This window comes from Medicago sativa, chromosome 7 (assembly GCF_051527215.1).
Source record: "Medicago sativa cultivar Bolivia chromosome 7, Bolivia_mono, whole genome shotgun sequence".
NCBI classification, from domain to species: domain Eukaryota; kingdom Viridiplantae; phylum Streptophyta; class Magnoliopsida; order Fabales; family Fabaceae; genus Medicago; species Medicago sativa.
The window spans coordinates 64,271,459-64,415,637 of record NC_140755.1 but is presented as its reverse complement, the minus strand read 5'-3'; the positions used below and the strand labels follow the sequence as shown (position 1 = coordinate 64,415,637).

Below are 144,179 nucleotides of genomic sequence, written 5' to 3'. Positions count from 1 at the left end.
TCTTGACCATTCAGCTCTGTTGTCAAAAGCGTCCGCACCGACAGCTATAGCGGAAAAATCAGGACCACCGCACCAGGCGGCATTGGCGCGTGTCAGAAGTGCAAGCGGTCAAAGAAGACCAATCAATAGTAAAACACTAACTTGTACTAGTTTTATACAATTGTTATTAGCGATTTTCGATTTTGCTATCTCTTTTATTTCATACTATGAATATGAATGAATAATTCATGAAAATTTGAGTAATGTTTAAGGTATTTTAGTATTTAATTTTGAATAGTATGGTATTTAGTAATTTACTAGTGATCTGTTTTTTAATCCGAGTTAGGTGGCTTTCATCAAAATCAATTGCTCCTGCTGATTTGAAGTCACTATTTGAGGAAAAGTTTATTTCACAGCAATCTCAAACTTCAGGTCTATTCTTTTTGCATTTATTGTTCTGACTGCCATTTTTAATAAGGTTGTTCATTGTGGCTTGCATTTACTGTTCTGACTTATATGGTTTTTATTCCAATTTTGGCAAATTTATTAGGCTGTAAAATCATAGGGATGTATGTGTATGAATATCTGTATGGTTGTATTGGTAAAAGCATTCCAACTGCATGCTTAGCTTAGGCTATTTTGAGGAACTGCAATATTGACATGAGTTCAGCATCTTATCAATCAATTATGCTATAATTTTTGGCAATAGATCAATCTAGAGTATGAAATGGTACTTTAGCTAGTCTCTTAGAGTTATTGGTCTTCTCAATCTCACAAATTGTTATATTTGGTTGTGTTGTATGTATAGAAAGATATATTCTAATTGATATTGAATCGTATATGGAAGAGATATCAAAGGTGTCAATGTGAAGACATGATAAATATTTTTTTGGTTCTTTTGTTTACACAATTAGACATCACTCGACACCAACCGACATGAAATTATGTTTTTTTATTTCTTTGAAGAAATTATTTCCAATTTGTCTGGCAGATTGCACTACCATGCATGTTGTTGAAAAAAACAGAGTAACTGAATTGATTAATTTAATTTGCAGCTATTGGTTTAGGTTCTGTAAGCATTTTTAGCAGCGTCCTGTGGATACAACAATGTCCATGTCCTTTGTTTTATACAACGATGTCCATGTCCTATGTCTTCCAAGGCACTTTCAAAAAGTTCCAAAGAGGTATTCAAAATGCAAATTGGTTTATGAATGTTGTTAAATGAGTCATTAGCAAGAATGAAAATATGTGTTGCAGACAACTTGTTTAATTCTTCTTTTTTGATTACAAGATGCAGTTTGAAAGTTCCTGGAAGAATAAAACCACCAAGTTTCAAGTACTACATGTGAATGTTTACAAAGAGAAAGCCACTTCTCTTCAGACCTTGCAAGGTACTTCCTATACCATTATCATCTTAGGGACTAATTAGCATTAATTTTTTGTGCTAGTTGAACTTTTAATACAGAAGTTACTGGTAGTATGATGACAACCACTGCAATATGTATTTGTAATTACTATGAAATTAGGTGCTAAGGATACAATAGACCAAGTTATTTTTCCTAGTTCTCTTTTTAGCTTTTTAATATTTTTGTAATTTGGAGATTTTGGTTTGTCATTTTGATTGTGATTTGTTGTGCTGAGTTAATATTTATATTAAAATATAACCGAGATGATAACAGGAAAAATGCTACTTTTACATGGCATTGGCTTTTTTTTTTTTATGAGATTTCTTTTAGGATCGAGTGTATTTTCTCCCTGTTGTGTTTTGTTATTGTAGAATGTAGGCTTTGTGTGGTGTGTGTTTCCTGTTGGGTGTTGTGTAAACCAAAGGATCCTGACTGTGTTCTACAAGAAAGAGAACATTAAGACTTATCTCCTTATATGATAATCTGCTATTTTTCTGTTTGATAACCACATCTCCATTAAGAATTATAATTCTTGTTCAGCCTGATTAAAATGCTTGCAATTGATATGTCTGAAATTGTAATTATTCTTGCAGGCTTGCTACTAGCGTGAAAGAGATTAAAGAGACTGCTAAATTTCAAAAGAATAAGAATGATTCAAGGATTGTGTTGATAACCTTCTCCTTTCTAGTTTCTTAAGAGGAGATGATTAAATCATTAATAGAAATCGAAGCTTAAGTCATCAATAGTTTGTAATTAAGTTAATTCTACAAGGATAAGAGCTTGGTACCATGTAGCTTTGTTGGTTTGTAAGATGTTATTTCACATGTTTGTAAGACTTGTTAATTTGAGAATATAATGAAATTGAAATTTTATCTTATTTTGCTTTAAATATTGTGTAGTGCATATAAAAAACAGTGTTAAACTTTTCTTCTTAAAAAAATATTTAATTTAGATTAAAATGTTATCTGTGAAAAAAAAAAGTAGACCTATAGCAACAGACAGTTTGGTCTTCTACCAACGGATATCTGGTGGCTAAAGCTAAAAAATCAGGTGTAAAAAGCCGTTGCTATAGCTCAAATATTTTTCCAACGCCCAATTCTGCCGTTGGTATAAGCTATTGTGACTGCATTTTGCCGTTGGTAAAAGCTAAGTATCCTAGACGGCAGCAAGTGCCGTTGGTATAGGTTTTATGACCTATACCAACGGCGTTTTGAACCTTTACCAACGGTTTTTGCTGTTGCTAAATGGCAAATTTCTTGTAGTGATTCTGGAAACACTAACAATCTGGTCCAGATTACGTAATCCGGACCAGGGATATTTTTGGAATTTTTGCAGAGCGCACGAGAAGGCAACAGGGTGGGAAAAGTAATAGTCAAAATATTACTATATTAGTTAGTAATAATAGGTACCCAAATTGACAATTAAATCAAAAAAGAGAACTAGTGGAACAAGAGGAGATGGAGAGGAAGAAGAAAGATGTGGGGAAAAATAAAGGGAAGAAACAAGAAGTTGAGAAGCAAGTGGTGGCTCAACGCTTACCATACCCACATGCTCCATCGAAGAAAGACAAAGAGCGGCAATACGCAAGGTTTCTTGAACTCTTCAAGAAGTTGCAAATTGATATACCATTCTCAGAAGCCTTAGAGAAAATGCCGGTCTATGCGAAATTCATGAAAGATATCCTTTCCAAGAAAAGAAGAGTCAACGATGAAGAGACGATCCAAATTGATGCCAATTGTAGTGCGATTATTCAAAGAACGTTGCCTAAGAAAGAGCAAGATCCGGGAAGAGTCACTCTACCGGTAGCTATTGGCACAACACATGTAGGTAAAGCACTACTTGATCTTGGATCAAGCATAAATCTCATGCCTTTGTCCGTTGCCAAAAGAGTTGGTGACCTTTGTATAAAGCCGACTAGGATGATGTTGCAATTGGCCGACAAATCCTTTGCAAAACCACTAGGTATGGCCGAAGATGTTCTTGTAAAAGTGGACAGATTTATTTTTCCGGCTGACTTTGTGGTTATGGATGTCGAAGAAGATGAGGATGTGTCTATCTTAATGGGAAGGAATTTCATGCAAACAGCTCGGATGATGATTGATCTTGATGATAATATCATGAAGGTCAAGGTAAATGATGAAGAGGTTACTTTCAACATCCGGGAAGCCTTGAAGTACTCAAAAGACAAGGGTGCATGTTTCAAAATGGATGCAACCGAAGAAGTCATCTTGACTACTCGGAAGCAATTGCACAATAGAACACCCCTTGAGAGTGCTTTGGTGGACGCACTCAATGCTATTGATGAAGACGAAGCAAGAGCTATTGAAAAGTGTTTGAAGGAGCTAGATTCCTTGAAGGAGATTCTCCCTAATCAAGCTACAATTGAAGATTTGAAGGAGGAAGCCAAGGAAGAAGCGAAAGTTGATGACACCAAGGTAGATTTAAAAGTTTTACCATCTAATTTGAAATATGTATTCTTAGAGAAAGATGGTACCAAACCGGTGATCATTAGTAGCTCCTTGTCCATCAATGATGAAACAAAGTTGGTAGAGGTCCTCAAAGCCAACAAGGAAGCGATAGGGTGGAAGTTATCCGACTTGAAAGGGATAAATCCATCTTATTGCATGCACAAGATTATGATGGAAGAAAACTTCAAACCGGTAGCACAACCGCAACGCAGCTTGAATCCCAACATGAAAGAAGTGGTGTGGAAGGAAGTAGTGAAGTTGCTTGAAGCCGGCATGATCTATCCAATCTTGGATAGTGCTTGGGTAAGCCCGGTTCAAGTAGTTCCCAAGAAAGGAGGTATGACGGTGATCACTAATGATAAAAATGAATTGATCCCAACTAGAACCGTCACCGGATGGAGGATGTGTATAGATTATAGAAGACTTAATCAAGCAACAAGAAAGGATCACTTTCCTTTGTCCTTCATGGATCAAATGCTTGAGAGACTCTCCGGTCAATCCTTTTATTGCTTCCTAGATGGTTACTCCGGTTACAATCAAATTGCCATGAACCCAGATGATCACGAGAAGACAGCTTTTACTTGTCCCTTTGGAATTTTTGCTTATCGAAAAATGCCATTCGGCTTGTGTAATGCACCCGCAACTTTCCAACGGTGTGTTCAAGCAATCTTCTCCAAATTAATCGGTAAATGCATGGAGGTGTTCATGGATGATTTCTCAGTTTTTGGACCGTCATTTGATATGTGTTTCAAGAGCTTGGATACCGTGTTGAAACGGTGTATTGAAACTAGCTTGGTGCTCAATTGGGAGAAATGTCATTTCATGGTTACCGAGGGTATTGTCCTTGGTCACAAGATTTCTTCAAAGGGTATCGAGGTAGACCAAGCAAAGGTCGATGTTATTGGAAAGCTTCCACCACCGGTGAATGTCAAAGGTGTTCGGAGTTTTCTTGGCCATGCCGGTTTCTACCGGAGATTCATTAAAGACTTCTCAAAGATAGCAAAACCTATGAGCAACTTGCTCAACAAAGATAAGTCTTTTATTTTTGATAATGAATGTCTTTTAGCATTTGAAACTTTGAAAGAAAAGTTGACCACCGCACCAATAATCATAGCTCCTAATTGGGATTTAAATTTTGAATTAATGTGTGATGCTAGTGATTATGCTGTTGGTGCGGTGTTGGGTCAAAGTAAGACAAAAATTTTCACGCTATTCACTATGCAAGTAAGGTTTTAAATGAGGCACAAATCAATTATGCCACCACTGAGAAAGAGTTACTTGCAATAGTTTATGCAATGGAGAAATTTCGTTCTTACTTTATAGGTTCCAAAATTGTTGTCTATACTGACCATGCAGCTATCAAGTATCTCCTTACCAAGTCCGATTCAAAGCCACGGCTCCTCCGATGGATGTTGTTGCTACAAGAGTTTGACTTGGAGATCAAAGATAAGAAAGGCACGGAGAATCTTGTAGCTGATCACCTATCAAGGTTGACAAACAATGAGGTGACAAAGGATGAACCCGAAGTTCTTGAAGAATTTCCTGATGAAAAGTTGCTTGCAATCAATGTGAGATCTTGGTTTGCCGACATGGTGAACTACAAAGCAACCGGGTTCATTCCTGAAGATTATTCAAGGCAACAACGCAAGAAGTTCCTCCATGATGCTAATCAATATGTATGGGATGAGCCCTACTTGTTCAAGATTGGAGCGGACAACCTCTTGCGTAGGTGTGTGGATGACGAAGAGGCAAAGAAGATCCTTTGGAGATGTCACAATTCACCCTATGGAGGTCACTTCAATGGGGAGAGAACAGTCGCAAAGGTACTTCAATCCGGGTTCTATTGGCCAAAACTTTTTAAAGATGCCAATTCACATTGTAAGTATTGTGATGAATGTCAAAGAACCGGATCGATATCAAAAAGAAACGAGATGCCTCTACAAAACATCCTGGAGGTAGAGGTGTTTGATTATTGGGGCATAGATTTTGTTGGCCCTTTTCCTTCATCATTCTCAAATGAATACATCTTGGTAGCTGTTGATTACGTTTCAAAGTGGGTGGAAGCCGTAGCATCGCCTAAAGCAGATAGCAAGACGGTAGTGAAGTTCTTAAAGAAAAATATTTTCACCCGGTTTGGTACACCAAGAGTTCTCATTAGTGATGGAGGTTCACACTTTTGCAACACACAACTTGCTAAGGCCCTGGATCACTATGGAGTCAAGCACAAGGTGGCATCACCTTATCATCCGCAAACAAATGGACAAGCTGAAGTTTCCAACCGAGAGATCAAAAAAATACTGGAGAAGACGGTCTCTACATCTCGGAAGGATTGGTCGGCTAAACTTGATGAAGCTTTGTGGGCATATAAGACAGCTTACAAGTCTCCTATAGGCCTCACTCCTTTCCAAATGGTCTATGGCAAATCTTGTCACTTACCGGTCGAGCTTGAACACAAAGCATTTTGGGCGCTCAAGTTCCTAAACTTCGATCAAGAGAAGGTCGGTGAAAGAAGAAAAGTTCAAATGCATGAGCTTGAAGAGATGAGAAATCAAGCTTATGAATCTTCAAAGCTCTACAAATTAAAGGCTCAAACTTTTTCCGGGCAAATTAAAGTCAAAATGGTCCGGACCTTTCATGGTTAAAGAGGTGAAACCATATGGAGCTGTTGAGTTAGGGGATCCAAGTTCAAAAGCCAGCTGGATTGTCAATGGGCAGAGACTTAAGCCCTACTTCGGTGGTGAAATTGATCGGTGTATGTCGACGATTTCATTAATCGAACCATGATTTCTTCAAAATGCGTCGAGCTCATGACGTAAAACAAGCTCTTGCTGGGAGGCACACCCAGTTTTGTAAGTATGTTTCTTGTTTATAGCATATAGTAGTAGTACATAATCATTGAAAACAAAAATGAAACAACTTTGAAAAACAGATCCTGAAGCCTCACGCCAATAGCGTAAATTTCGCTATTAGCGTGGAAGCTCCAGAGAGCTACGCTAATAGCGTAGGTTTGGCGTAAGAGAAAAAAAATTTGTGGGCCCAGGGGATTAACTCCCCTTAACTCCCCATAACCCACTCCTCATTCCCTTTTACGGTTTCTTTCTCATTCACTCTCACAAACACACACAAAAACTTCTCTCTCTCACACACTAACCCTAAAACTCAAACCCATTTTCCTTTGGTTCAATTGGTTCCAAGAATTCATCTTTGCATCATTCAATCTTGCTTGCATTCAATCACTACACTAACAGGTTTGATTCTCCTTCCTTTCTTTGTTCTTGAATTTAAAAAAAAAAAATCCATGTTTTGACATGATTAGAGATGGTTAGGTTAGGGTTAGAGTTTTGATTTGTGAATAGAGATTCTTCTTCATTGATAATAGTTGGAAAAGGAACAATAATCATAACCCACATGCAACAAACATTCATCTTTTGGATCTTTGACCCATTTGTAAAATTTTTAATAAAACAGGGTCGAATGATTTGTGTGCCAATGTTGTGATTTTGATTCCTTTTCATGATTCTATTGTGTTTTAGAGACATAGGATGAAACCTAGGGTTGAAATTTGCTGGTTTGTGTTGTGAAATTGCAGGAACAAAGATTTTGAAAATTTGAAAATTGCAGGTACGAAGAATTACGCTAATAGCGAAATCTACGCTAATAGCGAAATTTTTCCAGAAAATTTCGCTATTAGCGTGGCAGGCGCTATTAGCGTGGCTCTTCAGACTTGCCCAGATTTTCAAAATTTTTGATGTTTTAAATAGTCAAAATTCCACTGTGAGCTAATATTTTCTATGCTATATGTTGGTATCTCCTGGTTATTTTGCAGATGGCACCTAAGAACGTTGAAAAAACTACCGGGACCAAGCGTCCAAGAGGCAAATCTGCCTCCACTTCAGCCACACCTGTGGCCCTTAACCGTTTTCCCACCCCTGACCACTCTGCCAGGTTCAAAAAGATGACACAATTTAAAACCTGGCACGAGAAAACTTTTGACATTCACCCTGATGGTGAGCATGCTGATATGCTCCATATTTTCACTGGTCGCAAGTGGACCAAACTCCTTGTGCCCGCAACTGAAATTAATACCGACCTAATCAAGGAGTTCTATTGTAATGCTGTTCCTGATGCCTCGCCCACGACCCTTGCTGAGACTTTCTCCTGGACTTCCCATGTCCGAGGGAAGCAAATCCCATTTGATAGGGATGCAATCAATGATTTCCTCGGCAATGCCTTAAACCTTGAGCCATCACCTGACCCCACTATGCCCACCTTATGTTCTTATGCTAAGAGAAATGCTCAAGGAAACTGGACATTTCAGCAAATTGAGCGTGATATCATGAACAAGGGTAGGTACTTTGTAAAGAATGACAAGGGAGAGATTAGGCATGCACTTACAAAGGAGATGACTGCTAAGGCCCGCTTAGTGTTCCAATTTCTTGTCCATAATGCCCTTCCTAGAGCCCATACCTCAGATGCCCCAAAGGCCGTTCTACCACTCATTTGGTGCATTTTGAAAGAAGTGCCGGTTGATATTGCTCGCATCATTGCTAATGAGATGAAAGGTGTGGCTTTGAAAGTTGCTACAGGTGCTAAGAAGGTTGCATTGTTCTACCCGGGATTGATTATGGGATTGCTTACTGGACCTTTCGATGAAGATATTGAGGGGGCCATTACTGACACTTCTATTCGTACCTGGGAGAAATCAGAGCAGAGGGCAGCCCAATACCATTTCTCTGATGATGAAGGTTGCCCATCTGAGGGTGCTGGTTCATTTGATTTTTCAGGTTTGCAGACCTTCATGCTAGAGCAGCAGATGCACAACCAATATGTGCGGGACCAGAACAGCTTCATCATGAATCAGAATGAAGCAATCTACAGGAGCAACATGGGCATCCATCAGGATCTATATAATGCTCATATGTATCCGGGGAATGCTGATTACCCGGTTATGACACCTGAGCAGTACCAGGCCTATGTTCACTGGCCTGAGGGCAGGCCAGGTCCTTATGTGGGGGTGGCAGATGCTGTTGATGATGAGGCTACACCTGAGGATGCTAGAGGTGTTGGTGATGATGTGTACCAGGATCTTGACATGGATGATGCTGGAGAGGATGATCAGTGATATCTTGGGTTTTTAGTGATGTTTCATTTTTATTTTCGCTTTAGAACTCTATGTTTTTTATTTCATGTTGGAAATTTTGTTTATTTGGTTGTATTGTGTACTTTTTTTGTACTCTTCGAGCACTGTGGTTTTTGGTGCTCGACTTGATACATTGTTACTTTTTGGTTTGGTTTAATAACTTATGCTTTGGATGAATAATTTTTGGTTTAAATCTTGCTTGTGTCTTTCAAAAGAGAATTGCTCATGAACAAATAAAGTTTAAAGTGCTCCGAGGAGCCAATGTTTGAGCAAAAGCAGGTGAGTGATAATGATATTATTTGTGAGAAAGCGCAAAGCCAAGGTATTAGTTTCCCGTTATTTTAGGTTTTTACTAAGAATTTGAAACTGTTGGAACAAAATGTGTTTAACAATGAACCTTAAAGAGTTTTGATGATAACAAGGTATTAAAAATTGTAAATTGGACTAGCTAATATTTGTTCAAGTGTACAGGACCATAATTATAAAGTTACATCATCATTGGTTCTGAATGAGCAAATAAAGAGCTATGGAAACAACAAAAATTTGAAGCTTGGACGCTCCTGAAGGCAACTTGCTCCTGAAGAAATAGCGCTCCTGAAGTAAGCTGCTCCTGAAGAATAGTGCTTCTGAAGACAAGAGGTCTAGAAGCCACATTATCAGAAGCTGCATCATCAGAAGCTGCAGAAGTCATCTCATCAGAAGCTGAACCATCAGAAGCTGCATCATCAGAAGCTGCCTCATCAGAAGCCATTTCACCAGAAGCTGAATATCAACTGGATTTGCAAAGAATCAAGAATTGAAGAATTATCAATGCAAAAGCTGTCTATTGGATTCGAAAACACAAACAAAGGATTAGTGGAGTTTGCAACGGTCATTTCAAAGGTGTTTGAAGGTGTGTGTTTGCAATTTGGACGAAAGCGTTGACATTGTACTTTGTACGAATTGTACAACCACGTTCTCCACTACTCTGTTTTGTGTCTGCGCTTCAAGACAAGAAAACAGCTCCAGAATACGGTCTCGCCTGCATAGATGTTCCTTTGGATAAGGAATGGATTTCAAATTTGTTCTTCATAGGACAACAACCAAATCAGGCAAAAGATCATTGGTGAAAGATCAAGCTTCAACAACGACTCTTTGGTGTGCTGGCAATTTCACAACGTCTCTTTCACACTTCTATATAAAGGAGTGAAGACCTAGAGAATTGGTAATGCAAGAACGCTGAACGAAAGACTCACAAGATTTTCACAAGTACCAAACCTCTGCTGAAATTGTTCTGCATTCACTTAGAATTTCTGTGTCTCAAAGTCATATCTTAGAAATTCTTAAGTCCATTGAGTCTGTATCTGATTTGTATTGTGAGCACCTCTGATTGTATATCAAGTGTTCAACCTTAAACAATTTTCTGTGTAATTTTGTTTAGTTAGGAAGTCTCTTGCAGTTGTGCTTGAGCAGGAAGTCTCTTGATTGTGTTCTTGAGCAAAGGAAGTCTCTTGCTTGTGTGCTTGAGCATTGGAAGTCTCTTGCTTGTGTGCTTGAGCATTTGTAATCAGATATTACTCATAGTGAAATCTCCTTGGAAGTGCAAGGGGGACTGGACTACTTCCGGATTGTGGAAGGAACCAGTATAATTGCTTTGTGTCGTTCTTCTTCTCTCTCTCTGTTTTATTCCGCTGCATTTAGATTCTGATCATCACTTCAGAAGCTGTCTCACTTAGCTTCTGATCAGTGTATTCAGTTGTTTAGAGAAACGAAGAATTTTTCAAAACACAATTCAACCCCCCTTCTTGTGTTTTTCTCACCTTCAATTGGTATCTAGAGCCCTGGTCTGTTGTGTAACACTTAACCGTGCGACAGTCAAAGATCTGAGAAAAACATGACTACTCCTCCTCCAAATGGTTCTGGTTCTAGTGATACTAGCTATAAAAATGTCTCACATGATTATAGTGATAGTAAGAAAACCAGTGTTGGAAAAGTTCCAAAGTTCAATGGAGATGCTGAAGAGTTCTCTTGGTGGAAGACCAACTTTTACAGTTACATCATGAGCCTTGATGAAGAATTATGGGATATTCTGGAAGATGGTGTTGGTGATTTGGTCCTTGATGAAGAAGGAGCTGCTGTGGATAGAAAGAAACATACTCCAGAACTGAGGAAACTTTACAAGAAGCATCATATTATCAGAGGAGCTCTTGTCACTGCCATACCCAAAGCAGAATACATGAAGATGAGTGACAAATCCACTGCTAAAGCTATGTTTGCTTCTCTCTGTTCAAATTATGAAGGGAGCAATAAGGTCAAAGAAGCAAAGGCTCTCCTGCTTGTACATCAGTATGAGTTATTCAAGATGAAGGATGATGAAACTATTGAGGAGATGTACTCAAGGTTTCAAACCTTAGTTTCTGGGCTACAGATTCTAAAAAAGAGCTATGTTGCTTCTGATCATGTAAGCAAGATTCTCAGAAGCTTACCTGCCAGATGGAGACCAAAAGTGACTGCCATTGAGGAAGCTAAAGATTTAAACACTTTAAGTGTCGAAGATCTTGTTAGTTCTCTCAAAGTTCATGAGTTAAGTCTTAATGAACATGAGTCTACTAAGAAGAGTAAATCAATAGCTCTTCCATCCAAAGGCAAGTCATCAAAAGCTCTCAAAGTGGTTGAATCTGAAGAGGAAGAACAGTCAAGTTCAGACTCTGAACCAGATGCTGCTGAAATGGCCATGCTCTCAAACAGACTTCAATATCTGGCCAAGAAGAACAGAAAGTTTCTCTCCAGAAGGGGTAACTCCAGAAGCTCAAAGAAAGAAGATCAGAAGGGATGCTTCAACTGTAAGAAGCCTGGACACTTCATTGCTGAATGCCCTGATCTTCAAAGAGAAAAGTCAAAGGACAAGTCAAAGAGGTCTACATTCAAACCAAGCAAATTCAAGAAGCAGATTAAGCAGAGTTTAATGGCAACCTGGGATGATTTGGGTAGTGAATCTGGATCTGATAAAGAGGAAGCTGATGAAGATGCAAAGGTAGCTGTTGGGTTGGTAGCAACAGCAACTTCAGAAGCTGGATCAGATTCAGACTCAGAAGATGAAAATGAGGTATATTCCAAAATTCCCAGAGATGAACTTGTTGAGTCACTTAAAGAACTTCTTACACATTTTGAAGTAAGAACCAATGAGTTGAAGGATTTAAAAGAAAAATATGCTGATTTGGTACAACAGCAAAAATCAACTCTATTGGATCTGAAAGCTTCTGAACAAGGACTTAGGGGCTTTGACTTCATGTGTAAAACATATGAAGACCAGCTCAGGTTCTTATGTCAGAAGCTACAAGAAAAGTGTAATGAAAAACCTTTAAGTAATCATGAAATTGCTCTTGAAGATTTCATTATATCTGGCATTGACAGAAGCAGAGTAGCTTCTATGATTTATAGCATTTACAAGAACAATGGCAGAGGAATTGGTTATCCAGAGGTAAAACTGGAGAAAACCAATCTAAAGTCTTGTTGTGAATGTATCAAGGAAGGTCTGAAAACATTCTTTGTACCAGAAGGGGCTGAGTTGGAAACTGTTGTTCAATCAGAACCTGAAGCTTCTAGTTCTAAGGCTAAGATTACTTCAAAGCCAAAGAACTCTAAGTCAAAGGCTATGATCAAATCTGATTCCAAAACTTCAAAGGTTAGGATCCTGAAAAGATCAGAACCTATTCCTCAGAGTCTGGTAAAACCAAAATCTGGGGTTCTGAAGTCTAAGTTTCAGAAGAAGACAGTTACTGCTTCTGAAGTACCAAAACCTAAGGTGATGGTTAATCAGAAGCAACCCAACTCACAGCACAAGGTACAAGAAGTGAAGAGTAAAGCCTTAAGTACTAACCTTCCAGGACCCATAGAACAATGGGTACCTAAATCTAAAAATGTCAATGATGCAGGTATGTCTAAGAGCAGTGCCAAAGCAAAGATCATGGTACCTAGACAGTGGTTGCTCAAGACACATGACAGGAGACAAGTCCATGTTCCTCAGCCTAACAATGAAAGAGGGAGGAAATGTGAAATTTGGAGGCAACCAGTCAGGCAAGATCATAGGTACAGGAACTATTGGTAATTCCTCTACCTCAATTAATAATGTATGGTTGGTAGATGGTCTTGAACATAACCTTTTGAGCATTAGTCAATTTTGTGATAATGGTTATGATGTGCTTTTTGAAAAACCCAACTGTACAGTAATCAACAAGGAAGACAAATCCATTGTGTTCAAGGGAAAGAGAGTTGACAATGTCTATAAAATCAATTTTTCTGAACTGGCTGATCAGAAGGTGATTTGCCTACTATCAGTGAATGATAAGAAATGGATGTGGCACAGAAGGTTGGGACATGCTAACTGGAGGTTAATCTCTAAGCTTAGTAAGTTACAACTTGTGAAAGGGCTACCAGACATTGACTATCATTCAGATGCACTTTGTGGTGCATGTCAGAGAGGGAAAATTGTGAAATCATCTTTTAAAACCAAAGACATTGTCTCAACCTCAAGACCTTTAGAATTACTCCATATTGATTTATTTGGACCAGTGAGTACTGCATCCTTATATGGAAGTAGATATGGATTAGTCATTGTTGATGATTACAGCAGATGGACTTGGGTGAAATTCATAAAGAGTAAAGATGTTGCGTGTGATGTATTCAGTAGCTTCTGCACTCAAATTCAATCTGAAAAAGAATCAAAAATTTTGAAAGTCAGAAGTGATCATGGTGGAGAATTTGAAAATGAGCCATTTGAAGCTTTTTGTGAAAAACATGGAATTTTCCATGAATTCTCTTCTCCTAGAACACCACAACAAAATGGAGTTGTAGAGAGAAAGAATAGAACTTTACAAGAAATGGCCAGAACCATGATTCATGAAAACAATTTACCAAAACATTTTTGGGCAGAAGCAGTGAATACAGCATGCTATGTTCAAAACAGGATCTATATTAGACCTATTTTGGAGAAAACAGCATATGAACTCTTTAAAGGAAGAAAACCCAATATCTCTTACTTTCATCAATTTGGATGTACATGTTACATTCTGAACAACAAGCTCTACCTAAAGAAATTTGATGCCAAGGCCCAAAGAGGAATCTTTTTAGGTTATTCTGAAAGGTCAAAGGCATACAGAGTGTATAATTCAGAAACACTCTGTGTTGAAGAATCTATGCACGTTAAATTCGATGACAAGGAGCTTGAAGATAAAACTTCAAAGCAAGGTGAAAGTTTTGCAGAGATACAGGTTCCTGAAGCTACTCCAGAACCTGATCAGATAGCTGAGTCTGAAGACAGTCCAGAAGCTGAACCCACATCAGAAGCACAAGATGAAGCTGCTTCTGATGAAGCACAAGATGGCTCACATCAAGAAGATCCTCCCAGAAACACATTCAAACACAAGTCTTCACATCCTGAGGAGCTAATCATTGGAAACAAAGATAGTCCAAGAAGAACAAGATCACATTTCAGACAAGAAGAGTCAATGATTGGACTAATCTCAATGATTGAACCTACAACAGTTGATGAAGCACTTTCAGATGATGGATGGATCCTAGCTATGCAAGAAGAGTTGAATCAATTTCAAAGAAATGATGTGTGGGATCTGGTACCCAAACCTCAGCACAAGAACATTATTGGAACAAAATGGGTATTCAGAAACAAGCTGAATGAGCAAGGTGAAGTAACTAGAAACAAAGCCAGACTTGTCGCACAAGGGTATAGTCAACAAGAAGGCATTGATTACACTGAAACGTTTGCTCCAGTTGCAAGATTGGAAGCAATCAGGTTACTTCTTTCCTATGCAGTTAATCATGGCATAATATTATATCAGATGGATGTCAAGAGTGCATTTCTCAATGGTGTCATAGAAGAAGAAGTGTATGTTAAGCAACCTCCTGGATTTGAGGATATTAAATATCCTGACCATGTTTTTAAACTGAAGAAATCACTATATGGCTTGAAACAAGCTCCCAGAGCTTGGTATGATAGACTAAGTAATTTCTTAATCAAAAATGATTTTAAGAGAGGACAGGTTGACACTACACTCTTCAGAAGGACCCTTGGGAAAGATATTCTTGTTGTGAAAATATATGTTGATGATATAATATTTGGTTCTACTAATGCATCTCTTTGCAAGGAATTTTCTAAGTTAATGCAGGATGAATTTGAAATGAGCGTGATGGGAGAGCTGAAGTTCTTCCTGGGCATTCAAATCAATCAATGCAAAGATGGAGTCTATGTTCATCAATCAAAGTACACAAAGGAGCTTCTGAAGAAGTTCAAACTTGAAGATTGTAAAGTGATGAACACTCCAATGCACCCTACGTGCACCTTAAGCAAAGAAGATGAAGGAGCTAAAGTAGATCAGAAGCTGTATAGAGGTATGATTGGTTCTTTGTTATACCTCACTGCATCTAGGCCAGATATTTTATTCAGTGTATGCTTGTGTGCAAGATTCCAATCAGATCCTAGAGAATCTCATATGACAGCTGTCAAGAGAATCTTCAGGTATTTGAAGGGAACAACTAATCTTGGACTCCTTTATAGGAAATCCTTAGATTATAAGCTGATTGGATTCTGTGATGCTGATTATGCTGGTGATAGGATTGAAAGAAAATCAACCAGTGGCAATTGTCAATTTCTGGGTGATAATCTTATATCCTGGGCTAGCAAAAGACAAACAACTATTGCTATGTCTACAGCAGAAGCAGAATACATTTCAGCTGCAAGTTGTTGTACACAACTACTTTGGATGAAACATCAGTTGGAAGATTATCAGATAACTGCTAACAGTATTCCCATTTATTGTGATAATACTGCTGCTATTTGTTTGTCTAAAAATCCAATTTTGCATTCAAGAGCTAAGCACATTGAAATCAAACACCATTTTATCAGAGATTATGTTCAAAAAGGAATTTTAGATATACAATTCATTGATACTGAAAATCAATGGGCTGATATATTTACTAAGCCTTTAACTGTTGAAAGATTTGATTTTATAAAGAAAAATTTGAACATGCACTTCGTGTCTGATTAAATGTTTGCTTGCTCCTGAATAGGGTTTTAGGTTTTGAAGTTAGTTCAGAAGCGGTAGTCCATCAGAAGCTCTTTATTGAGGTTCTGAGGAAAACTCGCTTCTGATGATGACATCAGCATCTGAAGTCCAGAAGCTGGATTTGTTGCTTCTGAATAGTTGAATTAGTGGAAACGTTGGGAGTTACTTTTTAAAGTAACTTCTGGCCCACTAACTTGGTAGTTACTCTGTGAACTTCTTACGTGGCCTGTATGTGTTGGTGTATAACTAAAAAGGGCAATGATGATTTAAAAGCTTTGAAAGTACTTTTCACGCGCCCCCAATTTTGTCATTAATGTTATGTTTGTTTGTCTCTTTTGAATTGCAATCGTTTTACTTTTAACACTTTGTCAATTCACACACTACTCACTCACAACAAACACATTTGCTCTCAAACCTTTTGCGAAGTAAGCGCATTCTCTCAAACTTAGAACCCTAAAATCTTCATCTTCTTCAAATCTTCGTCAATCATCAAATGGCATCATCAAGCTCAAAAGTTTCAGAATCTACATCAAACAAGCAAAGCGTATCAGAATCTGGGTCCATCTACAAAGAGAAGACTATGGATATTCCATGGGAATCCTTAATAATTCAAGTAGAGTCACCGGTGGATTTTACTTCACTCAAGAAGTACGAAGTAAACATGGAAGGATTGATAGAGACACAGGAGCTGTCTGAGTATTTCAGGATGCTAAATGGGCCAACATATGTGAACTTGGTCAAGGACTTTTGGTTAAAAGCTGAAGTGTACAATGAAAAGCCTGCAAAAGTTGTAAGCAAACAAGCTGGGTCAAAGAAAGGGAAAATGGTCATGGATATGAATCCTACATCATTTGACAGCTTAGAAATAAGGTCTGAAGTGATGGGCATTCCTATAACCATCACTGAGGAAGTTATAGCTAAAGCTTGTAGAAGGCATGCAGAGGGAAGATTCCAAGAAATAGTCAGGAAGGAAGATGTCCTGCTACAAGGTTACTACAACACTCTTTTGGGTGGGAAGAAAGATGCAAAGCCTTCTGAAATGGAGATTCACAACAGGATGTTGGTGAAATTCAGTAATGATTGCTTCTTTCAAAGAGCAGGAGGATCTGACCAACCCAACAATCAACAGAAGCTAGCAATTTACTTCATGGCTATTCTGGAAAAGATAAACTTCCCAAGATATGTAATGGATCATCTCTGCTGGGCCATAAACGAAAGCATTACAAGAGGAAGAAAACAAGTACCCTATGGAAGATTGCTGTCTGAAATCTTTCATCAAGGAAGGGTGCTGGAGTTCTTAAAAAGGACAAGGAGTGCTTTTGATAAATGTTTCAAAGTCTCTACTGCTGAAAGGACTATCAGTAGCAGGAGCTTACACTCTATGAAGTTCTTCAAAGAAGCCCCTAAAGATGAAAAGTGGTTAGAGATGACAACTGCTGAGACTGAGATAATCAGGGACTTTCCTCCCATCTTTAAAGAAAGCAACCCTGAAATCTTAGCCAATTTAGTAGCTGAGTACATCTTGGAGGAAGATGCAAGCACTCAGGATGAAGCTGCTCCTGTTAAAGTGAAGAAAGTTAAAAGTGCTCCTGGAACTGCTGCTGATAAGGTCAAGCAACTGAAAGTTGTTAAGAGAAAGAGAGGAAAGACTGAAACTGTCTACCATAAAGAGAAGTTGGATGAAGCTCTGGACGAGTTAGAGAAAGAAGAAGCTGATCCCAAGTTGAAGAAGAAGAAAGCTCCTCTTGAGTTGAAAAACTCTATGTTTGAAGTAACTCCAGCCATGGAAAGGATGGCTAAGGAATACGCTGCTGATAAGTTAGCAGATAGAATGGAGAAGAAGAAAATTAGGGCTGCTTCTATTCCCATAAAAAGAAGTAAGGGCAGATCAGAGTCCATCATCACAGAAGAGCATCTGAATAAAGTTCTTGATGGGATAAAGGCAAATGAGCACAAGAAGAAGGCATCTGAACTAACCTTCACTCCAATGGTTGAAGTAACTTCTGATATGGAGAAAGAAGCTGATGGGCAAGCTGTTCAGATGCTAGCTGAGTTAAAAAGGAAAGAAGCTCAATACAATTTGGAGAGGGATCAAAGGCTCAAGGCTTCAGGTCTGGAGAATTGTGATGAATTTTTCAAGAAGAAGTCTGAAGAAGTCAAGGAAGTGGCTGTTAAAGCTTCAGAAGCGGTTCTGAAAGCACCTAGTACTATCACTTCTGAAGCTGGCCCTGCAGATCAGGTAATCCAGATTCCAGTCATCTCTATCCCCACTTCACCCTCTTCACCATCAGCACCTGAACCAATAGAAGACACTTCTGTCTTAGACAATCTTGCTCTCCACTACTCAGGTGAGTTACCCATAGACAAAGCCTCAGAAAAAGCCTCTGAAACAACTCCAGAAGCAACTGCTTCTGAAAACGTTGGTTTAGAAAACCCCCATCAACAAACACCTGAACCACATAAACCCACAACACCCCCTCAATCACCAATAGCTACCACTGACCCCCAACTCAACACTCAAATAATAACTTCACCACAACAACCACCAACTGAAACTGAATTTCAATCTTTACCTGAACACTCTCAAGAACCAACTCCCATGGATGTTGACATCTCTCTAGTCAACGTTCAAGCCTCAACCTCCACCACACACATTGTTTCTGACCAGCCTACATCTTCAAACACACAAACACACCTTACCATTCCAGTTCCTAACCCTATTCAAGATTTAGAAATCAGTGATTCTGATCTTGAAATCCTTGAACATCCACCCACAAACATCCTGGAATCTGGATATATTAATTCTGAGCTTCTGACAATCTTGAGTCAGATGCACAATCTGGTGGATCAAAGAAGGACAATTGATCTCACAGGTGCATATGAAGACTCCTGGGCATCTCTTCAGAACCGGGCAGCTGGGGTTATTGAAGAAATCAAGGCCAAATGCATTAGAGTCAAGCAAGCTTCAGTCAGAAGGGTAATGGAGCATGTGAATCAGAGTCTGAGAGTAAGAAGCTCTACACTGCTCCTGGCAAACCAGCCTTTCTTCTTTGAAACGGATTACTTGACCAGAGAAGCAAGGCTGTGTAAGCTTCTGAAGAAACAGATGGCACAGCAGCAGCAAGAAGCTAAAGAAAGGGAACAAGCTCTTCTTCAGAGGCAACAACAACTTGAAGAACTGTTGAAGAAGAAGATTGAAGAAATGGAAGAGATGAAGAAACAACAACAAACCAACCCTTAGTTGCACACCCTTGTGTTTTTCTTTGTTTGTTGTTTGTTTTAAAATTTCTTAGTTCTTGCTTCTGAATGCTTACTGATTCTGACTGTTTAGCTGCTTCTGATATTTTAAATTTACTTGTTTTGCTCTGATTTATTTAGTTCTTTGCTTAGTATACTCTCTCATGTTTGAGTTTTTTTCTCATATCTTTTTGTCTTTCATGCTTAATTTTATTTTAATTTTTTTTGATAATGACAAAAGGGGGAGTATATGTGACAAGTATTTAAAGGCTCTGAGCCCCATTAATGACATTTGAATTTTTTGAAAAACTTCTATCATTTTTTACCTTGTTGGTATAGGCTATGAACGAAAGAAGGAGTATCAAAATTCAAGTAAAATTAATTGAACCATTCTTCTTATCTATAAGTTAATTCTTTCAATGATTCAATCTTGTTTTTAAGCTCTGATAATATTATTGCGCGAAAAATGAATTTAATTAACCTGGATAGAACTTAGGGGGAGCTTACAAACCTCACCTTAAAGACTATCAGACTCAGGGGGAGTTTGAGCTTACAAACCTCAGATTCTGAGCTTACAAACCTCAGAACCCCAAAGTCAACTTGTTAATTAGATTAACAACAATTGATCAATTTTAAATACTTTTGTTTGTCATCATCAAAAAGGGGGAGATTGTTGGAACAAAATGTGTTTAACAATGAACCTTAAAGAGTTTTGATGATAACAAGGTATTAAAAATTGTAAATTGGACTAGCTAATATTTGTTCAAGTGTACAGGACCATAATTATAAAGTTACATCATCATTGGTTCTGAATGAGCAAATAAAGAGCTATGGAAACAACAAAAATTTGAAGCTTGGACGCTCCTGAAGGCAACTTGCTCCTGAAGAAATAGCGCTCCTGAAGTAAGCTGCTCCTGAAGAATAGTGCTTCTGAAGACAAGAGGTCTAGAAGCCACATTATCAGAAGCTGCATCATCAGAAGCTGCAGAAGTCATCTCATCAGAAGCTGAACCATCAGAAGCTGCATCATCAGAAGCTGCCTCATCAGAAGCCATTTCACCAGAAGCTGAATATCAACTGGATTTGCAAAGAATCAAGAATTGAAGAATTATCAATGCAAAAGCTGTCTATTGGATTCGAAAACACAAACAAAGGATTAGTGGAGTTTGCAACGGTCATTTCAAAGGTGTTTGAAGGTGTGTGTTTGCAATTTGGACGAAAGCGTTGACATTGTACTTTGTACGAATTGTACAACCACGTTCTCCACTACTCTGTTTTGTGTCTGCGCTTCAAGACAAGAAAACAGCTCCAGAATACGGTCTCGCCTGCATAGATGTTCCTTTGGATAAGGAATGGATTTCAAATTTGTTCTTCATAGGACAACAACCAAATCAGGCAAAAGATCATTGGTGAAAGATCAAGCTTCAACAACGACTCTTTGGTGTGCTGGCAATTTCACAACGTCTCTTTCACACTTCTATATAAAGGAGTGAAGACCTAGAGAATTGGTAATGCAAGAACGCTGAACGAAAGACTCACAAGATTTTCACAAGTACCAAACCTCTGCTGAAATTGTTCTGCATTCACTTAGAATTTCTGTGTCTCAAAGTCATATCTTAGAAATTCTTAAGTCCATTGAGTCTGTATCTGATTTGTATTGTGAGCACCTCTGATTGTATATCAAGTGTTCAACCTTAAACAATTTTCTGTGTAATTTTGTTTAGTTAGGAAGTCTCTTGCAGTTGTGCTTGAGCAGGAAGTCTCTTGATTGTGTTCTTGAGCAAAGGAAGTCTCTTGCTTGTGTGCTTGAGCATTGGAAGTCTCTTGCTTGTGTGCTTGAGCATTTGTAATCAGATATTACTCATAGTGAAATCTCCTTGGAAGTGCAAGGGGGACTGGACTACTTCCGGATTGTGGAAGGAACCAGTATAATTGCTTTGTGTCGTTCTTCTTCTCTCTCTCTGTTTTATTCCGCTGCATTTAGATTCTGATCATCACTTCAGAAGCTGTCTCACTTAGCTTCTGATCAGTGTATTCAGTTGTTTAGAGAAACGAAGAATTTTTCAAAACACAATTCAACCCCCCTTCTTGTGTTTTTCTCACCTTCAGAAACTTGTACTTTGCACAAAATATATCTCATTTAATTCTTGTCATAAACATAAATATTTTTGAACCACTTAGTACTTAACCTAATTGTGAGGTAACTTCAAACTGCTGTATATATATGCTGGAGACCGATAATCACCGTCTAACTTGTTTTAGTTATGTTAAATCTGATAATTATTTTGAATTGTTTGAAAGCATGGAAAGGATCAAGGCACTTTTTGAATTGAGATTAACCGAATTGACCACATAAAGCCTACCTGTGAGAAGAGCGAGTATTTGTTACCCCAATCTGAGCCAAATGAATCAAGTCCTCAAACATGAACTGTCAATATTCATAAGCACAATGCTCATTGAATTTGCCTGAATTTTTTCAAAAAAAAAAAAACAGTTCATGCTTGACTCTTATAGGACTTTGATATTTTACTTTGTTGAACCCTTAACCTTATTGTACTTTGTCCCTTGCCTTAGGATAGGGGAACATTCAATTAAGAGTTTTGTTGTATTCAAGTTGGGGAGAATAAGGAGGCATTGTATGTCAAGTTTCTGGTGAAATTGATAAAATAACCTGACAACATTGTAGAAATGAAAAAGTTGTACATTTGAAAAAGAAAAGAAAAGAAAAAGAAGAAAAAGAAAGAAAAATCAAAAATAGAATAAGTTGTCAAGGTTATGAGTTAGATTGTTAATCACCAAGAGTTCGTAATGATTGGTAGGGAAGGTTTTGATTTGAATTGTTAATACAAGGAATGTTCCTCTTTGATAGGCTTTCTGATCAATTGCCCCACATATGACATTTCTTTTGTAGCCCGGCCAAGTTATAACCCTTGAAAGACCTTTTTGATCAATGCTTTTATGCTTTTTGAGACGATATTTGGATAGACACCTAACTTAATCAGGATGTTAGCATGATTGTTGGATGTGTGTTCATTACCTTACTTATTGTTATCATAGTATTTCATTTACTTTTAAAGAAGTGTGATAGGCGTGGTTCATAGATAATTGTGTTTATGTTTTGAAGTTTATGATGTATAGTTTGTGCTTAGGACATTTTTCACATTCTTAGTTTGCATCTAGAGTAGCTGAGAACTTCATGCTTGTCTGCGCAATCATATTTGAATCACCATTTGTTTAATTTTGTTTTGAATTGTTTGACACCTTAATGAAAACCTTGTCCAAAGCCTTGTTAGTTTCCTTTTAATTGATTTGTTTGAGGACAAACAAAAAGCCAAGTTGGGGAGAGTTTGATAAGTGTTTAAAAGTGATATATTTCATATGGGAGTTTAGGCATTTTAGTGACTTGTTTTGCAAGATTCTCTATGGAAAACTCCAATTATTGTGTAAATATGTCATTTATGCTTTTGAGCCTTATTCTACCCTTTTTGTGCAAGAAAATACAAGCAAGGAGCAAGAAACGTCAAAGTTCAAAGTCCCACGCTATTAGCGTGTCCTACGCTATTAGCGTGATGAAGAAATGCCCAAGGTCAGAGAGCTACGCAAATAGCGCACCTGGGGCGTGGATTTGGAGCACTCTTGAGGAATACGCTATTAGCGTATATTGAGCTATTAGCGTACAGGCTCCAGAGAGCTAAGCCAATAGCGCACCTGGAGCGTGGAAGCAGAAGCTGGGTTTGATGAACTACGCTATTAGCGTAATACACGCTATTAGCGTAAATGCTCCAGAGAGCCACGCTATTAGCGTAGCTGGAGCGTAGCTGCAGGGCAAAGCCAACGTGGCACACTCCTATTGGCCAGATTATAGGCCGCCTTACCACGCTATTAGCGTGATTTGCGCTATTAGCGCAGGTGCAAAAACTCAGGCCATTTAAATAGCATTTTTACCTCTCTTTTAGGAAAATTCACTATTCCATTAAGATATTTTATACATTTCTAGAGAGAGGTTAGAGCTATTTCAAAGAGAGAAACACAAAGCAAGTGATTAAGGAGTAGATTCAACCCTAGATTCATTGAGACATCAAGGATCTTGGCATGGAATCTTCATCTTTCCTTCATTCCTTGCATTAGTTTACATGTCTATGTGTAGCTATCACCTTCTTTGTTGTATTGAGGTAACAACCAAGCTATTATGTAATCTTTTGATCTTTTAATATATAAGGTTCTAGCTTAATGATTCAATATTGTTGTTATTCTTGCTTTTAATGCTTTCAAAGAGATTCAAGATGATTTGGACACAAACTCTTGAATCTAGAACTAGAATAACAATCTATCTTATGTTATATCACTCTTGACAAGTTTGCAAACCTTTGATAATTACTTTTAATCAAGATTTTAATGCTTTCGGATAATTAATCAGGCTGGACACGATCGATTAAGTTATCCGATCGACTTTGTTATCGTTTAAGGAATTTGGACACGAATGTTTAAACGCTAACTTGGAAATAACGATGTCGCTTTGGACACGAAGGATGTTGTAGAAATGATTGTGATAATATTGATTATAAAGCTAGAGTCTGTTAATCGATCGAGAGATTGCTGCTGTTATGCTTGCTCGTTATCTTATACCGCAAGCGAAATAGTTCGATCCCCTCTCGTTTTTACTTTTATGTCATCTGTGGATATAGTGTTACAAACAAACAAATTATATCCAAACCCTTAATGTGAACTATTGTGAAAATGCTTATGATTAACGTAACTCCCTGTGGAAACGATCCTATATATACTCACGTGTACATAGTTATATGACATGTAGGAAAAACTTACATCAAAACCACAATTTAGAATTGTTGATTATCCCCAATTTTGATTTCTCAAACCCTAATTTAGAATTGTGCATTTTGTGTATTTGAGTGGAGAGTTTATGAAAGGATACTTAGTTACTGGCTCTATATAATCCGAGGTAAAATTTACGATAAAATTTTCGCCCAGGCTCTATGTAAATCCTGGCTTCGCCACTGTCCGTCCTCCCCATGATGATGATGACAATGATTGTCAGTCGTGTCCACAGGAGTGGACGTTGCTAGAGCAGTCATAAAACCTATGTTACCATCTCTAGCACCACTAGAAACATGCTTGGCTTTAAATCCACCATTTTTCTTGTTTATTTTATTATCTCTTCTCTTTCCATGTCGAGAGCAAAAATTTCCCATATCTATATATATGTTGTTGGCTTTTGAGTCTTATTTTCCTGTACAGCTTTACCCTTTATATAATTTATAATTTATAGTCAGCGACCTTTTTTTCTTAACAAATATAGTCAACGACCTTGTTCATACGAAAATATGAAGTTGTGAGCAGTTAATATGGGAAACCATTCGTGTGATGTGACGTTATAATAATCAACGAGATCAGAGAATGTTATCAACAATCGTTATTAGAGGTGTTCGAATTTAAACCTATGCAGAATAAAACCGTAAACCGAACAAAAAAATGAAAACTGCAAAAAATCGAATAATTTTTGATGTATTTGAATGTTGTTTTGTAAAAATCATTAAGATTTGATCAGATTTTGGATACATCATTTATGCATTTGGATGTTATTTTGTAAAAACTGTTAAGATTTGAAAATTGAGTAATTGACATCAGATGAAGTATATTGTTTGACCAAAGAAATTTCAAAGAGAAAAGTGGCACACAGAGAAAAATGCCGAAATATAATTGTCGTACGTTACAGGCAAGAATTAAGATAGAGAAAAAGATGGTACAATTTTATTTTATTTTCTTAGAGCATTTAAAATAGTGGTTTTTTATATGGATGTTTTTGTGGATCTCATTATTACACATCATTTATTCATAATTTAAAATGATTGATGAAATTTCAATATTTTTTGTATTCTAAAATACATGTCGCACTTAACTACTGCACATATGTCAATACACAATTTTGACCATATAAAAATTTTATATTTTGAAAATATTCATTGAGACAAATCAAACAACATCGTACATGTTAACATTTGTATTTATAAATTAGTTAAAAATATGGTTAAAGTAAGCATGTGAATAGTACACATTGTAAAATTATGACATGTCTTTTGAAACGGAGAGAGTAACAAAAATTACTTTTTGTTGTTTCAATATGTTAAATGCACAATTTTAAAGATAAAATTTTCATTTTAAATTTCTTAACATACCTTAGACCATCTACAATGGGGAGTCCTTCCCCTATTAAGCCCTGTAAATAGGCATCCCCTTTGTGACACCAATGAATATGGTGCTTATGAATGTGAGTGCTTGTATAGGCACCCTCTCTCTCCTATTACTCATGGGTCCCACATGTACAATTAATTCTATTTTTTTTATATATTTAATTATTGTATTATTTTGATATTAAAAAATGATGTTGCAAGGAATGAAATACATAATAGTCCTCATCCAAATCTTGTCCCATACCTACAAAGGAGAGCACAAATTCAAGATAGACAAACTCATCTTCAACTTCAACATGATCTTGTGAAGCATATTTGGCACCGTTTTGGGAGTGATAGTCAACAAGATTAGTTGTTATTTAAAATATGCAATTTTTCATCATTCATGTTATATTGTTTTTTTAAGTTTTAACTTTTTCTTGAATTATTAATAAAAATAAAATAAAAATGTTTGTTTTTTAATAATTTATGATTAAATTATTTCAATATTTTAAAATTATATAATTATGAATGAGTATAAAAATTATTGTTAAAATGTAATGATATAGAGTTATTGTTGGGACCCAATTAATAATTATTTTGTGGTGTTGGGTTGGAAAGATTGAGTGCTTATTACGTATTAATTATAAAATGAATGATGTGTACGTTCGGGATCCATTTAAGCACCCAAATGGGGTGCTGCATTGTGGATGGTCTTAGGACAATTGTTAACACTTTCCTTTTTAATATTAATAGTATCAAATAAACATTTTATTTCTCCAACTCAGCACTTCAATCAAAATTATTAAATAGATCTATTGATCATTACATTTCAACAACATTTATTTATTTTAATACAAATTTACTTCTTCCAGTTCTATTTACAAGAAATATTTAGATCAACAAAAAATAATTTATTTGATTAAAAATTTAGATCAAGTACATCAACTTTTATTGACCCAAATATTTTTTATAAATAAAATCGGATAAAAGTGAAGGAAAAGAGAGTGCTTGTATAACTCCTCTTTAATAAGTACCTATTTTTTATCTTCAGTGAGGCTAGCTAATAGGTAGTGGTCCTTAACAAGGGAGTACCAGTTTTCTTTTCGCCATTAGTACCTTAGATACTAAGCTTATGGAGTTATAGTTTCTCCAATCGGGGGTGGACTTAAGGCTCAGCTTGATTTTATGAGGCGAAGATATATAACAGAGTTAAATATGATAAGAGGATTGTATGTCCAATTGCAAGAGGATTTGTAAACATGTGATAAGATATGAACCTTATATAATTATAGCCTATCATGTTTTTTTTTTTTTAATGAATTATCATATATGTTTATGTAGGCTCCTAATAAAAGCATCGATGTATGATAAAATATTATAGATAAATTAAATAATGATATGATATTATTTAAATCTAAAAAAATAAATCTAAAAATAAATAATTTCTTAGCCATAATCGGCTGACATGCTAAGTTAGGATCAATTAAGTTTCTGTCAATTGATTGAAGGACACGCTAGTTCAAAATCCATAGAATGTGAGTCATAGTCGAATCTTTCTCAAGTTTATTGAGGTTAACGAAGATCATGAAGGTGTCGGTCGGTCAAAACTATTGGAACTTGATAATTTAACATTTTGCTCGTGTTGAATGTTTGTGTCGCCACAAAACGAAGTAGCTATGTGCACAAAACACTATAAGAATGACTTGAAGGAAATTTGCTCTTATCCCTTTCAAAATTACTCATTCCCTTAACTCAACTGGAGTTAACTGCCACTCGATATGCCTAACCTATATGTACGTGCTTGTTGAATCCATTGTATTCTGATAGCGCGACAACTCGTGTTGTTTATTCCTTTCTTGATCAAACATCCAGTAGGTCGCTAAATATGGGCATGCCCGAACGCAAAAAAGGTTATGTGAGATACTCTTCCCTGGCGAGCAAGGCTAGAATAAAAGGAGGACTGCCGACTCAAATAGGTGTGATAACGAATGGACTCAATTGTCCAATCTCTTCTCTTCTGCTATTATTTCGTCGAGTACTTAAAACAAGATGAACAAGCGAGATGAAAGAACCTCACATAAGCATGAAGTTCGGTCTACTCACTTTTGGCTTGGGCTTTGCGAATGGAACTTGCATTCTCGAGGGCTATCACAGTCAGGTGCGAAGCAATTACCCCATTTTTGTAAAGTACCCTGATTCCTATTTAGTTTAGGGAGTGAAGGCGAGAAATGGCTTGATGAATTGTTATGTTGGCCACGCACTGGCCCCATTCACTTGCTTATTGTAGAGGCTGTAAGTACATTGTGCCCCACAATAATTCAAAGTATAGTGATAGTGGGGTTGAAACACAAGAGTGCTCACCATTTCTTTCATTTCAAGTAGGCCACTTTTTCCTGAACGCAGTCCAGAATAATTGTGACTGTATATAATCTTTGATGCTGTCATTTCGTAATGTCCGCTTCAACCGCAGTTTTAACCTCCCAAAAAGCAAAGTTGGCTTAGTGAGCGTGGATGCGAGGAAGCGGGAGCAATTAAACAAAAAATATCTTTCTTGTCCTTCTACTTAAGGGTCAAAGAGAAGCGTTTTTGCTACTGAGAAAGTGAATGCGCAAAGGTTCAAGACTCAGGCGAGCGTTTGCGAAGTTAGATTCTCATAGTGAGGCGCTTCGAGTTAGCGAAACGTTGTAGTAGCGTTGAAGCCCTATGTGCTATAATGTGAGCCAAGGATGCTCTGCCTTATGTATATAAGCTAAGCAGTCAACTGACTTCTGAATGAATTAGCTCCTTGGTAATGGCTTAATCTATATATAGAAAGCCCTATGATGGGAAACTATCATGTTAGGTTTGGAGAGACCTCGGGCCCACATAAGTGTCAACGGCTTAAAAAGTGATTGAACTGATCTTAAAAGTGTCAGCGTGAGTTAACTCTGTTAGAATAAGAATGGTTCATACAAGTTGTCTTGGGTTTTGATGATAACAAAGTATTGAAGAACAATTGGTATACTAGCATATGTTCAAGTGTGCAGGATCTCCTTATCGTGAAGAAGGATCATATGAAGAGCATCATAAAGGGATTGAGAAGCTTAGAAGACTATGGAGGAAAATCTACTGGAAGATCAAACAGAAGTCAATGTCCTTAGTAGAAGGAAGTCTTACAGAAGCTGGGGAGTGATCTCCACAGATTATGTGAAGGACGTCAGACACATAATCTGACAAGCTACTTGGATCTGAGGGACCCAGAATCCACATAAGGTTTTGTCTTATTTTGTGAGTTGTCTCTATCATAGCATCTGGTAGAGTAGTTATCTTGTCTTCTTCCATCTACGTGTACAATCAAACAAAGAACGTCAGGAATGAGAAAAGCAACGGATAATTCTCCATTTAGCAAAGAAAATTCAAAGTACTTTTCAATGAGATTATCCATATCAGGGAAAGGCCCATGGTTCGTGATCAAAGTTTATCAACGACTCTATTTGCGTTGGCACTCTTCTCTATCATCTCTCAAATCACTACATATAAAAGGAGCTGAAGACCTGTAGAAGAAGCAACAAGACTCTGCTATTTTAATGTGCCATCACTCTGTCAAATTTAATAACACAAAAGTGTAAGAGCAAATTAACTTGTTTGCAGTTGGGGCAAACATTTTAGAATGTCGCTTGCCTACGTGCTGGAGCATGTAAGTCTCTTGGTGAAATCATTTAGGAGTCTCTATTAGTGGGGATTGAGTAAAGGGAAGTCTTAAGTAGTTGTGCTTAAGCAAAGGGAAGTCTTTAGGTAGGGTCCTAGAGCAAAGGTCTTTAGGTAGAGAGTCCTAGAGCATAGAAGTCTCTTGCAGTTGTGCTTGAGCATAAAGAAGTCTCTTGGAAGTGTCCTTGAGCAATTTGTAATCAGTTGTGATTATAGTAAAATCCCTTTGGAAGTGCAAGGGGACTGGATTACTCATAAAATTGCTCTCTCTCTCTCTCTCTCTCTCTCTCTCTCTCTCTCTCTCTCTCTCTCTCTCTCTCTCTCTCTCTCTCTCTCTCTCTCTCTCTCTCTCTCTCTCTCTCTCTCTCTCTCTCTCTCTCTCTCTCTCTCTCTCTCTCTCTCTCTCTCTCTCTCTCTCTCTCTCTCTCTCTCTCTCTCTCTCTCTCTCTCTCTCTCTCTCTCTCTCTCTCTCTCTCTCTCTCTCTCTCTCGATCGAAATTGAAGCTTTTGATTCCTGAATTGATTTTAAGACTGAAATTATTGTTCAACCCACTTTTAGATAAATATATTCCAACATAAATTATTTTACCTTCAACTCACTTTAGCCAAGAATCAATTTTACAAAATCATTTTTTGTCAATGCAAAACCAAAACATACACTAAAAGTTGAGTATAAATCAATTTTAAAAATTAATTTTAGAGTCATTAGTAGCTATAACTGTTTTAATTTTTCTTATGTTAGTTTGATTGCCTTCCTCGTATCAAATATAAACCAAAATTACAATAGAAATCAGAATCATACAAACTGTTGTTTATTCTAGTATATATATTTTATCATGTCACACTATTAAAATTATACAATAAATATCATAAAACCAATAATATTTTCCGTCGCAAAAAATTTATATAAAAGAGAGACGTATAAATATTTGGTTTTCATGTTCAAGTTCCATATGACCAACTTCAAGTTCCATTAGACTATACTTAACTGAACAATTACAATGTGTTATGCTCATTCACAAAGTCATATTTCAACTCATGAATATGAAATAACCAAAAGTAAATACTAAATAACCTACCACTAACACCAATTACACAAATGGCACCAAGTACTAATGATATCAGTGTGACCTGTTGATATTAGTCAAAACTTCACAAATGATATACCGATCTATTTAAGTCTTTAACAGCTACATTGTCATAAGGAGCAGAATGACTTACTCCCCTTATTGAAAAAAGATTTTAAATTAAAAATTCAGAGAAATATCAACTAGTTTTACAATCCAGAAGACATTACTACCCAAAATGTTCTCTCAAAAAAGAAAATGTCTACCCAAAATGTAAAGTGTATACTTCTGAAATACCAACTAGTTTAAAGCAATTTCACCCATTTTCTGTACCTTTCTACATAATCCAGCCTAGCAAAAAAAATATGGTAGTGATGAATAATTGCATTAGTAGAAAGGATAAAGCAACACAAGGCAATGATGTATTTTTCTTCATCTAGCCTTATCTTGAGTCCAAAATATATATCTGATCATTAATTAGACTGCTTCATTTCAATTTTGAGCGAACTTACTTAGCGTAAAGGAATCATGAATAAAATTATTTATTATAGGACATTTGCCTTGTCTTAAGTATCCTATTGGAGTGGGAAAGGGTGATACGTTTTTCAAAAAAGTAGACGGTGGAATAGTTTGTTTTCATCTACCCAAATCATTGAGGATATATATTTGTATTAAAACTACAAGAATTTGTTATCATATAGTAATTCATGAGGAAAGCAGCTTTCTTCCCATTTGAAGGAGCAAATCTTTTAAAAAAAAATCATCTTATGTTCATGCAAGAGGTATATGATTGTGGTTAATTATTGGGATTCTACCTTGTACCCAAAGAGACATGTCACTTTCAAATATTCAAAATAATTAAGTTACATTGATAATCAGAATCCCCCAAACTGTTTTATTCTAGAATTCACCCCGGCAGATTTGAACCCGTGCGGCCACACCCTTCCAAGCAACAAAGCAGTGATGAATTGTATTGCCTTACTACACGAACAATAGTTGAAAGAACAAAGCAACAAGGCAATGATGAATAGTAGTATGCTAAGCTTGAAGAGAGATGGATTATAATTTATAGAGAATAATTGGAGTGTAGAGGAGATGAAGGTTTTTACCCAACTGTGGAAGAATCCGGCTCCGTCTAAGGTGGTGGCCCTCTCTTGGAGGGTTTAGCTCGATCATATTCCGACGTGGTGTAATCTTAGTAGAAGAAATGCCCTCCCTCCGGACGTTATGCTTTCTTGTGCGTTGTGTGAAGTCGATAGGGAAAAATCAAACCACCTTTTTATGCACTGGCTTTGCCCAAATCACAGTGAGCCACTACGATTTTGCAAAGGCTCAAAATCATAGTGGCTCCGTGGTTTCAGCAAAGGCGCAAAGCCACCAGCACCATGATACCAAACATAACACCAGACTGACCTTGAAACAAACCCTCAGTGATGCCAGAGCAAACAGACCCTCAATGATGCCAGAGCAGTAAACAATAAACAATATTTGGATGAGCAATTTACATGGATAAAAGGTTTACAAATCCAGTCAAGATATATAGCATGTTTTGACAACTGGTATGTAAATTTTATCAAATCCTCCACACAAATAATTGTAAAATACAAACGAAGAATCCAAGGAGAAACCGATAAATCAAATGAGTAGCAAAAGCAAACAACAAACCCAGACTACAAAAGACAAATCTTGTGCTGTTACTAGTTCAGGACAAAATAAGAAGAAAAAAAAAATTACCCACAAACACACAAATACAATTGAGGTCATCAACTGTTCCACTTTATTTACATCAACTAAATGTTAACTTTGAGCTACATTCAAAAGGTACATCATTCATCCAATATCATTTTTCGGTGGAAATCATAAACATGCAGTGTTGTCAAATATCGGCTATAGCAGTAATATAACACTATACAGTGTAACAGAATTTGAACGAATCACTATTGCTATGTGAAACGTATTTAGTACAAAGTGTTGTCAAATAGTGGTGATGTAGCACTATAGGTCTGAAATTCGATCAAACTACTATAAACCCCGATACTATAAACCCCGATCCACATTTGACAACACGAGTAACCTATGAAGGATTGACACTAACATGTTGAAACCGATAATAAACATGATTCAATGTCCAAGACTGACACAAATAATAATTTGAGAAAATGACAGTATTCAATGCGATCACATGTGTCAGTGTTGTGTCAGAGTCAATGACACATCTCATTGACCGCACATGCCCTGAGTGGATGCTAGTGCTACAGAGTCGGTAACATCCATTATAGAATTTTAACATCTTACAAGGTAATGAAACAAAGGGAGATTCACCATAAACAATCACCGCAACTATAAACAACACTAACAACCCTATAACAAAGACACCCAAAGACACCCTATAACAATCACCGCAACTATAAACAACACTAACAACCCTATAGATGAAAGTTTGAACATCATCGGATACAAAGACACCCAAAGACTTACAAACGAAGCTCAATACAAAGCAAGAACCAAAATCACACTAATAGATCACCCAACATCAAAACAATCACAAACCAATTCAAGTTTTTTAATGATGAATGCTAGTTGTTAGAGTTTTGTAGTCTTTGTATCCTAAACCTTGAACTTTTGTATCCTAACCCTTGAACTCTTTAATTTCTTTAATCTTTTAACTCAAATCAATTGAGCAACTCTACCCAAAGTTCAAGTTAGTTTGAATTTCAGTCAAAAAATTGAGTTTGACTTAATGCAAATCTTTCCATGGAAAGAATAGTGAAATAAATAGTTTAACTTAAAGTTTTCATATGACTAAAAAACTTACAGTTTTTATAGTGAAATAATGATTAATTACGTTTCCATTGATTTCTTGACAGAAATTAATGTTTCCATTGATGTAATAAAGTTATAAAAAATAAAAAAAAAAAAAAAAAAAAAAAAACTAGTCACATTTTTTTTAATGTATCTTTTTTGAGAGGAATTTTTTTTATGAATCTTAATTTTTTTCCTTAAATTTGATTATATGTGTATATATATAAAGAACGTGTTTCTCTCAAAAAAAAAAAAAAATATATATATATATATATATATATATATATATATATATATATATATATATATATATATATATATATATATATATAAAGAACGTGTTAGTCCTACATCATGCAATAAAATATAAGGTGAAATACTACACAATGGCTTCTCATATCTATCAATCTCGTATTTGCTGGATTTTGTGCTTTGCTTTTCCTTTGCTTTCAGGTAATAGGAAAGAATTAGTTTCATCTCTTATATATTGTGTTAAACAAACAAAAAAAAAAAATCATCTCTCGTGTAAATTTTCCATGAAAATTGGTACCATTTGTGTTGCAAAAAAACATTTTAAAACTTTAAAATAATTGAATACACAATAGTTTTATACTTGTAAACATGGGCTACATACTCATCTACTTTAAAAGGCAATGATGAATTGTATTTCCTTGGACATTCGAATTCAAATTTAATCAAATAAAATGACAAAACACAAATTTCATTCAAAATTACGTTGTACAAAATAATATACTAAAACACTTCAACTATCCAAATATAGAAATTGAGAAAAGCTAGCAACACACATTTTAACACACACTTTCCAACACACTATCTTTGATTGGTTAAAATTCACATGGGTTCCACCAAATTATGTGGGTCCCATATAAATTTGGTGGGTCTCATCTGAATTTTAACCAATCAAAAAGAGTGTGTTGAAAAGTGTGTGTTAAAAGGTGTACTACTAACGTTTCTCGTAAGAAATTTATAAAATTATATATGATATGATATTTCATAAACTTGAATAGAACTACAACACGATTTATTTCACATACGAGGTATAAGGTTAAGGTGATTCGAGATAAGGATGTAACTTGTAAGTAGGGAAGTTACCAAGTTTTTACAAAACATAACTATATGACCAACCATAATCTCATAAGCCTCAACTGCCACCTCCACACCCTCCACCACTGCCACCTCCACACCCACACCCTCCACCACCTCCATCACCGCCACCACATCCACCTCCACCACCGCCATGTCCACCTCCGTCCCCTCCATGATGATGATGACAATGATTGTCAGTCGTGTCCACAGGAGTGGACGTTGCTAATATGTTGAGAGCAGTCATAAAACCCATGTTACCATCTCTAGCACCACTAGAAACATGTTTGGCTTTAAATCCACCATTTTTCTTGTTTATTTTATTATCTCTTCTCTTTGCATGTCGAGAGCAAAAATTTCCCATATCTATATATATGTTGTTGGCTTTTGAGTCTTATTTTCCTGTACAGCTTTACCCTTTATATAATTTATAATTTATACCTTTCAAAAAAAAAATTATCATTTATAGTCAACGACCTTTTTTTCTTAACAAATATAGTCAACGACCTTGTTTATACGAAAAGTTCTTATGAAGTTGTGCGCAGTTAAATAATCAATGAGATCAGAGAGAATGTTATCAACAAAATTTGTCTCCCGTTTTTTTTTTTTCCTCGTGTGTGTGATCATGATTCATGACCCTCTATTAAAAGAAGAGAGGGGTAACTAAGCGTTGAGATTCAATGAGGGCAGAATTATTTTTACAGTTTTTCATTGAGCATCCTCTCCATTTTTTTTTAATTGTTTGTTAGCCGGTGTCCTCAGAGCAATCGTTAAGGAATCTACAAATAAATTTTTTGTCTTGTAAATATAAAATGTTACTTTTGATAAAATAATTATTACACAACTTTTTCATCAAAACTTATTTGTTTTAAATGTTTAACCATTGCCCTTGGAGCACTAGTTATCATTCTCTTTTTTTAGTCAATAAAAGGAAAAATAAGAAAACTATAAAAGAAAAATGTAAAAGGAAGATGTTAGTGAAATACTACTACATACTCCATTTGTTGTTAAATGATAAGCATCTTTTTAGTTTTATTCAATTAATAATGTGTATAATCTATATTATGGACCACATACATCATTAATTGAATGAATTTAAAAAATCAAAATTTATTTATAATTGACAAACTAATGGAGTATATTGTTTGACCAAAGATATTTTGAAGAGAAAACTGCAGCACAGAGAAAAATTCCAGAATATAATTGTTGTACGTTACAGGCAAGAGTTAAGATAGAGAAAAAGACGGTACAATTTTATTTTATTTTCTTAGAGCATTTAAAATAGTGGTTTTGTATATGGATATCTTCGTGGATCTCATTATTACACATCATTTATTCATAATTAGAAATAAGTGCAACACAGAAAAATGCTTGAATATAATAGTCGTACATTGCAAGCAAGAGTTAAGATATAGAAAAAAGACGGTACAATTTTATTTTATTTTCTTAGAGCATTTAAAATAGTGGTTTTGTATATGGATATCTTCGTGGATCTCATTATTACACATCATTTATTCATAATTAGAAATAAGTGCAGCACAGAGAAAACTGCTAGAACATAATAGTCGTACGTTACAAGCAAGAGTTAAGATAGAGAAAAAGATGGTACAATTTTATTTTATTTTCTTAGAGCATTTAAAATAGTGGTTTTGTATATGGATATCTTCGTAGATCTCATTATTACACATCATTTATTCATAATTAGAAATAAGTGCAGCACAAGAAAAATGTTAGAATATAACAGTCGTACGTTACAAGCAAGAGTTAAGATAGATAAAAAGACGGTACAATGTTATTTTATTTTCTTAGAGCATTTAAAATAGTGGTTTCGTATATGGATATCTTCGTGGATCTCATTATTACACATCATTTATTCATAATTAGAAATGATTGATGAAATTTTGATAATCTTTCCGTTCTAAAATACATGTCGCATTTAATTGCTGCACACATGCCAGTACACAACTTTGACCATATAGTATATAATAAAAAAGTTATAAAAATTTGATATTTTGAAAATATTCATTGAAACAAATCAAACAACATCGTACATGTTAACATTTGTATTTATAAATTAGTTAAAAAATATGGTCAAAGTAAGTTATGTGAATAGTACATATTGTAAAATAGTGACATGTATTTTGAAACGGAGAGAGTAACAAAAATTACTTTTTGTTGTTTCAATATGTTGAATGTACAATTTTTAAGATAAAATTTTCATTTTAACTTTCTTAACAAGTACTCCCTCCGTCCCGGAATAACTGACCCATTTTCTAAAAAAAAGTGTCCCAAAATAACTGACTCATTTCAATTTTCAATACAACTTTCATCATTCCCAATACAATATAACACTAAATAATACTACTTTTATCATTCCCAATACAATATATTCCACTTTCCCCTTTATCTATGCACTTTTCTTAATCTGTGTGAAAAACCAAAGTAGGTCAATTATACCGGGACGGAGGTAGTATCTTTTATTCCTCTGAATTCCTAGCCTAGTATTTTTTGCCTTTATTAACCTTGGGGAACCCACTGGTCAATGATACATTTAATAAGTTTAATATTCAAACACTCTAATGTTCAAGTCGGCAAGAGTTAGGTATTGAAATGATATATATAGTGCGCCTTATAGTGATGTGAAGGGTGTCTTATGTTGCTGCAATGTCTTTCAAGCAATGATTAAAAACCATTATGATTTATTTTATTTTTTTTAAAGAATAGAAACCATTATGATCGGTGTCCCATTGATGAGAGGTCGTGGACTGTTACAAATTGAATGATTCAGGGCAAGCAATTAAGGTAGTAGAAGAGGATTAGGCCAGAACATTATTATTATTATTATTTTTATCGAAAATATATTTATAAAATTGAAAATAGAAGTGAATATTTTTATCTTTTAAATAATTTATCTATGTAATTAAAAGTTATCTAATTTACAAAAAAAGCGCGCCATAAAATTGATGTTTAGAAACGAGTTTCCGGTGAATTTTCCCTCCAGCATCATCTAACAGAATCCTGCAAGCATGGTTGGAAGAGGTTGGAAATTTCTAGACACCCACTTTTCTTAACTTACAATTTTTTTCTTTTTTAAACTTATTGCATTATTAATTTTTTTTAATCGTGATATTCAAAAACCCATTTTTTCACACATCTAGGCCCGCCTGATTAATCACGTTAAATTTAAAAATATGGTTGCAACCCACTTGGGTTGTCTGCAGTGGCGGAGCCAGAAAAAAATTTATGGAGGGGGTCGTATTTTTACGATATAAATATATATTGTGATTCTTAAGTTGTATTCAAGTGGTTCTTTTGTTTTTATGTTGCTATTGTGATTCTTAAGTTGTATTCAAGTGGTTCTTTTGTTTTTATGTTGCTCCCCTAACCATGGTTTGATACTTGCATTTTTCGTTTAAAAAAATACAAAAAATATGAGTCAAAGCTAAAATGAACAAAGAAAAAATCGAACAGTCCCTAGCGCTGGAAGGTGAGGCGCCTAACCATTTTACTATAGTATAAAGACATGATTTGAAATGCAAACATTAATGTATATAACATAACATTTAGTTAAAAATGAGTATATATAACTAATAAAAATGAATTTTTTTTAAACTTTAAGGAGGCCATGGCACCCCTTGCTCCGCCTCTGGTTGTCTGGTGGTGTTGTTTTGAGACATTGGAATGTGCTCTTTCGATTGTCGATTCTCTCTGATACCAATTTTAGTGGATTAGTTTAGCTTCTTCTAAAAAACACAGTTAGAAATGTGGTTAATTCAATTAACTAGATAGTTAATTCAATTCAAAGTAAAAATTGATGGAACAAGTTCTGCCATTGAGAAAAAGCGAAGGATCTTTTTGTGTGCGAAGCGAGTTAGAGGGAGAGAAGAGAGTGGCCTCCCGTTCAACCGCAATGCCACCGCCAACATCTTAGGTGTCTTAGTCTCATCTGTTTATGGTTAGCACATAAACTCCGCACCTGAATGGTTAATTCAACTACATGATTAACCACAATTTTACATGTAATTAACCATATGTCGCATGTGTAGGGAAGACTGGTGTCAGTGAAACATTTTTGTCGGAAATTTTAGTTTAGTTTTGTGTTAAACAATTCAAATCCAAATATTGCATCTTGTCAAAATGGAACCTGTTACTGATTTTACGAAAATGTTTGTAACATTAGTAAAAAAAAACATAAGAATATTGTTTGTGCTTCCTTATTTTGTTCTTCAAGGGATATCAATTCACAACCATGACAATTAGTTGAAAGACTCATGAATTATTTATATATTTGTCGTTTAACAGGAGCGTAAATATGGAATACCTGCTGCCAAGACACCCACTACTGACATCCAAAGAACCCAATGAAGATCCTGCAATGGAGATGCAAGATTTAATAACCCTGTTACAAAGTGAGCAGTATGCCTTTTGGCATAGAAGATTTGAAAATTCAGATATTGTGAAAGATATATTTTGGGCACATCCAGATGCAATAAGTTTGTTGAATGGATCTCATTTTGTCTTGTGCATTAGCTGCACATATAAAACCAATAGGTTTCAGTTTCCACTACTTGAAATTGTTGGTGTTACTTCAACCGAGTTGACATTTTCAGTGGCATTTGCCTTTTTGGATTCGGAGCGACTAGATAATGTCAAATGGGCGCTACAGAAGTTGAGAGAATTGTTTTTGAGAGATGATTCAATTCCTCAAGTTATTGTGACTGACAACGACCCTATTTTGATGAACGCGGTTGAATTTGTTTTTCCAAGTTCACATAATTTGCTATGTCGATATCACATGTCCATGAATCTAAGGCAAAAATGCAAGACATTGGTGTCTATGAAGGAGAAACATGTAACTGTGCTTGATGCATGGAGTGATCTTATTAATTCTCCTGATGTGGTTGAGTATGTGCAGCGCTTGCATCATTTTGAGGAAGTATGTGCCGATTATCCTATTTTTGTGGAATATGCGAAAAATATATGGTTGATTCCTCACAAGGAAAAGATTATCTCAGCATGGACTGACCAAGTGATGCATCTAGGAAATATAACAGCAAACAGGTATGCTTAAACTAACATATAAACTTGTTTTGCTTTGATGAAAATATATTGTGTTTTGAATCTGATGTAGTCCTTTATTATTTTTATTAGGGTTAGGTCTATACGTCGTTCTTGGAAGTCATGGATGCAAGATAAAAGTGGCGACATGTGTGAATGTTGGGATGCAATCAATAATATGCTTGTACTGCAACACAGTGCAATACATACTTCATTCGGGAGAAGCATTACTGTGGTGCTACACAAACATAACATTCCTGTGTACGGGAAATTGAGGGGATTTGTATCCAGGAATGCACTAAATCATATCACTGCTGAGTATGATCGAGTGGACTCTATACGTGTTGACAATTCTATTTGTGACTGTAAAGTTAGAACTACGTATGGTTTGCCTTGTGCTTGTGAACTTGCGGAATATAGCATTACGGGTGTTGTCATTCCATTGTCGGCAGTTCATATACATTGGAGGAGATTAAGTATGTGTTTGGATGGAGTGTTTAGGAGTGAACAATTCGAGAAAGAGACAAAAAAAGTGAAAGAGGAAGACATTGTGCATGAGTGGGATGCACTGTTACAGAGATTTCGAAAACTTAACGTTGTTGGTAAAATTACTTTGAAGAGCAAAGTGCATGAACTTGCATTTCTAGACACAATTTCAATGTGTCAACCTCTTCTCATTGAAGGTGAAAGCCCTTCTACTATTAGCGAAATCCCTTCTGAGGAAGATTTGGCACATGAGTGGGATGTATTGCTGAAGCGATTTCAAGAACTTGACGTTGTTGGCAAAATTACATTGAAAAGCAAAGTGCGTGAACTTGCATATCCGGATACAACTTCAATGTGTCAAACTCCGATCGCGGAAAGTGAATGCCTTTCTACAAGTGGTGAAGGCCCTTCTATCGGTCCAATGTCTGAGTCGGTGTGTGAAGTAAGTGTTTAGACCTAAGCAATGCATATGTTGTCCAATTTACTATTGTTATTATTACTTAAAATGTGTTAATCTCTTTCATAGGGGAGGTGCCATAGAGTTGCTGAGATTCTTCAGGCTGTCTTTGATAAACAATTGCTTATCGAAGGAACTGAGCTTTATAATCACTTAACTTAAGCACTATGCATGGTGAAAGATGGAAGTGTGGAAGGTGAAATTATGGAAGGAGAACATCACAGGAGAAAGAAGCCTCGCTCCACACAGTGATTAAATTGACTATGTTTTGATTTACTTAACTACTTCTTTGTTTAATACCTAACCTTGGTATTGTATTGATGACTTCTTCATTAACCTTTATGACTTGTAAGGGCAGCATTTCATTATGACACTATAATTATTTACTTACTCTATGGTATCAAATATTAATTAGCAAAAAACAACAACCAACCTGCACTCTGCACTCTTTAAGGAAATTGATTACATGCATTTGTTCCTTTTAAATTGTTGGTTTTGATAAAAACTATAGTTAAATATAAGAGTATTTTGAAAGACCTAACTTCAGAAATATTCATTTGAAACATGAGTCTAACACCATTACACTTGAAGTTTTGAACAAAAAGTTGAAGATAAGACCAGAGTTGATGACGACAAAAGGTTGGTTGCTTTCGAGTATAATTGATTTTGCTTCTAAAATTGATTATAATTGAAGCTAGAAATTGAAGCTTTTGATTCACAAATAGATTTTAACAATGGAATTTATGTTAAACTCACTTTTACATAAATATAAATTTAAATCACTTTACTTTCTACTCACTTTTAGGCTGGATTGGCGTTTAATTGAGAAATATTGTGTCCCGATGCACTTCTAACGTGAGAATTTAAAAGCTAAAAATGGTAGCTTTTGGATTGCCGCGTGTGGAAGAAAACACAGTAATACACACATACTAAATAAGTTGAGTATACAATCAATTTCAAAAATTAATTTTGAAGTCGGTTGTAACTATAACTGATCGTGTCCCAATGCACTTCTAACGTGAGAATTTAAAAGCTAAAAATGGTAGCTTTTGGATTGCCGCACGTGGAAGAAAACACAGTAATACACACATACTAAATAAGTTGAGTATATAATCAATTTCAAAAATTAATTTTGAAGTCAGTTGTAACTATAACTGATTTAATTTTTTATTTTTATGGTTATTTGGTTGCCTTCCTCGTATCAAATATATAAACCAAAATTACAGTTGAAATCATAATCATACAAACTGTTGTTTATTCTAGTATAGTCTAATCCTTCAATGATTGTCACTTGGAGAATGACTTACTCCCCTTATTAAAAAAAATATTTTAAATTAAAAAATTCAGAGAAATATCAACTAGTTCCCAAAATTATAATCCAGAAGACATGTCTACCCCAAAATGTAAAGTGAATACTTCTGAAATATCAACTAGTTTAAAGCAATTTCACACATTCTCTGTACCTTTCTACATAATCCAGCCTAGCAAAAAAAATATGGTAGTGATGAATCAAGTGCATTAGTAGATAGGATAAAGCAACACAAGGCAATGATGTATTTTCTTCATCTAGCCTTATCTTGAGTCCAAAATATAGCTCTGATCTTAAATAAGACTGCTTCATTTCAAGCGAACTTAGTGCAAAGGAATCATGAACAAAAATATTCATTATAGGACCATTGCCCTGTATTAAATATCCTATTGGAACGGGAAAGAAGGGTAATACGTTTTTCATAAAAGAAGACAGTGGGATAGTTTGTTTTGACTTAAATACTCAAATCATTGAGGATATTCGTATTAAAACTACAAGAATTTGTTATCATATAGTAATTCATGAAGAAAGCTTTCTTCCATTTGAAGGAAAAAATCTTTAAAAAAAAAAAATAACAAAAAAAAATCACCTTATTTTCATGCAAGAGGTATATGATTGTGGTTATTGGGATTTTACCTTGTACCTGAAGTGACTCGTCAGTTTCAAATACTATAATTTATTATCAAGAAATTACTACATCGCGAGTTTGGCTTACTACACGAACAATAGTTGAAAGAACAAAGCAACAACAAGGCAATGATCAATTGTATTGCCTTCGTCTAGCCAAACTATAGATAACATCTCAAAAATGAAAAGTAAACAGAAACAAATGAGACCTATCTATGGACTCTTGTATTTGATTGAAGGGTAAAATAAAATTATAAACATTAGTCTGAATAATAATCCAAGTTTTCAAAAATTATTAGCATCCTCAAGTAACCATCAGATCATATTACAGGACATAACATGCATTTAAACTAAAATCAAGGGCATCATCAACATTTCATATTTCATAATCTCAATAGTTATATAAAGCATTTCATTTTCATATTCATTTCTCAATGAAGCTCTTCAGTTTCTTCAGCCACCCCAAGTATTCCTTGTTGTCTTTGTTGAACATGTATTCCTGCAAAAAGTTGGTTGTGTTGGGTGTTATCCCTCGGATCTCGAGATACTTGAGAAAAGCCTTCTGTAAGTTTTCATCCAAATCACTGTAAAATAGAACAGAAACATTCAGAAACTGTAATAGAGACATTATCATATGATAAAATTAAATGACAATTACTAAATGCTTACGTGAACTCAGGTCCCTCATATACCAGCTGGTCTTCAGATTCATCCGGATTCTTTATGGACAAGCTATCAATCACAACCTCATCAGGGAAAGCAGTCACCCCAAACTCCATACACACTCCATTTCTTCCTTTGAAAACAGTCACAACTAAAGGAATGCTAGATTCGCTATCATTCTCATTCTTCTCGGGGTCAGCCTCATCCTCACTCTGTTGAGGTGCCACGTTAGGGATGTCAACTTGAACTGTGATAGTTTCATCTTCAAATTGTCTTTTTAGTTGAATAGTTCTTTCTCCAGGGTTGTCCTCAATCTCAAAAGGAAAATCACCAGGAAATTCAAGCTGGAAAAGTTACACAAAAGTGACAGTGACCTTAAAATGACAGTTAATATCAAAAGCAAATGTGTTGACATAAATATTCATACGAAAATCTCTGTGTTAATCCTGACCCCTGAAAAAGACCGATTGTGGGATCTACAAGGGAATCTTTTTCTAAGTGCCAATCATCAGTATATGACACTCGAAGTTAAGTTATAATAAATGACACTCAAAGTTAATAATAATTCTCATGCATTTTCTTATACCAAAGATAATCTGCAGATGATAGTATGATGTTTTCTCAGTTTTATACAATGTTTCAACTTTCAGACTAAAAAAAAGGTTTATCAATACAAGAGATATTCAAATCTACAAGGAAAATACACTTCATAGTAGCAAATCAAAGAATCTTTGGCATCACTGGCTTTGCCCAAACCACAGTGAGCCACTGTGGTTTTGCAAAGGCTCAAAATCATAGTGGCTCCGTGGTTTCGGCAAAGGCGCAAAGCCACCAGCACCATGATACCAAACATAACACTAGACTGACCTTGAAACAAACCCTCAACCTGAGCAATTTACATCTAATGGGTAAAAGGTTTACGAATCCAGTCGAGTTATAGCATGTTTTGGCAACTGGTATGTAAATTTTATTAAATCATATACGCAAATAATTGAAAAATACAAACAAAGAATCCAAGACAGAGAAAAATAAATCCAGACTTAAAAAATAGGTCATTGAAACATACGGAGTGAAATATAAACAAAAATGGAGTGGTATGTATTTCTAACAACTAAAAGATCAAGAACTTAAAAGCAAAAATGAACAACGACAGCAGTTATGAGGACTCACATGTGCAAAACTATGATACCGGTAGAAATATTATTGACACTGATTAAGCTAAGCTTATAAACCAAATGAGTAGCAAAAGAAGACAACAAACCCAGACTACAAAAGACAAATCTTGCGCTGTTACTAGTTCAGGACAAATTAAGAAAAACAATTACCCACATACACACAACACAATTGAGTTCTTCAACTGTTCCACTTTATTTACATCAACTAAATGCAAACTTTGAGCTACATTCAAAGTGGACATCATTCATCCAATATCATTTTTTCGGTGGAAATCATAAACAAGCAGTGTTGTCGAATATCAGCTATACAATGTAGCAGAATTTGAACTTTTGGTGGAAATCATAAACAAGCAGTGTTGTCAAATGTCGGCTATACCAGTGATATAACACTACAGTGTAACAGAACTTGAACGAATCACTATTGCTATGTGAAACATATTTAGTGTTGTCAAATAGTGGCGTTGTAGCACTGTAGGTCTGAAATTTGAACAAACTACTATAAACCCCGATCCATTGACAACACGAGTAACCTATGAAGTACTGACACTAACACAATGAAACCAGTAATATTTTGAGAAAATGACATGATTCAATGTGATTAAATGTGTTACCTATGAAGTACTGACACATTGACACCAATAATAATGTTCAGAACATGACATGATTCAATGTGATCACATGTGTCAGTGTAGTGTCGGTGTCAATGACACATGTCAGATACCGGACACACCATAGGATTTGATCTGAAGTGTGGGTGCTAGTGCTACAGAGTCGGTAACAACCATTATAGAATTTTTACATCTTACAAGGAAATGGAACAAAGGGAAATTCACCACAAACATTCACCACAACACTAACAACCCTATAAAAACCCTTATCATTCTATTAAGATCCACTAATTAAAACAAAACTTCACAAAAGGGGAAAAACACAATTTATTTAAGCATACATAACTTTTATCAAATAAACTCACTAACCCAACAAAAAAAAAATGAAACTTTCATTAAAGAACGCAAATCTGAAGAAAAATAAACAATCTTCAAAGAAAATTACAATCACAAAACACAAAAAAAAAAAAAAACTTAAAAACAAAGGGTAATAAAAAAAATTACGTTTGTTAAAAGGCCTTCATTATTATCCTCAAGAGCACAGTCGATTTCACTGTCAAGGACTCGAAGGAGAGTATCATCAGCGGGGGTTTTCGCTAAAACGCCGTAGGCGAAGCTACGAGAGGGAATAAAATGAGTGTTTTCGTTGTGGCGAAGGAGGTTAACGGCGATTGCGCTGTGGAAGGTTCTGGAGGAAGTTGCCGCTGCACGGCGAGAGAGGAGAGGGAGTGCGGCAGCGGTGGCGCGACGGAGAGCGGTGTACATAGCCATTGCGGAGGTGAGTGGAGAAAGGGGATTGAGGGTTTAGTGTTAGGGTTTTGGGTAATGGGGAAGCTGGATCTCTGTATTTATACTGCTAAACTAGATAGATATTAAACTCGTGAAAATATATGTGAAAAACATTTTCTTTTTTACTCATTTTGTTAAATAACTTGTTGTTAAATTAGAGGCCAAATATACCTCTTTTGATATTTTAAGGTTGATAAAAAATATTGAATTAATCTTTAGGTTTTTTAAGTTTCAAAGGATTTATTTAAAACTTACAAACTTAATTTTTTTTTTTTAAATATATGCATTAAATTAATAACTTAAAAAGACCTATTTGAAACTTAAAAAAACTTAAAACGATTTGTTTAAAATTTAAAAGACTAACTCGGCATTTTTGTCAAACTTAAAATACCAAAAGTGGTATTTAGCCTAAATTATATACTAAATTTAGGGATGACAATTGGACCCAGGTTCGATGGGCACCCGCAAAAAATACCCACAATGGATAGGGTAAAACCCCGCTTTACGGGTATGGGCTTGGGTCCGGGTAATTACCCGCAAATTTATATGGGTATGGGTGCGGATAAGAGTATTAAACTATCCAGCCCTGCAACCCGCATATATATTTTTAGGGGCTGGATAGTATAATACTCTTAGGTACGGGTATGTGCACTTAGGTACCCATAGGGTATGGGGAATGACACTAAAGCTGTTACCCACGAAGGTACGGGCTCGGGTACGGGCATGTTTTACAAGCGCGGGTATAGGGAAGGGTACTATAGTACCCTACCCATTTGGTACCCATTGACATCCCTAACTAAATTACACCAGAGGTCCTTTAAGTTTGAGAATTGTAACAAATAGATCATTTGTTACAATTAAGTGTGTTGATTGTGGCAAAGAAGATATGGAAATTATAAACATGAAAATGAAAGTGTTGAAGACCAAAAGTGAAGAAAAATCAACAAAGCTTTTGCTCATTCTCACCCCGATTTTTCCTAAATAACCCTAGCCTGAGTTAACTCACGCTCAGTACTCAGCGTGAGTTAACATGCGCTAGTTTTAAATAGGCTAATAGAAAAACATTCCTTGATAGAGATGATATTTTTTAAGCCCCTAAACGTGCATTTGTCACAATATCCATCATCAACTATCACTACTTCATTTACCACATTCATTCATTCACAATACCATATGTTCATTTTTTAATTCCCAAACTCTTTTTTTTTGAGAGATTTTTTAATTCCCAATCATTCACTGCAATTTTTAAAAAACATTCATTTGTCTAATGGTAAGCATGTCTTAGAAAGATCAATCCATTCATTTCCAAAATAAATCCGAACTAAAAATACACAAGTACGCAAAATCAATTTCAAAATAATAGAATGCGACAAATTTATTTAGTTTTAGTTTTATCATTCTTCAAATCGGGCAATAAACGAAGTGTTACATCACATTAAATTCTTCCTATTGCCCTGCTAAGTGCTAACTGACAAGTTTCAATTGACAGAGGAGCATGATCAAGATCAAAACAACATCCTAGAAATGCATTCCCTTATGTCTCACTCTTCTTATATGAAGGAATTCAATGTGAGAACATGTGTAGTTGATTTGGTAGAATACAAAATGTGTTCTCTTATTTCTTTTGAGTTTTCAAAGAGACTTGCAAACCTTTGATCTAAGTATAAGACACTTCAATACGAACATCTTCGGCAAACTAACAAGAACTAAATTAAAATTCAACAAAATAATGACACAACATAATAATACAACCTAAACATTTTCATTTGTCCGAATAAAACTCTTGAGAATATCTTTAGAAGATCTCAGTAACAAAACATCCAACTCGATCGTTTAGAACATGTTGTGCTGACCAAATATAGAGAACATGTTCCTCACATCGTCGTCGTTCTTGAGCATCATTTGCCTAAACTGCAATCTCCCGGCTGAGTCGATCGATGGACGTTGATACCAAACACCGTCCACCTTCCTTGTGTCTCTGTGGTTGAGTCGTTGGTTGATTTGATCCAGTTGATCATTCAGATATAATAACATGACATCAACCTGAACCCTGAACAAATTGGGATTTCCACCGTTGAAGCAGACCGCAACTAACATTGTGTTCGGATCTATTAGATAAATGCCCATTGGTTCAAATTTACACCATAAGAAATTAAAAACAATCAACGAAAAACTCGTTCAAACATTTCATCAAACACTTTGAGTGCAAAATCTAAAACATAAACATGGAAACATATAAACATTTAATCAAATGAAATCTAGTCTAACAAGAATTCATAGGATTTACATGTAAACATTTAATCATTTCCTACCAAAAAAATCAAAATTTACATAAACCCTAAAACTAAAATATTTCTAATTAAAGAGGAAAAATGTAACATATAAACAAAAAATGTTAATTGATTATGAAAACTTACTTGTTATTGTAGTGATGGCTGATTTGAATTTGACGAAATTTGATGTTGGATGATTTGAGAGAGTTTTAGAGACTGAATGTTGTGAAATGGAAAAAATGAGATGTTGTCTGCTATATAATAATGTAACGTGAGTTAATTCACGCTAATACTAACACAAGTTAACTCACACTGACATTATTTTTGAAAAATCGGTGTGGAAATGCGCAAAACCAATGAGAGAAAATCAATTTTCATTTGGGTATGTAGTGAGTAGTTGGTGGTATATTGGGCCTCTCAATAAGCCGATATTTTGGGTTTCATTTTTTTAATGTTGTTGGATATAGGCAATTTTAGAGACGAGACAATGTTTATTGTCAACTAATTTAAGTTTTAATTTTTTGCTAATATTCAACTAATTTAATTAAAAAAATTAGTTGTGAAATTATGCTAATTTATCTGTCATGATTTTTTTTTTTATTTTTTTTTTAATAACATAGTCATTTGGCTCAAGTATAGGATAATATCTATATAGTTATATATTTTTATAGAGATCGAGTTGTACAGTCGAGTCATCCGATTCAATCATATTCAGGCATGCAGTTTAACCAGTGGCTCAATAGTTTGATCATTGATCCAATGACTCGGTACTTCTACCGAGCCGAGGACCGAACTGATTTTTAAAACTATGGTTGTAAGTATATTTTATGACATACATTTTTATATATGTATAGTAGTTATTGCGATTTTTTTTACTTATTGGTTAAATTTATTATTAGCTTTTAAAATCATATTTTTTTATATGTGATCACCTCATAAAAACATTGTTGCTTTGCCGCTGTTATTAGGATTCAAACATTTTTTTCTCTCGTCAGAATTTGAACTGGACCTCTAATTTACCTTCTCTTTTAATTTTTTAGTTCTATCAAGTAAGCTATTCAAAAAAAAAAACGAGTATAATTGACTACGACACCTAACATATTTCCACCACGTGAAAGACTAAAAAAGAAAAGAACATTTTATGAATTTGTATGTTGGATTAGGTTTAAACAAAAATATATTGTTGTGCATTGTTAGGTGAAGTGTACATCTCCCTTTGGGAAGCCAGCCACCGCCCACCATATGTAATACGACTAGTTAGCACTATTTTAATGAATAGAACGAAGGCTATATAGTTTAATGATTTTTTTTTTTTAAAGGATAGCTTAGTGATTTTATTAACTTGATATATGATCTATATATCTTTCCATAAAGAACATAAAATCAAGTAGTAGTCGTGAAATATAACTCAATTGGTAGCAATCAACTACATTATTTACAGAGGTTGAATTTAAACGCCGAATTCTTCACATCTCAATATTTAAAATGCATGAATCTTTTTTTTTTTTTGTAGTGGTCGGGGTTTGAACCCCGAATCTTGCATATAATATGCATTGTTCCTACCAACTGAGCTAAGCACACGAGGACAAAATGGATGAATCTAACCAAGAACATACTTGACCCAAAAAAAACATAAAATCAAAAGGTTTGTTTATTGCAACCTCCGACAACAATTCTCAGCATTAAATTTTGAGTATCTACAATATTGAATATGATATGTATACTGGTGTATACTCTAATAAGCAATTTAAAAAATTATATGTTTTCAATTTTAATCCATTCAAAGTTTGAACTTTGAAATAACCATTTTAGCTCCTTGCAAAATGAGTAGATTTTAACTTTTAGTTAAAGTAAAAGAAAATCATTCAATAACTAAAATCACTTATTTTAAACTGTAAGATTCATTTTAGGACAGGTGAATATAATTCAATTAGGAAAAGTTTTCACATACTAATTTGACACTTATTAACTATCACTTTCTGTCCAAAAAAAAAAATTACCACTTAAAATGGCCGCATGATCAAGAAGTGGATAATACATGAAGGTAGAAGCCAAAAAAATGAAGGTAGAAGCCAAAAATTGTTTCATGGTTTTGGATCAATAAGTATATATAATACTTGAGTTCAAATTTTAACAGAAATAATCATATATCAAATTTTACTTAGTTTTCGACCGAACAACAGTTAATAATAATAAAAAATGATCGTAACATAAGATAAAAATTAACAATTGTAGACTATATGATTTATTCTACAACAAACCCATACTTTTTACGACCCATTAGGCCAAAGAAGTGTACTTACAAACATTTTGCTCATCAATTTGCCTAAAAACTCAAACTTCAAGTGACCCTTTTGGCCATAAAGAACAACATATTCAACAATTTCTTAACACATAATTACAATTATTAATTTACAAACTAACCAAGCGCATGATGAACTTTTTCATTTTCCACACGCTCACAACTTCAAAGACCAAATATAAAATCAAAAGCTTCCCATTATTTGAAAGCACAAAACAAAGAAACTTGAAATATATAGCAATGATCCATTTCGAGTTTTTCTTCATGCAGCGATTCGACGATGTGTGAGACAATTATGTGGAGATTGAACACCAGATGAAACAATGATTTGTGCACCTGAAGTAGAAGAAGAAACATGGTTGGAAGATGAAGTGGTTTGCATTTGAAACCGACCGGAATCACCGGTTGGAAGTCTCATGTATGAATATGAAGGTGATTCACAAATCCATGATCCTATAGCACCTTCTTTACCACCTTTGTATTGCATTATTGTCTTGTAAACTAAAGGTATAAGACCCTCCATTTTTGTTTGTGTGTGAGAGAGAGAAAATAGAGAAAAGGGTGAAAGGTTTTTGGGTTATAATAGTTGGTATGAGTTGAATGTGAGAGGAGAATGAGTAATTTAATGGGTTTATAAACAAGTTGGTGGTGGGGTTTAAGAGATGATGATGTTTTGGATTAGAGTCCATATCTTCACGCTAAGCCAGGGAATTTTCAACGCAAACTCACACGGTCACCATGATAGATACGTACTAACCAATATTTATCTTAATTAAATTTTCTATAGTTCTTTTTTGGTATATAAATCTTCTATAGTTTTAAATTAAGGTTCGTAATAGAAATTGTGATTGCAATATAATTTTTTTAGAGGTCTTTCTAATGACATCATAATAGTAACTACGGTCGTATCTATCCACATTTTACTCCAATATTTTTTTCTTCATGAAGCTAACTGTTATATCTCAAGCCAATACCATCAAAACAACTCAAGTGGGTTCATTTTACTTCAATATTAAGTTTTGTAACATATTGTAGGAACCCTAATTTAAAATTATCATGTGTTTCGATCTCAAATCTCAATACCGTTTTTTTTTTAGGTATAAAAGTTTGGATGTTGTGTGAGCTTTTGCGGTCATATTTTTTTATAAAATGTGTCACGTTGGGTTGAGGATGTTTTTTTTTTTTTTTTTGTGGTAGCCGGGTTTAAACCATAGACCTTGCATATGTCATGCATCGTTCCTACCAACTGAGCTAAATTCCGTTTTAACTTTTAATATAGCGGAACACCTTATTTGGATTGGATTGGCTGCGTTTACTTTTTTATATATATATATTATTATCTTAAACAATTCAGTGACTCAGATTTCTTCATAGTTTGGTTTCCTATTTTATTTTAATAATATTACCTGGACTCTATTCGTTGGTTTAGATGTTGTTTTTTAAGTAAGGTGCTGAATAAATTAGTATTTGGATTGCTCATTCTATGTTGGCCACTTGTAGCTGATTATGATGTTTGACATAAGATCTTTTATTAAATTATATATCATGTTTTCCATAAGAAAAATGATAGAAGCATATTCCCTTGGAGCACATCATTTCACATTGAACGTATGAGAGGCAAAATCATTGTATTGCTGTATAATAATATAATAAAGTTAAGAGAAAATGATACACGCATTGTTAGGGTAAACTAATTTTACACAGACGTCCAATAAAAAATTAGTATTTGACGGTTATTTTTTAAAACACAGTATAATATAGGCTTATAAGGAAATACGATGGATTCTTATTGCACAGTGGTGTAAAACAATTTTACACGATCAGTAAATCTTCGTTAAACTTAAATAAATTTATGGAAATGCATCTTCACTAAACTTCTAAAATATAGGAGACTTAAGTTTACATTAAATATTGTCAATTTTAAAGTAATGACTTATAGTCTTGATCCTTAGTTTAGCACATCGTCTCGTTCGACGACGACGGCTAAGGCTCACGAAGGAGTTTGCAAAGAATCTTAGCCAATGAAGTAGATAAAAATTAAAGAGAGCCATGAGGTAGATAAAAGTTAAAGTCATAACTTTTACGAAATGGAGATAATCTTTACATTAAAAGCATACGTATATATGGTTTTAAATTTGTGATTTGATATCATGGTTTTGTATATATTTAACATTTTTCTTACATATGTATTTATGGTTGATTTTTTGTTTAATTTGACAAGTGAGATGCTTATGCGACAACTGAGTTAATGTTATTGAAGTTAATTATTATTGCACATTGATTTAACAAGTGAGATGCTTATGCGTGGTGTGAATGTCTAAACGGTGTGGCAAAATGGGTGGTGACCAACAGGAGGGTTAGCGAGGTTATTTGTGTTTGCGTGGTGTGAAGGAGATAGTTGCTTGCGTGATGATTGGGGTTTTTTGGAAGTGTGGTTTTTGTGTGGTGGTATGGATGGGGTAGGCTTGGATTTTGTTTATGTTGTTGTGCGGAGGGTTGTCTTCGATTTAGGTGTTCCTTTAATTGCTTTCGAAGATAGTCCTTTGTTAATGTTTCCTGTGGGTTTTTCAAATTTTGTCTTATATGCACGGGGTTTACAATTGGGTGCTCCCCATCTTTCATTTGTATGGTGCTATTTTACGACTCCTGTCCTGACACCTCTAATGCTGGTCAGGACTCATTGTGATTTTAATAAATTCCATTTTAACTTCTTAAAAAAAAAGTGAGATGCTTATGAGACAACTGAGTTAATGTTATTGAAATGAATTATTAAGTTATAATATTAATACATTCTAGACCATGTTTCAGGGTGAAAAATGAGAGATTCAAAGTGGTGAATGGAACAAAATAGATGTACCGAACCTAAAAATAAAAATACTATTATCTTGGCATGTTTTTTTTTTTAGTGGTCGGGGTTCGAACTCCGAACCTTGTGGCCACTATTATCTTGGCATGTTTTTTTTTTTTGTAGTGGCCGGGGTTCGAACTCCGAACCTTGTGGCCACTATTATCTTGGCATGTTTTTTTTTGTGGTGGCCGGGGTTCAAACCCCGGCCCTTGCATATATTATACATTGTCCATACCAACTGAACTAAGTTCACGAGGAATATTATCTTGGCATGTACATATAGGTTATTCTGTTTCAAATATTTTTACCATTCAATGAAATTACTGTCTCAAGTTTTTTATGTCTCTCTATTCACCTTTATTTCTACTTTTATCTCTTTTTTCAACACCTCTTCCATCATTTACAAAACCAACGATTACATTCAGTGGGTTAAAGTGAGCACAATGGTTTTCGACCTCTTATTTAATTAGTGTTTTATATGATCTTAGAGGAAGTCTTTTCCATGACCCTATCCTTGTGATTGAATTTTTGTGTATTTTGATAAAAAGAATTTAAAATAATTACGTACTTTTACAAGCTCATAAGTCTATATCTGAGGATTTATATATACTCATTTTCATACGAGTGTATATGAAAATAGACCTTTCGAGCTGTTATCCATAAATAAATAAACAGTGTTCGAAATAAAAAGTCTACTTGTTGTAGATGAATTCAAAACCAAATTGCTAACAAATGGCAGGAAGTTTCTTCAAGTAAACGATATAATTTCATAGAGATTTTTAAATTTCGTTTAGTCATAGATTTAGAAAATAAGAAGAAATCTAAAGAATATGACATTCAAGGATTTACTTGTTTTTCAACTCTAATATTTTGCTTACATATATAGACTTTTTTTAAGGGTATACCGTATACATACATATATATTTTGTTGTTTTCTATTTTATTTTGTTTTAGATAAGGATGAGAATAAGATAGGTCGAGTTAAACTTTGCAAGACCTAAGCCCGATCTGTCAAAATTTTTAAGGTTTGAGTCAACCATATATTTATTTTTTAGGCATGAGTTTGACCTTTTAAAAGTTTAATGTAACATGCTAGTTTGTTTAAATGTTTATTTTATATTAACATATTTAAATAAGCAATATGATATAAGTTTAAATAGACTAACAAACTTATAAATCAATGAGATTAAACATTCTTTTGATATTTAACGTAATTTTTTAGAGAATTGGACTATATATTATATCATATTTCAATTTTAGTTTATAATAATACATTTAAATATACGAAAAGGTAATGTATATATTATATCATATTTCAATTCTAGTTTATAATAATACATTTAAATATACGAAAAGGTAATATATATATTATATCATATTTCAATTCTAGTTTATAATAATACATTTAAATATACGAAAAGTTAATGTATACTAACATGCTTAAATTACAGAAAATGTTAACAAATTTATAATTTAATCCAAAATATAAAATACAATAATATTAGTAATAAATAATATTATTCAATTCATATTTATTTAACTAGGCCGATTTGATAGATCTAAGAAGTTTTTTTATGGAACGTGACGTGACCTTTTTGCTAAATAGGCTTCTAAAAAAGCATAAGTCTTCTCTATTTAAGAAAAAAATCTGGCTTGACATGGCCTATTGTAGGTCTCTATAAGTCGGTCTGGCTTATTCTCATCCCTACTTTCAGGGGATGGTAATCTTACTCTAGACATTTTCTCATACTAAATGTAGATATCTCCTTCAATTGGAGTTCAATCTTTGGTACAAATCTTCAATGGCTAAGCGGATTTGTCTGTTAACATCACCAAAAACCGACTTGTTCCATAACCTGAAGGCTTTCTCAATGCGTTGAAGCTATAAGCATCCGAGGTCCCGAAAAAAAGAGCCTGAAGAGAGGTAAGATCGGTCCACATAGTGCGGCAAGTCAAATACAAGTTACTAGCATAAACGACAATAATGAAAACAAATTGTTGGTTCCACAAATCATTTCCAAAGAAACACATTGTGCAGAAACAAAAATTACTGAGGTTAATATTATTCCCCCATAGGCCCCAAAGATTAGGCTGCAAAGAGTCGCGAACATTGACCCAAAATTTCGTAACATTAATACTGTTCCAAAACCAAGAAGGAACCAAGTTAAAAAGAATCATCGGTTTCGTTGTAAAAAGCAAGTGAGGCTTGTGAGTAGGGTTGGGAATAGGTCAGGCCAGGCCAGGCCAGACTTTGCAAGGCCTGAGCCTGGCCTACGTTAAATATTGTAGGCCTGAGCCTGACCCATTAACTGTGATAGACCTTTTTTCTGAGCCTGGCCTGGCCTATGAGCCTCTTTAAAAGCCTGATTGAGATAAACCTTTAAGCCTATTTAAAAGTCTTATCTCTTAAAAAAAAGTTTTATCTCCCTTATTTTTTACAAAAACTTGTAGTATTAACCGGAAGAACAAAATTAACATAAGTATGCATCGTTATACATAAATACATATACACTAAAATAGATATAATTCATTTGATAAAGATTATACTAATTTTACAATATGCCCAGTATACACAAAAATTTGAAAATAAAGAGAAATTGCCAAGAACTTCTCAACAACAATTTGAGAAGTACACAAGTAACTAGTAAAGATGTACTCTTATCAACGTTTCTAAAAAAATCCAAATCTGATTTATTTTTTACACCACCACTCCATAGATCTCTTAATAGTGACATCATTATATTAGGCAATTTGATTTTCACAGAGGCTTCAATGGATTGAACATGTGAAGTGAACAAAAACTATACTTGCTGCCATGTTGGAGTCACTCACAGATCTGAAAAAGAAAATATCAATTAGATCCAAGAGATAAATAGATTTGAGAAAGTAAAGCTCAATCATAAATTAGAATCATAATAAAAAATATAAGATGAATAGATTTGAGACGTTACTATGAAGAGTTTCTATGTTGTGCTGTTAATCACCACCATGCACTACGAAAGGAGGAGAAGAAATAGTTGATAGAGGTGACTCAGAGTGAAAGAGTGCGGCGAAAGAACTCAACTCTAGGGTTTTCTAACTCTTATTGCTATGAGAAATGATATTTTGACAATCACTTTTTGACAACTTTTGGACAACTTTCTATTTCATACTCACATGATGATGTTATCCTCTCTCTTCCTTTTTCTCTCTCCATTGTTTTTGACCAATAAGAAGTGAGAAAAACAAGGTTGTCAACAAAGTTGTCATCAAATGGATGTCAAAATATCATTACTCTATTGCTATTTATTAGATTGGATCAGCTATTTTTTTGGGTCAAAAACAAACTGGATCAGGTCTATAAATGAGATGGAAAGCCCAAATTTCGTATCCTTTGATTTGAGAATGTTGCTCTCCACCCTGCACATTTTGCTCGCACCCTGCAAGCCTACCAAAAATGTCCTTGCGCAAGTTAAGTCACGTAGCGTTACTTAACTAACGCACGTTGTTTTTATGCGTGACTTAAGTCACACACTACGCGAGTTAAGTCGCGCAAATAAGACTGATTTTTTACTTTTTTTTTAATGCCCTCTTGAGGTCAAAACTTATTTGATACCCTCTTCGGTATATGCCAAATAACTCATGGGGGAAATAGTGATCAGTCCTGGGGAACACGACATCAAGATGCCCTTTTCCCGACCGGACCGACCACTACTTCCCCCATAAGCCACTGGTATATACCTAAAGCGGTATAACCACCCTAGAAACTAATAAGAAACAAAGAACAAGAACAAGAAGAAGAGAAAGAGGGGGGGGGGGGGGGGGGGGGGGGGAGAGTGGGATGAGAAAATGTGAGGAAAAGAGAAAGTATGTGAGGGTTTTTATAGGGGGTATTAGGTATATAGCAATTAATGAGTCAAAAAACGTGGTCAAAACAAGTGGAAAACGTGTAAAAAACAGTCAAGACCATTGACTACCGTCCAAGAAACGTTTGTGCTTCAGTTTTTAGAACCGGCCAACTTACGCAAGTTAACTTGCGCAGAGCTTATAACGTGCGTGACTTAAGTCACGCACAGCTTATAAGGTGTGTTAGTTAAGTCACGCAGCGTGACTTAATTAACGCAATATAATTTTTATAATAAAGTAAAAAAAATAAATTAGAAGAATAAAGTCAATAAAATAAATTTGAATAAAATTCGAATAAATATTGCGAGAGCGTGAATTCGAATAAATATTGCGAGAGCGTGAATTCAAATAAATATTGCGACAGCGTGAATTCAAATAAATATTGCGATAGCGTGAATTCAAATAAATATTGCGTATCGAATAAGTAAATTATAACAAGTACACAACATTAATTCAAATAAAAATGGCGTATTGAATAAATAAATTCGATAAGTACACAACATTAATTCTTAGACAATTTTATTTAGATATAATTTCATCTACGTTACATTACATTACATTGTGGTATCATTACATTACATTACATTACATTACGTAAAAGACATGTACGTCAACTATCATTACATTACATTCGGAAATGTACCTTCCAACTACAACAATTATCTTACCACTGAATGGGGTCAATTCAAACTAGCTAAAAAGCAGGACTCCGGCATTCGTCCAGAAGTATTATTGTTCCATTCCAAATGTTAAATTCTCGTTGGTCTTGGTTTTAAATGATAGTATCTAAGTGCCAACGGAATGAGGTCCAGACCTTGACACTTCGATACCATCATTTAAACGAAGCCAACAAGAAATTAACATTTAGAATGGAACAAAAACACTCCCGGGCGAATGCCGGTGTCCTGCCATTTAACTAGTTTGAATTACCCCATCCAGAGGAAGACAATTGTTGTAGTTGGAATGTGCATTCCAACTACAACAATTGTTTTACCTCTGAAATGGGGTAAATTCAAACTTGCCAAACAACAGGACTCAAGCATTTCGCTCAACGTTCATGCTTTCCTTTGAAAAGAATAAATTTTTGTTAGGCTTGATTTAGATGAATGTATTCCAGTGCCACCGAAATGAGGTCCATTCCTTGACACTTAATACCTTCATCTAAACCAGCCAAACAAAAATTTAATCTTTTCAAAGGAAAAACATGAACGCTGAGCGAAATGCTTGAGTCCTCGTCGTTTGGCAAGTTTGAATTACCCCATTTCAGAGGTGAGACAAATGTTGTAGTTTGAATGCACCTTACCCTAACTAATGACGATCTTCTGGCGGAATAAAGCTGTTGATGATATCTTCAGTTGATCTCAGCAACGTCACCCGCATATCGATCCACTGGAACTTGGTGTGCTCCCAAAACATACTCGTCACGTTTTCGTCGTTCTTTAACTCCACCCAAGTGAATGATACGCTCCCCTCGTCGAGCTTTGGACGTTTATATCGAACATTTTGCACCCTCCTTGTGTCTCTTGGGTTGACTCCTTGGTTGAATTCATTCAGTTGATCCTTGAGATCTCTTAGCGTTACATCAAGGCACCGAACCTTCAACCTCTGAGGTTCTCCGCCGTTGAATGTTGCATGAACGTCGATCCACCCGGCCATTGTTTCAAATCTACACACATAGAAATTAAAAATAATCAATGAAAAACTCATTCAAACATTTAATCAAACACTTGGTGTGCATATTATACATAAACCATAAAAATGATAACTACAACATGAACATGCAAACATCTAAATAATTAAGCAATATTACTCATTTGCATGTAACATTGTAGCATATCTTGCAAAAATAATCAAAATTTAAACAAACCCTAATTCTAAAAAAAATTCTCTAAATAAATCTCAAAACTACAACATAAACATGCAAACATCTAAACATTTTAAGCAACACAAGTCATTTACATCCTAACATTGTATGATTTCCTTCCAAAAACACCAAAATTTAAACAAACTCTAAATCTAAAAAGTTTCTAATTTAAGAGAAAAAATCTAACATGCAAACATAAAAGGTTAATGGTGTTTGATCATGAGAACTTACTTGTTATTGGAGTGTTGTTTGATTTGAACTTGAAGGAATTTTGGAGTTGGGTGATTTGAGAGAGATTTTTGAGATTTTTTAAGATTTTAGATGAGAAATGAGGTGCTCTGCCTTGTTTAAGAAAGCACGCAGCGTGAGTTAACTAACGCTGCGCATGTTAACTCACGTAGCGTTAGTTAACTTGCGCAGAAATTAACACTTGCGCAAGTTAACTTGCGCAAGGGTATTTTTGATAGGCTTGCAGGGTGCGAGCAAAACGTGCTGGGTGGAGAGAAAAATTCTTGGTTTGACAAATTATGTAGGCCGGCCTTTCAGGCCTAGTAGGCTATTTTGTTTGCCTAGGCCTGACCTATTAAATTATATAGGCTTTAAAAAAAGCATAGAACTAGCATTTTATCTAAACAGGCCAGACCAGACCAGACTTTAAGTAGGCCAGGCCATAGGCCCCTGTAGACCGGCTGGCCTATTCCCAACCCTACTTGTGAGTGGTGCAAAAGTTATGTAAAGCAATTTCAGAATCAGAATTACCGATTCCCCTAATATTCCAATACAAATATTCATTGAGGAATATGAGAAGGTAAACCCGGGGAACAGGATTGTTAGACAACTCGCGTGAGTTTATGTTTCTTTTTCTAACTCTTCGAGACATATGGAGTGAATGGAATCTCGTCTTCCACCTCTTCATTGTTCAGCAATTTCTAAGCTAACTCAAGTTCTTTTTGCAAAACTGAACAACTACGGGGGATAATTGGATAGAACACCAGGCGGCCTAGAAGTATGGATTTCAGCAGCCTGCACAACAGCCGCAACAGAAGGTTCCACTATCTCCTTCGAAGGAAGAACATATGTAAGAGCAAGAGCAACATAATTATTGTTTGCAGCAGCCTCGTCTGAAGTATCATTAGCATTCCCACCTATAGAAAATTGGATGTTGATTTTATCCACAAAATTTCCTAGAAGATAATATTAAATTTCGTTGGAGAAAAATCGTTAATAATTTTTTTTTTACGGCACTCAATAATGATCCTAATGTACTTTCCCTTGAAAAAATGATCTTAATGTACACCCTCTAGTCATTATTATAAGCAAAAATTTACATTTTAACTTCATTCAATTAATGATGTACTTGATCTTTATTATAGACCACATACATAATTTAATAAATGAATCTAAAATATCATTTTTACTTATAATAGTGACCGGAGGGTGTATTTTATAACTGACGGTTTTCCTCAATTAATTTTCATTAATTAATACTCCCTCCGGTTCTATTTACAAGAGAAATTTTGGTCAACAAAAGTTAATATTTGGTTAAAAAATTGGACCAGATACATCCATTTTTGTTGACCCAAATGTCTCTTATAAATATGACCGGAGGGAGTAGTTTTCATTATAAGCTCTGATCCTGGGCAGCAAAAAGGTTTTGTTATTACTTTTCCCATTCTATTACCTTCTCATGCGCCTTATTATTAAAGAACCCAAAATTCCCAAATTGATTTTCAATTGATTATTTTTCTTACCAAAGAAAGTGAAACAACATAATTGAATATTCATAGCAGTTAGCTTTCGATATCTATCATGGTTTCTCTCTTGATAAAAGCACAGTTTCATTTGAAATCGATCATTCGTAAAACTTCCATCATTTTACTTTGGTGATTCAATAGACTGTGAGTATTGTTGCTCACCATTTCCATTCCCACCCTCTTGCAACATGTAAAGCAACTAAAACAAAGAAGTCTTGCCGATTCGATTTCCAATTCAAATTTCAAAACATTGCCTTGAATGTATCCCAAATTGATTTTCAATAGGCCAATTGAAAATTAATTTGGGGATTTTTTTGTGTTACGGTTCTTGAATAATATTTATATTTTATTTTCAGTTTTTTTAATTTTAATTAATTTCTTCTATGATTGTATTTTAATTAAAATTGCGTGGAAATTATGTGTCAAATGATAGACCATGTAGATCCGCGTCATTAATGAACACGCCAAATCATCTAAAGAGGAGGGGAAACCATAATTTTTGAGTAAATAGTCAATTACCCCCTGAAATTGTAAGTTTCGTCAATTACCTCTCTGAAATTAACAAAACTTCAATTACCCCCCTGAAATTGCACAACGTTAATCAATTTACCATCTCCGTTAAATTTTTCTGTTAGTCAACATGACGTTTTGCAAACATCCCCCTGAAGTTTTGCACTTATGTGCAAAATGCCCCCTAAACTTGAAAATTTATATTTTTTTTCTTATCCTTAAAAGTGATTGCATTACCACTGAATTGTGGAGCATATTAACTAAGTTTTGACGATATACAACCATATATTGGTAGTATGGTAGAACAAATTGGCAGCATTTGGTAAACCCTACAATAATGTTCAAAACTCAAGAATATTTACAAAACAAACATAAATGTATTTCTTTGTTCCAACATCAGATGTTTTTTCTTTTTTAAAATGTTCTTCACCCCATTAGAGTTCAAAAGGATGGTGGCTATCATTTTTTTATTCTTTAAAAAAAATAATGAAATATACATAATATAATATTATTACCATTCCTTTGAATCCTAACGGGAGGAAGAAAACCATGATTCCTTCAAGATCCTTTATAAAGTGAGAGAAGTAACAGGTTTATGTATTTTTTCTTGAAAGTGCGAGAAGTGTGTTGGTGGTGTGCACGTACCGCTCACAATATAAAGGAAGTGGAAATTTTTGGTGTGGTTAAAATTAGCAATAGCAAAGCCATATATTTTGACATCTTGGTAATTCTTGGTTATGCCAATCATATATTATTTATGTGCTTCATTATGTATGACATGTATTAGTTTTTCATCTGACAAGTGTGGATGTACTTTACTATGTTGACTTTCATATCATTAGACTCTAATACATGGTTAATGTTTGATCGTTTAAAGGAACAAATATGGTTGTATACCGTCAAAACTTAGCTAATATGCTCCACAATTTAGTGATAATGTAGTCACTTTTAAGTATAAGAAAAAAATATATAAATTTTCAAGTTCAGGGGGTATTTTGCACATAAGTGCAAAACTTCAGGGGGTATTTGCAAAACGTCATGTTGACTAACAGAAAAATTTGACGGAGGGGGTAAATTGATTAACGTTGTGCAATTTCAGGGGGGTAATTGAAGTTTTGTTAATTTCAGGGGGTAATTGACGAAACTTACAATTTCAGGGGGTAATTGACTATTTACTCCATAATTTTTTGTTGACTTTATAAATAGGGGGATCAAAAACTTGGTTTTAGAAAATGGGGTATCAAAAGTTAACAAATTTGAAAATAGGGGGATCAAAATTGCATTTGAGCCAATAAAAAAATACCACAAAAAAATGCTAAAAATCAAATAAAATTAATGCAAATATTTTCTGATATTTTTGAGAATATGAAAAATGAAGAGAAATGAAATATAGGTCTAAACAATGAAATTTTGGATTTTGATGGACGGAGTCCCGTAAGAAGTCCCCTTCTACGGGACTTTTAATCCTTGAGTTTTTTCTGATTTTTTGGGGAAGTTTCGGAGCAATCCGATCAAGTAGCCCAAAAACCGGATTTTTGATTGAGAACAACTAACAATGATCTAAAACAGAAGGATGAAAGTTAGGAAGATTAATATGGTCCTTAAAATGGTTATCCATGTTACAAACAGATTCAAAATTTGTGCTGATACAGTTCAGATTATATAATTTGGACTGTATTTCCTATGAAAAATGGCGTTTAGGGGTGTTCGGATTGTATAATCTGAAACACGCCCTATTTTTTGATGTTTTCAGATTGTAAACTCGGAATTGGTGAAAAACTCATTTTTCCACCCAATAACAAAGGAACAACCCAATTTGGATTATGAAATCCAAAAACCACATGGGCAATTTCGTAAAAAGAAGTAGGGAGTGTGAGAAATGAATAAGGTTTGAAAAGTAATAGTCAAAAGGGTATGCTAGTTGAATACGGCCCAACTTCAAATGGATCAGAAATAAAGAAGACACTAAATAGGTCAATACAAACCTCCTGAACCTTTGGAGCATTTTTTTTAGACCCCTCAATATCTTTTTGTGTTGAAAAGTGCCCTCTGTGAGTTATCTCCCAAAGGTGTTAAAATTATAAAAACAAATCCTTCAAAATTTATCTTTTGCATTTTTTTGAGGCCTTAGGCATAGAGACACTTGACAACTATAATTTACAATTTATAAATTGATATCCACTGAAATTTCGACAGAGTATCCTCTGTATTTTGAACATTCACCAAGATTTTAATTCTGTTTATGAACCTGTATTCTCATCCAGAGTTTCAAATGACATATTTACATCTTTGTACATCTCAGAATAAAACATTCCTAGACTACCAAATAGCTGCAGATACTTCGACTCAACATATGCATAAACAATAGAGACATCCATCAAAGAAGCCTACCAAAACGAGTGACACGGCTGAACTTCGAATCTACTAGCAGCTTTCTACTTCGCTACTTGGAAATCTGAAAAAAATAGAAAATAAAAGAGTAAGTCACAGGGACTTAGTGAGAGACAACAACCACCACCAACTAGAAGGGAAACACACAAGGGCACGATTATTTACTTTCTCAAATCTAATGTCAATTTACTAAAATAGTAACCGTCTAAAATCAATCTATATATAAAAGTTGCCCCAAGCAAACAATTTTGCCCTAATTTTTCAGAAGCCCTAATGATTATAATTACTGTTTTACCCTATTCCAAACTTTAATTATGAAAAATAAAAAGAAAAATAGGGCTTTTCATCTGTTTGCGCTACAAACATGGTTGTTTCCGCTAAACCCTAACTGTTTTACCCTAATCCAACGCTACACTGTTATCCTTAAAAACAAACTTTTACCTTTTTTTCCCTGGAATCATGCACTATCTCATCCTACCCACTTCCGAAGAAAAAATTCAAATTATTCATTCTCTCTGTTCACCAAGCTTATCCCTCTCTCAATATTGATTCATCATCCATCTTCTTCAATGTTCTCTCCACTCACTCTCCTCTCGGATCTCTCTCTCTCTCTCTCTCTCTCTCTCTCTCTCTCTCTCTCTCTCTCTCTCTCTCTCTCTCTCTCGCCGCAATTCCCTCCAAGGTTGTTGGTGTTTATTTTCAGTGTTACTGTTTTCTAGCTTCTGCAGAGATATTACTAATTAGCTTCTGATTGCATTTTGTGTCTTCTGTGTTACTAAACTTTGTTTTTGGCTTTGGGCAAATTTCTTTTGTTGTTCTGTTGCGAGTGGGTGTAATTTTTTAGCTAGGTAAATTAGATATCCTTCTTTACTTTCAATTCTTTTGCTTGCAAGTGACATGCAGTAGTTGTTGTTCATATTGTTGATTGTTGTCGGTTTCGTGATATTTTTATGCTAACCTGTTTTCTCTGGTTTTGTTTGGTGACGAATTGGAGTTTATTAGGAAATGAAGCAACACAAATTATTTGCTCAAAGGTAACGAAAATTGCAAGTTTAATTCAAATTATCTGCTCAAAGGTATGTGGACTTGCTTTCTTAATTTGTCTTTTATTGGAAGTTTAATTATGATCATGAGATGTTTGAGGAAATGTCTCAATCTGAAAAACTGATAGCAAATCTAGAACAACAACTTTGTAGTCGAATATTTATGCTTTTAAATCACATATATGATATTTGCGATTCTATATGAATCATATTTGCAGATTTCACTTAATTTTGTCATCATTTTTGTACTTTGTTTGAAATGTAGTGGCTTATTTTCATAACTTCCTAGCTTCTTTTTTTTTTGTAAAAGGATATCTCATAAATTGGGATTTTAAATTGTGTTTTTCTATATTACTTTGTAGGTTCATAAAGCTGTTGAGCTTACTAAACCTGAATTTGCATAGCACACACATGTAGAGGTATACATATTTACTTTTCACTATTTTCTATTGAATTTGTAGTCTTATGGATTAGTTTTTGAGATTACTAAACCTGAAATTAATTTCCTCCACTGTTTGATGTCTATGTGATAACTTCATTTGATAAATACATGGTTGCATTTACTAAGCACAGCTGCATTTTGCAATTGCAGGATCTATGGGTCCTAATGAAAACTTTGGGTAGAGCACTGGTCTTTGTACCCATCTTTGATTATTTTTGCTGCTACAACAACAACAACAAAATGTGTTATATTGAGAGTTTCAAGCGACAATTGCGGTAAAGGGGCCTTCTCACCAAGGTACTTTACTAATGCAATCAACTATCCTATGTATATCAATTTTGGATTTCATGTTCGTGTTTTGTTTCACCATTGGGTTTGATATTTGCTGGTGCGATTGTATTGAAGCAACACAAGTGCGTATGTAATGGAGTCCTTATTTTTGTTCAAGCGAGTTGTTACCTTATCTTAACATGATAATTATGTCTAACTTTTCAGGTGCACCGTATTGAATGGCGCCTACAAAAGCTCATGACGGTGTCGTTGGTTGTGCAATGTACTCATGGAGAGACTATTTAACTAATTAAGGTATATGTAGTTACAATAAGATTTTGAATTATACCTGAAGCTAGAATCTCAAACAGCTATTAGTGAGTGATGATATTAAATCATTTTAATATATTGAAATAGTTGAATAGCTGCTGAGAATAATTGAACACTTTTGTTCAATGAATTGTTTACTCTGCAGAGGTTATTTATATGTTGATCACAATATCCTATGTTGATTCATATTTTGTTAAAAATGAGTTTTTTTTAATTCATGGGCAGCTCTCTTTTGAGTTCCAATTTATCCGCTTCTATACCACAACAACAACTAAGCCTTCTCCCACAAAGTGGGGTCGACTACATGGATCAAATTACGCCATAGTGCTCTAATGAGTTCTTTTTTAAATTAGGCCTTATTTACTTGATCTTCTGACTTAGAAAGTGCTACTGTACTTTAAATTATACAGGATTTATTTAAACTCCAATAGAAAAACATATATAATAATCAAAATTATTGAATATCAATTTTAGTAAGTTTTGTCATTGTATTTTTGACATTCTGAATCTGTCTGTTTCATATCTGCTATTGTTATATATTACAAGGTACCTTTGAAGTTGTTGTGTGGTATCTGACTGGCTGAATGTGTAAATAGGGTCCTCTTAATAGTTATAAATTGTGATTGAAAATGTTACTAAGTCAATTGAGTTTTATTTTAATTTTTCCATAAATTGATAATATTGATGGGATAAAATGATGGAAGGATAAAAGTTTACAAAGAGGAAAATGAAAATGGGGGATAAAAATATGTTGCTTTATGATTTTATCAACCAAATATTCTTCTTTAATTTTTTAATTATTCAGTAAACTTATTCTGAGCATGATTCTTACTAGCATTGTTTACACTTTCAAGTTTGTTCGCTTTGTGACACATACCCAGAATTTGACACTTTCAATTTCGCTTAATTTTTCTTAAGGCATGTTTCTTTATCTTGATAAAGAATCAAATAGGTCATTGTGCGAGAAACAACTTTGAGAATATGCAGATGTGACCCTGGCTGGTATCTTGATTGTGAGATAGATATTATTAGCATCAACTCTTCATTTTGTTTTTAATGAATGGTTCTTTTGTTTATGAAATTGATTTGGTGTCGACAATAGTTCTTTTTGTGAGAGGTTTCTGAAAAGTGCAATTAAGGTTATGTTGATTTGTGTGTTATTTTTTAATGACTTATTTTTCCAATCGCGCCAGATCTGGAGTTTATTTACGATTGACAGTTCACATAGTCATGGTCTTCTCTTATCAGTTAATATCGGGTTGGATTCTATACTTTTTGGTTGATTTCTTGATCTGCAGACAATGATTATGTTCCTACTGGATGCATCTCATATGATTAGGTGTAGTCCTTTTGCCTTTGATATAGCCTGTCATCGAGTTGGAGTTCCTCAGTCTGAGTAGCGTGTTCCAGGTTTAGCTGTGTTGAGATATGCATATTGTTCCAGGATTTTGGTTGCTGTATTTTGAGTGGGGAGTTGATGTTACAATAAGTAGAGATGTGACTTGCAGACTATCCATTTCGGGCTATTTTTCTGTTCGCCACATTTGTTTGGACTGTTGCTGTATTTTGTGAGAGATGCCTTATAATTGTGCATCTCATGCTTTTTTGTGGCAGCAATTACCTTTGTTTGTTTAGTTTGCTAAGTTTTAGTGATCAAGTTTCTTTCAACTTAAGCATAAGAATATGTGTTTTGATAAAGTTGTGTGGTTTTGGTGTTATTACTCTCTTTTGTTAGAAAGATTGTAAAGGTGTAATTTGGTTCTCTGACCAACTTATTAGTGTTGAACTCTTCTGTAAACTATAGTTATGTTGTAATATTTTAATATATTTTTGTTACAAACTATATAAAGAAAAACCATCAATTCTCCTAAAAAAGAAATATTATTTTTGGCCAAGAGCACCACTACCTGATATTTATATCGACTGTTAAGGTGGTCTTGCCTTATGTTTTGCAAGGAGTAAATATAGTTTAGCTTATGAAAAATGAAGATTAATTTTACATGATCATATAATTTAATTTGTAAAAGGTACATAGAATAATGCATATCAGATCATCCTTTCCCTGAAAAAAGAGATCATCTTTATAGATTTTGTCAAGATTTATGTATATTTTTTGATTCATTCTTGCTATCCACTTCCTTATCATTAATTTAAATTTCGATTAATTATTGTTTGTGTGATCTGTCATTAACATCACAGGTTTGTAGTCACAATTTTTATGTTCAATTGATATCCATAACCAATGTCACGTTTTTGCTCAAACTGAATATTCATCCTCTGTCTCATATTAAGTGAGTGATATTGTTGAATCAATCACACATATCAATGCATATTTTTTATCTATAATATATTTATTATCTATTTGAAAAAATTATCAAAATTTAATATTTTAAAAATATTCATCGAGACAAATTCAACATCTTATATGAGATTTATATTTGTATATTAGTATAAAAGACATGGTCAAAGAATGTCAATTCAACAATCCACACTGTCTCCTTCAAAAAAACAATCCACATTGTCAACTAAGTCATATATTTTGGAACGGAGGGAGTAATGTGTAACGTGACAAATTAATGAGGGTTGATTACGTTAGTAAATCATTCCTTAATTAATGAGATTGGAGTTTTTGATCATTTAGGATGAATGAAAAGTTTGTTCATGTTCCTTGGCTCGAGGTTGAACTCCATATTATTAGGCTCCCTTCCCCTATGAATTGGTCCACTAAAATATATTTAAATTGACATAGCAATATCTTACTAATTTGCCCACTAAATATCTTACTTATCTTATTAATTGTCCCACTTATGCATAAATATACATAATTATAGATATTTTTTTGAAAGCATACATAATTATAGATGATATGTAAATATCTTACATCAGTATTAAACAATTGCCTTGGAACGTTGCAAAATTCATTAAGTTCCAACAAGTATACTATCACGATGTCTAAGCAAAAATAATCACAATTTCCTCAAGTACAAGTACATAGTTTTAGTGTAAACGCTACTCATTTGTTTACAATGACATCCACTTTTAATCTTTTATATGGATAGGACTTTGGAACTCCTTCTCAAACCCATTTAATGCCTTAACCCTTTAATCATTGGATTGCATCTTATGAAACAGAAAGATGATTTAATGTGTGTTTGATTTATGATTAATAATTTACTCAATTACTAAATATCACATTAGACCCGTGCGGCGCACGGGTCGATGGTCTAGTTCTAATAATCCGCAACCCTTTATACGCATGAAAATCCACACATTGTATATATTTCCAATCAAATAGGTATACTTCAACGAAAAGTCCAACATCGTAAAGACATGAAGATAACATTACAAACCATTAAAAATAAATTGCCGAAAATCAAAATAAAAGCCTTTAAAAATATATTGCCGAAAATCTTGATAAAAGCCTTTAAAGAAAATATAGAAAACTCCATTTAGTGAAAATAAACAAAATGGGTGAATCGAGAACTAGCTCCATCTCGTTGATAGCCCTCTCCTCCTAATGGTGGCCTTTCCATAGGGGCGGCTCCATCTAACGGATAGCTCTTTTCTCTCGACTCAAAACAAAGTGTAAAACATTTTCAATTAGGGAGTTTACCTCTCATTGATAGCCCTCTCCTCCTAATGGCGGCCTTTCCATAGGGGCGGCTCCATCTAACGGGGTAACTTTACCTAATTGAAATCACATACTAGGTGCACCTAGGTCGTCGCAATGATAATCATTTTTCTCAAAACAAAATTCTCAAAATGTCACTAAAACCATGTTTCACAACATATTGAAACTTATGTCAAAATGTGTACCATCAAAACTCAATCGAATATTTATTACTTATAATCATAGGTAAAACCAAATCCAATCCAAATCAAGTACATGTTAGTAACAAAATCTTCGAAAAACACGATTGTCAAAACCATTCCTTACAACATATGAAAACTAGTGCCGAGATACATGAAATCAAATTTCAATTCTTAAATCCACTACTTTATAAATCATAGGTCAATCCAAAACCCAAATCCAAATGGAATGTATAATGAATAGTATCGAAATAAATTTCAAAACAAAAACATATTTCTCAAAAACAATTTTTTTTGTCAACATCTCAAAACATATGCCGTAGTGTATGCAACCAAATCTCAACTTCAAATTATTTTTTCAATAACTCATAGATAAGTTCAAATAGAGACCATATTAATATTCATGACCTTAAACATAATTTCAACGACAAGAAAAATGTTTAAAGGGTGTGTTCCCCATTTTTATAAATACTTTAACTTATAAAATAACCAAAATATCAATAATAACGATAATTAAAATAAGTGATAATCGTCATCAACTCACAAATATGACGAGTCAACTCCGTTCCTAGCAATGCCTTTCGAAATGACCACCAGAGCAATTCCCATCGAATCTGAACATCATATATTGATTTCAGCTCTTGTTAAAACTTATTTAAGATCACATTACCAATAGATAAAAGAATAAGACAAAACCCCCAATTTGTTATACTTAGGGTTTGAAAGGGACTCATGAAAATCTAAGGTTTTACTACTCATCTAAGCTAGATATTAATTCCAAATTTCATGAATCATAAAGTTGTACCTCAAGAAACACCAAGAGAGCACTTGCCATGAGTGGGTATTCTTCTCCTATTTTAAAACATTAACCCCAACACCAAACTTCTATCCAAAAGCCCTTGTAGAATACGGTGATGATTTTAATTAAAAGTGTAATTCTTGTTGTGAGTGTTTAATTTAGGAAGGAATTTGTGCCTTGAAATGAGAAAAAGAATGGATACACGGGTGAAGAGTAAGAAGGTACAGAGAAATGAAATGGTGGTACAGTGAAGTGCCAAAAAGGAAAAGTCTAGAAGTGGGTTATATGTTGTGGGTCTCTCTGTTTTATTATTATCATTATTTATCATTTTTTATTTTTTTTTAGGAGTAATGTTATATAAATTTATTTATTTGCTTTTAGTGAAACGATGCATTTCATTCTTCCCCCCTTAAGAAAATTCGTCCTCGAATTTTTTAATTACTTCTATCATTGGTTTCGAATTAGCATGGTTACCTTTCACGCAACACTTCTTCGGATTTCCAACTTGTTTCTTCATCGGTCGGCCCTTGCCTCAAAACCATTACCAAAACGATATCATTGAGTTTAACATCTCACTTTCTTATCTATTATAATTGTCCAATGATCTAAGCAAGATAAATTCTCGTCCACTCGATCCTTTATGCTTTGTTTGGATCATAAAATATAAGTGAAATGAAAAATGTATACATGATAAATGTTAAATGTTAAATGTACGAAAGTGAAAGTGAGTTGAAAATGAGATAACTATTTCTATTGTTTGGTAAGTGTAATGCCCCGAATTATGATACAAAGTGTCGTTCAACTACAGTCAAATATATAAATAAGTGATTTTATTTTTGGGTTAACCTTATGGGTCTGTTTGGCGCGCATGACATGATAGCGATATGATATGATTAGTAGCTGGATAATGATAGAATATGATAGTGATATGATAGACACTATCCTTTCATACGTTTGGTGCACACATGATAAGAAATACAATAGCATTACTTTATCATATCATGTGTTTGGTACACATTTGTTATTGACATGATAAGAAATATATTATATTTAAATGACAAAATTATCCTTGTACAACAAAAACAATTAAGAAAAAAATAATAAGGATTCTGAGAACAAACAAAAGGATATTTCTAACCTGTAAATCATCAGGGCAACAAGAGTCAAAATAAGAGATCAGAATTAATGAACAAAATTGAATCAATCAGGAAAATGAAGCTATGCATAGCAAGAAAGTCAATAATGAAATAATAAAAAAAAAGCAGATAAAAGGAACATAATAATCGTAGAAGCAGAGATGAAACAAGGTTTAATGGGGGAGTTATAAGAAGCAGGTATGAAATAAGCATAGTATATGGAATCGATACACAAATATGAAATCCCAGAAGCAGGTATGAAAATAAGCATAAAAATGAAAAAAGAAAAGAAAAAAAAAGTAAAAGCCTGACGAACGTAGAAGCAAGTAAAAATTACGAGAAAAAAAAATTGAAACATGATTTTGGAATAGTATCAGGTTTTTTGGGCGGGAATCGAAGGAGGTCTTTTGGGAATTCAAGATAGGCGCTTGACTAATTTATGCTATCAGGTTGCTAACCCACCAAAAATTAAGGATAAAAATAACAAAGAGTGGGTAGGATAGGATAAGGAATATGTTTAATTTATCCTTTTCTATTGGTGCATCAAACATCGGATTGAATCAGGATAGGATAATTTTATCATATACTGTCTCCCTATCATGTGCACCAAACGGGCCCTATAGTTAGCTAAGGAAAGGGACATTGAGAATTTAGAATTCGGTCGTGAGATAAGTATAATTTAACCAAGAATTGTTCCATCTCAAAATCAAACTATGTTCTTTCGAACAATTCGTCTTTTAATAAAATTTATTAATCATATGAGCTCAATCACTTGCTTTAAATAAACATAGTGAATTTTGACACTAAATAGCAAATGTTATTTTTTGTACGAGTTAAATTTGTTTTTAGAGATTTATAATTGATTTTGATATATTAGATGTTTTCCAGTTGAGTTTACTTTTCCTCTAGACTTAATTCTCATAATCGATGCACAATCTTTATGTCCATATATTGCTTACAATTTAATCCTACCTTTCACATTCTCCTCTCTTATTACACTGTCTTACCTATTTATCTTCTCACTTTCCCTTTGCAACTAATCACACCCTTACCAAGAAATGTGAAAGGAGATACACTTAAGGATTAGAATTGAGCGATTAATATTGGGAGGCTAAAATCAATTTTGTCAAATCTACTATGATTATAATTACATGGGTTTGTCTAACATGTGCAAACTTGCACATGATAAGGATATTAAAAGTAGCAACTTTTTATTGAAAACCACAATTATTTATTAAAAAGTTATATATCTAATATAAAATGCACAAGTTCATATACAAACTTACTACTTTAAACTTCTTATCATGTGCAAATTTGCACATGTTAGAAAAACCCTAATTATATATACAACCGAGACATATAGTACATGTTTAAAACCATAGTAGATTTGACAAAATTAATTACAGTACTACACTCTTGTAAATGTATCGTGATCTTGTCAAACTCACCTTATGTTAAGCATGCAAAATTACAATCCTACAATGATTTTGTTAAAGCTCAGCACTCTTGAAAATGTATTGCGATCTTGTCAAACTCATCCTATGTTAAACATGCAAAATTAAAATCCTACGATGATTTTGTTAAAGCTCGGCACTTTTGTAAATGTATCGTGATCCTGTCAAACTCACCCTGTGTTAAACATAAAAAATTACAATACCACAATGATTTTGTTAAAACTGGACACTCTTATAAATGTATCGTGATCTTGTGAAACTCACCTATGTTAAACAAGCATGTAATAGTACAACATTAAATTGAAATATTTCACTGTGAATTGCATCAAAAGTTTCAGAACTTGTCATGAGACACCCATCATTTTGGAATTCACTAGAATGGACCTAGATCAACCTTAAACACCAATTAATGGTACCACTAAAAGGGAAAAATGGTCCATTAAAGGCGCGTGTGCCAAATTTTGTGTAGTGCGTATAGGCCTTAAACTATAGGGAACAAGAAACACAACAAAAGGATTTCAGTTACAGAGAAACCAAAGACACTGAAACAGTACTGAGAATGTATGACGTCAAGGATATTCAAGTGCCACTTTTTTTCTATCAAAATTATGCTCTTTTTGTCTGTGTCTTGTGTTGCACTCCAAGGGTTTCACTCAACAACTTCTCTCCAATACTCCCTCCGTCCCAATTTATCTGAGCCATTGGCTCATTTCACACAGATTAAGAAAAATGTATAAATAAAGGGGAAAGTGGAATATATTGTATTGGAAATGATAAAAGTAGTATTATTTAGTGTTATATTGTATTGGGAATGATGAAAGTTGTATTGAAAATTGAAATAGCTCAGTTATTTTGGGACACTTTTTTTTTTAGAAAATGGGTCAGATATTCCGGGACGGAGGGAGTAATAACTACTCTTTTTCTTCCCAAAATTGTCTTCACCCGTACCATATTTTCATGTATGTGTCGTGTCACTAGCCCTCGTTAATGTTTGACACATGGTCACTAAAGCCAACTTTATGTATGTGTGGAGTTTTTCTATGTCAAAGAATCAAAATCCATTACCAACGAATTTGATAGATGAAGAAGTTAGATTCTCACAATGTTGTGAAATAATATTTGAATTCCGAATGAAAGATATACTCCTTCTGGTCACTATTATAAGTAAATTTTGACTTTTTAGGTTCATTCAATAAATGATGTATGTGGTCTACAATAGGACTGGACAGAAAAGCACCGCTCGACCCAAACTGCCCGATCCGCAAGGCCCGTCGGAGAACGGGTCGGTTGAAACGGGTTGGTCGGTTGAAGCGGGTGACCAAACTTGGGTAAAGAAGGGTTAGTACGGTCGGTTGCGGATGGATTATCCGAACCTGCCGGCAACGGAAATTTTTTTTTATCTGCCCTAGTTGAAACCAAAAAATCAAAAAATGCCCTAGTTGAAACAAAAATACCAAAATTGCCCTACTTTTTCAGAGTTGACTAGTATGTCACAAGTTGGACTTGCGACCTACCTATGTCACAGTTCCGACTTGCGACATACCCCCCTATGTCACAAGAGGCAATGGCGACATGCAAGTCTCTCAAATTTTGAAATTTTTTTGTCCTTATTATATGTCACAAGTGGGACTTGTGACATATTTATTTATTTACTTTTTCGTTTTTTCTATTAATTTAATAGAATTAGTTTTAAAAATTTTTAAAAAAATAATTGAAATAAATATTTATGATTTAAGATGACACATTTAAAGGTACAATACATTTAAACGAAGAATAAATATTTAATATTTAATTTAATAAAATACAAACCAAATGCAATTAAAAAAAAATATGCATAGATTGCTACTGATGTTCAGTATTAATGCAATTTTTTCGGGAATGACCGGTCATCCTACAAATGCCGCATTTTCTCCCCTCATTTTCCACAACGTCCATCTCGGTCCTAATGCGAGTAATTGGGGGACGACCTTTCTTAGCTCTACGCATCGCTGAATCGGGAACCACCTTTGAGCCTACATAAGTTGGCCAATACTGTTGGCCTAGCAGGGAAGACGATGTTTTGTTGACGCTTGGTCAAAGTAGTCAAGTGCACAACGACGAAACTGACGATCAACCAATTCATCGTCAAAGATCTCGGCGTCAAATTATTCCTCCCGCTCCAACGCGACATAATGCAGCAAGAAATGCTGGCGCACCATGGTGTTGAACGGGACCACGACCACCTAATGCCCGAAGAAGAAATAATTAAATGTATTGAATTTTTTTTTGGTCAAAAATGTATTGTACTTTTAAATGTGTCATATTAATAAATAATAAATATTTTCCTTAAAAAAATAATCATAAATATTTATTTCAATTATTTTTTTTAAATTTTTTAAAAGTAATTCTATTAAATGAATAGAAAAAATGAAAAAGCAAATAAATAAATATGTCACAAGTGGGACTTGTGACATACAATAAGGACAAAAAATTTCAAAATTTGAGAGAGCCCATATGTCGCCATTGCCTCTTGTGACATAGGGGGGTATGTCGCAAGTCGGAACTGTGACATAGGTAGGTCGCAAGTCCAACTTGTGACATACCAGTCAACTCTGAAAAAGTAGGGCAGTTTTGGTATTTTTGTTTCAACTAGGGCATTTTTTAATTTTTTGGTTTCAACTAGGGCATAAAAAAAAAATTTCCGCCGGCAACCGAACCCGTCCGTATATATTATCAATAGTATATTAATTTCGTTTGGCTTTACTAGGCATGCCTCAGATCTATTAACTTGTCAAGTCCAATCACATAAAAAAGTTTGTCAGCTTGAGCTTAATCTTATCACCAAAACAAGTGGACCAAGTATTTAATTAATTTATTTAAGGGTTAATTAAGTAAATGGTCCTTATAAATATTCAGAATTTTGTTTTTAGTCCCTACAAAATAAAATCACAGTCCCTATAAAATTTTCCATCAACATTTTTAGTCCCTATAAAATTTTCCATCAGCATTTTTAGTCCCTATAAAATTTTTCCATCAGCATTTTTAGTCCCTAAAATGCTTAAGGAAAATGTCATAGGGACTAAAAAGTGTGATTTTATTTTGTAGGGCTTAAAAACAAAACTGTGAATATTTATAGGGACTAAAAACTTAATTAACCCTTTATTTAATATTTTGAGAGGGTCAATGGGTTCCATTCTTTCCACTCCAACATTGAATATTCTACTATTTTTCAATTCATTTCCTCATTAACTTATCGTCACCAACTACTATCTTTTCTTCCCTTCATCATATTTATCTTCTTCTTCCCTGCATCATGTTATCTCAAGTCTCAACCTACCATCTTCTTTCACAAGTGCTTCTCCTATTTCGTAATACAGTTTTGCTCATGCCTTCAACAAATGATTGTGTCTATGTTTTCACATATTGAAAGTTACTGTGATGTTTTTGGAATTTTCTAATTGTTGCTATTCTTGCTGGTGATTTTTTTCTCTGGACTTGCAAATTCTAAGTTTTAACAGATTCAAACCCGCTTAAACCCACCCATCTAAACCGACACCGATTAAACCGAAATCCGACATAACCGTGTAAAAAATCGGACGGAGATGGTGTGACTTTTTCCACCCATGGATTCCGTCGGATTGGGGGTTTTCACCCGAAATCCGACCGTGGCCGACCGATGTCCAGCGCTAGTCTACAATATAGACCACATACAGTACATCATTTATTGAATGAACCTAAAAAGTCAAAATTTGCTTATAATAGTGACCGGAGGGAGCACGTATTTAGTGTTTCACATAATTAATTTGACCGAAAGAAATATGAGAGAATTATTAATATTGGTACTTCCAAATTTCCAACACAAACACACATGGTTACTACACCATAATATAAGGCATGAAAGAAAGGGAAAAAAAAATATAGTTGATTATTTATTGAAAAATGGTGGAGAGAAAAAATGAAGTATCAAACGCATTGTATCTCCCTAAATTGTTAGTCTAGCACCAATTTTCACTTCCCTCAAAAACAAAAACAAAAACTACAACTTTCACTCTTATTCATTAAACTAAAATTATACATCCTAATCTAACATGAGTTATTGACTTATTGTGATTCACCACCTAGTATAATTTTGAATTAACGTCAACAAAAAAAATTACCAAATTTATTTTACAATAATATCTAGAATTTTAATGGATTTCAATTTTCTTTCTTCACCGAGACCAAGAATAAGCCCAAACACGTTAGGGTCCAACTCAATAGCCTTCATTACCATTTACCACTCTTAATATTTAGAAAATTGCTCTTCTCCCATCAAGTTTTGCTCACTTCCAACTGAACTTTCGAAAATACCCTCACGTAACTTAAGTCACGCAGATGTTAAATTCGACGTGACTTAAGTCACGTTCGCTACATTGGTACATCTCATGTGAGTTAACTCATATAGATTATAAACTAGCGCGAGTTAATTCATGTAGGTTATAACCTCGGCATGAGTTAACTCATGTAAGTTATAACCCCGTTATCAGTTAACTCATGTAAGTAATTCTAACCCAACGTGAGTTAACTCACGTAGGTTATACTTCAGCGTACCAAACGTGAGTTAACTCACGTTGATGTATTTTGGTCAGTTTGTATGGGAGTGAACGTTTTTTTGTTGGTAGAAGAGCAATTTTCTAATTTTTTTTTTAACTATAAGTTATTCTTGATACGAATTCATGAATAAATAACACTTCAATGACTAATAACGATTGCATAAATCCAACATTGATGAAACGTCAACCAGGGGAGGAGCTACCCTTGCACCAGGGTGTGCACTTGCACACCCTTAACTTTTCATTATTATACCTGCCATCCCATTTAACTCATGTTTTGCATACCTGAAAAATTGATTTTGCACCGCTCTCTTGATGCAAGACACAATGGGCAAATTTTTTTTTTTTTTTTGAAAGAAGACACAATGGGCAATTGAATTTTTGTGTTTTTTGTTTTTGATGCAATAGCAAGTATGACCAATGCCAAATCAATATACTTTTTAGAGTACTACATGCTTTGACCAACAATTTTGCACCAGTCACTCATGGTTTTCCCTTGTTACTAGAAGTATTTGTTAGTTTTTATTTTGGTTAAATTACACCGGATGTTCTTTAAGTTCTATAATTATAACATATTGGTCTTTTGAGTTTTTTTCGTATCACTTACGTCCTTTAAATTGTTTAATTGTAACAAGTTAATCCTTTATGTATTTTTCGTAACACTTAGGTCCTTTAAGTTATTTAATTGTAACTTTTAGGCCCTGACTAACTTACATTTTTAAGATCTGAAACCCCAAATTATTACAGTTAAATAACTTAAAAGACCTAATTGGTACAAAAAAAACCTTAAAGGACCAATTTGTAACAATTAATGAACTAAAACGATTTAAGATGAAAAAAAACTTAAATGACCAATTTATTACAATAATAAAATTTTCAAGGTCACATAAACTATATTTTGTGATATGTTTATCTATATTTTTTTTACAAAACTTTATTTATAATTGAAATAAAATATATATACACACACACAATTTATAATTTTCATATTTATTTTTACAAATATAATTGAAGTAAAATATTTGTACCCCCTGACTCAGGGTCCTGGATCCGCCACTAACGTCAACCGTAAATAACTCTTATATCTCCATAAAGTATCCTTGTTAGCATCTATAAAAGGCATATTTCACCACCAACACAAAATACACGATTTCTATCCTTTAAAAACATTTCACTCTTTGCGCCCAAAAGACCTAAACTTCAGAGTGTTTGTAAGTACCCTGCCCCATCTTCAACCATGACAAATCATTGTTCGACATCAAGGATCACTTCTTATAACCTTGAATTAGTTCCGCCGTCTATGGGAACTAGTTCCCCAATCTTTTCCACTAAAGATCAAAACCTCCGTAAAATTCAAAACACTTCAAATGGCCAAAGAGCAACCACTTTATCCTAATCACATTGTTCTCCATTCAATATCAGAGAAGATGTTAAGAGTATATCATCATCCTTCACCGACACTCCTTGACATGTGGTCGCACCTTTACCATCGACGACAAAGATTATGTGCACCCTAGTTCAAGCAGTACAAAACCAAAACCAGATAATTCAAGCCAGCACATGTAATTACAACACACACACACGACACGATGTTTAGAATTGCATGGCTATTTGCATGAGTAGTGCGTTCATTTTCATTCATTGAAAGGGTATGTGGTGCCCCAGGTTTCCTATGTCAATAATTCAATGCCAATTCAAAAGTAGAGAAAATAGACCTATAAGACTCTACAACCAAACTCTAAAGTGATCTTGTGAGTTAGCATCGAGCCCGACTGCATTGAATTGCCAACAAGGTCACATCCACGTCACGTCTTCAACGTCGTCATGATTTCCTCAACTAAGTAAATCATAAAAAATAGAAATCAGTAAACACAACTTTGTTCATGCTTCATAGACTAAAAGTATTTAGTAACTTTAAACTTGAACGTAGAAATAGAAATCCGTAAATCAAACATTCACCAAGCAAACAATAATTTTTAACGTAGAAAATAAGTAAATAAAACATGGGTTAAATATGTTTTTGGTCCCTATAAATATACCAACTTTTCGTTTTAGTTCCTCTAAAATTTTCCTTCAACTTTTAGTCCCTATAAAATTTTCAATCACTACTTTTGGTCCCTATTTTAAGTTAATTTTATTATTTTTTTGATGAAATTGTGCAGAAATGTGTAGAATATTGTAAAAGTATTTCCCAAAAAAATTATAATTTTTTAACAAAACATAAATTTAATATGAATTTTTAACCATAAAAAATATAAAAATTCATATTAAATTCAAGTTTTGTTAACAAATTCTAAACTTTTTTGGGAGAGATTCTTATAATATTATGAATTTTTCTGCTAAATTTTATTCAAAAATATGAATTCTACATATGAGTTTACTATAAAGGAGGGACCAAAAGTGAAGATGGAAAATTTTATAGAGACTAAAAGTTGAAGGAAAATTTTAGAGGGACTAAAACGAAAAGTTGGTATATTTATAGGGACCAAAAACATATTTAACCCATAAAACATTCACAGTAGTGACATATATAATTAGAAATTAACATTCATAATTCCTTATAAAAAAATCATAACCTTCATGACCCACTGTTTACGTTGGATTTTCGTAAACAACCGCTGGTTTACAAATGGTAACTTGCAAGATCAACCAGTAAATCTTAGGACATATTGTGTTTGTTCTTGTTGTTAGAAATTCTGTGTTTTTGGTGTCAAAAATGTAAGAAATATGACAAAAAACAATCGAATTCAATCCACTTGAACTCAATCGAACTTGATAAAGTAAAGTGCAAGAACACTTAAAGAACAAAGGGTAAATTGCATTGATTAAACAAAAGTTGGTACACAGATTCATACATTGCAACTTGTGACTCGTTTCTCGCTTCCATACGGATACTTTGAGTGTAAGTTTGTATGACGGAATTGTGACCTGTTTTTCCTATGAAAAACTACTATTTATACTAAGTCTAGAAATAACTACATTTCTTTGAAACTAAAACTACAACTGCCACAAGTCGACAGTTTTCCTTATTTGAAAACAAACTTAAAATAAAAACTGACTTAAAGAATAACTGCTGATAACCACCTTCGAAAACTGCTTTATCGAAGTCTTCTGCCATCTTCGAACCCATATTTGCTTTCAACACAACACTCTGTTCGAATCTTCTTTGAATCTAGGTCAACTATACTTTGACCACATTTATTACAGCTAGTAAAATATATTGGCTAACAAATTGCCCCCCAGAAACGCCATTTTCGATTTCTCTGAAGAAGAAAAAGACGTTTTTGAAAGAAAAAACTAACATTCTCCATCGAAATGAATGATGTCAGTATTTAATTCAAAACTAATTCAAATTCCCTTTAAATACTGACCCCACAATCTTAGTTAGTGGGCCACGTTCTCTAACATTGGAAAAGACAACACTTTAATGGTAAAACTGTCAAAATAAGATCTTGACATGTGTCATGATCAAAGGTCCATATAGAAGCAAACTCACCTTTACTCTTTTCACTTTTCACCATTTCATTTTCACTTTCACTGTTCCTCTTCTCCGCCAAAAGTTCTCCCGAAGAAAAACTTTGAATTTTCTGCAACTCCTATCTTTAAACACGAACTATTCATCAAATTCTCACCAAAACACTTAAACAATGACGAACGCAGCAGGAACTTCTCATGTGAATCGCGAAGAACCCATTGATTTTACCAAAGAAATCGCCAGTGCTGCTCCTGCTTTTATGAACGAACCAGAAATCAATGAAGCTGAAAAAGCTATCTGGAAAACCCAGGTAATCATCCCTTGTACTGATACTCCACATGCATTTTTAGGCCCCATTTCTCTAGAACCTGAAACTCCAGAAATTAATTCTCTTTTCCCATGCATTGAAACTCAACCTCCTTTAATTTTCACAAAAGGTCCTTTTGACCTAAGTTTTGTAAAATCCAAAATTAGGACTGAACCAAAAACTTATCCCGAATATATTGCTTGGTTAGACAAAGTTCAAAAACAAAAGGGCCAATTTTGGAAGGAGAAAGGGCTTTTTGATCTCATCCAAATATCTCGATATGGTCCAAAATACCATAATGAATTGATATTTGCTGCTTTACATTTTTGGAACCCATCGAACAACAGCCTTCACTTGAAATGTGGAATGCTCACTCCTACCCTTTTAGATGTGGCTGGCCTTACTAGCTTAAAACCAACTGGATACACCTTTAATCCAGATGTTACCACCTCTCAATACTCAGTCAATTTCGATAGCCCTGCTTATGGTATGTTTATAGCTAACAACCATGATACCGAATGTGCTGAAGTATCTGCAGATGAACATGTAGCTTTTTTGACCTACTGGTTATCTATGCATGTTTTTTGCTCAAGGTCAGTCCAAGTCCCTAAGAAATTCATGTGTCTAGCTAGTCAGTTACATGAAGGAACAGATATCTGTTTAAGCAAACTGATTCTAGGTTCTTTATATGAAACCCTTAACCAAACAACTAATAATCTTAGAGATTATCCCCAAACTGGTGGAAATTTAGTTGTATCAGGACCCATATGGTTGTTCCAACTATGGCTTTTAGCCATTTTTGGATCAAAACTTGCTTCGATCCTACCTTCCTTTTACACATCAGCATACTCAGACAAGACCACTGAAGGTATAGGCTTAGCTATGTTTCACCCCGATGGGAACAAGTCTTCACAACAACTTTTTGCAAATGCTTATGAAACCCTGCTTGATTGTCCCATTTTCACCCCTATGATGGCACCATTTACCACTAGGAAATATGGACCTAACTGGTTCAAAGAAGACTTTCCCACCACTTCGAAAAAAACCAATAAAACAGAAATCAATGCTATATGGGAAGCTTATTTGACCCCTACCTATCTATCTAGCAGACTTACACCTGGTAGCCCTTATGGAGTATATGGTTATCAACCTAACCATGTAGCTAGACAGTTTGGTATGGTTCAATCAAAACCCAGCTCTTTGTTCAAAAGTATAAGTGAATGGAAAATTCCTCTGATCGAACCTGTATGGAAATCCATAATTCAAGCCAAGAGAACAACTGTGTTCGAGCCTACATATTTCTCAACATCATTTGCATGCTCTGAAGCATTCTTTCGATGGTGGCGAAATTATTACATACGCCAATCCAATCGAGGGAATCCTGATGAATTGCTGCCTCAACTGATCAGTACTTTTCACACTTTGCAGAACAAAGACAAGAAGACTAGAGGTACGCACATTAAAGAAATTCAGCAATTTCAAAGATATTATCAAACAACATATGACCCTTTACATCCAAAGAGGACAGTATACTATGCTGCTCAAACTCTGAGAGATAAAGTTCGAGAGAAAATTTCAGAAACAATTTTTCCCCCTGGAACACCCAATAAATATCTTTATGTTTTAGAAAAGAAAATGAGACTAGCAAGACTTCCATCTTGTAATCTTGCTTTGGCCTTCAGGCCACCATACCCAAAATGGTTACTTTATAATTTCAAATTCCCACAAAATAATTTAGTAACCTATGCTAAATGCAATTTATACCAATATAATGGTGAACTTGGCTATGAATTATCCCAAGTTCGAATCGAAACTCCCAGTATCATGGGTATGATTTTTTCTTTCGCTAAAACACATTAATACTATTGTTAAAAGAAATAGTACTTATCTGTATGATCACATATTTCAGCTTTGCCTTTAACTCCAGGAGAAGCAAAGCTTGATGATGCCAGCACCCAGAACACTTCGAAAAGCAAGTCTGACAAGAAGAAAAAGAAAGCTTCCCAAACTAAAGAAGTTGAATCGAAGAAATCTGAGGCTGCATCGAAGGAACCTCCTAAATCAAAGGAACCCAAAGTGAAAACAACTTCATCAAAAGGACATTCTAGATCGAAGAGCAAGAAAGAACAAGCAACTGTTGATCTCTCTGATGATGATAGTGAGGTGGAGATAACTAAAGAACAGATCGAAGCTTCCAAAGTAACACTTCCCAAAGTCCATACTGAAGGAAGAAGGAAAAGAAAACAAGAACAAATATCACTTGTCCAAGAAAAAGAAGTCGAAGTGGAAGCTTCTGAAAGTTCTCCCCCCATCTCGCCATCTAAACCACTCAAACGTCGTCGAAAGACTTCTCATTCTAGTGCTCATTCACATGTTGGTGATAATGGTTCGAAGGTATTTTATCAAAACCATATTTTATACAAAATATCTCTAAATGTCCTGTTTTTTAAGCATCTATCTTATTCTTTTTAGGGTATCGAACAAGAACAAACTAATCCATCACAACATGGGCAAGTTCTTCCTTCTTCGAAGACCACTTCACCAATTGCTGAAGATAAAGAGGATGAGCATGATGATGCTAGCAGTCCAGAAGGTCTTAAAGTGGATCCTCCTCAACATCAACAGGCAGAAACACCCACTGATGACTTGGTAAATGATGAATCACTCAACAATGACCAATCTCATTCTGCACCCACCCTTGGAGATAATGTATCGAACTTTGTTACTGAAGATACAAACATAACTACTCGACAAGATGCTCCTGGTGATGCAGAGATGATTGCTCAACAAGATGCCCCTATGATCGATCTGGAAGAAATCGATCGATTGGCCAAAGATGATCCTTTCAATGCCTTTGCCTTGATAGCTAAGAGTAATACTCTTTTCTCAACTAGCACTGGCCAAACTTCTGATTCATCCAAGGGAAATCCCTCTGAGACTTCAAAAAACAACCTGCTAGCAGAATTTCAAAAGAAGATCATCGAAGCCAACTTGCTAGAGTTGATTGAAAAGGATGCTGGAGCTCTCGCTGAAATCAAGAGTTTATTTGAAAAACTTGATGCTCTCCCAACTGGTTGGAAATTTCGAAACCTGTTTAATTATCTTGAACCAATGTTGGAGAGTGCTAATCAAAATTTCCAGAAGAGGAAAACTGGTCAAGCTCAAATGGCAGAGAAGAAAGCGCATCATGATCAAATTGTGATCGAACTGTCATCCTTCCAAGAGAAATTTAAAACTCTTCAGCAAGAAAGAAACAATGCGAAACAGCAAGTGGTTGACATCGATGCCAAAATTAAAGAACTGGAAGCTCAGAAAGCTGAAATTTTGGCTAAGGATGAAGCCAGAAATCGAGAAGCCAATGAAGCTGTTAACAAATTCAAGCTCTCCAAGGAACTAGAGTCTACCATTGCTCAACTTGCAAATGACAACCATACTCTCGATACCCAACTGGCTGAATACAAAAGCCAAATTGAGAAACTCATCTCATCATTTGAGATTTAGTTCTGTTTCTATTTTATTCTCTAAGACTTTTATTTTGTTTCAGCCTTATCGAATATCTTGGTCTGTAATGTCTTTATAACAATCTGTGGACCATTTTCTATTTCGAACGACAATTTCTTTTCAATCATCGAAATTCCTTTCTTATTTTCTTGTATCGAATTTAAATTTTATTTAAATCCAAATAAGATTGGAACAATTTCCAAGACATTTTAATGATGAGGAAACAAAAAAGTAACTTTTTGTTTAACCCAACAAGTTAAACTTGCCTAGGAAGTTGAAAAGAAATAAAACAAATAAATGACCTTTTAATCATGAATTAATCCTTTTTAAAATAAAACCTTTAAAACTTCCCTCAGATTACAAAGTTAAGTAACCATTGGCCATCAGAATAACTGCTCCCACGTGTCATCATCTTCAAAGCAAGAAGAACCGTTTGATTGAGCCACTTCTTTCAACTTCCCTCCATTATAAATATGATTTTCCCTTTTATAAAAATCATTCTTTTCTTTGTTTCGTCTTCGTCCGAAAAAATCCTTCTTACTCAAAGCTTTTCTTTCTTAAATCATCATGACCACCATTGATAATCTGAGTGATGATCTTTTAGTCAAGATTGCTACAAAGATTGCTGCTCAAAGCAGGAAAGATCTTTTCGCCTTTCGCCATACCAATAGCAGGCATTGGCGCGTCAGTGAGGATTCTGAAGTTTCTAAGGCTTTTGGAGATGATGTCCTCTACTTCCTCTACGACCCCAATGAATGGTACAACAATGCTATGGTGGCTCATTCTAAGTTTGCTTTTAAACTTAGACTCTGGAATCATGGCAACGCCATGTTATGTATTCTTCGAAGCACTCAACACATGTTGGATGCTAATCCAAACATTGAAGAAATGAAACGCCTCCTTACTACTGCTATCAATGCCACTGGCTCTCTGAGTGCAAGGTACTACCTTCTTCTCATCAATGCGCTCTCTATGCCTATGCCAGAAAACATCCTCGAAGACTTCAAAGATCTTGCATGGACACATCGATTGGCAGAATTTCGAAGCGACATTTTGGGGGAAACTTCAACTTATCGATTTCGCTGTCCTTGGTGGAATAGGCCCATGCCTATTTGGCTTACTAGGCGTCGTTTTTGCAACATCTACCACAACTGTGCAGGAGATGGGAGAATTGGAGGCTGGTATTCACTTCTACCTGGGCCAGATCATGACTACTACCTGGTCAATGCTTGCTTCAGGTGTCGTCTCGATACAGAAATTCGCTGGTTTCTCGATCGTTTTGGGATTGTAACTGAATGGTGAAAACCATTTCTAAATGCTTTTTTGTCTTTAAGTACTTTGTGTTTTCTTTTGTAATGGTTTTTCCATTTTAAGCATTTCGATGTAACCTGCCCATCAGTTGGCATTTTTTTTTTTTAAAAAAAAAAAATTAATGCCAAGTTTTTATTTCGAATCAAATTACTCTTGTGTAATTTTAATTTCTTGTAACATCGGTTTATATTTTTTCAAATATTTACCGTTTATGCGTAGAATTCTCTGATCTTCTTGCAGTTCCTCGATCTCATACGCATTATTCGAGAAAACTCTTAGAATTTTCCATGGTCCTTCCCAACTAGGAGACCATTTTCCTAAACATCGATCCTTTTTATCCATAGGCAAAATAACTTTCCAAACTAAGTCTCCTTGCAGGAATAATTTCGATTTAACTCTTTTGTTATAGGCTTTTGCTATTCTTTCTTTTTGCTTTGTAAGCACTTCTAAAGCCATTAATCTTTCTTCATCAATATCTACTAATTCATCCAACATCATATCCAAATATTGATTTGTTGGGATTTCGATTTGTCTTTGAATTCGAGTAGATTGAAGTAAGATTTCTGTTGGCAATACAGCATCATGGCCATATGTTAATCGAAAAGGAGTAGTATTTATGGATTCTTTAGGAGAAGTTCGAACTGCCCATAAAGCTTCATAAAGAAACTCATGCCATTCTTTGGGTTTTTTCTTTTGGCTAGCTTTTCTTTTGATTATAGTAATCAAATTCTTATTTGCTGCTTCTACCTGACCATTTGCTTGAGCATAATATGGTGTTGAAGTCAACAATTTATATCCCATTTCTTCAGCAAATTTTGCCATCTTTCGACCAGTAAATACAGATCCTTGATCTGTAGTAATAGTTTCTGGTATGCCAAATCTATAAATAATAAATTTTTGAATGAAGTTTATAACTTCATCTTGAGTCACATCTTTTAGTGGAACAGCTTCTATCCATTTAGTGAAATAATCTATTCCAACCAAAATATATTTGTAGCCTTTGGATGACTTAGGTTTGATTTCCCCAATTACATCTAAAGCCCATCCTCTAAATGGCCAAGGTTTTACTATTGAATGTAATTCACTAGCTGGTACTTTTTGAATTCCAGCATGTTCTTGACACTCTTTACAACCTTTAGCAAAGTTTATGCAATCTTTTAACATGGTTGGCCAATAAACACCTTGTCGAAACAAAAGCCATTTTATTTTATGGCCTGCTTGATGTGTACCACAAGCACCACTATGAGTATTCGATACAGCCAAATATGCTTCTGCTTCACTAAGGCATTTGAGTGAAACTCCTTCTGGAGTCTTTTTAAATAATTCATTGCCTATTATCATATAACTCAAGGCTCTATATTTGACTTTCCTACAAGTTGTGCCATCTGGATTTTCCAAAAAATTGACTATGGGTTTTCGCCAATCATCATCATCCAAATTGTTAATGACCAAAATTTCAGAAAATTTTGCACTCTGAAGGTATCCTTGAGATGCTTCCATGCCCCCAAGTTTTGATCTTAACAATTTGTTAGGCACAATGTCTATCGAATTACGCTTTGTTTTAATTTCAATTACCTCTTGCTCTTGTCCCTTCGAAAGTTTGTACCCAGAAGCCAATTGAGCTAAATCATTAGCTTCTTGATTTTCTGTTCTAGGAACATGTTGAACTTCAATTTGAACAAAATGTTTAAGTAATGCATTAACTATAGTGTAATACATTATCAAAGTTTCTTTGAGGCATTTATATTCTTTTGTTATTTGCTTTATTACTAATTCAGAATCACCTCTAATAATTAAACATTTTGCCCCCAGTTCGAGCAAAATCTCTAAACCATTTATTAAGGCTTCATATTCTGCCTCATTATTCGAACAATATTGGCTAATTCGAAATTTATATTTGGTTACTTCATTTGTTGGTGAAACTATAACTATACCTATTCCATAACCATTTTTATGACTAGACCCATCGAAATACAATGTCCATGGAAATGTTTCGATGCCCCCAGTCACAGGTTCTTCAATGGAATGATCAGCAATAAAATCAGCCACTATTTGGCCTTTCACAGTTTTCAAAGATTGATAAGTTAAAGAATATTCTGTGAGTGCCAAAGCCCATTTACCAACTCTACTATGTAGAATAGGTTTAGATAACATGTGCTTAATAATATCGAAATGGGAATAAACATAAACATCAAAAGGCTTTATATAATGTTTAAGTTTCATACATGAGAAATATAAACAAAGACATAGTTTCTCACTAGGATGATATCTTGTTTCAACATCACTTAAAACTCTACTAAGATAATAAATGGCTCTTTCTATACCATTTTCATCCTCTTGTGCTAACATACTCCCTATAGTTCTTTCAGATGATGCTATATATAACTTCATCTTCTTGTTTTTCAACAAAGGTGAAAGAATAGGAGGATTAGATAAATATGACTTTATGTCTTCAAATGCCTTTTGGTGTTCAGGCTCCCATCTAAAAATTTCCTCTTTCTTTAATCGAAGTAATGACGAGAATGCTTGCGCTCTGCCACTGAGATTAGAGATAAATCTTCTGAGGAAATTTATTTTGCCTAATAAAGACTGCAACTCTTTTTTGGTAGAGGGTGCTTTAGCCTCCATTATAGCTTTAGTCTTATTTTGATTGATTTCGATGCCCTTTTTATGGACAACAAATCCTAAAAAATCACCTGCACAAACACCAAACGCACATTTTAATGGATTCATTTTCAATCCATATTGTCTCATCCTTTCGAATGATAAACGTAAATGTTCTAAGTGTTTGTTTTCAGAAGATGATTTCACAACAATATCATCAATGTAAATTTGCATAAAATCTTCAATAAAATCATGAAACATTGAATTCATTGCTCTTTGATATATAGCACCAGCATTTTTAAGACCAAATGGCATTACTATCCACTCATAACATCCTAATGCTCCTGGGCATCGAAATGCTGTTTTAGAAACATCTTCTTCAGCAATAAATATTTGATTATAACCTGAATAACCATCAAGCATACTCAAATATTCGAAACCTGCTGCAGAATCTACCAACATTTCTGCTACTGGCATAGGATATTCATCTTTGGGAGTAGCGAGATTTAAATCTCTAAAATCAATACAAACTCTTATACTACCATTTTTCTTTTTAACAGGAACTACATTAGCTAACCAATCAACATACCTTGCAGGTCTGATGAAGCCACATTTGAGGAGTCTTTCGATCTCTTCTTTTATTTTTGGTAGAATCTCTGGTGCAAACCTTCTTGGAATTTGCTTCACTGGTTTCTTGTCTGTCCTGATTGGCAATTGCAACTCTACTACCTTTCTACTCAAACGGCGCCATTGAGTTCTAGTCATAGGATTCTTACCTTTATAGTTATTTTTGTAAGCATACTTGTTAGGATTAGAACTCTCTGGTTGGTCTGGAACTTTGACAACTCTTTTTACCCATTTTGTTGGTGGTGCTGGAGGCGCAGAATGACCAGTTTTCTTGCCTCCAGAGAAAACCCAAGTATCAATAGGAGACTTCGATGAAGGAACGAACGTCTTCTTATGGTTCTTCACTTGATACTTCTCTGAAGTTTTCATCTTGTAAGGAACACCTCTTTTGTTAAAGCCAAACTTAGAACGGTTCTCGAACCACCCTCCTTTACGTTTTGTTTGAGGTTGATATCCTTCAACTGATTTCGCAGCTTCTTTATCGAACACTGCACTGCATCGAGGACAAAGCATAGCATGGGTGTTAGATATTTTACATCGATTTAAAAAATCAACCAAATCTTCTTCAGCCTTTGGATATGCTTTCTCCATTTCCTTGGCCAATTGATCTTCAGTAACCACTGGCTCTTCAATTCGATGGTCCTCAGTAACCATTTCTACATCAATATTATCTGAAATTTCCACCATATTGATAGAAATACCAGCAAACATGGATTCTACCACATTGGTAGACACATCAGCAAACATGGACTCTGCCTTTTTCATAGGATCTCCATCCACTTGTTGTTTTGATTTCTCTCCAAATTTCAGCCTCCCTTCATCAAGAGCTTTTTGTACAGAATCCCTGAAACGAGTACATCGAGATAGGTTATGACCTAAAAAACCATGGAATTTACAAAATCCTCTTTTCTTCCTTTGTTCCAAAGGAGGTAACTTCATATTAGGTGGCACTAATATTATGCCATCATTAACTAAAAGATCAAAAATTTCTTCACTTTTAGTAATATCAAAAGTATAAGTTTTAGAAGGATATTTATCATTCTTGGGATCTTCAGGATTCTTTCCATTGGATGGCCTCAACATTTTACAAGCATATGGAGGTCCATCTTTTAATTCTGCCAGGTTTATATCATTGTCTTCAATGATATCTAAACCCCAATCGAATTCGGGTTCACTATCTCCTGTTTCTATATAGGCAATTTTTTCTTTTTTGGGAAATTTGTTATGAGTTCTAGTTTTTTCAGCTTTAAGTCTTTCAACTTGTCGAACTCTGTCTGCCAATTGGGCCATGTCTCTTAAGTACTGGGTATCTAATTTCTTCCGAACAGAATAATCGAGGCCACCAGCAGCCATTTCGACTAATTCATATTCTGGAACAGAAGTAAAACATCTAGCCTTAAGGAGACGAAACCTATTGAGATAATCATCGATTGACTCATGACTTTTACGTCGAACACTGGCCAATTCTTTCAAACTAATCTTAGATTGACCCATGTAAAATTGTTCATGAAAGGCTTTTTCTAATTGGTTCCAACTATAAATTGAATGAGGAGGTAAAGTTGTAAACCAAGTAAAAGCATTTTTTGTCAAAGAACTTGGGAAATATTTCATTCTCAAATTTTCATTTTCTGCAATATTTCCTGCTTCCATGAGAAACCTAGCAATGTGTTCGACAGTAGATTCATTAGTTTCTCCAGCAAATTTGGTAAACTTTGGAATTTTCCAATTTCTAGGCAATTCAGCGTCTAAAACATACTCAGACAAAGGAGACGCAAAATTTGGTCTACGTAAACCCATATTAAAACCATTTTGGGCTAACAAAGCCTCGACAATACCCGCTATATTATTCTGACCATCGAAATTGTTCCAACGGGCTTGTAAAACCACTTGATCGGCATCTTGGTTTCTGTTAACCAAAATGGGTTGTCTTTCAGGTTCTGCCTGAACTTGTGGTTGTACTACTTGTGGTTGGACAAAATTTTCATGATTTCGAACCACTGGTTCATCAGCAATTATTTCAATTGCCCTCACATTTCGATTTTGAGGCAATGGGTTATTTTGGATTGGTGGAGCGCCAAAGAAATTGGCAATTCTTTCCATTTGATCAGACAACCGTTGATAACTAGTGTTGGTATCTCGAATCAAAGGATTTATGACAGTACCAATTTGTTGGGTCATCATATTAACCATATCATGATTAGTTTCTTCCATAGTTTGCCTAATGGCAGCCATAGAAGCGTTGGTTAAATTTTGTTGGGGACTTCTATATGTTGTAGATACCCCAGGACCAAAAAGTTGTGGTAATGAAACATTTAAATTCTCTGAAAACATATTACCACTAGTTTGTAAGCCTTGCATCAATGATGATGGCATACCATACGGCATTGATCTATGATCCCAAACCCCTTGAATAGAAGTATTATTTGGATAATCATGGGAAGTTTGGGTAACCATCGAAGGCATGGCTTGAGAAATTACTGTGGCCATCGAAGGCATGGCCTGAGACGATATTTGAGTGACTGTATTACTAGTTGGAACAGCCTGTGATGTTCTAACATTCCCTGGGGATGAAACATCATCTTCAACCGTCACTTGATCCACATCTTCATTTGAAGATGTTGGATTTGTTTTCTTTTGGTTGTTAGCGCGTGTCATATTAAGAAGCAATTTCTTGTTTCTTAATTGCATACACAACAAAACAAACCAGAATTAAAAGAAACTCTAACAAAACTATAAACAAAAACACAAACGGTCCCACTGGGTGTGCCAATTTGTTTACGTTGGATTTTCGTAAACAACCGCTGGTTTACAAATGGTAACTTGCAAGATCAACCAGTAAATCTTAGGACATATTGTGTTTGTTCTTGTTGTTAGAAATTCTGTGTTTTTGGTGTCAAAAATGTAAGAAATATGACAAAAAACAATCGAATTCAATCCACTTGAACTCAATCGAACTTGATAAAGTAAAGTGCAAGAACACTTAAAGAACAAAGGGTAAATTGCATTGATTAAACAAAAGTTGGTACACAGATTCATACATTGCAACTTGTGACTCGTTTCTCGCTTCCATACGGATACTTTGAGTGTAAGTTTGTATGACGGAATTGTGACCTGTTTTTCCTATGAAAAACTACTATTTATACTAAGTCTAGAAATAACTACATTTCTTTGAAACTAAAACTACAACTGCCACAAGTCGACAGTTTTCCTTATTTGAAAACAAACTTAAAATAAAAACTGACTTAAAGAATAACTGCTGATAACCACCTTCGAAAACTGCTTTATCGAAGTCTTCTGCCATCTTCGAACCCATATTTGCTTTCAACACAACACTCTGTTCGAATCTTCTTTGAATCTAGGTCAACTATACTTTGACCACATTTATTACAGCTAGTAAAATATATTGGCTAACACCCACACTCTCTTCAATAGACTCGAGAAGAAGACCTTCTTTCGGCTGTAACAACGCATGATGTTAAGAGTCTCATATATCGGATAGGAGATGACTTGACAATGTGTTTATAAGTGGGGGGCAATCATCACCTCACAAGCCGGTTTTGTGGTGTTGTATTAGACCCAACCACGATTTATAAGATGGTATCAGAGCCTCCTCCAAGATCCATTGGGTCACCTGCGATCAGGTTTCCACTATCGGACCACCCACCATTTATGTCCATGCTTCAGATGTCCAGTCCTGAGCGTAAGGGGGTATGTTAAGAGTCTCACATCGGATAAGAAATGACATGATAATGTGTTTATAAGTGAGGACAATCCTCACCTCACAAGCCCGTAAAACTCACCTATCTTTTACTTGTCGATATACCAATTTTAGCAAACATAATAATTATTTTTGGGTGTAAACACACTTAAACACAATGCACATTTCCACACAAAAGAAAGCATGCACACCATACATCAATCATCTAAATTACAAATGAGGATTCAATGAGGTTAAGAGATTTGGTATTGATGACATATATTAGAAATGTATTACAAAGGATTCCATGCGGTTAAGAGATTTGGTATTCATGAAACATATTATAAAATGGTTATGCTAACAAGTGTCCTAAGGACATTATTAAAGATTCAAAAAGGAAAAAATTGATAAATATCATATAAAAAATAGTTGTTTTTTAATATTTCAATGTGTTGAATTGATAAGTTTCAATATAAATTTTTTATTTTAAACTTATTAACGAGTGTCTTAGAGCACTTGTTACTATTTTTCATTACGAAACATAACTTAAATATTTTTTTTTTTTTTTGCATTGATGAAAATAAAATATTACAAATGAAAAAAATAGTGCAATTGATTACATCAAACCTATTTATCTATTTATAAGTACTAATTTCTAACTAGTAAATGACTACTAATCATTCGTGTGCTTTAATTTCAAAAACCTATTTATCTATTTATAAGTGTGGGTGATTGTGAGGAAGTGCTGATCACAGGTGTGAGTGTGTGACACCATTTACCTCAAAAGCTAATGACGCAATTAAATAAAGTAAAATAGGAGACTATTTGATTCAAATAAATTTTTTGAAATAAAGAAGTCACACAAACATAACCATGAAAATGACAAATCACATGAATTAAGAATCTAAATTATGAATGTACTATAATCAAAATCAATTCTAATAAATCTAAAAAATAACCAAAGTCGCCAACGTATGGTGGCAACTAAACAAAGATAAATGTAGCTAATTAATGTAAAAGATGAAACAACAAGAACCTAATTAGACCAATACTTAGAATCAGAATCTTAGGTATGACCCTACTTAAAATCTGCCATTTTATCATTGCACTATAGAATAGAATAATGTGAAAGATTAAAAAACAAAGAAATCAACTTTACCAAAACCAATAGCAAATAACTGAAAGAACAAGTGGGTTTATTTCATATTTGAAGATGAAATTCAATTAATTGTCGGTGTGGAATATAGCTAATTTAACTCAAATATTGTTACTTTCACTTCCAAGTGGCCCTTTATTTTGTATTACTCAATTACATGTAGTTATCATGCTAGCATGCATGCATAATGTACACTTTTTTTGACAAATAAGGTAGAGCCGATGCAATATACAAAGGAACTTTTAACGATTAAAGTTTATAATATAAATAACATATAGTACATGCTGAAGACTTATATCATTAACTAATTCAGTGGTACATTAAAAATATAACACAATGATTTTATTTTACAACTTGCTGATAAAGATGGGAGGCATTCGACACTAAGGCTTTGTTTACGATTTTGGAGGGGAAAGGAGGGGAAGAGTTTGGGAAGGAAAAAAAGGAAGGAGCAAGTGGAATAAATAGATGATGTTGAGAGGGGAAGACTTTGATGGTTCATTTTTCTTCATCTACAAAATCCTTAGAGTGTGTTTGGATGGGGGAATGTTTTGAGGGAATTTAATGTTATGAGGAAATTCAAATACTTTGAGGTGAATTCCATTGTTTGGATGGGGGAATGTAATGTAATGTTGATGAAATGTAATGTTATGAGGGAATTCAAATACTTTGAGGTAAATTGCCTAGAATTTTAAATTCTTTAAAATTTCCAAATTACCTCATCCAAACACACTCTTAGAATACAAAAAAATTCTTCATGCTACAATACAAAATCCTTCTTAAAAGATTACAAAATCCTTCTCGGTGGAGGGTTCACATGAATTCTTCAAGTTTAATCTATGTAGTTATAATATTCTTAAAATTAAAAAAATATTAATCATAAACATTGATTTATCATTCTCTAAAAGATTATTCTTTAAAAAACATGTGAAAGATATAATGAGTAATGATCACAATACTCCAACCAATTTTATCCATTTTTAAAAAATACTTTGTGTCATGGCTACTGTGATTTTGTAAAAACACTATATATATACTCCATTATAGCTTCAACAAAATTACAATATTGTCAATGTGATTTTGTCAAACATCACTGTAATTTCTAAACATGCACTTGATTTGACATTTTCTCATATCGTCTTCTCAGTTCTTATTACATATACACTTTTGTAAAATAAACTAAATATGAATATACCTACATAATATTCTAGGGATAGACATAGTTTAAGTCCAATGAAAATAAAAGTAGAGTTTAAAAATCGCAAAGTTTAATGAGGATTCAACTCAAATATAAGGATTCAACTTAAATATCACAATGGTTTGTGTTTAATTTGAATCTCACTATTTAAATGAAGGCTTCGTCGATATGTACTTTGTAAATATATATCTATGTCGATGCTCCCTAATCCTTGAGACTTTTCTTGACCTTTGGGTGCCTTAGGGATTCTACTCTTCTAAAACTGTCATATATAAAAATTGTACATTTTGTATAGATTTTGCCCTACACTATAAACATTCTATTTTATTTATTGAACATTAGGTATAGTATAAACTATCATTAACAACTATTTGATGAATATATTAAAATGTATTAGTTTTTTTATATGTATGCTTCAATCCTAATGTATTTTTTATTGTTAATTATTTTTATATTTCAGATATAATTTTTTGACATAACGTAAAATATTATTCTCTCATCATATGCGTATGAGAAATGATATTTGAACAACCACTTTTAAACGATTTTTGTGACAATTTTCTCTCTCATACACTCATTATACTTTTATTTTCTCTCTTTCTTTTTCTCTCTCTATTGTTATTGTCCAATAAGAAGAGAGGAAAAAAAGTTGTCACTAAAGTTGTTTGATTTCGGTTGTTCAAATATCACTCCTCTATGCGTCTTAAGGACATACGATCACTAATATAAATTCTGAAATGTCAAATCAGCGGACCTACGATTGAGGAGCATTGATTTTTTTTAGAAACATTGAGTTAACTATTATTATATGGATAATGATATTATATTATTTATACAACTACCATTAACTATTTTTCTATCGAACTTTTTCCTGAATTTAAAATTACCTTTATCTAGTTAATTATTCTTAAAATTTCAATTTATATTAAAATCTAAATTTAAATTAAGAGATTTGAAAATTAACTATCTTGAACATTTTTTTACTATAAATTTGCTCTTAATAATCTAGTCATATATATTTACAAATAGTTTAATAAAAAATATATGTACAGCAAAATACTAATTAAAAATACGGCTGATTAGTTTATGTACTCTAAATAATAAATATATTTTTATTATACTTTTGGGGTGTCCGTTGCATTTGGTCATAAATGAACCTCCCCTGAATAGACCGGACAATAATCGATTAAACTAACGAAGTAGGTCACATATGTATGAAATCATGCATTTTATATTCAATCAAAATTTTTCAAGCTAACCGATTTTTTACAAGTATATTCGAACTAAACCTGATCAACAGAAGAAAATCATATAAATAACAACATCAACTTATACAATTAATTTATTGATTATCCTTAAAAAAAAGGTTAAGTTATTGATTAATTTATTCGTCAATAATCCTCATGAAGAAACTAAAAAAACTTAAAATTCTATCTGAACTCTATTATAGAGATTCCACATTATGGAGGAAAAAACTATTAAAATTAGCTATACAACTCCCAGCAGTTGACTATAGAATCAACAATTAAAGAGTCGTTTTCAGATGCACTTAGGTTATATTGTTGTCCAAACAATTTATTTTTAGTTAAATATACGCGTTTTTGATAGTCAAAACTCAAAACACTATCGTCATGCATATATGAAGATGTTTTTGGGGCAAATAATTTTTCTAAGAAGAGGCAAACCATCTTTTTGTTGTTGTTAAAAGAGGCAGACCATTATTTTATTATTACTTCCTCCAATCGTTTTTACAAGAAAACCACATAAATCATCAAATGAAACATATTGAAAAATAGTTATTTTCACTTTATACTCTTATAAATTTTAATTTATTTCGTGGATACACATATATTAGTTAAATGAAAATACTATCGTCATATTATATATGAAGATGTTTTGTAACAAAAAAAAAAATATGAAGATGTTTTTACGGCAAATAATTTTTCTAAGAAGAGGCAAACCATCTTTTTGTTGTTTTTTATTTTATTTTTAAGGAAACCATCTTTTTGTTGTTGTTAAAGAGGCAGACCATTATTTTATTATTACTTCCTCCAATTGTTTTTACAAGAAAACTACATAAATCATCAAGATCAATGAAACATACTCCCTCCGATCTCAAATATAAGAAAATATTCTCTTTTTAGGTTCATTCAATAATTAATGTATCTGTTTTACAATGTAGAACACATACATTAACTACTAAATGAACCTAAAAAAAAATCTTTTCTTATATTTGAGACCGGAGGGAGTATTGAAAAATAGTTATTTTCACTTTATACTCTTATAAATTTTAATTTATTTCACGGATACACATATATTAGTTAAATGAAAATAAATCATGGATACACAAATAAAAGTTGAGTCAAAACCTCAAACTTCGATACGGATGACCACATATACAAGTTTCAAACACCTATTGTCTGCAACTCTATTAATGTCAAAACCGGAACACAAATATAAAAGTCATAAAAAATTATATTTGCTCGTTTCGTTACTTATAATATTAATGATAGAATATATAAATATCTAAAGCCATAAATACGTAATTTGTTTAAAACTGTTTTCCTTGCCGTTTTAGGTTGCAACATTTGTACGAGAATGTTTGCAATTTTATTTTTGTTGGGCATTATTTAAATATATTAAAAATATTATTTATAAGAAATTTTACATGAGTATTTTATAGTACTTTTTATTAAAAAAAGTAATTTTTAATACGGGCCAACTCGTTTAGCCGGTGAACCGTGTAGGGCCGGGCTCATGTAGTTTTTTCAAGCCCATATTTCAACAGGGCTTTTTGGTCTGGCCCGACAAAACCCGAAACTTGTTAGGGTCAGGCCTAAACGGGATGGGTAACCAGTTTTGACAATTCTACGTTACTCGCACCATAAATCCTCCAAAAAAAAACCGTTAACATCGACTAAAGCACCTATAACAACCAGTGGCGTTGCCAGGAACCTGGACCAGGGGGTTCATTTTTGCGAACTTTAATTACTAATAATTATAATAATATATTTAATTACCAATAATTATAATAATATATTTAATTACTAATAATTATAATAATATATATTCAAAAAATTACATTGCATCAGTGTACCTTGTAGTCAAAATAGTTCATATGCACACTCTACAATTGCATGGAACATGTTGTCTTTGTCGTTGAGAGCTAGATCCTTGCTCAATTGATGGTAATCTCCTCTTAAAAAGTTTCTCCATAAACTCCTACAACATTCAAAACAACAATTTACACAACTGATAGCAATAACATTGTTTCTATTCTGATACATTTGTTCCATGAAACAACATTCAAAACAACAATCAATCAGCAAGCAAGCATTAAACAACAAGTCCCAATTTATACAATTGATAGCAGACTAGCAGTATACACAAATTATACAATATACAATATTCACAATTTTAGTTAGTTAGATAATTACGAAATCAACGCCGATGGTACTAATGTAGGTGTCATCATATGAGTCATCCTGAAAAAGAAAAAGTGGTGAAATGAGTGAGTAGAGTGAGAATGAAACAAGAGAGAAGATCTGAGTGAGAGAGAACTGACAGCAAATCTGAGAAGCAAGCAAGATTTTCCAACAGAGGAATCTCCGATAATCAGAAGTTTAAACAGGTAATCGCTGAAATCAAAATCAAAATCAAACAATGAATCATAGAGTGATTGAATTGAACCAACAAAACTTACTATTTGTTGTTGCTCATAGTTGAATGCCTTTCGTCTTCAATTCAAACTCTATTCTTTCCCAATTCTCCACTCAACCCGCCGCTTAATACTTTTTCTTTTCATACATCTAACTTTAACTCAACATTAGCAAGCAAGCAAGCAGTAACAACAAGTCCCAATTTTAGAATATAACAAAAAACCCCCAAATTAGAAACCCTAAAATTTCAAAATTCCAAAATCACCAATTTTCAGAATCATTACCTATTGTGTTGCTATGTATATCGGAGAACTTGAGAAGGCTGGAAATATTCTGTTGCCTGTTGGTGGTGCGTGCGCGGTGGGAAGAAGGCTGGGTCGGTTGCGGTGTTCTGTGTTCGTAGTTGAGAACTTGAGAAGCTACACGATAATAGTTCGAGAGAGAGACAGAGAGGAAAGGAGATGCGCGGTTGTTTAGTGGTGGTGCGCGGTTGTTTTCCGGCGGTGGGATTGAAAACGCAAGGAATGAAGAAAGGAGATGAGAGTGTGTAGTGTAGAGAGAAGGTTAGAGAGAGGAATTTTTAAGAAAATAAGTCTGAGGTTTGAGTGTTAGACTGTCTTGGGTCATCCCTTGGGTCAAGGTGCAAAAAAATAATTCCAGGGGGTTCAAAGTACAAATAATATTGGGGTACTGGTGTAATTTTATTAAGTTCAGGGGGTTCAGTTGAACCCCCTCACTACTATGTAGCTCCGCCCCTGATAACAACACCTCACACATCTGAGCTCAAATAAACATTTAAAAGCCACTTATTCCAACACTTATTTGGATTCCACCACAAATCAACCCCCCGTTTGCCAGAGACGACACCATAACAAGCCCAAATAACTTTAGTCTAGAAATTGACTCCCGGTATCGAAGCAAAAACGATCGACCCACCAAACTCCAAAAATAAATCATTAAGGCACCCTTAAACTCCCAACCCATATGAGAAAACACCATGATCAACCCAAAAGCTTAAAACTAGACACTAACTTTCGATCTCTAAGCAAAATCGGTTGGCTCACCAGAATCCAGGAAAATTCCTAAGGCAATCAATAGGAGCGGTAGTGCAAACATAACCAGATTGGAAAAGTACCCATCCTAAAAACAACCCAAAATTGAAAATAGCCCAAAGACAAACCATGATCCAATAAAAAACAACCCTAAATCGGCAAGAGCTAGGGATAGCGTAGATGGACCCAGATCGGAATTCACCATGAGCAGACAACAGATGAAAAACACAAAACTATCAAAAATAGAAATAACTCACAAGCTCTTCATCTTCATCACTAGAAAAATAAATCACCAACCATGCAAAAAAGACGTCGTTAACATTCTATCCCACAATTCAACACCAACAACAACCTTGAGTTACTAACACAAACAACCACCCACTTCACCCTAAACTCAAAACAACACAACCTTGTAAAACCAACATCAGCATCCCCCCATCGATAACACCAATAAAAACGTAAACCCATCCCACCCAAACCTAGAAAACCGGATTAGAATTTCAACAAAGCACCGTAATGAATCAGAGCGTACCAACCAAATCTACCATTTTTTGAATCAGAGCGTACCACCAGAATCTCCATCACCTCCTGACCGAGGAAAACAACAACATAAAAAACCCCAACTGAGATTTAGTCAGCACAAAACCAGCAAGATCAAGGCGCATAGAAAATGAACACCCCCCAACTACAACCCATGATGAATAAAGAATGAGATCCGAGTATGTTAACCACAACTACAAATCTCATACAAATAAGAAACAAGGGTGGAAATGAAAACCTAAACAGTAGCCGGCAGCAAGGAAAATCTAGGAGGCGCTCGGAATCAAGAGGTCATTGGAAAACATACCACCCAACTGCGGTTTTGAAGAAGTGCTACAAAGGATACGGGTCTCTGAAGCTGAGCACCTTGAGAGGATGTCTACATGTTGAAGGCTAGGTTTGGATTTTGAGGGAAAAGGTTGGAGGAAGTGATTTGCGCGGTGTGGTCTGGATAGAAGGTGAAGCAATTTCATATATATATATATATATATATATATATATATATATATATAGAGAGAGAGAGAGAGAGAGAGAGAAAGTATAATAATTGTAAGAGTAAATAGGCCCCCCTGAAATTGTAAGTTTCGTCAATTACCCCCTGAAATTAACAAAATGTCAATTACCCCCCTGAATTTGCACAACGTTGATCAATTTACCCCCTCCGTCAAATTTTTCTCTTAGTCAACATGACGTTTTGCAAATACCCCCTGAAGTTTTGCACTTATGTGCAAAATGCCCCCTAAACTTAAAAATTTATATGTTTTTTTCTTATCCTTGACTCAAAAGATATTAAAGACAAACAATTAACAGTTATCTTTAATATTTAAGGTTACAATAATAATATATCCTCTAAAAATAATGCAGAATTAATAACTTCATATTACTTTAGCAAAATGCATGTTTAGTTCAATTTTTAAGATAGAATAATTCATTCAAACTTATCTTAAGAAACTGCTAGAATTAATTATTCATGAGGAATGCGTGTCTCTAGCTTACTTTGTTGTGAATTGGTGTGTCTCTATTGAAATAAGTCATAAGTTATGGAGAATTGAACAATCAACGGCATAATAGAAACAAAATAAAGTATTAAAGTTAATTGTTAATTGTTTGTCTTTAATATCTTTTGAGTTAAGGATAAGAAAAAAATATAAATTTTCAAGTTCGAGGGGCATTTTGCACATAAGTGCAAAACTTCAGGGGAGGTATTTGCAAAATATCATGTTGACTAACAGAAAAATTTGACGGAGGGGGTAAATTGATTAACGTTATGCAATTTCAGGGGGGTAATTGACGTTTTGTTAATTTCAGGGGGTAATTGACGAAACTTACAATTTCAGGGGGATAATTGCCTATTTACTCTAATTGTAATAAGTGAAATGATATTTGTACAACCACTTTTTGACAATTTCTGGACACCTCTCTCTCATACCCACGTTATATTCTTACCCTCTCCCTTTCTTTTCGCTATTGTTTTTGACCAATAAGATAAAAGAAAAAAATGGCTGTAACAAAAGTTGTTACCAATTGGTTGCACAAATATCACTATAACAAATAAAACAACTCTTATAGTTGGACACCGCCTAAATTTTATACACTCATTTAACATTTTATTTTCTCTTTATAACTTTTTATTCAACCACCAACATGTCATATCTATCGCTCACAATACATGAAATTTTCGAGTAAGCCCTTCTGAATTCTAATCCCCGAAAGAATATACCTTTTTGACGTTTTTAAGGTAAGCGTACAAACTTTGCTATAAAAAAAAGGTAAACGTAGAAGCTTCTTTTCTGGGTTGACATTTGAACGATGACAATTTTTTATGACTTCATATTATTTGAAGAATGAATCTAATTGACATATTCAATATTTCAATATTATTGTAACGCTTAGGCCTAAGATGGAAGTCAATCTTACTAATTAAAATTTGCAAGGTTTTAAGTTTAACATGTAAGCAACGATTGTGTCTATGGCCATTAACCGAAATGCGTAGACTTTGAATGACATTACATATTGATATTAACGTGGTGCAAATTTTATACTAACATGGAAATAATGATACATAATCACTTACGTTCGCAGAGGCAAAGAACTATGTGATGTGATATACTGGTACATTGTTATGTTTTCCCAACATAAAACTAAAATAGAATCTTACATTTTCAAAGTCAAAATACAAGGGTATATATCACCCCACCAATGAATGAAAGTCAACTATTTTATTTATTTTTGGATGGAAGTCAATTATTTTAAAATTATAAGTTAAAAAAGTAAACTCATTAACTTTATTATGTTTAAATGGTGAAGCTAAAGTCAAATAATTAACTAAATTTGTATCATTTTCAGGGAAGACAGAGTAAAAGGAAAGATAAATATAGGAAGAGGTCTGATTTTTGTGTATAGAATTTGTTTCGAATTATATTGATCTTAATTATATTACAAATGTAATACCAACATGGACATTGCATTGATAATGTCATAAAGGTTTAGCTCATATGGCACTTATGAAGACAAAATTGAAACAAATGAGGCTTTACTTTTCATATTCTAACTTATTGGGATTTGGATGTGTTTCAACATGTGTTAAACGTTCCCCTATAATAAAAGGAAAATGTGGAGTACATGGGATCCCATGTGAGTGTATACACAGTGAAATAAAGAGGAAAAAAATATAGAAAAAGATTGATATGATGGATGCGAAAATCCGGTGACGTGATAGGAATAAAGATATAGAGATGAAATGAGATGTTGAATGAGTGTATGAAATTTATATATGTCTATTTATTTTTTTTATATTAAAACGCGTAGAAATACTCATTGTATTATGTATCATAAATATTTTTATTTTTTTGAGCAATCATAAATATTTTTATAAAACATAAGATAAAGGACTAAATTGATGAATAAAATATGTTAGAATTTCTAAAAGATCTAAGTGTATGTTTGGTTCTGCGGTGCCAATAATTGATTTTGCCGAATTGATTATGACTAAAAGTGAATAGAAAATAAAGTTATTTGTGTTTAGATATATTTTTGAAAAAGTGAGTGAACTATAAAACGGTGTAAAAATCAATTCTAGAATTAAAAACTACAAATTTTAACTTCAAGTCAAATCAATTATGGAGGCAAAATCAATTCTTCTCAAAAACAACCAAATATATCATAATCAATTTTGGTCTCTCTAAACGTAACACTAAACATACACTAAGATAAAATTATGTAAAGATAGAAGAAGCAGAATAGATTAAAGTACATGCATCCACTATTTCACTTTAATAGTGTAAGTTTTTTGAAAAAGAATTTAGGTTTAGAGAACCAAAACAAATTAATCATGACATTATAAATATTTTATTTCTAGATTTGTTACCACACAAACAACAATCCATTAATTCAAGAAGAGAAACATAAATAGAGAGAGAAGAAGTCAGAGAAAAGGGGAGATATAGTGAAGGAGGGGAAATGATCAATTAAAAAACAAAAGGTGGGGAACGTGGTACATCGGTCAAGGTTTTGTAAATAGATTTATAAAGAGTGACATCCATGACTTTACAAGCCGACAATCATTTCCGCCTTTCAGGAGGGGTGGGGTTTCTGTTAGGGTGACACAGGGGGGGAGGGGTGTTAGGAGATTATTCCATGGTGAGGTCAAAACGTCGAAAAGCGATTTGATCGAGCGATCGAGGACAAGACTTACCAAGGGGTTCTTCTCGGCATGGAGGATACAGGATCGACATGTTTCTCTCTTCAGGGTTTTGACAAGATAGAGAAATGAATTTTCTTGTTGCTCAATTAAGACTTAGTGGGAGAATGAATATTAAGATTTTGATTAGAGCGGCATCATCTCGCAACCTATTAACGCATCTTCATCATTTTTGTGGTTTAGGAGATTTTTCGAAAAACATTTGTTTAACTTTTAATATGATTTGGCTAGCAATTGTGTTATGTTATCTGGAGGGAGAGAGAGAAACATGCGTATTTTCAACATAAAGAGGAGTCTATTCATTCCATTTGTGAGCAGGTTAAACTTATAGTTTTTTGGTGGTTTAAATCGAAGTTTGTTTCTTTCGATTTTCAGTACAATGTGTGGAGGCAAAACCCTTTTCCGTGCCTCACTGCTGTAATTTGATTTTTCTCCTTCTTCTTTGTTGGTCATTGTTTTTTCTCTCTCCTTAATTAAATTGTATCTTGGATCTTTGATGTCTTGCACTCCTTGTGTTGGTTAACACTTTTTTTGTGGTTCATTTTAGCCTCTTAAAAAAAAATATTATTTTGAATAGAAATGTGACGTCTATCTTTTATGGTCTTGAATCATTGATCAATCGTGTTGATGTTGTTGCTCCTTACGCTACCCCAAATTCCCCAACTCATGTACTCCCTCTGTCCCAAAAGACAAGCAAAAAATGGTCAATAAAAGTTAATGTATTTCGTACAAATTTTAAACTAAATACATAAACTTTTGTTGACCAATTTTTGCTTATATTTTAAGACGGAGGGAGTACATCTTATTGTGATTACGTGAAGTTTATTTGAAGATTAGTGAATAACTTCCTCATAGCCTATTTGAAAATTGTAATCACACATTCTATGGGTATTGTATAGTAAATAAATTTTATAAGTAGGCGTGATAGTCTGATATATACTAATAGAGTAATGATATTTTGACATCCATTTGATGACAACTTTGTTGACAATCTTGTTTTTCTCACTTCTTATTGGTCAAAAACAATGGAGAGAGAAAAATGAAGAGAGAGGATAACAACATCATGTGAGTATGAGAGAGAAAGTTGTCCAAAAGTTGTCAAAAAGTGGTTGTCAAAATATCATTTCTCATACTAATAGGCCCACCAAATGAGAAAAACTTTACATGCATATACTAATAGGCCCACCAAATGAGAAAAACTTTACATGCTAAAGTTTAATTAGTTATTTTTTTGGTGAAGAAAGTTTAATTAGTTTATTAGGAAACCTATACCTTCTTTTCAATATTAAAATAAAATGAATAATATATAATTAGAGGATTGCTATCGTGTTTGTAAAGTATCGTATTTTTTTTTAACCTCCACCTAGTAAAAGATTCGTGTATTTTTAATTATATAAAAAACATGTACTCGTGAGCTTAACTCAGTTGCTAAGGACAATGTATAAAATATGCAAGGTCAGAGGTTCAAACCCCAACCACCATAAAAAAAAATTGTATAAAAAACACTGTTTTATATTTGCACCATACTCTTTTATGTCATAAATATAGAAAAACAGTTTATTATTTTCTTTTTTAAATATTTTAATCCAACTAATTTACATATAAAGTAAAAAATATTTAATAAAAAACCTACATTGATGTTGATATTTTGAAAATAATCATGAGTTTTTAAAATTTTATAATATCGATTTTCTCATATTAGCACGTAAAAAATTTCTTTCGCAGATATAAACGTATAAAATCTATAACGAGGGTTGCACAAATATTTAATGATATTTTACATATCATGGGCGTTTTTACCACCCGGCTAGCCCGGGCACACGCCCGGGCTCAACCCATACCTTCTTTGTATCGCTAAAAGAAATTTACAAGAAATTTGACTTATAGTGACAGCCAAAATCCGTCACTATAGGGCAAATTTCCGTAGCTAAATCTATCTGTCAGTGACAAATGGTTGTCATTGCATGTTTTCCACTTTTACCTACAGACAAAACGTAGTTAATTCTAAGGAGACCATTTTAAAAACATTATGGACTTCTACCTACGGTTTCGGCTGTCACTAAAACTTATCATTGTTTTATTTATTTTTATTATATTTTCTATTCTACTATAAATTCTAAAAATGAATAATTCATAAAATTACCACTAAAATTAGTTTAATCAATATAATAAAATATTATAATCAATATCATTGGAATTTGAAATTGATTACTATAATCAATTTTTAGAATAAATTATTGAAATGACTTAACTAAAATAATTCTCCTTAACTATGAACTATTATACCATTCACCCAAGCCAATACTCGATACTCACAAAAAATCTTAATACTCACATAAATTAAAATCTATATATACTCCATTGCTCATTTAATTTATGGCAACAAAATTTATGGCAAAAGTTGGAAGTCCACCAGTTATCAAGCCATGTCAATGAGCTAGTAAAATAATCTTATAAGCCCGTGAGAAATAATTGTTTTCAACAAGATCAACGATGTGTGGTTCAATGACTTGATGATATGTTACACCGAGCGGGTGATATTCAAGTCACATGTTGATATTCTTCGAACATTCACCGCAAAGAGGTTTCAGAAAGGACATTTACCTCCTAATTTTATTTAGCACACTATTGACAGGTTATGTTTCATCTCTCTTGTTTCAAACTGTACTTTTATCGACAAAATGACGAGCCTATTTTATTTCGATTTATGACTATTTATATACTATGTCACATGTGAATTTGCGGTCAAAATTTTGCCCAGGCTCGATAAAATTTCTGGCTTCGCCACTGTTACATATAAAATATAAAAGATAGTTAATAGAAAGATTACATTAATGTTGATATTTTAAAAATAGTCATAAGTATTAAACTTTATCATATCGATTTTCTCATATTAATATATAAAAATATGTCTCCGCAAATATAAACATATAAAATCTACAACGAGTAAAAAACCTATATTTATGACATAAGAGAGGAGAATACAATGTTTTCCTATATTCATGTCATAACAAATTAATTTTTTTATTTGTAAATTGACTATTAAGTTCATAAAATTAAAAAGATTATGAGTTTAACAGAGATTAATTATGTAGTTTTGTTAAAGATTGATTTTCTTATAGTATATATGATAGATATTTAAAGGAGAAGGGCGTGATAGTTTAGATTCGAAAGCTAAATAACGTTTGATCAAAACCGTTTCAACATAGATCGTCAAATTCATTTTTAGTGATTCATCCTAAATTGGTAGCTACTTTACCATTTGTGTCAAATCATTGGTTTTCTAGTAACTTTATAAGGACATCATACACAAACAATAGTATTGTGTCGATATCAATACATGTTTGATAGTTTGACCATAACCTGTTATTGACCCAATAATAATTAGATAAATAGTTTCAAAATTTTGATGTGTACATATATAATATTTTGTGACAATTAAGTCAAGGTAATGCAATAAAATACTAGGCATATGACAGTGGCTTGCACAAGTGAGCTATATATTTGATATATACCGTTCGTTTGAAGCGTGATGTTATCAAGGTTTTAAGTTTGATTTTCTTCGATGGTAATTTCGAAGGAGTAGTCTATTCAGAGTTTTGTTTTGAATTTAAGAGAGCCTTTTGCACGTAGACTTGAAACTGAACTCTTCAGATTAGTCGGTCTTTGTACCGTATACCGAGTTTTAAAAAAAATAAGTAATATAATTATATATTAGATATATAATACATTGTTTGTCCTTCATAAAATAGTGACGACTTGTGTTCCACACATATGCAATTTGGTTAAAAAACTTCATTAGCTAGACTTATTGCACTACTTAGACTTAATTGCATTAGTTGTGGAGGTCTCATCTGAGATGAGGAACGTTAACAACACTCATTTTTAAACGTTCTCTTTATCACTTACTCTTTTATTGGATGAAACCAATATATGTCATTAATTTGTGTTGGTTCTATTTTTAAAATATAGATCCAAATTGATTTAAATCAATAAGAGAGTGAATAAAAGAGGGTGTTGTTAGAATTATATAACATTGATAACATTGTTAGATGTTTCTTTTGTACTCTTGGAACATGTAATGACTTTCTCTGAAACTGCGTGACATGCACATTGGTATTCAAATTGCTGGACATATGGAGCTGAGTCACGTCCTGGTATTGAAACTGACTACAGCCATGTTGTTAGTATGCACCAAAATCATCATACTCCCGGTTCTGACAGAATGTGATGCTGATACATGGGAAAGGCTACGGTAGGCGACCTCCTTAGGTCTCCTACCGTAGGAGACTTGACCTTTTTTTTTTTTGGCAAAATAGATGTTAACCATTAGATATATTTAAAAACTTTTGAAGACCATGATATTATTATACTCTCTTAACACTAGATACTTTTTACACTATTCCATCATCCTTCTCTCACCCCTCCATGTCTCTGCTTACTCCTATTCGCTCACCACCACCCCATCATCCACAGTATTCATCTTTGACACCACACTGAATTTTTTTTCCAACATTTCACTGAGAATTTCTTGATTGCATGCCATTGACAATTATTAAAGTTTTTACAAAAAAAAAATTAACAAATATTAAAGTGGGTATTTCTTCCCCTTTCTTACTGTCACCCCTCCTGTTCCTCTCTCTGTTTCCATAAATTTCCAGTTTTCACGTTCACACTCTTAATTTTTTTCTCTATGCATTTTTTAATAATTTTATTCTGATTGATTTTAATTTATTTCATGATTTTGTTCAGAAAAGAGTGGTTGAAATTTTCCCTATTTCTCAAGATTTGTAAATATTTTATCTTTTGAGACACTCAAATTGCGACTCCCTTCTTCTTCAAATTTTTGTCTTAATTGAAACATCAATTCTCAGTCCTCTAACCACCAACAATGTGAACCCTAAAAAAAGAATCCAACAAAACCAGGAAGAATAACATGTAAAAATGAACCAGAAAGAAGAATCAAACAGACTGGTAAGGCTCACAGTCTTTTACACCGTCGCCGTCGTCCCTCACGACAAGTGGGTGGAAAGCAACAACAAGTCTTGAGGATGTACCAAAAGATTTAACTCATTTTTTAATTCCTTAAAAGAAGGAATTTCTTTGGAAAACTCATCAAGATGAGGTTCCCGGACTGTTAGATTTCTTGAATCTATGCTAGGTTGATGAAACCAGTACTGATTCGAGGGTGTTGTTTTGATTGGAGAAGATGAACCATCTATATAAACAGGATACCATGTGGCAAGGAACATGTGTTGTTTAAAAGAAGGCTTTTAATCTTAATCATTTAATTCTGATCTAAGGGTCAATAAGCATTCCTATTATTCTGACATAAAAATATCATATTAGTTGTAGAAAAAGAAAAAAAAAAAAAGAGGTTTCCTACGGTATGAGACCTAAGAAGGTCTCCCACCCTAAACGGCGCCCTGATACATGCGCTAGTACCCTAAACATAACTTAGACATAATTTTTTTTTTTTTTGATATATATTTTAGTAAAGTAGTTTAATGACTAAATTCACACTAAGCGTAGAGAATTGGATAATCCAAAGTTTGAACTTCGGTCCTTGCTCATAATACTATAGTATTAGATATCAATTGTACTACACTTACGAGACATACAACATTGACTTCAATTAGCATTTGTACCAAGGTGAGAAAAACCTGAGAATGAGAGGTTGAACCGTTGGTTTTTTCTGATTTCTTTTTTTAAGTGTTAACACAAAAGAGCAAGCAAGATAATCACTGAGAGAGACAGCACAAACAATTATCATGGCTCATTCCACAAACCAAGGTTAGTCCAGTTCCCTTATGCTTTTCTAAGGGATTTTCCACCGTAAGCATACACAATTACAATTACTAAGACAAACAAGACTAAGATTTCATTGCCTACAATCAGAGTTTATACATAAAGTTTGATTGTTTACACTCTGTACTTAGAGAGTGATCAACTAACCATAAACTCAAATGACATATGACACTTAAGAAATTTTAAGATATGAATGTAAAAAAAAGAAATTCTAAGTGTTTGTGCGCTATATAATTTGATAGAGTTTTGACATTTGTAAAATTACATGAAGTTTCGTAAGTTCTTCAAACCCCCCAAGTCCTTAAATAGGAGAGAGTAAAAAAGTTGTTTGAAGAGGTGCCAACGCATAAAATGTCTTTGAGAAACTTTGATCAAGTTTGAAATACTTTGCCTCTAATGGATAATTTCATTGAATAATACTAGAGAGATCATTTACTTCTTTGAGAATGACACGTTGCATTCTCTCAGTCTTTGAAAAGCTTTGTTTGTTTCTGCATTTGGTTAGAAGAAGACAAACAATATGATCCGAACATGAAAGCGACGTTCCTTCAGAAGAAGACAAAACTGGTCGAATTGACGTGTCCATCAAAACTTGCTTTCACAAGAATCTGGTTCCATCAGCACTTGTTTCTATCAGAGTCTTCAAGGCTTGATGCATCTTCTGATCAGAGCTTTGACTTTTGGTTTACATTTCTTCAGAACATGTTCTAAGTCTCAAGAGCATCTCGAGCACCAAAATGTTTTCCTTTATGTTCAGAGTTGATATTTCAGAATCAATAACTTGACTTTGAAGTCATAATTTCATTCTATACATGGTCCTGCACATTTGAAATACATTATATTAGAGTACACAATTGTTTTTTCATACATTGTTATCATCAAAATCTTAAAGACATTGTTCTAAAACCCACTTTAATTAAACACAGTAGAGTGTTCAAATACAAACAGATCTAAATTAGAACCTCAAATCAATAAAAAATCGAAAACTACGTAAAACCGAATATTATTAATATTGGACGTGTTTGGATGATCTCTTGTACAAACAATTCATATCATATTATATTTTGGAATGATTTTTCAAAACCCAACCAAACAAACTAAATCGAACTCTATACATATATTTTAATATTTTTAATTTTTTACTAGAATGATATAATACATATTAATCTATTATTTGTTGATTTTTTTTAATACTACTAATTAGTTCAATTTAATCTTTGTTTTTTACGGTTTTAATCTTTGTTCTTTATGTGTACTGTTCACCTTCAACCTTGTGTAGTTATCCTTAACCGCCTTCAATTTCCAGCCGTTTCTTCTTTCCTTTCACCATGTCCACCTTTAACATACCCTGGAAATGCTTAGATTTTGACCTTGAACCAAAAAAAACACCTATCCAACAACCTAAACCTCAAAAAACCTTTGCTGAAGCTGTATCAAACATTTGCGATATTCCTCAATCCCAACTTCCTCAAGCAGTAATCAAGGGTGATGACTATGCTATTCAGATTCCTGAGGAGGAATACTCAGCTGGTATGGATGATTGCAAATTCAATCTACATGGTAGAGTGATTTGGCCAAAGGGTTCCACGCCTCTCACAGTCGTTGCCTTAAAAGCCAAGTTAACATCGCTATGGAAGAACTTATCACCATGGGGAATCATGTCTCTAGGCAGAGGATTCTTCGGATTCACTTTTTCAACCCTGGAAGATGTCAGAAAGGTAAGATCCTTCGCTTCTTGGAATCTTAATCCTAGGTTTCTGAAATTGTTTCCCTGGACAAGAGATTTTAACCCTAAATTGCAAGCTAACTCTTCAGCTCAAGTCTGGGTAAGAATCCATGGTTTGGCTCAAGAATATTGGAGGAAGAACATCATTTTCTCAATCGCTAGTGGCCTAGGATCTCCTATTTGTACAGATCACAATACTGCAAAGCCTATGGCAGAGCGCACGTTTGGTCAGTTTGCTAGGGTTCTGGTTGATATTGATTTATCCCAAACCCTAAGACACAAGCTCCTGGTGGAAAGAAAAGGTTTTGCCTTTTTTGTGGAAATAGAATATGAAAATATTCCTGCATATTGTACTTATTGCAGGTTGATTGGTCATCATGTGGATTATTGCAAGAAATGGCATGGTGAAGATGACTTTGTTCCAGACAATGAAACCCTAGCAAAGAAAAAACCTGTCAGAGAACCAAAGAAAGTTTTTGTCCAGAAAAATGTTGGGAGACAAGAACAGGGCAAATTGACAGCAGTGATTGATACAGAAAAGGAAGTTGTACAATTAGAGAATGAAGTTGAAGGTAACACAGTTGCGCAAGCTGCTGATGCCTTACAATCAGTGGAAGTTCCAAACAAGGTTCCTGAACCTGAAGAAGTCTTCAGGAGCCAAGATGTTCATTTAGAGGCAGAAATCAATGCTAATATTGATGAAGAGGCAAACAAGAGCAATACAAAAGATGATGAATCAGTTAGTTCACAAGGTTCCTTTGTAGATGCCACCATGGATAATAATGACAATCTGTCCACTGATGGAGAAGTTTCAAGTGCTCAAAATGACATTTCAACACCTGAGAGAGTGGCCAAGGATATGGAATTTTTGCAACAATCTTGGGCCAACATTGCAGAGAATGAGGATGCTGAAGCAAATTTGATTTAAGACTTGGAGAATGAACCTGCAGCTCATGCTCCAGATGGTTTTCATATGGTAGTTTCCAAACATCAGAAAAAGGCGCAACAGAAGGTAAAAAATCCTAACAGAGGCAATTATGCAACCAGGTCAAAGGTTCCTTCTAAACCTTTTAAATGATTTGTCTCTATTGGAACATAAGGGGAGTGGCTAATTCCCCATCAAAATTAGCTCTTAAGAGGCTTATTCTACAACATAAGCCTGACTTTTTGTTTATCTCTGAGCCTTGGATAAGTTTTGATGATATGCCTAGAAGATGGCTAGCAGACCTGAACCTTAAACTTTTTGCTGTCAACAGTAGATTGAATCATCTTCCCAACCTGTGGTGCATTTGTAAAACTGATCTTGACCCTGTGATTATTGCTTCTGATGCACAACAGGTTTCCTTTACCATTATTGTTAATGATATTTTGACTGCTTTTTCTGTTATATATGCATCAACCAACTATTTGACTAGAAGACAGCTTTGGAACTCCTTAACCTTACTTCATAACCAACATGCCTTGCCTTGGTGTTACATTGGTGATTTTAACTCTATCATGGGTGCTCATGAACATAGAGGTCACTTCAATCCAGCTAGACTTCCTGTTGAAGATTTCCAATTGTGGACCAACACTAACAACCTCCTTCACTTACCAACTAGAGGTGCAGAATTTACTTGGGACAATGGAAGAGAAGGTAATAGACTCACAGAGAGAAGACTTGATAGAGTGATTTGTAATCAAGCTTTGATTGATTCTTTCTGCTCTCTATCTGTTTCTACCCTTACCAAGCACAAATCCGACCATTACCCCATCCTTTTTGACCTCAAAAACAACACTGATACATTTGCTTCCCAATTCAAATTTTTTAAAATGTGGACCCTTCACCCTGATTGTAAAACCATCGTTCAAGATGTTTGGAATACCACTGTTATTGGCTGCCCCATGTTTGTTTTAACTAAAAAGCTGAAAACTCTGAAAGAGAGACTCAAAGTCTGGAACAAAGATTGTTTTGGTAATGTCCATGAGTATGTAAAGGATTCTGAACAAAAACTGCAACATATACAATTTCAAATTCAAACCCTTGGCCCATCTGATAGTTTACAGAATGAAGAAAAACAATCTCATAAAGTCTATGAAGATGCCTTGAATAGACAAGAATCATTTTGGCAAGAGAAAGCTAAATTGAATTGGCATCTAGAGGGAGACAGAAATACTCAATACTTTCACAGAATAGCAAAAATCAAAACCACCACCAAAAAAATCACTACACTTCAAGATGGTGAACATGTCCTCACAGAGAAATCTCAAATTGCTGAGCACATAGTCAATTATTATAAAAATTTGTTTTGCTCTAACTTTGTTTTGCAGGAACATTCTCTTGCTGAGGAAGTCATTCCCAATCTGATATCTTTTGAAGCTAACAAAATGCTTACTATGATTCCTACACACCAGGAGATCAAGGCTGCAGTTTTTAATTTGAACAAAGATAGTGCTCCAGGTCCAGATGGTTTTGGAGCCTACTTTTATCAATTTTTTTGGGACATCATCAAAGAAGATGTTTATAAAGCTGTGATTGAGTTTTTTACTTCTGGATGGATTCTCCCTGGTTATAATGCAAATATAATTGCTCTGATCCCGAAAAGTCCTGATGCTATCTCCATAGATCAATACAGACCTATTGCTATGGCAAATTTCAAATTTAAAATCTTTTCAAAAATTTTAGCAGATAGGCTTGCGTCTATTTTGCCAACAATTGTTTCACAGGAACAAATGGGTTTTATTCATGATAGAAACATCAAAGATTGTCTTTGTACTGCCTCAGAAGCTGCTAATATTCTTCACAATAAAGCTTTTGGTGGAAACATAGCTCTCAAGATTGATATCACCAAAGCTTTTGATTCTCTGGAATGGCCTTTTTTATTGAAAGTTTTGAGATGTTTTGGATTTAATGAAATTTTCTGTCAGTGGATTCAGGTGATTTTAAATTTAGCTTTTTTATCAATATCCATCAATGGTGAGTCTCATGGTTATTTCAACTACACAAGGGGAGTTAGGCAGGGAGACCCTCTATCTCCTCTTTTATTTTGTCTTGCTGAGGATGTTCTTAGCAGAAGCATCACCAAGTTAGTTGAGGAAGGCAAGCTTGATAGGATCAAAAGCTCCAGGCACACTCTCATCCCTTCACACACATTTTATGCTGATGATCTTATGATTTTTTGTAAAGGTAGGAGCTCAGGTTTGCATGCTTTATCTGATTTGTTTCAAAGATATGCTCTCAATTCTGGCCAAATAATCAATACAAATAAATCAACTATTATTTCCAACTCAATGTCACATCAGAGACTAGCTCAAATAGTTGATATTCTCCATTTCAAGATTGACACTCTTCCTTTCAATTACTTAGGTGTTCCAATTTTCAAGGGTAAACCTAAAGCTCAATATTTACAACCTATTGCTGACAAAATCATTTTAAAACTTTCTAATTGGAAAGCAAGTCTCTTATCTATGGCTGGGAGGGTTCAATTAGTAAAGTCAGTGATTCAAAGCATGATGTCTTATAACATTTCTTTATACTCTTGGCCAACATCTCTTTTGAAAGATCTTGAAAAAAGAATTAGAAATTTCATATGGAGTGGAGACACTGACAAAAGAAAACTGGTGACTGTTTCTTGGAAGAAAATTTGCAGACCTTTTGATCAAGGTGGTTTAAACATTAGGTCACTTGTCAATCTTAACCAGGCCAGTAACTTGAAGCTTTGTTGGACAATGTTGCACTCTCAAAAACCCTGGGCAGTAATCTTGAAGGATAGAGTTATCAGATCCAGATCAACCATAAAGCACCATATCTTCTCATCCATTTGGAGTAGCATAAAGGAAGAATTCAATGTCATTTCAGATAACTCTTTTTGGCTACTTGGTGATGGTCAACAAATTAACTTCTGGAATGACTCTTGGTGTGGTCCTTCCCTTGCTGATATTTACAACATTCCTCACAATATTAGTTCTTTGCTATCTTCAACAGTGAAGGACTATATTTTCAATAATCAATGGCAAATCCCTCTTCAGCTTATTCATATGTTTCCAAACATTGATAATGTTGTTAAGTCAGTTGCCATTCCTTTAGAAGATAAGAATGATCAATTGCTTTGGAAACATACTCTTGATGGTGACTTGCAGCTCAAGACAGCTTATTCTTTCAAATTGCAGCAGTACCAAGACATCCATTGGGCCAAAACCATCTGGAGCTTAGACATTCCTCCCTCAAAATCCATGTTTGTATGGAGATTGATGCATGACAAAGTACCTACTGATGATAATTTAATGCAGAGGGGCTGCAACATCCCTTCAATGTGTTCTTTTTGTTTTAATAGTATTGAAACCTCATTTCATTTGTTTTTCCAATGTTCTTTTGCAGTCAAGTTATGGTCTTGGTTAGCAGCTACCCTTGACAAAACTTTACATTTTCAATCTATTGAAGACATTTGGAAGTTATGTGATTTGTCATGGTCCCTTCAATGCAAAATAGTGATCAAGGCAGCTCTAATCAACTTGTTAAATATTATTTGGCATGTTAGGAATCAAGTGAGATTCAAGAACAAGTGCATTACTTGTAGATCTGCAGTTGGTATGATTATCTCAAACACATCTCTATCTGGAAACTCAACTTCAAAAGTTTCAAACAATTCAATCAGGGACTTCATAATTCTCAAAAATTCAATGTAACAATTCATCATCCAAAGGCGCCTCAGATAAAGGAAGTAATTTGGCATCCTCCTATCCACTCATGGTTGAAATGTAATATTGATAGTGCATCAAAAGGTAACCCTGGTGTTTCAGGATGTGGGGGAATTTTTAGGAATGAGGAGGCTGAAGCAGTTTTTTGTTTTGCAGAACCTCTCGGTTTTAGAACATCTTACCATGCTGAACTTTGTGGTCTCATGAGAGCAGTTGAAATTGCAAAAGATCTGAATTGGAGCAATATTTGGTTCGAATCTGATTCAACTTTAGTGGTTCTTGCTACTAAAAAGCCAGATAAGGTTCCTTGGGAGATAAGGAATAGATGGAACAATGCTATGGCAATGATTAGAAGCATGAACAGTTTTGTTACACATATTTATAGGGAAGGAAATCAGGTAGCTGATTCTCTTGCTAATCAAGCGCTTTCTTTGAATTCTTACACTGTTTGGCATGATGCTCCTTTGTTCATTGGAGAGCATTATGCTAAGAACAAGCTTGGTTGGCCAAGTTATAGATTTTGTTAATCCTTCTTATTTTTTGGTTTCTGGAGTTTGGTTTGGCCCCCTCCAGGCTGTATATCTTTCCTTCTTAATATATTTTGGGGTTGGTTAAAAAAAAAAAAACATAATGGATAATTATCATCCTGTAATATTGATTTTTAATACATTATAAATTACATTTTGCATAATACCCATTATTTTACCATGTTTTTATAATAAACAACGAATAGTGAACAAGATTCAACAAGAACACAACTTAGTCAAACGAAAAAAAAAAACAAGAACAGAAATTGTCTCTGTCTAATGTTATATTTTTTGTCTCAAATTAATTAATGATACTTCTATACAAAATTCCTTTTCTCACGCGCTGCAAAGAACAGTATAATCATAAACAGAAACCTCTATCACTGTCTGTGGGTCCCACTCTCCACCCATTTTTATCAAATCTACCTTTATTTCATTTTCAAATCCGTGGGGTGACCACAACACCACTGAAGTGTATTTTTTTTATATTTGTCACTTTTTTTTATATAAACTAAAGTTTTGTGTCACTACCCCCCATAGCTTTTTTCATTAGCAATAGTGCAAAATCAAATATATATTTTTCTTTGTTCAAAAGAGAAAGTGCTACCCATCTTTTCTACCTTGTTTGGATTTAGAATTGGATTTGGATTTGAATCATACATAAACAAATTTTTATTGAGTGTGGAATATTCACATAGGATAATTTGTCATGGACTATGATGAATATGTGTATGGTGAAATTTTTGAAATTTATATAGTCAACATTTTATAGTGGTAAGCTAGCAAAATATGGTTGATTTTGTTTTGTTAATTGTTGTACAGATTTCTTTCTTTGGTTGATGAAAAATGATAATTAAGGTGATAATTAAAATAGATGGATCATCAAGATCTTATGAAGTTATATATTTGACTTCAAATAGATCCTAACTTCATGAAATATTTTATTTATATTATAGTAAAGCATGCAAATTTATTCAATTATAAGCCAGATATATTCATGGTATCATTCAGCTGAAAGGAATTCAAGTTCCTAACAAGAATTTTCATTTTTGGACTGTGTTTTTAGCGTATGTTTGGAATCTTGATGAGTTTGACGTAATCACGGTGGTACCGATATTTTGTTGAAGTTTTAATGTCTAATTTTTGCCAAAAATTACATTTACATATCGTGATTCTGCCAAACTCACCATCAATCGATTTAAGCATGCACTTCGTGTGTTTCTTTCTTTGTTTTAGAGTTGACTTATATTCATTTTCTGTAGCAATCAAACAGGCTCCTTGAACTTGATTCTTAACATAAGTTCTTTGATTTGTTTCTGCAGGAAGTGTTCTTCTAGATTAAGCTACTTTGTTGCAGAATTCGTAGTTTTTGTGCTTATTTTGTTAAATTGCTTTCTTGGAGTTTGGCTGCAAATTGTTAAAATGACTCAGAGAATGGAAACTGGGAGCACTTCTGGTGATCATTGATTTCGACAGCACGGCTCAACAAATTTACTTTGTTATAATTTTTTGTTGGAAGAACCAAGTTATGGTTATTTTGCTTCTCATAAGTACAATAGGGCCTATGATAAAAAAGAGAGTTGGTTTGAGAATTAAACAAGCTGGTAGAGGTTCATACAGAGGTAGCTAGGTGTGTTGTGTGTTTGAGAATTGTTGTTGGTTGTTGTGTTTTGTGTTTCTTGTTTATTTTACCGAAAAAGTCGTGCAAAAGTAGAAGATGGAAGCTACTTCAATTACACAATTGTTGAAGGGCTTTTGTGATACTATGCAATGGCACTATGCTGTCTTTTGGAAGCTTAATCACCTTTCTCCAATGTAAGTTCTTTGTCCATTGATTTGCTTCTGTTTCTATCTTCATATGCTGCGTTTCGTAGGATAGAGTTGTTTTCTTTCTATTGATGTGACATCATTAAGATCGAATGGATTGATAGCATCCGAGTTTGAATTCTGACTGAAACAATCCTTGGTCTGACTTTACTTACCTCTCGTCCGAACTGCAGATTACTAGGGTCCTTTCCCATGAAAACTAGAGGGTTAAGACCAAAAAATTAATGATGTTCCGAATAGAATTTACCATTTTAACTATGGCTTGTGTAGTTGCTTTTGTTTATCGTCATTGCAGATCTTTTAAAAAGGGTATGATAATTGATTGAATTAGTAGCTGAATTTTATATACAAGCTTCTGTATGTCCTTAAAACTTCGTTTAAATTTTTTCTGCTTTTGTTGGAGAACATAGTTTAGCTGATGAATAAAATCGATGTCCATTATCATGTTTAGTATGTTACTTCTCATGAACTCGATCGATATGCTATTCCCCCGATGCATGTAATTTGATTATTATATTATTAATGTGTTGTATGAAATTTGTTGGAAGTTTTTGATTAGACATTAAATGTATAACACATGTCTGTTTGTTTTAGGACTTTGACCTGGGAAAATGCTTACCAGAAAAGTAATCAGCCTTTGGGGAGTATGTGGGGGGACATCAGTTTCGAATCCCCAGATGATGTATATTCTTCGAGAGAAGGAACTGATTATTCAGGAGATTATTCAGTTCGACTTCACATGATCGAAATGTCTCGTCGCAAATACAGTTTGGGAGAAGGGTAGCAACTTATATGCTTTATAATTTATATCACAATTTTTTGTTCATAATTTATTGTAACTCTAGCGATTTCAGTTTATTTTAAAATTATTTATCACTTATGTGTATTATGGATCTATAATGATGATGCAAACTCAACTATTTCTCTTTGTTACCATTCTTTCAGGGCTGTTGGCAAATTAGCTCTTGCCAAGGAACATTTTTGGGTTTCCTGTGAGGATATTTTCACTGGTAAATTTGACACTAGTTTAATTCCTGAGGTGAGATTCTATACATTCAATATCCACATAGTCTAGATGTGAATTTTATTTACCACCCTGCTTTGAAATATACTAAATAACTGCATCTCTTCCTCCAGTGTCCGGATGAGTGGCTTCTTCAATTTGCATCTGGCATCAAGGTAAAGATTCCTTCTACAACAAGTAAAGATCTGATTTCCATTTCTATTTATTTTGATACACTGTCAGAGTAAAAAAGTTTATACTGTCAACAAATCACAGCCGATCATGTGTGACTTTAAAAGTAGTTACGTTAAAAGTCACACGGTTTAATGATCTGACGATTATGATTGATTGACAATGTAAACAATCTTTACCCTGACGGTATATATATGAGTTAAATCCAAATTACATACCAATTTCCATGTTTACCAAGTGTGCCAGTTGTAAGCTCAACTGAGATTAGGTTTGTCTTGCGTAATATTTCTGCAAATTACGAAGGGCAGTTGAAGAAAATGCTAAGTTCATGATTTGAATTTTTCAGACTATTCTGCTGGTACCTGTTCTTCCACAAGGAGTTTTGCAATTTGCTTCATTTAACTCGGTGCGTATATTTTATTTATATTTTCATTATGAGCTGGACAAGCTGTTTGTTTTACGATATGCTAGCACGCATCAAAGAAAATACTTATAAATTCTGTTACATGTTTGTTCTTTTCCTTACATATTACCTTCAATTTGGTTGATTTCTTCCTTATAGTTTTCGGTGCGAAAATTGGTTTTCTTAACAGTGTCTTTGTCGATGCAAAAGTGTTGGTAGAAGAGCAATTGTATTTCTTTTTTTTCTTTCCTTTTTTGTATTTCAAAGAGCCTTGCGGCGAAACTCACACACACTAAATGCAGAGGAGTATTGCGGGTTTGAACCCCCGCCCCAGCACATCAAATGTCCCCGCAATCTTTTATTATCCGACCTGCAGTTACGGGTTATAACAATTGTATTTTTTGTAGCGAATAATTTCTTTATGCTTATTCATATTACATGATATAATAGGTTGCTGAAGACCTGGAATTTATTACCAATATCAACGAGAAATTCAATTTCATTCATCGTTTGGAAGCTAATTGTACACCATTGAACTTGGGAACTGATTCTCAAGATTGGTCATTCTCAACTCTATCGCATTATTTGATGGATAGCTTTGAAGAATCGTCTTCAGCTAGTACTTCCTTCAATATAAATACATCAACGAGATTTCCTAAGGATGACTATGAGTTGTCTAAAGAAATTCAGCTAAAATCCCTCAAAAGAGCAAATGAAAATGAGATGGTTTCCTCATCATTTGAGACAAAACATATTGGTTATGTGGAGACAAAATCAAATCACTTGGTAGAAGAGATATGGCCATGGTCTCACTTTGTCGACAATGACGGAAAGTTTGGAGACACGTCGAATGAATTAAGTTCTTACTCTGATAGTATTATGACCGAGCAACTACTTGGAGGCGGTGAAACTAGTCATGCTGATGTTAAGAATTTCAATTTCAATGACTTCTCCATTGTTCCCTCAATGGCTGAATTGGACAAAGCGATTGGATCCGTTGCATATAGACAGACAGGCAAATGTATACCGAAATATATCTCAGATGAAGATACTTACAGTAGCTCAACTTTAATGTCCAATAAAAAGCAGCACGGTCATATTAAAAGCTTCGAGATTCCAGAAGGAATTCATCCAGAATATCTCTTGGATGCTGTTGTCGGCAATTTATACAGTGCCTCTGACGAAACTTCATGTAGATCCAACAGTGTTAGGTCTCATATAACAATGCCATCAGAGTTTACCGGCTCCGTTCAGCCACAAATCAATTCTGAAGAAAGCACCGCATTTGTGAAAAATTCAAATGTTGGAAGTGATCTTATGCCTGAGCTTACGGCCATGGGGAACGATGAATTTTCAAACCAGTTTCTATCATCTTTCAATGGCAATTCAGGCTTGTTGATTGATGAGGCGCCACAGGAAAAGGTTAATAATCCTATGAAGCCTATTAGTGGACCAAAGCTTTCTAGCGCGAACAAAAAAAGAGAAAAAGTAGGTAATAAGAAAAATTCAAGGCCAAGAGATAGACAATTGATCATGGATAGGATGAAGGAGTTGAGGGAACTTATCCCAGATGGTGGAAGGGTAAGTATTTACATTTCATTACCAAAGCTAAAGTGTTTCGGTTCCCTTTTGTACTTTCGAAATTGTTTAACTTTGATCCTATTGATATACAGTGTAGCATTGATAACCTCTTGGAGCGAACCGTAAAGCACATGATGTACTTAAGAATGGTAACAAGTCAGGCTGAGAAACTGAAACGATTTGCTGATCGTGAGGTAAGGCTTGCGATGTTTCTTATAACATACATACAAATGTTATCTTCTAGAATCTAATATAATCTAAAGACATGAGAAGGAATTAGCGAGAAAATATATAAATCTTTCGTAGAACTGTTTCATTTATGTTTGAATTTGGATTTACAGGTACCTGAAAGGAAAAGGCAGAAAATAGATGGCAGCCATCCAGGAAGAAGCTGCGCATTTGACTTGGAAAGTGAACTATCATGGCCTATAGTCATAGAAGATCTGGAATCCTCAGGGAACATGCTCATAGAGGTATGCAAATTTTCAAATTGTGACCGTCTTCAGTACTAGAAGGTCCATTCCACAGAAAGAAAGACTTGTGAAATGCCAGATGGCATTCATGGCCAAACTCCGAATTATCAGAGCCCCCTTCCCCTGGAACCGGAGGGTTAACACAAAAAAAAAAAAAAAAATTAAAGATATTATTGTTACGTTCAACGAGTCTTTTTCTCCATAATAGACCTCTTCAATACCAGAGAGCATTCTAACTCCTAGCTTTTCTCTTTTACTACATGGCTCGCATTTTTCTCTCTAACTAATCAAATACAAGAATTGCATTTGTTTAACTACTCAACATTTTTTTACAGATGGTATGCAATGAGCATGGACTTTTCTTGGAGATTGCTCAAGTGATCCGAAGGCTGGACATTACCATCTTGAAAGGGATTTTGGAAAACCGTTCGAGTACCAGTTGGGCTTGTTTCATCGTTGAGGTAGCGAAAAATATGCTTAATTTTGCTGCTTATTCTATATTTGATTACAGCAAAGTCATTACTTACATAATTTTTTCTTTGACATGCACAGGTTCCTAGAGGTTTTCACAGGATGGATATCTTATGTCCTTTACTGCATCTTTTGCAGCTTAGAAGAAATCCAGTCTCATAGAAAGCTGACCCTTCAACCTTATATGAAGGAAATGTAGTTTGTCTACAGTTTTTAATGACAAGCTTTGTTTTGTATTGTAGAAGTTAAAATAATTGTGCGACTTATGACTAATGGTACAAATAATTGGGTTGATACCTATGAAGCATGAGTACGGACACAGACACCGACACTGACACGCCGACACCACTAATAATTTAAGAAAACCATATAATTCAGTGTAATCATATGTGTCGGTGTCAGACACGACTGGGACACGCTTAATCCGATGAGTGTCTGTGCTTCATAGGTGGATACTCTATTTAGTGTTGTAGCATTTGTTATTGATGATTGCCTGGATATGTAAAAAAGAATGAGTGTTAGTAACTGTGGAACCAAGACTGACTAGCTTTGTAGAAAGTGATATAATGAATTGCTTTAAGAAAGTGTGGTGAATGCAATTTAAAGATTATTTACCATGTGCATAATTGAGTTTTCCATTCTTATACCTTTACCTCTTGAAATTTTGAAATCTTTTATGACTTTTCCTATAAATAGACTAATTTACAATGTGCATAGATTGAGAATAGGATAAACAATAGTATGTCTTTATGTCCGAGTATACTAAAGCATTAAGCATCTGTTATAGTAGAGTTTCGTTAAAGTTGAGGAGAAAAAGTTGGTTTTATGGAAAAATCAATTGAGAAAAGTAACATTGATGATTGTAAATATAAAACAAAAAGATGAAATGTTGTTCTTAACACATTGAAAAGAAAAACAAAATTCAAGAAACATAGTTCTCAAAAAGAGAAAGAGTTGTCAAGCATGACATCGTCATCGATAATTCTTCAATGTTCGGTGTTTTTCCAGTCAGTTTTAAGTAGTTTTTAATTGTTTCGGTCTTTTTTTATTGGCTTATTTGCATGTTTGATCCTTTATGTTTATTTTAGATTTTAAGTTAGCCCCTTATGTTTTAAAAGTTTCAAGTTGACCCGTTATATTTACTCTGTTTACTAACTAATTATAAACAATTAACTTAACTAATATTGAAATGAGACGCTAGCTCAACAGAGTAAATGACAGTCCATGGGTGATAATTTGTTATTATGTACAATATTAATTTTAGAAAGGATGATTTTTGAAAGCATTTTATTTTATGAAACATGCATTTGACAAAGACTTTTTCACATGCGAGTGAAATGCCAATGACTACATGTTTAGCGTTGAAACCTTAATCACTCTTACTAATCCTTAGATGTTAGGGAGTACTCATAAAGTTGGACAATCCTGACTTGTCACATAACAATATTATTCTAGTGAGAGAGTGATGGGTTGAAGTTCACATAGAGGGGTGATATTCTTCTTTGATTACATCGGAAAAAAATTAATGATGTATAATTCTATGTATGATGCAAAATATATTCTGTGAACTAAAGGGACAAATATGATACATCGATTTACTTTCAAAAATTTAAGAATTGTTCTAATTTTGATGAAGAAATTCTTTCAACAATAATTTTTTTTTTTGGTACAAAAAGAGGGCAAAGCCCAAGAGAAAAGAAACTACGAAATTAACCGGACTTCCTAGGCATGCAAGCCCCGGAAATATAATCAAACATGAGCTTTTGAAGCTCATTAGGAGGAGTCTCCAAAATAATCAAATTCAAATGATTCACATAAATGCTAAAATTAGCAAGCCAATAGGTAGTTCTTTTTCCTTCGCGCCAAGTATGGTTGATATGCATATGTCAATCCATTCTCAGCAGCTTCCTGATACGATGAACTAAAATAGGGATATTCCCATTATACTTGAACTTGTCAGAAATCATGTCGATCAATATCTTTGAGTCACTTTCCACTATAAGATGATCAAAATGCTCCCTCCAAGCCATCTCTATACCCAAATACAACCCCCACATCTCAGCATGTAAGGCATCACAAGCTCCAATCTTCTTAGTGTAGCCTTTAATCCATTTACCATCTGCATCACGAAAAATACCACCACAACCGGAAATATGGCCCAGATCCTTGCAGGCACCGTCGCTGTTGAGCTTGATCCAACCTTCATGAGGTCGTTTCCATCCTATGTAGACATTGTCCTTCACCTTAAGCCCTATATGAAGGTGCTCCAAGTTGTAGTCTTCAATATCTCTAAAGAATTTCTGGATTAATATATTTGCATTATTCGGCCTTTGGAAATCTGCTTCAAAGATAGTTTTGTTCCTCCATTTCCACAAATACCAACACGTAGTCATGAAGGTGGTCTGCCATCTAGATGTGCTCGTCCCAACAATTTTCCTCTTAAGGTTAATGAAAAACCAATCCCTACAGTCAAAGGAAAAGAAGTTAGTTAAAAAAATCGGAGGGAACAATATGAAGCCATACCTGAGTTGCATGAATGCAGCCACGAAGCACATGAAGGACGGTTTCATCATCATTCCCACAAAATACGCGAATCCTTACTAATTTGCGAAGGAATATTATTATTATTTGAAGAAAAAAAAATTAATTGACGTAAACATATCATGAGGATATTTATTATATAAATTGACAAAACAATTTATATTTATTCCATTATTTTTTAAATCGTCAAATGATTGGGCTCACCTTTTAAAATTACGCACTCTGATTTAATTTTGAAAAGTGACGATTATTATTTCTTATGTAACATGAGGTTGTTTAAAAAAAATACACTAGCACCGTTCAAAATCAGGGTGCTATAGCTATAAATCAAGGGAAAATTACAAAGACCTCCCCTAAGGTTTGGTTAAAAGACACACAGCTCCCCTCTAGTTTCAAAAATACAATTACCTCCCCTCTATTTAACTCTGTTAATCATCTGTTACAGGAAATAGCCTTAGTATTGTGAATTATCCCTCTCTGATTGAATGCATCAACCGCTGCAACTAATTGTACCCAACAATATTAATCCAAATCTGTAACTATGGCAACAAGAAATGCGGTGACACTGTATTCCTCTTCAATCTTCAATTTGTTTTCATACTTTCCCATGCACTGATCATTCCTAACTATCTCTCTAAACTTTGTTAATGAACAACAACTTTCACACAAAATAAATTAAACTTACAGTTAAGTATTTATAGGTTTACCACCGAATGCTACCAGTTAAGTTAGGGATATGTTTTTTATGTGTTTTAGTCTTTTGTGTGTGTTTAAATTGGCTTGTATGCCAGCATTGTGAAGGCATGAAGCTTTGTTTCATACCCACGAAAATTCAAAGCATAATTGCCATGAATCTGTGTTTTAGTTTGTGAATGAAAGATTCAAAATAAGAAAAACACTTGAATGAAAGATTGTGAATTTCAGCTTCAAGTCTGTTTGCATTTTAACAGAAAGATAACAGTGTTAAAGAAAGAAGGGAGGTATCAATCTGTTTAATGAAAACTTAAGGGAGGTTAGTGTCTATTTTAAAACTAGAGGGGGTGTCTTTGTAATTTAATGAAAACTTAAGGGAGGTGAGTGTAATTTTCCCATAAATCAATGAAACAAAACAAAACAACGAAGAATGTTTAGTTAATCAAGTAAATGAAATCATAAAGTTATTAATAAATTCAAGAGTTAGAAATCAATAAACTATATCAAGTAACTTAAAACTATGAAAGACCGGATAAGAATTAAGAAAATAACGAGACACTGGTAAGCAAGAATGAACAATAATTTCAAGAAATATTTTTAAGTTAGCCCTTTTTATGAGTTAGAGGGACAAACATATTACATAAAAAACAATAATAAAATCTAATTACACGCAATAACTATGAGCAAAATATAATCTATGAGTTAAAGGGACAAACATGAGTCCTCGTGAGCTTAGCTCAGTTGGTAAGGACAATGCATAATATATGCAAGGTCCGGGGTTCAAACCCCGACCACCACAAAAAAAAAAAACCGACCACCACAAAAAAAAAAAAGGACAAAAAAAAAGGGACAAACATGATACATCAATGTACTTTCGAATCATTTAACAATTTTTCTAATTATTGTGAATAAATTATTGGAACAATATTATTATTAAAAAATATTTAATTGACGTAAACGTAAACATATCATGAGGTTTTTCACTATAGAGAGTGATAAAATAATTTATTTATGTTACCGTTTTTTTTTTTAAATCGTCAATTGATTGGGCTCGCCTTTTAAAATCTATTAGTCTAATTTATTTTGAGAAAGTGAAGATGAATATTTCTTCTGCAACGTGAGGTTGTTTATAAAAAAGTATACTCGCGCTATTTGAAATCAAGGTGTTATAGTGTTAAACAAATGAAACAAAACAAAACAACGAAAACAGTTTAGTTGATTAAAAGTAAAGGAAAGCATAAACATCTTATTAAATTCAAGAACTAGAAATCAATAAACTACATCAAATAACTTGAAACTGTGAAAGGCTAGATAAGGGAAAAAAACTTAATAAATACAAGAAATATTATTATGCTAGCTATATTCAATGCGCTAAAGGGACAAACATGATACATCAATGTACTTTCAAAATACCTAGCAATTATTCTAACTTTAATGAAGGAATTCTTGCAACAAATATTTAAAGAAAAATTATTTAATTGACGTAAAACTATTACTAGTTATTTTACTATATAAAGTGACAAAGCAATTTATATTTGATACATGCAAAGGTGAATAATGACTAAAATTTTCAAGTTTTTTTATACTATGGTCATTCTTGTTTTCCTATTTCTTGTTATAGTCGACGGTGCACGTAAGCTCTTTCTCAACTTTTTATTTATCTCATTCACAATATTTCATCCCGTTTATGTAATGCCTCTTCATTATTATTTTTCATTACAGGACGATGTGTTTCTGACTACGATTGTTATATAAGATATCCCCTTTTATGGGATTACAATAATCTCTGCATTGAAGGTGTTTGTTACACCTTTTTTGTATAAGCAGGTAAAAATAGTTCTCTATTATGTCCAAGTCTTTGATTTTCTTTTGGCTAAACTGCACTTTTCGCCCCCTAAGTTTCAAAATGTTGCGATTTTGACCCCCTATTAAAAAATGGCAAAAATGACCTCCCATGTTTAGGGAAATATGCTCTTTTGACCTCCTAACATAAGAGAAATATGCTTTTTGACCCCTTATCTTCACAAAAAGTTGCGATTATGGCCCCTTTTTGGGACATGTGGCGTCTTCTCAACAATTTTGGGACGAAAGGGGCCAAAATCGCATTTTTTTAATAGGGCAAAAATTGCAACATTTTGAAACTTAGGGGGCGAAAAGTGCAGTTTAGCCTTTTCTTTTCACATCATAATGTTCTTACTTTTATAATTTCTTTCTCAATTTCATATATTTTTCCAAACTTGCAATTTGTGTGATGTGACTAGATTCTTTTTCATTTATTTTTCTTCATTTGTGTGAAATTGCCAAACATTTTTCATTTGTATTTGTGTCCAAGCAAGAGTTGCTCTTTCCTTGATAGCCTTGGAAGTATCTCTTAGATGATTTACTAACTAATTATAAACAATTAACTTAACTAATATTGAAATGAGACGCTAGCCCAACAGAGTAAATGACGGTCCATGGGTGATAATTTGTTATTATGTACTTAGTTTGTGAAAGGCTATAGGACAACATTAATTTTTTTTTTCTGATGAAAATTAAAGGATGATTTTTGAAAGCATTTAATTTTCTGACAAAGACTTTTTCACATGCGAGTGAAATGCCAATGACTACATGTTTAGTGTGGAAACCTTAATCACTCTTACTAATCCATACTCCCTCCGGTCACATTTATAAGCAAAAAACACATTTTTAGGTACATTGAATAACTAATGTATCTAACTAACATATAAATGTGACCGGATACATTAATTATTCAATAAACCTAAAAAGGTGTTTTTTGCTTATAAATGTGACTGGAAGGAGTAGATGTTAGGGAGTACTCATAAAGTTGGACAATCCTGACTAGTCACATAACAATAATATTCTAGTGAGAGAGTGATGTGTCAAAGTTCACATAGAGGGGTGATATCCTTCTTTAATTTCTGATATCTTCTAATTCTACTATTTTGAGTATGAGCAAATTCATATGGAGTAGAAATGTAGGAACATTATATTTGATATATATTTTTTTGCACAATTCTATGTACACCTTATCTGTTATGGTGTTTGGAATGTATCTTTATGTGTTTTTTTTATCCATTGCTATTGTTATCCCACTTTAAGCGACTAGGAATTTATTCCACCCTTATTTACTATGTGTTTCTCTTATATGAATTAGATGCGGTGCATCCTTAAGACATGACTAAACAACAGTATCGAGGTGTTTGTTCACGAGAATAAAGTTGATAATTATTCTCTCACCTACTCTTGGTGTTCATGAAAGTTTGTGGGATGGATTATTATTTATGCTTAAATTATTTTGTAAGGATCTGGTATTTTGACATCAGGGTTGGTTTTAATAATCTGATCTTGACTTATTTTTTTGGATCCAACAAAAATATTATGTAGACTATTTTATTACGAGGATAATTGTAAAGCGAAGGCAAAATGTTGTATTTCAAATTAAGCTATTGTGTTGTTATTTGACGTGATAATGTGCTATCCTATATTACATTTAAATTTATTTATTCTGAAGAAAAAAAATTAACATTTTTAATTCTATTTTTTATGCAAAATTAGAAGTGTTAGTATCAAAATGATGCATTAACATTTCAATTATGTGGCACCCCAATGTACCACCAACATCACCTCCAAAAGTATTATTCGTGATGAAAAAGAAATAAGGGAGAGGGGGAATAACCAAATCCACCGAGACAACGTTAACAAAATACTAGACTTTTGACCCGTGCGTCGCACGGGTTTTCTTGACTATAATAGAGACCAATAAATAATCTTTAACCCGTAAGACCATTGATATAATAGAAAATATTTTCTTCGAAAAAAAAAGCAAGCGGATATGAATGAAATTGATGTGCAATACATTTTTTTAGATGGAATTTGTTAGATTAAATAATTGCAAACCTAATAAAGCAAATGAGCGGGAAAAAATTAGGTTAAGTTGTTGCAGTCATAACAAAATTAATAAATAAGGATGTAAAAAAAAGGCATGAAATTAAAAAAAAATCCAAAAAAAAAAGTGTAAAATTCTTGCAAAAAAAAAAGTATAAAATAGAAGGATCATACGTGATCATTGATATGGTAGAAAATATTTTCTTCAAAAAAAAAGGCAAGCGGATAGGAATGAAATTGGTGTGCAATGCATTTTTTTAGATGAAATTTGTTAGGTTAAATAATTGCAAACCTAATAAAGCAAATGAGCGGAAAAAAATTAGGTTAAGTTGCTGCAGACGTAACAAAATTAATAAATAAGGATGTAAAAAAAAGGCATGAAATTAAAAAAAAAATCCAAAAAAAAAAGTGTAAAATTCTTGACAAAAAAAAAAGTATAAAATAGAAGGATCATATGTGATCATTGATATGGTAGAAAATATTTTTTTCAATAAAAAAAGGCAAGCAGATAGGAATGAAATTGGTGTGCAAGACATTTTTTTAGATGAAATTTGTTAGGTTAAATAATTGCAAACCTAATAAAGCAAATGAGCGGAAATTAGGTTAAATTGCTGCAGACGTAACAAAATTAATAAATAAGGATTAACTAGGAAAGAGAAATCTAGAACAACAAGGAAGATTATTCTATCAAACTAAATCATCTACATAGAACTCAACATTAGTAATTCTATCAACACGTTACACATACATTTTCTTCTCTATAAATGTGAGAAAATCTAAATCTGAAGTTTTTATTAATATTAAGATTGTTCTGCCCCTTGTTTTGCAACTTTCAAGGAACAAGATTAATCTTAGAGAAAGCTATAATAGTTAACAAAGATTCACATTCAAGCCATAAATGGTTCGAGACTCTAGAATGATCAATTCAATTGAATAAATTAAGTGTCTCTATTAATATATGAGTAAAAATATACAATGAAGTGATGTGGCGCTTGCCACACACTGCCTTGTTCAGGTCCGCCCCTGATGACATGAGAAGGAATTAGCGAGAAAATGTATAAATATTTGGTAGAACTGTTTCGTTTATGTTTGAGTTTGGATTTACAGGTACCTGAAAGGAAAAGGCAGAAAATAAATGGCAGCCATCCAGGAAGAAGTTGTGCATTTGACTTGGAAAGTGAACTATCATGGCCTATATGGCCTATAGTCATAGAAGATCTGGAATCCTCAGGGAACATGCTCATAGATGTATGCAAATTATCAAATTGAGACCTCTTCAGTACTAGAAGGTCCATTCCACAGAAAGAAAGACTCGTGAAATGCCAGATGATATTCACAGCCAAACTCCGGATTATCAGGGCCCCCTATTATCAAATGAACAAAATGAAGAAATGATTCTCATTATTGATGAATGAAGTTACAATTGGTATTTATACAAGTCTAATATCATCTATGTAACCTACATAACTAACTAAGAAGAAGAAAGTACAAGTACTAAAATGCCCTCTATCTAGCTTGCTTGGGCTACAAGTTATCTTCTATAGAGCTTGTATTCTTAGTTTTGTCTTCTATATTCAATATCCCCCCACAAGTTGAAGCCTGGTAGATGTCTAACATGCTCAACTTGGATAGAAGCTGATTAAATGGTTGAGGAAGCAGTGACTTAGTGAAAAAAATCTGCCAATTGATCTTTAGAAGAAATAGGAAGAAGTTTGAACAAGCCAGCTTGCAATTTTTCCCTGACTATATGACAGTCAATCTCAAGATGTTTGGTGCGTTCATGGAAGACAGGATTGGCTGCAATGTAGATGGCACTTTGGTTATCACAATACAAAACTGGTGGTTTAATGCATTGAACCTCTAAATCTCTGATAAGATAAGTAGGCCACTGCAGTTCACAAGTTGCAGAAGCAAGAGTCCTGTACTCTGCTTCAGATGAAGATCTGGAAATAGTTAACTGCTTCTTGGTTCTCCAGGAAATAAGTGAATCACCAAGAAAGAAGCATTGGCCAGAGATAGATCTCCTAGTGTCTCTGCATCCAGCCCAGTCTGCATCAATGTACCCTTTGATTTGAAGTAAAGACTGTCTTGGGAAGAATAAACCTTTACCAGGACAACTTTTAAGATACTTCAAAATCCTCATAGCTGCAGTGTGGTGAGTTTGAGTAGAGTTACTAAGAAATTGACTCAATTGTTGAGTGATATAGGTAATATCAGGTTTGGTAGTATTCAAGTACAATAATCTACCAATCAATCTTCTATAGGCTGGTATGTCAGGAAATGGAGGTGCAGAGTCATTGTACAACTTGATAGAAGGATCAGAAGGAGTAGTAACTGGTTTAGAACCAATAAGACCTGAATCCTCTAATAAATCAAGACAGTACTTTCTCTGACATAAAGATATGCCAGATTTGGAATGAGCAACCTCAAGTCCCAGAAAGTACTTGAGTTGGCCAATGTCTTTGATTTTGAAGGCATCATGGAGAATACTTTTAATAGCATTGAACTCAGAAAGAGTGTTTCCAGCTAAAATCACATCATTAACATATACCAGTAGGATAGTAAATGAGGATGGTGTATGCTTGATGAACAAAGAAGCATCAGAGGCTGCTTGTTTGTATCCATGAGATAGAAGAATATTTGTCAACTTCTCATACCACTTCCTACTTGCCTGTTTGAGACCATACAAAGACTTCTTGAGTTTACAAACTTGATTTTGGTGAGAATGAGGAACACCAGGGGGTACGGTCATGTAAACATCTTCCTGCAATTCTCCATGAAGAAAAGCATTATTGACATTAAGTTGATGTAGAAACCAGTGATTGATAGAGGCCAAGGCAATGACAATTCTGACTGTGGTGAGTTTAGCAACTGGTGAGTAAGTGTCAAAGTAGTCAAGACCCTCAATTTGATTGTATCCTTTGGCCACCAAACGTGCTTTATATCTTTCAATAGAACCATCAGCATTGTGCTTGATTTTGAATATCCATCTGCAGCCTATAGGTTTGACTGCTGGAGGTAAATCAACAATTTGCCAAGTGCCAGTTTGTTCAAGAGCAGTGATTTCAGCTTGCATAGCTTGCTTCCAACAATCATACTTGATGGCCTCAGTATAGGTTTTTGGTTCAATGTGGGTGGAAATAGACAAAGAAAACAAAGATTGAGAATTAGATAAATTGGAATATGAAAGATAAGCAGATAAAGGATATTTACTTGTAAGATGATGTGTTTGATAATCTTGTAAGTAAGTAGGGGTATGTCTAGGTCTAGAGGAACTTCTAATAGGTGGAGGGTTAGGAGGTGGAATGATAGGTAAAGAAGGTAAAACAGATGATTCAGGAATATCAACAAAAGGGGTTTGAGATGGTGAAGGTGTAAAATACTGCCAATTGGAGGGAAAATGAGAATTGGCAGATTTATAAGGTAAAATAGACTCATGAAAGGTTACATTTCTGGAAATGAAAATCTCATGGGTGTTTAAATCATAAAGAACGGACCCTTTGTAACCTGACTTGTACCCTAAGAAAACTGATTTTCTGGCTCTTGATTGTAATTTTGTTCTGTGAGCTTGAAGGGTAGAAGCATAGCATAGGCAACCAAAGACTTTGAATGTATTAATGTCAGGTAAAGTGTTATAGAGAACTTGATAAGGTGACTTGTTTTGAAGGACAAGAGTAGGAACTCTATTGATGAGAAAGACTGCATGAAGAACAACATAAGACCAAAAGAAATTGGGAAGTTTAGACTGGAAGAGAAGAGCTCTAGCAACATTTAGAATGTGCTGATGCTTTCTCTCAACTCTACCATTTTGTTGAGGAGTCTCAACACAAGACTTTTGATGGATGATACCCTGAGAGGCATAAAAAACTGACAATAGAAACTCAGGGCCATTATCAGATCTAATGATTTTGGGTGTGACTTTGTGTTGATTTTGAATGAGGGAAATATAATTTTGAATATGAGAAGGAACTTCAGATTTGTTTTTGAGTAAAATGATCCACAAAAATCTACTATGATCATCAACAATGGTGAGAAAATACCTATGACCATGTATAGAAACTTTAGCAATGGGACCCCAAATGTCAAAGTGAAGCAACTCAAAATTAGAAGAAGCAATAGAAGTACTGGAATTATAAGGCAATTTTCTTTGTTTGGCAAAATGACATATATCACATATGGATTTATTATCATCATGAATATCAGGATACAAAAGATGCATTTGTGACAGTCTTTGATTGGACAGATGCCCCAATCTAAAGTGCCACAATGCAGTAGAAGGTATATGAACATTATCATTACATGAAACTGGATTACAAGAAGAAGATGAAACTTTATTACAATGAAAATTATTAACAGAACAATGACTAGAATTTGAAGAAGCAGTAATTCTCAATCTATAAAGTCCATCACAGAGATCAGCCAAACCAATCATCTTCTGTGATTTCACATCCTGTATGGTGCATAATTCATGCACAAAATGTAAATGGTAAGTCATGAGTTTGCATAATTTTGAAACAGATATAAGGTTGACATGGAAATGTGGGGAATATAGAACATTGGTGATGTGGAAATGAGGTGAAAAAGAGACAGTGCCAGCATAATGAACTATAACAGATGTACCATTAGGAAAAGTAACATTAAGGGGTTTAATTCTATAGAATGAATGAAGTAAAGACAAAGAAGAACAAATATGTTCATTAGCACCAGAATCTATCAACCAATAATTGGACCTGACATGCAAGCAATAAGGGAAAATAGTATTGATACCTGCAGAAGCTTGAAGGGATGAAGAAACTGGTTCAGAGATGATATGATTGGTGTTGGCTGGGGTGGTTGGTGCTCATGGAACCAAGGATGATTGTTGAAGCAAGGAGACAAGATGAACATACTGCTCTTGAGTCAAACCAGTTTGAGAAATAGCTGAAGAACCAGCAGCAACACCTTAAGATTCAGGAATTCCTTCTGAATTCACAGCATTAGTGGAAGTAGATCCCTTATTAGCATTAGGAAAACCATGTTTTTGGTAGCAGAAATCAACAGTGTGATTAGTCTTGTGACAAAAGGTGTAATATTTGGAATTGTTCTTAGGTGGATGTGAACCAGAACTAGGTTTTCCACGCCCAAAAGGTTTTCTTGCATCAGATGTATTCACCAAAATATTTGAGTCTTCAATGGAAGAAGAAGAAACAGTAACAGTAGAATTGTTACTCTCTTCTTGAATGACAAGGGAATAGATCTTGTTGATAGAAGGAAGAGGCTCCATGAGTAGAACTTGCGTTTTCACAACTGCAAAGTTATCATTCAAACCAGTGAGGAATTGAATGATTTGGTCCTCCAAACGAAAATTGCGAGCAGATCTCATAGATTCACAACGACATGGATGAGGACAGGTGCACATAGGCATTGGACGATGAGAGTTACGCTCTTCCCAAAGTGATTTCAACTCAGTGAAGTATTCAAGCACAGATTTAGTTCCTTGTTTCAAGTTGTTGATAGCAGTGCGTAAAGAAGCAATTCTGACTCCATCAACCTTAGAGAAGTGTTCCTGAAACTCAATCCATACATCAATGGCGTATTCATGGAATACAATTGTTTGTGCAATCTGAGGGGAAACAGAGTTCAAAACCCAAGAGTGGATCAAGTAGTTACAATGATCCCAAGCACTACGGTTCAAATCATCAGTAGGAGGAATGGGAATAGATCCATCAACAAAGGAAAGTTTGTTCTTGGCGCCTAAAGCACGCTTCATAGAACGATGCCATGCGAGGTAGTTAGAACCATCAAGAAGAGGTGTAACTAACACAGGTCCATGATTTTCACTCGGATGCACATAGAAAGGTGAATCAGTGTTTGGCTGAACAACCTGAGGAGCTTGTCTTGGAGGCATGATGAAGACGAAGCAGAAAGTAGCAGAGTTGCAAAAAACAGAGGATGAAGAAAAACGAAGAAGATGATGCGTGAAACGATGAAAAGAAGAGAATCAAAGAGTCTCAAAATGAAATAGAGATCGAAACGAGAAGAAAGGAAGAAAAATCAATGTGATTCTTCACGAAATCGAGAGAAATTGAGAAAGAATGAAAAGCTTGAAGCTCACGCATCAATGGCGGAAGCTTGTAACTGAATCGTAACTAACTCTTCTCAAAGAGAGAGAGAGTAGCTCTGATACCATATTATCAAATGAACAAAATGAAGAAATGATTCTCATTACTGATGAATGAAGTTACAATTGGTATTTATACAAGTCTAATCTCATCTATGTAACCTACATAACTAACTAAGAAGAAGAAAGTACAAGTACTAAAATGCCCTCTATCTAGCTTGCTTGGGCTACAAGTTATCTTCTATAGAGCTTGTATTCTTAGTTTTGTCTTCTATATTCAATACCCCCTTCCCCTGGAACCGGAGGGTTAGCACAAAAAAACAAATATTATTTTAAAGATGTTATTGTTACGCTCTAAGAGTCTTCTTCTCCATAATAGACCTCTTCAATACCAGAGAGCATTCCAACTCCTAGCTTTTCTCCTTTACCACTTGGCTCTCATTTTTCTCTGTAACTAATCAAATACAAGAATTGCATTTGTTTAACTACTCAACATTTTTTTACAGATGGTATGCAATGAGCATGGACTTTTCTTGGAGATTGCTCAAGTGATCCGAAGGCTGGACATTACCATCTTGAAAGGGATTTTGGAAAACTGTTCGAGTACCAGCTTGGCTTGTTTCATCGTAGAGGTAGAGAAAAATATGCTTAATTTTGCCACTCATTCTATATTTGATTACAGCAAAGTAATTACTTACATAATTTTTTCTTGGACATGCACAGGTTCCTAGGGGTTTTCACAGGATGGATATCTTATGTCCTTTACTGCATCTTTTGCAGCTTAGAAGAAATCCTGTCTCATAAAAAGCTGACCCTCCTTATATGAAGGAAACATAGTTTGTCTACAGTTTTAAATGACAAGCTTTGTTTTATATTGTAGAAGTTAAAATAATTATGTGACTTATGACTAATAGTACAAATTGGGTTGATACCTATGAAGCACGAGTACAAACACAGACAACGAACACGACACAGATACGCCGACACCACTAATAATTTGAGAAAACCATATAATTCAGTGTAATCATATGTGTCGGTGTCGTGTCGGTGTCGAACATGACTGAGACACGCCTAATCCGAGTAGTGTCCATACTTCATAGGTTGATACTCTATTTAGTGTTGTTGTAGCATTTGTTTTTTATGATTGCCTGAATAAATGCTACAGGAGTGTTAGTAACCGTGGAACCAAGACTGACTAGCTATGTAGACATATCTAGTGTAATATATTGAATCTACTTACTTTATTTATAATAAATATTAATCCCTATGATTTTACCATTTTGCCCCTAGGAGGGGCATTTTTGTAATTTTCTAATAGGTGGGATGTGGTTCTTGACACCTCACCATTATATGGGTGCATTTCCCATTTTGCCCCTCATAATTTTTTTTAATTATTTTATAATTTTTATATTTTTAATAACTTTTAACTATTTTCCAATTTTTATGTTTTTAACTATTTTCAATTTTTTTCTCCCAAATTCAGTTGCTTCTACATTGCTGTCGTGGGAGATTAAGATATCATTTGACCTAGCTTTTTTTCCAACTTCTCTACATTTTTAAGGAGAAGTTAGGCTAAACACAATATCAATTAAGTACTTACTAAAAAAAGTAATTTTTTAAATGCATAAAATTGAATGAAATGAGCTTTGGCCAAAAGTTGTTGAATGTTACTTTAAAAAACTACTTCTCAACAATTTATTTAACAAGCACCTCTTTTCAACTCGCTCTGGGAATCTTTTCTTTTATTTTTTAATATTATATTGCAATATGTTTTTTCTTCCAATTAACTTTATTTTTTTCAACCGTTCCATTTAATTTTTTAAGGAGGTTCCATTTAATTTTATTTTTTTTCAAAGAAATTTTATTATCTTTTTATCACTTATAAATATTTAATTTCAATATCGTTTAATCATCACAACCTCACAAATATTTTAAGTCACGCTGTCATTTTGTAACGCCCAGTTTGAAATTATCTAGAATAATCAAACGTGCGTTAAAAAGTGATATTGGATACATTAATTATACAATACAGAAACGACTTTAAGTCGAGAGTTAAGATACAAAGCTTCCGAGTCATATGTTACATTATTACACACCAAAGTTTTTGCTTCATAAATCTAGTTACGAAGTCTAACAACATAACTTAAATAATATAACATATGCATCCTTAATTCAACTCCACTTTGATTTCTGCAAACTCGATCAATCCAAAACTTTTTCCTTACCTTTTCTTTGAGCAACCTGTGAAACTGAACAAATAAGGAGTTGGATGAGACATAATGCCTCAGTGAGTTCTATCTAGCCTAGGCTAGTGATAACCTTGGGGAAGACCTATGGTCATCACGTGTCTAAATTACAACCTGCCGGTTGATTATACGTGTGTGGATTTTGCTTATCTAGACGGTAGTGCATGCTATATCCGTCGTAGATTCTTAAAATCTTACTAAAGGTCTTGCTACTCTATACATGTCATGGCGATCAAGGGAAAAGTCTAAGATCGCTATATCAAGATACGCACTAAGTATCAAGAACTATCTACCATGACACATCTCTAAGTCGGACGATTAAGTAAAACCTAACTCGTCATCGACATACTTCCTTTACTTGATTTCTAAACTTGTACATATTAAGTCATATCTTAATTCATACGCAAGCATAATACATGTTCAAACATTAAGTTAAGAGTTAGCGTTGAACAATCAAGAATATCTGAATTTATTTTACGGATTAGTTTCGAGTGGAGTAACCCCGGAAGTTAATCCCTTACTACCGGTATAAATGCCTAGCAAGGCGTACCGGACTCCCTTAGTGAAGTGCGGGTCCCTTACGGCTTACCCCATTTCCCTTGGAAAACCTTTTATACCCATCCTTGATGGAATACAAAAGACACAACACTCTTTCTTGCTTAAAGATTATAAACGTATAATTCTTATCTTAACTTGTTCGTGAATAGATTAACAAATCACTATTCTTCTTATTATTCAAAACTCAATACTTAACTATCTAGTTCTCGATACATATAGATCGAAGCTCTAAGTTCTTTCCCATTATCTAATTGCATAGCTTGCTACCGATTCTTAACTTAGCTTTTTCTCATGTCATGCTTTGCCATCAAAACAAATACTTGCTTCACCCTTTTTCTTTAAGAAAACTTTAGGAAGCCTATGCCTTAAGACTTTGCTATGAGGGGTTCACTTTATAAAAGGACTGTTCAAGAAAACAGCTCGAAGAACGGCAGAGGGGAAAAAGGCGAACGAACAATGCATTGCTGCACTGACTCACTCGCCGTAGCGAGTACATGAGCTCGCGAGGCGAGCAGCCTTACTCGCCATTGCGAGTAGAAGGCGAGCAACACCCCCTTCCGGCCTTCGAGCTCGCCGTTGCAAGCAACTTACTCGCGAGGCGAGCTTTGACAGTCCAGAATCACCTAAAATGGTGTTTTTGATCAAAAATCCTCATATACAAGTATCCCAAAGCATAATATGACCTTAATGAACATATAAACCTGTAAAACAGCCTTAAAGCAAGTATTCATAAGCAAAACAAGCATCACATGAAAAGGGGTAAATAATCTATATATATAAACCCTAAACAAAACAACTTCTATTTCACAAGCAACACACCAACCCTTGGGAAGGATCTACCTAAGAACTCACCTTAAATAAGTTGACAACAAGCTCAAGTTCTTGAAGACAAAGTCCTAAGAGCAAAACCCTAGATGAGAGAGAAGTGTGTTGGAGAAGCTTGCTTCCAACCCTTTACCAACACCCTTAGCAAAACCTTACTTAGTTCTAACTTATGGAAGATTAAGAGAAGATTGAATGATGTGTGCAGAGGAGAGTAGAGGAAAGAAAATTCTTAGAGAGAATGGAGAGCAAAAGTTGCAAACCCTAGAGAGAGAATGGAAAGAAAGTTATGAAGATTTGTGGTCCTAACCCACATAAATATCTTCTCCGCGTGAAAGGTCTAAAATACCCCTTGCATCACTCGTTTGCATTCTATCGTTCCAATTAATATATCAGTCTTTAAAAGCGGGATGTTACATTCTACCCCCCTTAAAAAATTTCGTCCTCGAAATTTAGAGCATACCTGAAAACAAATGCGGATACTGCTCCAACATCTCTGACTCAAGTTCCCATGTAGCTTCTCCATCCGGTGAACCCCTCCAAACTACTTTCACTATAGAAATCTCTTTGTTCCTGAGGGTTTTGACATCACGATCTATTATTTCTTCTGTTTCCGGCTGAAATGTCAAATCTGATCTCAAATCTATAGAATCTAACTCAACAGGTTGGAAAGGATCCGGAATGTACTTCTTTAATTGCGATACATGAAATACATCATGTAATCCCGACATAGCTGGAGGTAAAGCCAATTGGTAAGCCACTGGTCCGATACGCTTGAGTATCAAAAATGGTCCCACATACCTTGGACACAACTTCTTAGTTCTGAAAGCACCCCTTAAACCTAACTTAGGGGTAACCTTTAGGAATACATGATCACCCTCATTAAACTCCAACGGTCTTCGTCTCTTGTCCGCATAGCTCTTTTGACGACTCTGAGCTGTTCTAATCTTTTCCTGAATTAACTTGATTTTCAGAGTTGTCTCTTGAATGATTTCTGGTCTAATAATGCTCTTATCTCCAACTTCAGCCCAACACAAAGGAGTTCTACACTTCCTTCCATACAATGCTTCATATGGTGCCATACCGATACTCGAATGATAGCTATTGTTGTAGGAAAATTCTATCAAAGACAAGTGATGATTCCAACTTCCGCCATTTTCTAGAATACAAGCACGCAACATATCTTCTAGAGTCTGAATAGTTCTCTCTGACTGACCATCAGTCTGCGGATGGTGAGACGTGCTTAGTCTCAATTTAGTTCCCAATGCTCTATGAAAAGCTCTCCAAAAGTGTGAAGTGAAGATTGGATCCCTATCTGATACGATGCTCGCTGGAACACCGTGTAACTTGACAATCTCTGAAATGAACAATTCTGCATATTGCGATGTCTTGTAGGTAGATTTAACCGGTAAGAAATGAGTCGACTTGGTTAACCTGTCCACAATTACCCAAATTGAGTCATGTCCTCTTTGAGTACGGGGTAGACCTCCTACAAAATCCATGGTAATGTGCTCCCACTTCCATTGAGGAATCTCTAATTGTTGCAACATACCAGCAGGCCTTTGATGTTCTATCTTAACTTGTTGACATACTATGCACCTTGCTACAAACTCGGCAATATCCGTCTTCATTCCAGGCCACCAGTATCCCTTCTTTAAATCCTGATACATCTTGGTGGAACCAGGGTGAATTGAAAAACTACTCTTGTGAGCCTCTTCCAAGATCAGTCTTCTAAGTTCTTGATCATTCGGGACACATATTCTTCCCTCAAACAAAATTGCCCCATCCGTAGCTATAGAAAATTCCGGGTGGACACTTTTTTTCTGAAGTTCTGAATCAGCACCTTGTGCTTGAATAATTCTAGTTCGCAAATCGCATGAAATTTCCAATTGATGCAACCATATACCATCTTTATCCTCTGTGGCTTCAAGATTGAGGTCTCGGACCTTTTCATACATATCACAAACGTGCATCATAACTTCAGCTCGAGCTAAGGCCTTACGACTCAAGGCATCTGCTACGTTGGCCTTTCCGGGATGGTATTTCAAATCAAAATCAAAGTCCTTTAAATACTCCATCCAACGCCTTTGCCTCATATTCAAATCTCTTTGATCAAATAAGTACTTCAGACTCTTATGATCACTGAATAGCTCAAAATGTGTTCCATACAAGTGATGCCTCCATATCTTCAAAACAAAAATGATGGCTGCTAATTCTAAATCATGAGTGGGGTAGTTTCCTTCACGTGTCTTGAGCTGTCTAGATGCATAAGCTATCACATTATTTTCTTGCATGAGTACTCCACCAAGTCCCTTAGACGATGCATCACAAAACACAATATATCCTTTCTCTGGGTCTGGTATAGTTAAAACTGGTGTCTGTGTCAACTTCTTCTTCAGAGTCCTAAAACTCTTCTCACATTCTTCATCCCACACAAAAGGTACATCCTTCCTTGTGAGTCGGGTTAATGGCAAAGCGATTTGGGAAAACTTCATGATGAATCGCCGATAATAACCAGCTAACCCCAAAAAGCTTCGAACCTCCGAAACATTCTTTGGTCTAGTCCAATTTTGAACAGCTTCTACTTTCGACTGATCAACTGCTACTCCTCCTTGAGAAATAACATGACCTAGGAACTTAACTTCTGACAACCAAAACTCACACTTGCTAAACTTTGCATAAAGTTGTTTCTCTCGAAGAACATCCAACACTATCCTCAAATGTTGTGCATGCTCCTGTGGACTCTTAGAATAAATCAATATGTCATCAATGAAAATAATGACAAATTGATCCAAATACGGTTGAAAGATCCGGTTCATATAATCCATAAAAACTGCTGGAGCATTGGATACACCAAAAGGCATAACTAAAAATTCATTGTGTCCGTAACGCGTTCTGAAATCCGTTTTAGACACATCCGAAGATTTGATGCGTATCTGATGATATCCAGATCTAAGGTCAATCTTTGAGAACACGGACGCTCCCTTAAGCTGATCAAGTAGGTCATCAATCCTTGGCAATGAATATTTGTTCTTGATGGTTACCTTATTCAACTGGCGGTAATCAATACACAGTCTCATGCTACCATCTTTCTTCTTGAATAACAACACCGGTGCACCCCAAGGAGATACACTAGGCCTGATGAAATGCTTCTGTATAAGCTCTTCAAGCTGAGACTTCAGTTCCGTAAGCTCCAAAGGAGACATTCTATAAGGCGCTACTGACATCGGCTCCGCTCCTGGAATCAGATCAATTGAAAACTCAATTTCCCTTTCTGGTGGTAAATTTGTGATATCGGCCGGAAAGACATCCAGGTACTCAGTGACAATCGGAATATCACTTGGACTTAAATCTGTTTCTGAAGTCACGGTGAGCATAACATAAAAACCCTTATCTTGAGCACAAATAAATTGAGCCATTTGATACGTGTGCTTTAATAATTCTGATAAAGCCACTCCACTCCTTCCACCGTGTTAGTAGTTGGCATGTAAATACTCTTCTCTGCACACCCTATATATACATGATTTGTCGACAACCAATCCATACCGAATATCACATCAAGTTGCTTCATCGGAAGACATACCAAATCTATATAATAAGTCTTACTAGATACGGTGATAGGACAATTCTCACAAACATAATTCGCTACAATTCCTCCGTCGGTGGCCGTAGTTACCATCATAGGGGGATTTAATAATGAAACAGATTGAAGGTGAGAAAAAACACAAGAAGGGGGGTTGAATTGTGTTTTGGAAAATTCTTCGTTTCTCCTAAAAACTGAACACACTGGTCAGAAGTTAAGTGAGACCGCTTTTGAAGTGGTAATCAGAATCTAAATGCAGCGGAATAAAACAGAGAGAGAGAAGAAGAACGACACAAAGCAATTATACTGGTTCCTTCCACAATCCGGAAGTAGTCCAGTCCCCCTTGCACTTCCAAGGAGATTTCACTAAGAGTAATATCTGATTACAATTGCTCAAGCACACCTGCAAGAGACTTCCTTTGCTCAAGAACACAATCAAGAGACTGCCCTGCTCAAGCACAACTGCAAGAGACTTCTAACTAAACAAAATTACACAGAAAATTGTTTAAGGTTGAACACTTGATATACAATCAGAGGTGCTCACAATACAAATCAGATACAGACTCAATAACTTAAGAATTTCTAAGATGAAACTTTGAGACACAAAAATTCTAAGTGAATGCAGAACAATTTCAGCATAGGTTTGGCACTTGTAAAAATGTTGTGAGTCTTTCGTTCAACATTGCCAATTCTCTAAGTCTTCACTCCTTTATATAGAGGTCTGAAAGAGACGTTGTGAAATTGCCAGCACATCAAAGAGTCGTTGTTGAAGCTTGATCTTTCACCAATGATCTTTTTCCTGATTTGGTTGTTGTCCTATGAAGAACTAATTTGAAATCCATTCCTTATCCAAAGGAACATCTATGCAGGCGAAGCCGTATTCTGGAGATGTTTTCTTGTCTTGTAGCGTGGACACAAAACAGAGTAGTGGAGAAGGTGGTTGTACAGTTCGTACAAAGTACAATGTCAACGCTTTCGTCCAAAATTGCAAGCAGATGTCTTCAAACACCTTTGAAATGACCGTTGCAAAATTCCACTGATCTTTTGTTGTCCTTTGATGAATTTCGATCCATGACACAACTCTTGAATCCTTGAGTTTCTCAAATTCAGTTGATCTTCAGCTTCTGGTGAAATGGCTTCTGATGAGGCAACTTCTGATAACGCAGCTTCTGATGATGCAGCTTCTGATAACGCAGCTTCTGATGATGCAGCTTCTGGACCTCTTGTCTTCAGGAGCACT

General features: G+C 34.3%; 7 protein-coding genes and 7 long non-coding RNA genes across 19 annotated transcripts in view; 7 read left to right on the top strand and 7 right to left on the bottom strand.

Moving 5' to 3' along the window:
* The window catches only part of LOC146907655 (uncharacterized), a 4,214-nt gene extending 1,952 nt beyond the window's left edge, over window positions 1-2,262 (top strand). For 2 of the 3 annotated variants that reach the window (XR_015018715.1, XR_015018717.1), the window contains 5 exons: window positions 15-128; window positions 326-411; window positions 1,035-1,163; window positions 1,277-1,370; window positions 1,979-2,262. This is a non-coding gene — a long non-coding RNA (uncharacterized LOC146907655). Of the gene's footprint in view, window positions 1-14; window positions 129-325; window positions 412-1,034; window positions 1,164-1,270; window positions 1,371-1,978 lie in introns of all 3 variants that reach the window. The other variant, XR_015018716.1, reaches the window with a different exon arrangement.
* Window positions 2,263-37,080: 34,818 nt separating this feature from the next.
* On the top strand, window positions 37,081-40,530 carry LOC146907654 (PKS-NRPS hybrid synthetase cheA-like). Its single transcript, XM_085724400.1, has 4 exons — window positions 37,081-37,178; window positions 38,442-39,200; window positions 39,291-40,125; window positions 40,210-40,530. Exons 2-4 carry the CDS (start codon window positions 38,452-38,454, stop codon window positions 40,300-40,302), a joined length of 1,677 nt encoding a protein of 558 aa, XP_085580526.1. The 5' UTR covers window positions 37,081-37,178; window positions 38,442-38,451; the 3' UTR covers window positions 40,303-40,530.
* A 1,735-nt stretch (window positions 40,531-42,265) lies between these two features.
* On the bottom strand, window positions 42,266-45,342 carry LOC146907653 (Mitochondrial glycoprotein family protein). Its single transcript, XM_085724399.1, has 3 exons — window positions 45,027-45,342; window positions 42,746-43,083; window positions 42,266-42,660 (listed from the first exon to the last, which is right to left on the bottom strand). The coding sequence occupies exons 1-3, from the start codon at window positions 45,291-45,293 to the stop codon at window positions 42,501-42,503; spliced, it is 765 nt and encodes a 254-aa protein (XP_085580525.1). The 5' UTR covers window positions 45,294-45,342; the 3' UTR covers window positions 42,266-42,500.
* A 4,464-nt stretch (window positions 45,343-49,806) lies between these two features.
* On the bottom strand, window positions 49,807-50,490 carry LOC146907652 (uncharacterized). Its single transcript, XM_085731022.1, has one exon. It carries the CDS (start codon window positions 50,407-50,409, stop codon window positions 50,149-50,151), a length of 261 nt encoding a protein of 86 aa, XP_085587148.1. The 5' UTR covers window positions 50,410-50,490; the 3' UTR covers window positions 49,807-50,148.
* A 4,751-nt stretch (window positions 50,491-55,241) lies between these two features.
* On the bottom strand, window positions 55,242-55,966 carry LOC146907651 (uncharacterized). The gene is made up of 2 exons (XR_015020372.1): window positions 55,686-55,966; window positions 55,242-55,570 (listed from the first exon to the last, which is right to left on the bottom strand). It is a non-coding gene; the product is annotated as an uncharacterized LOC146907651 (long non-coding RNA).
* A 6,937-nt stretch (window positions 55,967-62,903) lies between these two features.
* LOC146907648 (uncharacterized) lies at window positions 62,904-70,455 on the bottom strand. Its single transcript, XR_015020688.1, has 3 exons — window positions 69,839-70,455; window positions 69,578-69,647; window positions 62,904-63,202 (listed from the first exon to the last, which is right to left on the bottom strand). It is a non-coding gene; the product is annotated as an uncharacterized LOC146907648 (long non-coding RNA).
* On the top strand, window positions 63,609-65,314 carry LOC146907650 (uncharacterized). Its single transcript, XR_015020689.1, has 4 exons — window positions 63,609-64,214; window positions 64,544-64,600; window positions 64,774-64,920; window positions 65,119-65,314. It is a non-coding gene; the product is annotated as an uncharacterized LOC146907650 (long non-coding RNA).
* On the top strand, window positions 66,049-67,076 carry LOC146907649 (uncharacterized). Its single transcript, XR_015019012.1, has 2 exons — window positions 66,049-66,481; window positions 66,589-67,076. It is a non-coding gene; the product is annotated as an uncharacterized LOC146907649 (long non-coding RNA).
* Window positions 70,456-80,640: 10,185 nt separating the features above from the next.
* LOC146907647 (uncharacterized) lies at window positions 80,641-84,420 on the top strand. The gene is made up of 3 exons (XM_085729135.1): window positions 80,641-80,905; window positions 82,685-83,169; window positions 83,248-84,420. Exons 1-3 carry the CDS (start codon window positions 80,641-80,643, stop codon window positions 84,274-84,276), a joined length of 1,779 nt encoding a protein of 592 aa, XP_085585261.1. The 3' UTR covers window positions 84,277-84,420.
* A 456-nt stretch (window positions 84,421-84,876) lies between these two features.
* LOC146907646 (uncharacterized) lies at window positions 84,877-88,928 on the bottom strand. Its single transcript, XM_085729134.1, has 3 exons — window positions 88,781-88,928; window positions 87,141-88,283; window positions 84,877-85,085 (listed from the first exon to the last, which is right to left on the bottom strand). Exons 2-3 carry the CDS (start codon window positions 88,213-88,215, stop codon window positions 84,877-84,879), a joined length of 1,284 nt encoding a protein of 427 aa, XP_085585260.1. The 5' UTR covers window positions 88,216-88,283; window positions 88,781-88,928.
* Window positions 88,929-98,009: 9,081 nt separating this feature from the next.
* LOC146907645 (uncharacterized) lies at window positions 98,010-99,285 on the bottom strand. Its single transcript, XR_015018350.1, has 3 exons — window positions 98,435-99,285; window positions 98,307-98,354; window positions 98,010-98,091 (listed from the first exon to the last, which is right to left on the bottom strand). It is a non-coding gene; the product is annotated as an uncharacterized LOC146907645 (long non-coding RNA).
* A 17,809-nt stretch (window positions 99,286-117,094) lies between these two features.
* Window positions 117,095-136,962, top strand: LOC146907642 (transcription factor EMB1444-like). 4 transcript variants are annotated; one of them, XM_085730227.1, is made up of 11 exons: window positions 117,095-117,332; window positions 117,881-118,373; window positions 118,980-119,165; window positions 119,331-119,424; window positions 119,523-119,564; window positions 119,927-119,986; window positions 120,434-121,564; window positions 121,657-121,758; window positions 130,738-130,878; window positions 136,237-136,362; window positions 136,454-136,962. In XM_085730227.1, exons 2-11 carry the CDS (start codon window positions 118,276-118,278, stop codon window positions 136,532-136,534), a joined length of 2,061 nt encoding a protein of 686 aa, XP_085586353.1. In that variant the 5' UTR covers window positions 117,095-117,332; window positions 117,881-118,275; the 3' UTR covers window positions 136,535-136,962. The 4 variants fall into 4 exon arrangements, with proteins under 4 accessions (XP_085586353.1, XP_085586354.1, XP_085586355.1 ...); XM_085730228.1 differs by lacking the exons at window positions 130,738-130,878; window positions 136,237-136,362; window positions 136,454-136,962 and adding exons at window positions 121,906-122,037; window positions 122,373-122,498; window positions 122,590-123,134; XM_085730229.1 differs by lacking the exons at window positions 130,738-130,878; window positions 136,237-136,362; window positions 136,454-136,962 and adding exons at window positions 121,906-122,037; window positions 122,373-122,498; window positions 122,590-123,134 and having other exon boundaries at window positions 117,247-117,416.
* Window positions 127,225-129,207, top strand: LOC146907644 (uncharacterized). The gene is made up of 3 exons (XR_015019381.1): window positions 127,225-127,375; window positions 127,465-127,569; window positions 128,900-129,207. It is a non-coding gene; the product is annotated as an uncharacterized LOC146907644 (long non-coding RNA).
* Window positions 134,101-135,517, bottom strand: LOC146907643 (uncharacterized). Its single transcript, XM_085730232.1, has one exon. The coding sequence runs from the start codon at window positions 135,515-135,517 to the stop codon at window positions 134,573-134,575; it is 945 nt and encodes a 314-aa protein (XP_085586358.1). The 3' UTR covers window positions 134,101-134,572.
* Window positions 136,963-144,179: the final 7,217 nt, after the last annotated feature.

Coding starts and splice junctions, on each gene's coding strand:
- LOC146907653 (XM_085724399.1), bottom strand. CDS start 45,293: ATGGCTATGTACACCGCTCTCCGTCGCGCCACCGCTGCCGCACTCCCT. Junction 43,084..45,026: donor ATGAAGGCCTTTTAACAAAC/GTAATTTTTTTT, acceptor TAACTTTTCCAG/CTTGAATTTCCTGGTGATTT. Junction 42,661..42,745: donor TATGAGGGACCTGAGTTCAC/GTAAGCATTTAG, acceptor TCTATTTTACAG/TGATTTGGATGAAAACTTAC.
- LOC146907647 (XM_085729135.1), top strand. CDS start 80,641: ATGACGAACGCAGCAGGAACTTCTCATGTGAATCGCGAAGAACCCATT. Junction 80,906..82,684: donor TCCTTTAATTTTCACAAAAG/GTCCTTTTGACC, acceptor CACATATTTCAG/CTTTGCCTTTAACTCCAGGA. Junction 83,170..83,247: donor TTGGTGATAATGGTTCGAAG/GTATTTTATCAA, acceptor TATTCTTTTTAG/GGTATCGAACAAGAACAAAC.
- LOC146907642 (XM_085730227.1), top strand. CDS start 118,276: ATGGAAGCTACTTCAATTACACAATTGTTGAAGGGCTTTTGTGATACT. Junction 119,565..119,926: donor AATTTGCATCTGGCATCAAG/GTAAAGATTCCT, acceptor TGAATTTTTCAG/ACTATTCTGCTGGTACCTGT. Junction 136,363..136,453: donor TGGCTTGTTTCATCGTAGAG/GTAGAGAAAAAT, acceptor GGACATGCACAG/GTTCCTAGGGGTTTTCACAG.
- LOC146907652 (XM_085731022.1), bottom strand. CDS start 50,409: ATGGAGGGTCTTATACCTTTAGTTTACAAGACAATAATGCAATACAAA.
- LOC146907654 (XM_085724400.1), top strand. CDS start 38,452: ATGGAATACCTGCTGCCAAGACACCCACTACTGACATCCAAAGAACCC. Junction 39,201..39,290: donor GGAAATATAACAGCAAACAG/GTATGCTTAAAC, acceptor TATTTTTATTAG/GGTTAGGTCTATACGTCGTT. Junction 40,126..40,209: donor TGTCTGAGTCGGTGTGTGAA/GTAAGTGTTTAG, acceptor TCTCTTTCATAG/GGGAGGTGCCATAGAGTTGC.
- LOC146907646 (XM_085729134.1), bottom strand. CDS start 88,215: ATGGAGGCTAAAGCACCCTCTACCAAAAAAGAGTTGCAGTCTTTATTA. Junction 85,086..87,140: donor AATTGAAATTAAAACAAAGC/GTAATTCGATAG, acceptor CCATGATTCCAG/AGTCTAAGTTTAAAAGCAAA.
- LOC146907643 (XM_085730232.1), bottom strand. CDS start 135,517: ATGCCTCCAAGACAAGCTCCTCAGGTTGTTCAGCCAAACACTGATTCA.